This window comes from Pteronotus mesoamericanus, unplaced genomic scaffold, assembly GCF_021234165.1.
Source record: "Pteronotus mesoamericanus isolate MK-2021 breed Mesoamerican mustached bat unplaced genomic scaffold, CSHL_Meso_final scaffold_118, whole genome shotgun sequence".
Taxonomy (NCBI): domain Eukaryota; kingdom Metazoa; phylum Chordata; class Mammalia; order Chiroptera; family Mormoopidae; genus Pteronotus; species Pteronotus mesoamericanus.
In genome coordinates, this window is record NW_026555301.1 from 1385324 (window position 1) to 1529502 (window position 144179).

At 42.4% G+C, this 144179-nt stretch overlaps 1 protein-coding gene, 1 long non-coding RNA gene and 2 pseudogenes across 2 annotated transcripts; 2 read left to right on the forward strand and 2 right to left on the reverse strand.

The window, feature by feature from the left end:
• Positions 1 to 26600: 26600 nt before the first annotated feature.
• LOC129081778 (acetyl-coenzyme A synthetase 2-like, mitochondrial) lies at positions 26601 to 86413 on the reverse strand. The gene is made up of 14 exons (XM_054587443.1): positions 86041 to 86413; positions 76580 to 76676; positions 55819 to 56018; positions 47486 to 47661; positions 46938 to 47090; positions 39864 to 40011; positions 38414 to 38551; positions 35538 to 35630; positions 34284 to 34396; positions 33745 to 33871; positions 32869 to 32996; positions 32709 to 32772; positions 29300 to 29418; positions 26601 to 28264 (listed from the first exon to the last, which is right to left on the reverse strand). Exons 1-14 carry the CDS (start codon positions 86369 to 86371, stop codon positions 28085 to 28087), a joined length of 2067 nt encoding a protein of 688 aa, XP_054443418.1. The 5' UTR covers positions 86372 to 86413; the 3' UTR covers positions 26601 to 28084.
• LOC129081780 (FMR1-interacting protein NUFIP2-like) lies at positions 58965 to 61304 on the reverse strand (annotated as a pseudogene).
• On the forward strand, positions 85934 to 88926 carry LOC129081782 (uncharacterized). Its single transcript, XR_008530334.1, has 3 exons — positions 85934 to 85982; positions 86746 to 86875; positions 88766 to 88926. It is a non-coding gene; the product is annotated as an uncharacterized LOC129081782 (long non-coding RNA).
• Positions 88927 to 91244: 2318 nt separating this feature from the next.
• On the forward strand, positions 91245 to 101083 carry LOC129081709 (Y-box-binding protein 1-like; annotated as a pseudogene).
• The last annotated feature ends 43096 nt before the right edge of the window (positions 101084 to 144179 follow it).

Consider the following 144179-nt stretch of genomic DNA (forward strand, 5'->3'; position numbering starts at 1 on the left):
CCTAATCCCAAAACCAGATAAAGACACAACCAAGAAAGAAACTACTGACCAATATCACTGATGAACATAGACACTAAAATCCTCAACAAAATATTGGCAAGCCACATCCAGCAATACATTAAAAAGGTCATCCACCATGAACAAATGGGGTTCATCCGAGGGATGCAAGGATGGTACAATATTTGCAAATCAATAAATGTACTACATCACATAAAAAAAAGGAAAGATAAAAATCACAGGATCATATCAATAGATGTGGAAAAAGCATTTCATAAGATACAGCATCCATTTATGATAAAAACACTCAGAAAAGTTGGAGTAAAGGGGGCATACCTCAACATAATAAAGGCCATATATGAAAAACCTGCAGCCAACATCATACTCCAAGGGCAAAACCTAAAAGCTTTCCCACTAAGAATGGGAAAAAAGACAAGGATGTACGCCTTCACCAATTCTATTCAACATAGTATTAGAAGTCTAGCCACAGCAATCAGAGAAGAAAAAGAGATAAAAAGCATCCAACTTGGAGAGGAGGAAGTAAAACTGTCATTGTTTGCAGATAACATGATAGTATACGGAGAAAACCCTTACATAGCTGGTAGGGGAGTTATACAGTGTCTGTGTGAGCTGTGGGGGGGGAGGGGCCTCGATGCCCCACTGTGTATGTCTGCTTGTGCATGCCTGGGAAACTTTTGCCCTTACTAAAGATGACAGCCTAAAGAGAGTCAAAGACACTGGGGAGCTGAAAATAATCGTCGACACTGATGCACCATAGGAAAAGCTGAATGCTCTTATTGGTTTCCTGCATGGGTGGGATTTTGGGAGGGTTTCTTAAAAGCAAAGGCATGGAGAAACTCCCTCTTGCTCTTTTGCTATGGAGCTTTGGAGCTAGATTCAGGCTCTTGGCTCTTCCTTGGTTCATGGAGCTTTGGTTTGGCACTTTTGATCACAGATACCCTTGAACACTATGGGTCTCTGTTCCTTGCTCCCTGAGTGGACAGGGACACCTGGGGACCAGGGAGATACCAGGCCCACCAGGGGCTCTAGCCCCACGTGGTTGGAAGCCCACTCCTTGAGGCAGGGTCCCATGCTGGAACACATGCCTCACTGGGCTCCAGCCTTTGGAACACTATGATCCAAGGCAGCATGGTACATGGGTTTAGACTGCTACATGGAGACTGAGAACAGCACACCCTAGATCTTGAAAGAGAGAGCTGTTGCAAGAAGATGGTGACTCTGAAACCCACCAGTGCACATTCCAGAGACGATGAAGATCTGTTTGTGTAGCCAGCTCAAGAACAGATAAGGAAATGGGGAATTTCTGGGTGTGGTTTTGGCCTGTAGCCTTTTAGGGGGCAAGATAAGTTCTGGGTCTTGTGGAAGAGAAAGACTCAGAGCAGGAGTGTTCTCAGCCTCCACTGTGCCCCAAATTTGAACCCTGTTAATAAAAACCTGTTTCCTTCAACACAAGCCTTTTGGTCATGTGGATTAAGGGTGAGAAGTGACTAACTCCATGATGCATGGTTACATGTTGATATACAAAATGAGTAAATTGGGGGACAAGGTTCATTTCCTGGTCAGCTTTGCCTGTATCTTGTATTTGTTTGGTTCTAATTGTGATCTTTGTTATTTTTTCCCTGGCTTCATCTCCTTGGATTTGACTGGCACTGATGGCACTAATTTGGTCTCTATTATCTCTCCCTGATAAGGATGATTTAAGTGATTAACTCTCTGCTTAGGGAGGGCACGTGTAAACCATTTGCTCTCAAATGTCCTTGGTTATAGAAGATAAGATCGTAAAATTGACTAGCTCACTGTAAATTGCTTGGGTTATTTGGCCCCATTTATCTAATCATCTGTCTCAGATTCCCTTTCCCACTTGTCAAAAGTTCTTCAAACATATAACTATCCCGCCTCATTTGCATCATGGTATCAAAATGTATGCCTAACTACATGAATGTTGTGCTCCCCCAAATTTATATGTTGAAAATTCTAACTCTCAAGGTGATGACATGAGTAGATGGTGCCTTAGGTCATAAGGTAATGAAGATGGAGTCTTCAGAAATGGGATTAGCACCATTATAAACGATCCCAGAGAATTCCATTGCTCTTCCACCATGTGGGGACACAGCAACAAGATGGGCACCTATGAACCAGGAAGTGGGCCCTTATCAGATACTGACTCTGTGGGATCCTGAATTCGGACTTCCAGGCTTCAAAACTGTAAGTAATAAATTTATGTTTATAAGCCACCCAGTATATGGTATTTTGTTATAGTAGCCTGAATGGACTACAATAACTGCTAACCTACAAATGTGGCTTTTTTGTGGGTATAGTCCAGTAATACAGACTGTACATAGAATCTTATATAGTAGATGAGAAGTGTAGCACAAATAAAAAAACTATTATAATATAAATAAAACCTATACAAGATTATCTTAATCTTGAAGCTTAAAGAGCTAAGAAGTACTAATAGGATGTATTATAAATCAGTCATTAACTGTAGAGGTAGAAATTAGCCAGTGATCAAGTGTAATAGAATAATTTTCAAACCATGATTTTTTTAGTCATTTTTTTTTCTGGAACATTTCCCTAAAGGCTTGCAGTTAATACTGCAATCTATTTGGTTGGTAAGTGACATGGGCTGTGAAAGAATTCGCACAGAGAAGAAAGTATAGAGAGTAAAGTTCTCATTCACTCTTCAAGAAAGGAGAGCGACATGGTATGAAAAGATAACACCAGCATTGAGATGTGGCAGATTTGAGCTTTTTTGAATTATAATTGAATTAGAAAGGGTGGGGGATTGCTATTTTGAGGCCTTTTGGCAGTTGGGGTGTTGTAACATGAGGCTGCAGTTTGTTCCAATGTTACTTTCTGCTTGTTGTTGGGAGCAGTTAGTCATGTCCTGTGCTTGTTTTCCAGTAATATCAAGTCCTGGGGTATAAACTCAGAAGAGTAATATAGTAGTCAGGTTTAACAAGGTCATAGGCCTGCTCAGCAAATGGCAACGTAATAGCAAATGGCACTGGCTGTGTCCTTTCATTCCCCAATCTGGTTTTTAAATGGATTTATTCTTAATGACCTGGCCTGGTTTGGGTTCTGGGTAGTAGGTAGGAAGGTCTGTTCTGTAACTGCTTCAGGTAGGTTAGGGGTATAGAGTTGTCCCTGCCTGTGGTCCAGGTATGGGTCATTGAGGGGAAAAAGGTGGAATTGGACAGCCAAAAAAGTGAGAGCTATGGCCAGAGGCTGTGGCCAAAGCAAGAATGAATAAAAGGCTGCTATAGGTCCTAGGAAGGGAGTAATCCAGGGAAACCAGCACCAGATATTGATCTTAAGTTCCCAAAAAGGGAGAGGCAGAGGGGTAGATAAATTTGGTATGGCTGACACTGCATTAATAGTTCTCAATAATTCCAAGTCAAAGGATGAAAGAAATAATGAACCATTAGCTTGGGAGAAAACTAATAAAATTAAGATTCAGTTTGCCTGGCTGGTGTGGCTCAGTGGATGGAGTGCCAGCGTGTGAACCAAACAGTTGCCAGTTCGATTCCCAGTCGGGGCACATGCCCGGGTTTCAGGCCGGGTCCCCAGTAGGGGACATGCGAGAGGCAACCACACATTGATTTTTCTCTCCCTCTCTGTCTCCTTCCTTCCCCGCTCTAAATATAAATAAATAAATAAATAAATAAATAAATAAATAAATAAATAAATAAAATCTTTAATAAAAAAGATTCAGTTCAGTTTGTGGGTGACAGTTGGACATTGTGATTTCTACTGAAACACAATTTCTCTCTCTAAAATTACCCTCATTTTATTAGAGACTGCATTAAGACCAGTTTCAATATGGCCTGATTGCATGAACACAACAAGAATAGTAACTGATTATATAGGCTCTTTCAAATTTGCTTTGCTGGAATTTCACAAGGAACCTTCAGACTGAGCTTTAGTCAGCCTTCCAGGACACAGAAGCAAAGCCACACAATTGTCATCTGGCTTTGCCTGCAACAACTATAGGTTTGGGTGGATTCCTCAGGTTCTTAAGTTACCCAGAACGTCTTAAGGCTCCTTCCTTGCCGCCTTTCATAAAAGCAACCTTAATTCATTACCCAGAAAGACTGCCATGAACCATGTGACCTAGCAAGGTACCAGGACATTTCTCCAAGGGGCTCTTATTGGCTTTGAATGTCAATCTTAATTCATTAAGGCTTTCTGATGACATCCGGAGACCAGGCATGACTTTTTCAATTATGACATTCCAGACAAAGACTAGGTTAATAAAACCATATTTGGAAACTGGTGCCATTATAAATAGGACAAATTCTTATTGGGTTTATGCAAACAAAAATATTACAATGAAAATAATACTCACAAAGAGCTGCTAAATTCAGGAGGAATTAGGTAAGGAGAAAAATAGGAATGTTTTAGCTTTGCTTATGAGGGTATAACTTACACATTGTTCTAGGAAAAAAAAACAAGTTTTCTTATACTGGAAAACAAAAAGATTTAAAATTGGCAATATTTTGAACAAAGTCATAAGAATAATAATTATCTTTATTTCGTTCTATATGACCAATTTTGTTGGTCTTGATTATTTGTTAGTACTTCCATGAATCCAGTTATTCCTTGGGGTTTTATAAATCCTCATTCTACTTCAAAGATAAGACCCATTTAGATACCTGTAATTTAGAGTAAGTCAGAGTCTTTTTCATGAACCTATTGAAAGATATGTATTAGAGCAAAACTGTGACTATTTATAAACGATCAAATTTAAAATGACATGGTTATAGATTTGATCATAGTGTAATTGATAAAGAACTTTGTTTTTTGTAAGATATAATGTTTTAAAATAGCAGTTTCTTGATAAGTAATAATTACTATGAAATGACATAAAAGAATAATATAAACCTCACATTTTTAATTACATTTTATTGATTATGCTATTACAATTGTCCTGATTTTTCCCTCTTTGTCCCCTTCTACCCAGCACCCCCAATCCCTCAGGCAATCCCCCTCACCATTGTTCATGTGCACGGATAATGCTACACTCTTGCCTACACTCTTTCCTATACTGTACTTTACATCCGTATGGCTATTGCATAACTACTTAGTTTTACTTTTTTTTAAAAAAGATTTTATTTATTTATTTTTCGAGAGGGGAAGGGAGGGAGAAAGAAAGGGAGAGAAACATCAATGTGTGGTTGCATCTCACGCACTCCCTGCTGGGCACATGGCCTGCAACCCAGGCATGTGCCCTACACTGAGAATTGAACCATCAACACTTCGGTGTGCAGGCCAGCCCTTAATCCACTAGCCACACTAGCTAGGGCCCTATTTCTACTTCTTAATCACCTCGACTCTCACACATTCTCCAGCACCCACTCCTCCCATCTCTTTATATTTAATCTTTGGCATTTTAATTATGATGTGCCTTGGGGTGGGCCTCTTTGCATCCACCTTGTTTGGGACTCTCTGTGCTTCCTAGACTTGCATATTTATTTCCTTCACCAAATTAGGAAAGTTTTCCTTTACTATTTTTTCAAATAGATTTCCAATTTCTTGCTCTTTCTCTTTTCCTTCTAGCACCCATATGAAGAAATGTTGGATTGCTTAAAGTTATCCCACAGGCTGCTTAAACAATCCCCCCCTTTTTTTTGGATACTATTTTCTTCTTGTTGTTCTGATTGGTTTTATTTTGCTTCCTTATGTTCCAAATCATTGATTTCATTCTCAGCTTTATTCACTCTACTGTTGCTTCCCTGTAAATTGTTCTTTATTTCAATTAGTGTAGCCTTCATTTCTGACAGGATCTTTTCTATGTTGTTGAGGTCCTCACTAAGTTACTTAAGCATCCTTATAACCAGTGTTTTGAACTCTGCATCTGATAAATTGCTTATCTCTCTTTTGTTTAGTTCTTCTTCTGGAGTTTTGATCTGTTCTTTCATTTGGGCCGTTTCTTTTTCTCCTCATTTTGGCAGCCCCACAATGTTTGTTTATATGTATTAGGTAAAGCTTCTTTGACTCTGTGTTTTGGTAGTATGGCCTAATGTAGGAAGTGTCCTGTAGGGTCCAGTGGCACAGCCTCCCCTATCACTGAAGCTGAGTACTCGAGGTGCACCCTTCATGTAGGCTGAGTACACCATCCTCTTGTAGCTGAGCCTTGTTTGGTGATGGCAGGTCAATGGAAGGGATTTACCCAGGCCCGTCAGCTGCAAGGATGGGCTATGACCACTTACCCCAACCTCCACCATCTGTGGAGGATCAGCTCTGCAGGTGCAGGGTGGTGGTGCTCCATTGTGGTCTGTAGCTGTCCACTCGGTGTGTTGGCCCTGGGATTTCCCAGGTGTTGCAGGCCAAGGTCAGCCCCATCCTGTGTTTTGTTCAGGGCACCCTACCTGAGCTGTAAAGCAATCTGAGGTAGCTGCTACTTGTGCTGGACTTGGAGATTTCCAGGTGAAGCCAAGCTGTGAATCTAGGCTGCTAGTTCTTTCTGGGCCTGGGGCTCACAGACGCCAGTTGCTGCTTGTTTGAGAGAATTTAGGAAGTTGTGAGGCATGAGCTGAAACCAGCCATTCATATTGAAAAGTTGCTTGGATAGGCCCATTAGTTGGGTGGGGCAGAGTCTCCGGAGATCTCCAACATGGATCTAACAGGGTTAGCCAGGTTGATGGAATCTTAGATACAGCATCAGTCTGCCAGGCCTGGGGGGTGAGGACCCAGAAAAGGGACAGTGGCCTCTGCTCACCTCAGTGCCAGACACCTCAGCCTCCTCTTGCACACCACTGGTGCCCCTCAGGATACCACCTTGGTGCTGGAGCCCAGAGGGAGTGAGTCTGATTAGGTGAGTCTGTGTTTAGGTTCTTTAAAAGGAACTTCTTGTGGCCCCAGAAGTTTTGTCCACTGATTGAATACCCACTGGTTTTTGCAGCCAAAATTTGTGGGAACTTATCCCCCTGGCACTGAAATCGTGAGGTGGGGGCCTGATGTGGAGCTGGGACTCCTCACACCCAAGATATCCCTCCAAAATTTTTATCCACCATACATGGATGTGGGAACAGCTTGTTCTTTGTCTGAGCCCCTTCTACCATTCTGAATGTATGTGGTTTCTTTAATTCTGTAGTTATCGGACTTTCATTCAAATCAGTTTCTGTTGGTTTTGAGTGATGGTTGTTCTATATTTTAGTTGTAATTTTGTTGTACTTATGCAAAGAGGCGAGCCATGTATGACTACACCACCATCCTGACCAGAAGTCCAAAACTCCATAATTTAGATTCAACACACAATCTCAATATATATAAAGACCAAACTGTATGCAATGTTTTAAACACTGTACAGGCATTTTTGGAAGTGTGCACTAAGCATTAGAAACAATTAATAAATTCCAATATGTGGGTTACAAACACCCGGAGTACCACTGCTCAATGTCCCCACAGAGAACTATCACTCTTGGATTATCCAGTGTCACTGACAGGACACCTGCTACTCCTGAGAGTTTCCTGTTTGAACTTGATTCTGAATCTTTGCAAGTTCCTCACCGGAGCAGGTTGAAATTTCTAGAAAATTGATTTTGATAGAACTGTATGTATACAAATAAAATAGTTATTATTCAGACATGGTTGGCATGGCTCAGTGGATGGAGTGCCAGCTGATGAACCAAAAGGTTGCTTGTTCAATTCTCAGTCAAAGCACATGCCTGGGTTGCTGGCCAGCTCTCCACTTGCTGGCATGCGAGAAGCAACTTATGGATGTTTCTCTCAAGCATTGATGTTTCTCTCCCTGTTTTCCTCCCTTCTCTCTCTGAAAGTAAATAAATAAAATCTCAAAAGTTATTATTCTGTTTGGCAAATATTCTCATGTAATTTTGAACATATTAAATAGGACTAATTAATTCAAGAACTTCTATTTTGTAAGGACAGAACAAATCTTTGAGGTAATCCAGGGGCCCAATGGAACAACTCTAAGTCATTTCTCAGTTTTTAAAGTTTAAACTTTGGGAAGGTTGTAATATTTAACCAAAAGATGATAACATAAACTTTTTGTAAAACAACACATTTTTGGAGGTAATAACCCTAAAAAAGATTAATTAAACTTAAAACTGGGTTTAATATCAAATATTTTGTCGGAACATAGGATCCTGCTTAATTTATATAAGTACTTAATATCTTTAGTCCAAATAAAATAATACACCCTACTTATGTCATCTGAGGCAGAAAATGCACCACATGTGATAAAGACATGTCACATAAAGACCACACACATGAAGACTAAACACATAAAGACCATACACATAATTTGAATTATTAATATAGTAGAGAAAGTATAAGATTTTTCTTATTTGCTTTTGACAACTTGAGAAAGAAAAGGCATCCAAATTTGAAAAGAAGAAGTAAAACTGTCATTGCTTGCAGATCATGATAGTGTACATAGAAAAAATGTAGAGACTCCACCAAAAAACTACTCAACCTAATAATGTGTGTGGTCTTTATGTGACATGTCTTTATCACATGTGGTGCATTTTCTGCCTCAGATGACATAAGTAGGGTGTATTATTTTATTTGGACTAAAGATATTAAGTACTTATATAAATTAAGCAGGATCCTATGTTCCGACAAAATATTTGATATTAAACCCAGTTTTAAGTTTAATTAATCTTTTTTAGGGTTATTACCTCCAAAAATGTGTTGTTTTACAAAAAGTTTATGTTATCATCTTTTGGTTAAATATTACAACCTTCCCAAAGTTTAAACTTTAAAAACTGAGAAATGACTTAGAGTTGTTCCATTGGGCCCCTGGATTACCTCAAAGATTTGTTCTGTCCTTACAAAATAGAAGTTCTTGAATTAATTAGTCCTATTTAATATGTTCAAAATTACATGAGAATATTTGCCAAACAGAATAATAACTTTTGAGATTTTATTTATTTACTTTCAGAGAGAGAAGGGAGGAAAACAGGGAGAGAAACATCAATGCTTGAGAGAAACATCCATAAGTTGCTTCTCGCATGCCAGCAAGTGGAGAGCTGGCCAGCAACCCAGGCATGTGCTTTGACTGAGAATTGAACAAGCAACCTTTTGGTTCATCAGCTGGCACTCCATCCACTGAGCCATGCCAACCATGTCTGAATAATAACTATTTTATTTGTATACATACAGTTCTATCAAAATCAATTTTCTAGAAATTTCAACCTGCTCCGGTGAGGAACTTGCAAAGATTCAGAATCAAGTTCAAACAGGAAACTCTCAGGAGTAGCAGGTGTCCTGTCAGTGACACTGGATAATCCAAGAGTGATAGTTCTCTGTGGGGACATTGAGCAGTGGTACTCCGGGTGTTTGTAACCCACATATTGGAATTTATTAATTGTTTCTAATGCTTAGTGCACACTTCCAAAAATGCCTGTACAGTGTTTAAAACATTGCATACAGTTTGGTCTTTATATATATTGAGATTGTGTGTTGAATCTAAATTATGGAGTTTTGGACTTCTGGTCAGGATGGTGGTGTAGTCATACATGGCTCGCCTCTTTGCATAAGTACAACAAAATTACAACTAAAATATAGAACAACCATCACTCAAAACCAACAGAAACTGATTTGAATGAAAGTCCGATAACTACAGAATTAAAGAAACCACATACATTCAGAATGGTAGAAGGGGCTCAGACAAAGAACAAGCTGTTCCCACATCCATGTATGGTGGATAAAAATTTTGGAGGGATATCTTGGGTGTGAGGAGTCCCAGCTCCACATCAGGCCCCCACCTCACGATTTCAGTGCCAGGGGGATAAGTTCCCACAAATTTTGGCTGCAAAAACCAGTGGGTATTCAATCAGTGGACAAAACTTCTGGGGCCACAAGAAGTTCCTTTTAAAGAACCTAAACACAGACTCACCTAATCAGACTCACTCCCTCTGGGCTCCAGCACCAAGGTGGTATCCTGAGGGGCACCAGTGGTGTGCAAGAGGAGGCTGAGGTGTCTGGCACTGAGGTGAGCAGAGGCCACTGTCCCTTTTCTGGGTCCTCACCCCCCAGGCCTGGCAGACTGATGCTGTATCTAAGATTCCATCAACCTGGCTAACCCTGTTAGATCCATGTTGGAGATCTCCGGAGACTCTGCCCCACCCAACTAATGGGCCTATCCAAGCAACTTTTCAATATGAATGGCTGGTTTCAGCTCATGCCTCACAACTTCCTAAATTCTCTCAAACAAGCAGCAACTGGCGTCTGTGAGCCCCAGGCCCAGAAAGAACTAGCAGCCTAGATTCACAGCTTGGCTTCACCTGGAAATCTCCAAGTCCAGCACAAGTAGCAGCTACCTCAGATTGCTTTACAGCTCAGGTAGGGTGCCCTGAACAAAACACAGGATGGGGCTGACCTTGGCCTGCAACACCTGGGAAATCCCAGGGCCAACACACCGAGTGGACAGCTACAGACCACAATGGAGCACCACCACCCTGCACCTGCAGAGCTGATCCTCCACAGATGGTGGAGGTTGGGGTAAGTGGTCATAGCCCATCCTTGCAGCTGACGGGCCTGGGTAAATCCCTTCCATTGACCTGCCATCACCAAACAAGGCTCAGCTACAAGAGGATGGTGTACTCAGCCTACATGAAGGGTGCACCTCGAGTACTCAGCTTCAGTGATAGGGGAGGCTGTGCCACTGGACCCTACAGGACACTTCCTACATTAGGCCATACTACCAAAACACAGAGTCAAAGAAGCTTTACCTAATACATATAAACAAACATTGTGGGGCTGCCAAAATGAGGAGAAAAAGAAACGGCCCAAATGAAAGAACAGATCAAAACTCCAGAAGAAGAACTAAACAAAAGAGAGATAAGCAATTTATCAGATGCAGAGTTCAAAACACTGGTTATAAGGATGCTTAAGTAACTTAGTGAGGACCTCAACAACATAGAAAAGATCCTGTCAGAAATGAAGGCTACACTAATTGAAATAAAGAACAATTTACAGGGAAGCAACAGTAGAGTGAATAAAGCTGAGAATGAAATCAATGATTTGGAACATAAGGAAGCAAAATAAAACCAATCAGAACAACAAGAAGAAAATAGTATCCAAAAAAAAGGGGGGGATTGTTTAAGCAGCCTGTGGGATAACTTTAAGCAATCCAACATTTCTTCATATGGGTGCTAGAAGGAAAAGAGAAAGAGCAAGAAATTGGAAATCTATTTGAAAAAATAGTAAAGGAAAACTTTCCTAATTTGGTGAAGGAAATAAATATGCAAGTCTAGGAAGCACAGAGAGTCCCAAACAAGGTGGATGCAAAGAGGCCCACCCCAAGGCACATCATAATTAAAATGCCAAAGATTAAATATAAAGAGATGGGAGGAGTGGGTGCTGGAGAATGTGTGAGAGTCGAGGTGATTAAGAAGTAGAAATAGGGCCCTAGCTAGTGTGGCTAGTGGATTAAGGGCTGGCCTGCACACCGAAGTGTTGATGGTTCAATTCTCAGTGTAGGGCACATGCCTGGGTTGCAGGCCATGTGCCCAGCAGGGAGTGCGTGAGATGCAACCACACATTGATGTTTCTCTCCCTTTCTTTCTCCCTCCCTTCCCCTCTCGAAAAATAAATAAATAAAATCTTTTTTTAAAAAAAAAGTAAAACTAAGTAGTTATGCAATAGCCATACGGATGTAAAGTACAGTATAGGAAAGAGTGTAGGCAAGAGTGTAGCATTATCCGTGCACATGAACAATGGTGAGGGGGATTGCCTGAGGGATTGGGGGTGCTGGGTAGAAGGGGACAAAGAGGGAAAAATCAGGACAATTGTAATAGCATAATCAATAAAATGTAATTAAAAATGTGAGGTTTATATTATTCTTTTATGTCATTTCATAGTAATTATTACTTATCAAGAAACTGCTATTTTAAAACATTATATCTTACAAAAAACAAAGTTCTTTATCAATTACACTATGATCAAATCTATAACCATGTCATTTTAAATTTGATCGTTTATAAATAGTCACAGTTTTGCTCTAATACATATCTTTCAATAGGTTCATGAAAAAGACTCTGACTTACTCTAAATTACAGGTATCTAAATGGGTCTTATCTTTGAAGTAGAATGAGGATTTATAAAACCCCAAGGAATAACTGGATTCATGGAAGTACTAACAAATAATCAAGACCAACAAAATTGGTCATATAGAACGAAATAAAGATAATTATTATTCTTATGACTTTGTTCAAAATATTGCCAATTTTAAATCTTTTTGTTTTCCAGTATAAGAAAACTTGTTTTTTTTTTCCTAGAACAATGTGTAAGTTATACCCTCATAAGCAAAGCTAAAACATTCCTATTTTTCTCCTTACCTAATTCCTCCTGAATTTAGCAGCTCTTTGTGAGTATTATTTTCATTGTAATATTTTTGTTTGCATAAACCCAATAAGAATTTGTCCTATTTATAATGGCACCAGTTTCCAAATATGGTTTTATTAACCTAGTCTTTGTCTGGAATGTCATAATTGAAAAAGTCATGCCTGGTCTCCGGATGTCATCAGAAAGCCTTAATGAATTAAGATTGACATTCAAAGCCAATAAGAGCCCCTTGGAGAAATGTCCTGGTACCTTGCTAGGTCACATGGTTCATGGCAGTCTTTCTGGGTAATGAATTAAGGTTGCTTTTATGAAAGGCGGCAAGGAAGGAGCCTTAAGACGTTCTGGGTAACTTAAGAACCTGAGGAATCCACCCAAACCTATAGTTGTTGCAGGCAAAGCCAGATGACAATTGTGTGGCTTTGCTTCTGTGTCCTGGAAGGCTGACTAAAGCTCAGTCTGAAGGTTCCTTGTGAAATTCCAGCAAAGCAAATTTGAAAGAGCCTATATAATCAGTTACTATTCTTGTTGTGTTCATGCAATCAGGCCATATTGAAACTGGTCTTAATGCAGTCTCTAATAAAATGAGGGTAATTTTAGAGAGAGAAATTGTGTTTCAGTAGAAATCACAATGTCCAACTGTCACCCACAAACTGAACTGAATCTTTTTTATTAAAGATTTTATTTATTTATTTATTTATTTATTTATTTATTTATTTATTTATTTATTTATATTTAGAGCGGGGAAGGAAGGAGACAGAGAGGGAGAGAAAAATCAATGTGTGGTTGCCTCTCGCATGTCCCCTACTGGGGACCCGGCCTGAAACCCGGGCATGTGCCCCGACTGGGAATCGAACTGGCAACTGTTTGGTTCACACGCTGGCACTCCATCCACTGAGCCACACCAGCCAGGCAAACTGAATCTTAATTTTATTAGTTTTCTCCCAAGCTAATGGTTCATTATTTCTTTCATCCTTTGACTTGGAATTATTGAGAACTATTAATGCAGTGTCAGCCATACCAAATTTATCTACCCCTCTGCCTCTCCCTTTTTGGGAACTTAAGATCAATATCTGGTGCTGGTTTCCCTGGATTACTCCCTTCCTAGGACCTATAGCAGCCTTTTATTCATTCTTGCTTTGGCCACAGCCTCTGGCCATAGCTCTCACTTTTTTGGCTGTCCAATTCCACCTTTTTCCCCTCAATGACCCATACCTGGACCACAGGCAGGGACAACTCTATACCCCTAACCTACCTGAAGCAGTTACAGAACAGACCTTCCTACCTACTACCCAGAACCCAAACCAGGCCAGGTCATTAAGAATAAATCCATTTAAAAACCAGATTGGGGAATGAAAGGACACAGCCAGTGCCATTTGCTATTACGTTGCCATTTGCTGAGCAGGCCTATGACCTTGTTAAACCTGACTACTATATTACTCTTCTGAGTTTATACCCCAGGACTTGATATTACTGGAAAACAAGCACAGGACATGACTAACTGCTCCCAACAACAAGCAGAAAGTAACATTGGAACAAACTGCAGCCTCATGTTACAACACCCCAACTGCCAAAAGGCCTCAAAATAGCAATCCCCCACCCTTTCTAATTCAATTATAATTCAAAAAAGCTCAAATCTGCCACATCTCAATGCTGGTGTTATCTTTTCATACCATGTCGCTCTCCTTTCTTGAAGAGTGAATGAGAACTTTACTCTCTATACTTTCTTCTCTGTGCGAATTCTTTCACAGCCCATGTCACTTACCAACCAAATAGATTGCAGTATTAACTGCAAGCCTTTAGGGAAATGTTCCAGAAAAAAAAATGACTAAAAAAAATCATGGTTTGAAAATTATTCTATTACACTTGATCACTGGCTAATTTCTACCTCTACAGTTAATGACTGATTTATAATACATCCTATTAGTACTTCTTAGCTCTTTAAGCTTCAAGATTAAGATAATCTTGTATAGGTTTTATTTATATTATAATAGTTTTTTTATTTGTGCTACACTTCTCATCTACTATATAAGATTCTATGTACAGTCTGTATTACTGGACTATACCCACAAAAAAGCCACATTTGTAGGTTAGCAGTTATTGTAGTCCATTCAGGCTACTATAACAAAATACCATATACTGGGTGGCTTATAAACATAAATTTATTACTTACAGTTTTGAAGCCTGGAAGTCCGAATTCAGGATCCCACAGAGTCAGTATCTGATAAGGGCCCACTTCCTGGTTCATAGGTGCCCATCTTGTTGCTGTGTCCCCACATGGTGGAAGAGCAATGGAATTCTCTGGGATCGTTTATAATGGTGCTAATCCCATTTCTGAAGACTCCATCTTCATTACCTTATGACCTAAGGCACCATCTACTCATGTCATCACCTTGAGAGTTAGAATTTTCAACATATAAATTTGGGGGAGCACAACATTCATGTAGTTAGGCATACATTTTGATACCATGATGCAAATGAGGCGGGATAGTTATATGTTTGAAGAACTTTTGACAAGTGGGAAAGGGAATCTGAGACAGATGATTAGATAAATGGGGCCAAATAACCCAAGCAATTTACAGTGAGCTAGTCAATTTTACGATCTTATCTTCTATAACCAAGGACATTTGAGAGCAAATGGTTTACACGTGCCCTCCCTAAGCAGAGAGTTAATCACTTAAATCATCCTTATCAGGGAGAGATAATAGAGACCAAATTAGTGCCATCAGTGCCAGTCAAATCCAAGGAGATGAAGCCAGGGAAAAAATAACAAAGATCACAATTAGAACCAAACAAATACAAGATACAGGCAAAGCTGACCAGGAAATGAACCTTGTCCCCCAATTTACTCATTTTGTATATCAACATGTAACCATGCATCATGGAGTTAGTCACTTCTCACCCTTAATCCACATGACCAAAAGGCTTGTGTTGAAGGAAACAGGTTTTTATTAACAGGGTTCAAATTTGGGGCACAGTGGAGGCTGAGAACACTCCTGCTCTGAGTCTTTCTCTTCCACAAGACCCAGAACTTATCTTGCCCCCTAAAAGGCTACAGGCCAAAACCACACCCAGAAATTCCCCATTTCCTTATCTGTTCTTGAGCTGGCTACACAAACAGATCTTCATCGTCTCTGGAATGTGCACTGGTGGGTTTCAGAGTCACCATCTTCTTGCAACAGCTCTCTCTTTCAAGATCTAGGGTGTGCTGTTCTCAGTCTCCATGTAGCAGTCTAAACCCATGTACCATGCTGCCTTGGATCATAGTGTTCCAAAGGCTGGAGCCCAGTGAGGCATGTGTTCCAGCATGGGACCCTGCCTCAAGGAGTGGGCTTCCAACCACGTGGGGCTAGAGCCCCTGGTGGGCCTGGTATCTCCCTGGTCCCCAGGTGTCCCTGTCCACTCAGGGAGCAAGGAACAGAGACCCATAGTGTTCAAGGGTATCTGTGATCAAAAGTGCCAAACCAAAGCTCCATGAACCAAGGAAGAGCCAAGAGCCTGAATCTAGCTCCAAAGCTCCATAGCAAAAGAGCAAGAGGGAGTTTCTCCATGCCTTTGCTTTTAAGAAACCCTCCCAAAATCCCACCCATGCAGGAAACCAATAAGAGCATTCAGCTTTTCCTATGGTGCATCAGTGTCGACGATTATTTTCAGCTCCCCAGTGTCTTTGACTCTCTTTAGGCTGTCATCTTTAGTAAGGGCAAAAGTTTCCCAGGCATGCACAAGCAGACATACACAGTGGGGCATCGAGGCCCCCTCCCCCCCCACAGCTCACACAGACACTGTATAACTCCCCTACCAGCTATGTAAGGGTTTTCTCCGTATACTATCATGTTATCTGCAAACAATGACAGTTTTACTTCCTCCTCTCCAAGTTGGATGCTTTTTATCTCTTTTTCTTCTCTGATTGCTGTGGCTAGACTTCTAATACTATGTTGAATAGAATTGGTGAAGGCGTACATCCTTGTCTTTTTTCCCATTCTTAGTGGGAAAGCTTTTAGGTTTTGCCCTTGGAGTATGATGTTGGCTGCAGGTTTTTCATATATGGCCTTTATTATGTTGAGGTATGCCCCCTTTACTCCAACTTTTCTGAGTGTTTTTATCATAAATGGATGCTGTATCTTATGAAATGCTTTTTCCACATCTATTGATATGATCCTGTGATTTTTATCTTTCCTTTTTTTTATGTGATGTAGTACATTTATTGATTTGCAAATATTGTACCATCCTTGCATCCCTCGGATGAACCCCATTTGTTCATGGTGGATGACCTTTTTAATGTATTGCTGGATGTGGCTTGCCAATATTTTGTTGAGGATTTTAGTGTCTATGTTCATCAGTGATATTGGTCAGTAGTTTCTTTCTTGGTTGTGTCTTTATCTGGTTTTGGGATTAGGATGATGCTGGCCTTGTAAAAAGAGTTTGGCAGTCTTCCCTCTTCTTGGGTTTTTTGGAATAGTCTGAGAAGGACAGGGGTTAGCTCTTCCTTAAATGTTTTGTAAAATTCACCTGTGAAACCATCCAGTCCAGGGCTTTTGCGTGCTGGGAGTTTTTTGATTACAGCTTCAATTTCATCAGCTGTTAATAGCCTGTTCAGACTTTCTTTTTATTCATTCAGTTTTGGAAGCTTATGTTTTTCTTGAAATTTGTCCATTTCATTGAGGTTTTCAAATTTCTTGGCATATAGTTGTTCCCAGTAATATCTTACAATCCTTTTTATATCTGTGGTATCAGTGGTAATTTCTCTTCTTTTGTTTCTGCTATTATTTATTTCAGTCCTCTTCCTTTTTTTTTTCTTGATGAGTCTGCTAAAAGGCTTGTCAATTTTGCTTATGTTTTCAAAGAACCAGCTCCTGGATTTATTGATCCTTGGTATTGTTCTGTTAGTCTCTATTTCCTTCAGTTCTGCTCTGATTTTGATTATTTCCTTCCTTCTACTCGCTCTGGGCTTTGTTTGTTGCTGTTTCCCCAGTCCTTGAAGCTGTAGTACTAGGTCTTTTATTTGAAATGTTTCTATGTTTTTTAGGTAGGCCTGTATTGCTATGAACTTTACTCTCCGGACTTCCTTGTTGTGTCCTATAGATTTTGGACTGTTGTGTGTTCATTTTCATTTGTTTTCAGAAACTTTTTGATTTCTTCTTTGATCTCATTATTGACCCATTCATTGTTTAGTCGCGTGCAATTCAGTCTCCATGAGTTTGAATGTTTTTGAGTTTTCTACTTGAGGTTGGTTTCTAGTTTCTAGCCCTTGTGGTTCGAGAAAATGCTTGTTATGATTTCATTTTTCTTGAATTAGTTGAGGCTTTTTTTCCCCCCTATCATGGGGTCTGTTTTTGAAAATGTTCTATGTGCATTTGAAAAGAATGCATATTTTCCTATTTTGGGATGAAATGTTCTATATATATATCAGCGAAGTCCATTTGATCTAATGGTGTGTTCAGTTCCGCAATATCCTTTTGATATTTTGTTAGGAATATCTACCCATTGTTCACAGTGTGGTGTTAAAATCCCCTATTATAAACATATATTTGCTAATGATACATCAGACAGACATTTCATCTCCAAAATATATAAAGAACTCACTCGACTCCACTCCAAGAAGGCAAATGATCCAATCAAAAAATGGGCAAAGGACCTGGGCAGACGCTGTTCCAAGGAAGAGATACGGAGGGCCCAGAGACATTTGAAAAGATGCTCAGCAGCACTAGCCATCAGAGAAATGTAGATCAAAAGCACAATGAGATACCACATCACACCAGTCAGAATGGCCATCATAAACAGATCAACAAACAACAGGTGCTGGTGGGGCTGTGGAGAAAAGGGAACTGTTGGTGGGAATGCAGACTGGTGCAGCCATTGTGGAAAGCAGTGTGGAATTTCCTCAAAAAGCTGAAAATGGAACTGCCTTTTGATCCAGTGATTTCCCTGCTGGGACTATACCCTAAGAATCCCAAAACACGAATTCGAAAGAACCTATGCACCCCAATGTTCATAGCAGCACAATTTACAATAGCCAAGTGCTGGAAGCAACCTAAATGCCCATCAGCAGATGATTGGATTCAAAAATTATGGTACATTTACACAATGGAATACTACGCAGCAGAAATAAAAAAAGAACTACTACACTTTGCGAGAGCATGGATGGAACCAGAGAGCATTATGCTAAGTGAAATAAGGCAGGGGACGAAAGACAAATACCATATGATCTCACCCATAAGTGGAACCTGACCAACAAAACAAAGAGGCAAGGAAAATAAGACCAGCAAGACTGATAGAAAAAAGAAACCAACAGAGATAAGAGGGAAGGAGGTAGGGGTGGGCAGGGGAAAGGGAAAGGAAGGGGCAAGTCAAGGAACGTATAGCAAGGACGCATGGACATAGCCAAAGTGGGGAAGGATTGAGGGAGGGAGAGGGGGGAGCGGGCAGGGGGAAGTGGTGGGCGGAAGGCGAAGACAAATGTATTTGAAAAAATAAATTAATTTAAAAATATTTAAAAAAATAAATAAAATTCCCTATTATAAGTGCGTTGCTGTTTATATCTTTCTTCAAGTCCTCCAAGATATTCCTTATATATTTGGGTGCTCCTAGATTGGGTGCATATATGTTTACAAGGGTTATTTATATCTTCTTGATGGATTACTCCTTAAGTATTAAGTAGTGTCTTTCTTTGTCTCTTTTTAATAGCCTTTGTTTTGAAGTCTATTTTGTCTGATACGAGTATTGCTACCCTGGCTTTCTTTTTCTTTTCCATTTGCTTGGAATATTTTTCTCCAGTCCTTCACTTTCAGTCTGTGTAGGTCTTTTGTTCTGAGGTGGGTCCCTTGTAGGCAGCATATGTATGGGTCATGTTTTCTTATCCATTCAGCTACCCTTTGCCTTTTGATTGGAGCATTTAATCCATTTATGTTTAAAGTTATTATCGATAAGTACTTATTCATTTTTTCCCCTTGGTATCTGTATTCCTCAATGTCTCAATCTTTTTCATCTTCTGAATGGAGTTCCTTTGGCATATCTTGCAATGCTGGTTTGGTGGAGGTGTATTCTTTTAGCCTTCTTTTGTCTGGAAAACTCCTTATTTTACTTTCTATTTTTAAAAGATTTTATTTATTTATTTTTAGAGAGAGGTGAAGGGAAGAAGAAAGAGAGGGAAAGAAACATCAATGTGTGGTTGCCTCTTGTGCACCCCCCTCCTGGGGACCTGGCCAGGAACCTAGGCATGTGCCTTGATTGGGAATTGAACCAGCAACCATTTGGTTCATAGACAGCATTCAATCCACTGAGCCACACCAGCCAGTGGCTCGCCTTCTATTTCAATTGAGCGCCTTACTGGGTAGACTCGTTTTGGTTGCAGGCCGTTGGTTTCCATTCCTTGGAATATTTCTTGCCATTCCCTTCTGGCTTGTAGGGTTTCTGTTGAGAAGTCAGCTGCTAGCTTTATCGGGGCTCCCTTGTATGTTACTTCCTGTTTCACCCTTGCTGCCTTTAAGATTCTCTCTTTGTCTTTGATATATGCCATGTTAATTATGATGTGTCTTCGAGTGGGCCTCTTTAGATTCTCTTGATTGGGACCTGCTGTGATTCCTGGACTTGTGTGACTTTTTCTCTCCTCAAATTAGAGAAGTTTTCTGTCTTAACTTTTTCAAACAGGTTTTCCATTCCTTGATCCTCTTCTTCTCCCTCTTGTATTCCTATTATATGGGTATTATTATGTATCACGTTGTCTTGCATTTCCCTTATCCCTTCTTTTTCCTGAGTCTTTTTTCATTTTCTTGCTTTTTGGGGGAGCTTTTTCCTACTCTTTCTTCTAGCTCACTGATTCGATCCTCTTCTTCATCTAGCCTTCTTTCGATTTTTTTTTTTTTTACTGTGTTCTTCAAGTCAGAAATTATCTTCTTCCTTTCCTTTTGCTCTTGTTCATATTTTCTGTGTTGTTTTTCATGCTGATATAGTTTGCAGTTAGTACCTCATAGTTTCCCTGTAGTTTTTTGTAATTCTCTCTGAGCTCAATAAGCTCATTGAGCTTCCTCATATCCATTGTTTGGAACTTTATATCCGAGAGTTTAATTGCCTCTTTTTCATTTCATATCCTTTTTGAGGATTCCTTCTTTCTTTTGATTGGGGGTTGTTTCTTTGTCTTCCCATTATTTCTGAGACTCTTGTTTTTCGCTCTGCTTCTTAAATTGATCTGTTTTGACTTCCTGACTTTGTAGTGCAAATCTCTATGGTAGACCTGTAGAATTCAGTGGTGCAGTCTCCTTCATCTTCTGAACTTAATGCTCTTTGGATGTCTTTTATGCCATTTAGATTGGCCCTCTGGAAGTAACTGGGTTTTGATTGTTGTTTGGTCATTCTTTGGTGGGTCCTTTCCTCCAGCTGGTTGACTGAGGATGACTCGGCCTACAATGTTTTGAGTGTTTTTGTGCAGGTGTAGCCAGAATAAAATAACAAAGCCCAGAAAACAAACCCACATCTGCAAAAATAACTCCCCCCTGCAATCCCACTATCAACAGCAAATGAACCAGTATTAATAAAGCTGTGAAGGGATTAAGACTATTATACGAAAGGAGAGAAATAAACTATAGTATACAATCTAATGACTTACTATGCACAAACTTGATGGACAGGAAATGGATGTTAGAAACCTATGTAGTAATGAAAGTATCACAAAGCATGGAGAAGACCACAGTGGATTTTGTCTCAGTAGCTTCTAGTATTCACCGTTTTTTTCTTCCTGGATCCGCCTTTTGTGATTGTGCGTGTTGACCTAGTTTGGTCTTAGGCAGTCTGAGTCTTCCAGGGATTTACTGTCTATGGCTGTCTCCTTCAGTTTTTAATGTAGTCACTCTGCACTCAGGCTCAAGTACCATAGGGTGGGGCCGAATCCCTCCTAGGGTAGTGGCTGTTGTTTCTCCTCATGCTGCTGCTGCTTGAAGGGAGTGGTCTGCCTGGTCAGGATGGCTGCTGTAGCATGGGGGAGCCAGGACACCAGGAACCCTTGGCTATTCTCTCCCTTTTCTCCCCAAAGCCTCCATCCCTAGTCTCCCCTCAAGCATCTCTAGTCCACTCTGTCTCTCCCTTTGCCAGGGACCTACTGTCCATGGCTGCCACTCTGCACTCAGCAGGCAGGCTTAAGCACCACAGGGCCAGGGCAGAGTACCTCCTGGGGGGGGTATTGTCTTCCCTCAGGCTGGTGCTGTGCAGGGGAGTGGTCTGCCTGAGCAAGATGGCTGCTGCTGTATGGGGGATGAGTCAGCACCAGGATCCCACAGGCTACTCTCTCAGTTCTCTCCCTAAAGCCTCCATCCCCAGTCTCTACTCAGGTGTCTCTAGCACAATCTGCCCCCACCTTTTTCTGGAGCCCAGGGTAAGTGGATACAAACGACAATTTATGCATTGGCCCTTTAAATGGCTCTTTGCCTCTCCAGCTGCCAGTCTCTGGCAGAGAGCAACCCTGCTGCTTTTCACAGCTGGCTGTTATCTGTGTACTTTTTGGGTTTTGGTGCTGTAGGCTGGGGATCCCTACTTATCGTTTAGACCTCACCCTTCTGAGGGGGATCCAACTGGGTGCTTAAGTATCCCTGTGGTACTGTGGCCTGTGGGTCCCCAGTCAGCTTTTTTAAGTCTCCACCACACTGCTTACCAGTCAGGTTGTGCTGAAGCTGATTCTTCTGTCTCTTCTAGCTCATAAGGCTTCTCTCTCACTATTATTCAGTTGTTTGTTCTGGATGATTTCTCCACAATTTAGCTGTAATTTCAGACTGGTCCTGGGAGGAGGTCAGTGTGATTTCCACTCAGTCCTCCGCCACCTTGCCCCTTGCATTGTCCTAAATCTTGGAGTGAGAATGGAACATGGACCCTATTGTCCACACTTCCTCGTCAGGTACCTCTTGCAGGGAGACATCGAAAAGTTGGGTAAAGTTTCTGCTTGATCTTAAACCCATAGGTGAAGGCATAACAGGCAAGGTACAGGGGAGATGCAGGTGAGAACACATGGGGAGGTGGAACTGAGGCTCTAGCAGATAAAAACCTTTCTTTCCCTTGGGAGGAGAAGCTAACTTTAGATTGCTTCCTTGCCTCTGCTGGGACCCTTTGAAGAGACCGAGAAGGGGCTATTAAGAGTCTATCAAGTAGATCATCCAAATTTTCTGTAGCCTTAGTAGCTGCAACCTTAAAAGGCCTTTGATCAGGGTCTTTGAGATGGCATTCTTCTCTAAGCATATGGAGCCATAACGGCCTGATCATAGGGAATTTTATTATACCTTTTTTCCCCCCCCTAGAGTAAAACAAAATGAGCTGTAGGATGGTTTTATGAGAAAGGGGGCAATTTGGTGTCTATTTTTCTTGGTCTCCAAGATGATAAGTAGGCCAATCGTGAGTGTAATATTTTGTGAGATTTTTTTCTTTTTAAGACACTTAACTGGAAGAGAGCCCAATTGTTTAAAAGGCATCCCAGAGGAGTAGGTTTAGGGATTCTAGGTCCTGGCTTCATGGCTTCCTATCAAGAGTAAAAATTTTCTACAGCCTGGCAAACATTGGGTTGGCCAAAAAATCCATTTGTTTTTTTTCCCATAAGATGGCTCTAGTAATGTTTAGTTGTCTTTAACTTCATTCAAAACAATTTTGTTAAATTGTATTGTGACAGCTGTCATATCAGTGTGCACTTAAAATAAACATCAAAATTGGCGAGTTTTTGTATAGCCATTTTAACATTGAAGAGGGAAGAACATATGCAATATTTATGGCATATTATGCTTTATTATTTCAAGACGGGTAAAAATGCAACTGAAACACAGACTTCTGCAGTGCATGGAGAAAGTGCTGTGACTGATCAAACATGTCAAAAGTGGTTTGTGAAGTTTTGTGCTAAAGATTTCTTGCTGGACAATGCTCCACAGCCAGGTAGACAGTTGAAGTTGATAGTGATCAAACTGAGACATTAATTGAGAACAATCAACGTTATGCCACATGGGAGCTAGCCATCATACTCAAAATATCCAAATCAATAAAGTTATTGATGAAAAGGAAAAATGTGTCTTTTATTTATTGGAAAAAACTAAATGAACTTTTTAACCAACTCAGTATTTATTTTAAAGAGCAAAAGCAGCCAGATCTTGTATGGGGATAGGTCTCAGTTTCCCCGTCTAGTGCTGATTCCTAGACGTTATAAATTTTTGTAATTAATTCTTTCCTGAGAATTGGACAGATGTTCTGTACCTTCTAGTTCATATTGAGGATGATAAAAATGTCAAATGGAACAACAAAGATTTGAAAGAGAGAGCCCCAATCTACCTCAGGGTCTAAGAAACATAGATGGTTGCAAAAACAACAGTCACAGCACCCAAGTGGAACTAAGTCTAAGGAAAAGATCTAATTTCCTGTCAAGGATAAGACAGTAGAGAAAGGTGGAGAAGAGAATAAAGGAAGGAGGAAAAATGTAGACCAATTGTTATCTGCCAGGGCTACCCAATGCCTGAATGTGACCTCAGTACTTCAGACAGCAGAGCTGCCGTGTTGGCCACTGAAAAACAAGAAACAAATCAAAAACAAAACTGCCAAAATAAAGTCAGAGGAAGTCCCACAATGAAATTAAAAATATTCACTAATTCTTGCCTAGGACTGAGGCACAAGTGTCTACCCACCCCAGGAGAGGTTGGAGGAAACCTCCCTCCACAGCTGCTCAGACTAGTCCTGAGAAATATCCACTCCTGCCGCTAGAGGCTCCTCAAGTCCTATCTTGCCTGCAGCCAAATTGCAGTCCCATCTGGGTCACCAAAGGTGAACTGAGAGTTTTGGTTTTTGTCTCCTGATATAAAAGAATTTAGAACAGGGACATTGATAAAAGCAAAGGCAGATTTACTGAGGTTCTGCAGAGGGCAAGGACACTGAGATGGGGTCCCAGGTTCAGTACCCCGAATGTAAGGCTTAGGGGTTTTTATGGCTTATGAACATGGAAGTTGGTAGAGTTAACCAATCAGGGAATAGGTTAGCAGACTTTTCCTGTTTTGGAACACTGATCTCCAGGTATAAGAACACTGAAGTCCGGGTATACATCAGTGAAGTGAAGCATTCGGGGATTGTGCAGCACTTATTATGGGATGCAGGAAAAGACTTTTCCAACCAGGTATTATGTTTGTCTCTGTGATTGGTGACTTGGCTTTAGAGGTGAAAAACAAACTTAAAAAAGTCAGGGCAGTTCCTGGACCATTGTTTTATAACTGCCTATTGATAACTACTGTAGTACTGGCAGGGCTTAACTCACTTAATTCAATGGGGAAATTTGTTCTCGTAGGACTTGACTCAATGGAGTAATTTTGAGGAACATTTTATTCTACCCATTTCAAGTTCACTGTATTTTCTTCACTATAAATTCAGCTGCTGTCAGAGAACCAGGAACAAGTGTCTATTAGAATCACCTTATTAGTCATGATTTTTTTTTTCTATTTTTCTATTTAATAGGGACATACAGTGGAATCTGGGTTCTTAAACTTCCAGAATTTGTTCTGGAAGGCTCTCCGAGAAGCAATTTGTTCAAAAACTGAATCATACAGGTGACTGATCATACAGGTATCAGCATGAAAGTTTTGTCGGTTTGAGAACCAAAGTTTTGTTTGACAACCAAGACATTATTTTCCATAAAAAACTTGGACAAGAACTGAATTGTTCAAGATGAGAGATGTTTGAGAACCAAGGTTTGACCGTATTTCCTTTTGGGAATTAATCATGTTGAAGGCTGAATTTTTCCTTTGAGCATGACAACTTTTGTTTTGTTTTTAGACACTAAAAGTGAAGTATTCTGAAAAGGCACTGCCTACTGCTTCTCTGAGTATGAATTTCATTGGCCTTGGGGACTTATGGTTATTATGAATGTAATCTCATACCACCCTGGGTTATTCTTATTGTTCATATTAGCTGCCTGCTCTCTCTAATCTTCAGTGGCACTGTCTTGGGTCTTTGTCGGGGTGTTTCTGTTAAGACAGAAAAGCCAAAGTAGGAAGTGGAGTTCAGGGGTAGGGTGGGCCTGGTGCAGCTTGGCTAGGCTTCCGTGCATCTTCCCCAAGCTCCATGTCTTCTAACTGCTCTTTCCCCAAGGCAGGTCCTGCCCTGTAATGATTAAAAGGCTACTGTAGCCCATTTCTGTATCCTGTCTTTTCTGGCAGGTACATGGGCAACAGTCCTTTTCCCAACCACGTCTTTGTGTTTCCTTCCTAGGGGCCCTGATAGCACCAAATGGCCAAGCGTGAACTTGTCATTTATGCCAGGGACCATGACGCTGGAAATAACCATAACAAACCCCTTAGCAGGCAGGGTGGGTCCCCAAAAAAACAGAAGGCAGGATGGTCCCCAAAATAAATCAGGGCTTTACCAGACAGGGGCAATAAGGACAATCTCATCTGTTTTAAGTCTATCTATAAGCTTGTTATGATGCCCCACCTGGGATAGTGTGGATACAGACTATCCCGTAAAAAAGCAGTCTTGCCATGTCTTCCCACAGCACCCAGGTGTGCACAAGTGTATATTTCCCAGCGAGTTGGTACTCTGTACATTCACACTCCCTCAGGTGGGCACCTGGGAGTCTCCCCAGCCTCCCTTCCCCTATCCTTGAGGAAGAAGAACAAATATCATCCCTGGAAAGTGCCATTCCCAGCTCCTGCTTTGGAGGCAGCATTAGGTTCAGGCTTTGTGGGAGCCGAACTGGCCTTTTACATCTCACCTTTCATAGCACCAGCTCAATGTATTTCTATGTCCAGTGAAGGACATGGAAAATCTCATCCATCCATATAGAGTATAAGGATGACCTGGGTGATGGGATGTCTCACATGCAAACATGTGTTTCTCCTATATGTAGTCTGTGATGTTGATTTAACTACCTGGAGATATTTTTGTATCCTCATTCTCACTTACATTCTAGATCAGTGAGATGACTGGAATGGTCTTGTCCACGTGTCCAATCTGGTAGCTACTGACCGCATATAGCTACTGAGCACTTGAACTGTGGCTACTGCCAGGAAGTAACTGAATATCCTATTCTGTTCTGTTTGTTCTATTCTAATCTATTTTATTCTCATCTATTGTTTTTAGTTATATTTAAATAGCCACATGTGACTAGTGTTACCGGACAGCACAATAATCAGACGATGGATTTTTTTAAGTGGTCCCTTTTGAGTGAATAGGTCCCTTCTAGTTTTCTTCTTAGGATTATATTCAGCAACAAAGAAACAGTATTATTTGATCAAAAACATCAGCACAAACACAAGAGAATGAACAAAATAAAGCTTTATTTGGACTTCCCTACAGATCATTCTGAGGCCCGGGTCACTGTCTAAGATTGCATCTAAGTCAGTTCATAAATAACACCATAACTACAGCCTGCCAAGTCTACCACAAATGTGACAGGTCCAGGTGCATGATGCCCTGTGGCTAACACTGCAACAACAGACCATCATTCAGTATATCTGTGTGCAATAGCCAATGGCCACCCTTTTGGGTGTCACAGGTGTAATCGCCTACTCACCTGAGAAGCCAGTGCAGCTACAGTCCACAGTAAGTGTTTAGCACTCCAGACACCCCTTGAACTCCTACACAGGTGCAAGGCACCATAGACTGTGAGGTAAAGACAAGGATAATCTTTCCCTGTCCTCTAGGATCTAACTCAGCAAGGCTACCTTCCCCTGCACTCCACACCATCAATCCCGGCATGCTTGGATAATAAAGAAACACTTTGTGACTTGATGATTTCCATCATCTTGCAAACTCTTCAGAGGACTTAAGGCACATTGAAAGAGAGAAACTTGATTCAGAGCTCCAGCTCTCACCACTGGACCCACATGGTTCTTATGCCCCAACCACAAAAGGAAGAACAGGCAGAGTTTGCAAGGACCTGGTTATAGCCAAATTAGTGCTCTAAGTTACCTTAGTTTTCACTGGCTTCCCTGGACCACCCCACAAGAGGCATCCAAGGTAGAGAGGGAGCAATCTTTCCAGATAACAGCTTGGAGAAACAGAACGTGTGACTGGAGTAGCTTTAGAACGTAAAGGTGAGGACTTTTGTCACCACTTTACCGGTTGAGTTTCATTGTACACAAACCAAGGGAAGTAGAAATATACACCAGAAAAAGATGCGGCACACCCAAGCATTCTCAAGATAGCGGTGTTTAAATTGAGGTACCAACATTGCCAATTCAGATTTCCAAATGTGCCAAACAATAATTAAAAGTGCACCCTCTGATCCTCTCCATGTTTCCTCATAGCAAAGGCAGAAAAGGATATTTTCATAACTTTAACTGTTACAAACAGCATGTACAAGCAAATCCACACATATGACACATGGACTTGCATGTTATTCTTCAAAAATATAAAAGTATAAAAATAAAACTTCTGCCTTTTGTATCTAGAAACATCTGGAAAAAACATAAGTGCTCCTAGTACTCGGTCATCTGAGTAGGCACATTCTGCCAGATGTTTCACCTTCCTGTGATGTCTGGAAAGGACACAAGAACAGACGACAGGGACTCTTCATTCCATGAAACCAAATTCAAGACAAGTAGAACAAACGCCAACCACAAATTACAGTACCCCTGCATGGGTTCTTCAACAGAAAGAAGGAAGGGGTTTTAGCATGATCTTTACATTTGGGGCAGTGTGGGTTCTGTGCTAGGAGGGGGCTGCTCTGGGACATCTAAAAACAAGCTAAGTGAGAGCTATGTTCTAGAAGAACAAGTTAGGGGCTAGGGCACTGAGTCTTGGCCACAGCCCATCACTGACTAGCAGCCCTTTTGTCTATGTGTTTCTGGTAGGCACTCAGTATTTCTGCGATTATGCTGGGGTCCTCCAGAGTGGTGGTGTCCCCCAGATCCTGAGCTCTGCCCGTGATTATCTTCCTCAGGAGCCTCCGCATGACTTTTCCAGACCGAGTTTTTGGAAGACGTTTCACTATCTGGAAAGGAAGGGGTACAACATTAAAATCTGGAAAGGTGCCCAGATTCCCAGCCATCCGACTGTACTGAGATAAGAAGGGCTCTTTCCCAGGGGAAAGTGGGGCCCGTGTGTCTCTGGTTTCATCCTCCTACAATCTGGACCTGAAGTTGTAATCAACCAAAAGGGAAGATTCAACCGTGAATCATGCTGAAGCCTCCATCAGGCCGGGGTTCACCTTACTGCCAACACCCCTGTCTCCCATCAACTACATTAGTGAGGGCCTTCAGGTGGCAACAGAACCAAGCATGTGCCACAACATCTCATCTCCACCTCCTGGCCTGGTCTGGGTTGGTTCTGTCTTACGTATGAGATGAGAGCTACTTAACAGAAAAAACACTATCTTGCTTAGTGTTTGAAAATTTAGCATTTTACATTTTCAAAAAGCCACAGCCCGTTCAAAGTCAGTGGTAATACATTAGGAGCTGCATTTGGGCACTTTAATAACTCTGGTCCCAAGGCCAACAGTTTGACCTTGTGTCATACTAAATGAGGCTTCAGAGGACCACTTCCAGTCAAAAGAACACCATGGGGGAAATGTTAATAAAGGAAGGGATGAAAAGCTAACATGGCTGAGAGGTTGGCCCAATTTTTTCGTGAAACTACTCCAACACAGGCTCCAGATAGGATCTAGTGGCATCTCCTTTGCTGGCACAGGGAAAGGTGTTCAGAAACCACCCAGGGGCTGAAGAACTCTGGTACTTTCCACCTATTTCTCTATTTAAAATCCCTTTTTTTTTGGCTTCCATGTGCCAAAATAAGAGTATCTAATCTGGACCAGCACTACCCCCTGAACAGGCGAACTGTGAAACTTCTGTCACTGTGCCTCCCTGCCCCTTTCCCTCTCTCTCTGACAATACACCCATCTGCCACCCTCACCTACCACCCAGGAAATCAAACAGCTAGTGCCAGTTTTGCTATGATGTTAGTTATGGGAAGTGGAGAAGAAGGTGTAAGATGAGCAGTGCGTTTGAACCGGAGGCAGAAGCGCACTTACCAGGATCTGATCAGGCACAGCGTACTTGGCAATCTTGGTGGCCACTGCGGACTTGAGCTCACTCATCACCACCTCTGAGTCGCCTGCATCGTCTTTCAACACGATGAAGGCAAATGCAGCTGAAAGGAGAGCAAGATTTTGGGATGTTAGCCAGAGTATTATACACAAATCGCCATAAATTCAAATGATTTCAAATCATATGTTAGTGACCTTGTAGCAGCTGGTTTCTTTAGTTGCATCCTAAAGATGCATTATCATTTTCAAAGTGGAAGGAATTCTGTCAGCCCGCTGAACATGCCAGTGGGTGGGCATGTGTGGGTGAGAGCTTGGCACCATAGCTCTGGTGTTGACCGGCTGTGTGTGTGACCATGGACACAGGAATTATCCTCTGTAACTGTCCTAGCACCTGTGAAATAGCCTGTTACATGGACTCACTAGAGATTTACTATCATCTCTTGTGAGATGGTACAAGGGAACATGGCACATGGCACTAACTTTGTGTATATGTGTCCAACACAGTAAGCACTAGCTACAATGGCTATCTATATTTAAATTAAGTTAAAAGTGCAGTTCCTTGATTACACAAGCTGCATGATGAATAGCTCCATCATGGCAGAAAGTCTGTTGGGTGGCAATGGCCTTCCCATACCTTAGCAAAGATACTTTGCCAATACCCTACCATGCTCCAGAAAAAATTACAGTGGCTCCCACAGGTCTTTAAATGCGTTTCTTTTTAATCTACTTGGGATAATTTTGTATATTGTATGACATAAGGATCTAATTCAACTTTTTGTCCATAAGAGCAGTCACTTGTCCCAGAACCATCTTGGAGAGTGTGTCCTTTCCCCCACTGACCTGCGATTTCCCCATCTCTCATACACAAAGTTTTATATATGTGTAGCCCTCTTTATTGTTGTCTGTTCATTCCTGTACCCCTTCCACGCCATCTTAATGAATTCTCTCTCTGGCATCTATCACCTAATATACTATGCAGTTTCCTTATTGATCGTGTTTATTATTTCTGTCTGTCTCTCCCCTCTAATCCCAAACCACTATAGCATGTCAGCTCCAGGCAGCAGGGACTTCTGTCTCTTTCAGTTTCTATTGTGTCTCAGCATCTACAGCTGTGCCTGGAACATAGGAGGTACTCAACAAATGTTTGTCAGATGAATCAATGAATGACTTTCCTGAATAAATTACAATCTGTAGAGACCTATAACCTTTGCCTGAAAGATGCCCCCTCCCATTTCTACCTGGCAAACTCCTACTTATTCCTCAAGACCTAGTTTAGCTACCTTGCCCTCTGTGAAACCTTTCCTGACTCTGTCCATAAATTCAGCTGTGGCACTTGCTATGTGTGAACAGTTATTGGTCTCCCATGCCTGCCTCACTAGATTGTGAGATCTTTCAGGGGAATAAACGCACTTTTCTCTCCTCTTGGTATTTGAGGTTCCAGGCAGTCTAGTCCCACACCACAGGGGCTCAGAGGAAAGGGACAAAGCTAACACCTAAGCTGGCTGAGAATGCCCACTGAGAGATATCTATTGTGGGTTTACTTAAAATTTTAAAGCCACCAACGCAACATATACTGATTATCAAACATTAAAACACTGTAGAAGTATATAAAATAAAACTATACCTCGTTTCCCTGCCTCTTTCCCTTCATTTCCCCTCTTAAAGGCAGTGCAGGATGGTGGTTGGGAGAGACTACTCTGGCTCTATATCCTGGCTCTGCCACCTGCTAGCTGTGTGGAAGGCACTTAACCACTCTGTACCAGTTTTCTACTTGTAAAATGGGGAACTAACAGCACCCAGACCCAAATTTTAAAGTTGATTTCTGGGTTTATATTGCCATCCTTAAAACCCTAGTAGGATCACAGTGGACATGCTGCCCTGCGTGTTTCCCTCTTGTCTCTCATCGGTTTCCTTTTCTGCCAGTCGCTTGTATCTCTAATGAGATGGGAGTGAACTTAGCCTAGATTGTTGAATCCTGAGCAGAAGTGGATCAGGAAAGCCTCAAGGTCAAAGGAGGAGCCCGCCTGAGAGCCTAGAAGAGGTACTGAAGGCTGAGCTCAAGGACTGGTGGGATAGGAGGATGGCAGAGGAGCCACTCATCGGTCCAATCAAGTACAGAAAGTGTGGGGACAAATAAATGCACCGCAGTTTTAGCAGATGGCTTTAGAGTTTACCAAGAACAGTGAATGGATTATTCATGTATTGCAAATGGACAGATGCTCAAATTTGTAAGAAATCAGGAAAATACATATTATCATACTGACGATATACAAATTCTCTCCCACCAGTCTGGCAGACATTAAAAGGCTTTGTAATATCAAAGTCACTTAGGATCCAGAAAACAGTGCTGAGAGCTGCTTATGGGAGGATGAGGTGCCTGAGGCCTCTGAGAGTCACACATGAAGACCTGTTCCCATTTCCACCCCCTTCTGATACCTAACAGCTCCCCCATACATTCCCAGTCTTCTGTTAACAAAGGGACTTCACGGGCACACCCTTCTCATGGCAACTGAACACGTTTTTGGTTGTTTTTTTTTTTTAGAGCACTGAAATAAATACTAATTTTTACAATGGGTCATTTTAGAGAAAATGTTGAGCAAAGAATGGAACAGTGGCACACGGACATAGAAGGGAGGAAGGTGACCTTAAGGACACACTTGACACAGAATGTATCCAACAATAGGAGGAAGAGTACCCAATCCCACACACTTGGAAAGGTAGTAGAGATCAATCTTTCCAGCACTGCAGTACAGGATCAGTGAGTGTCCAGGTCACACCAGGCCAGACCAGTGTGGCCACTGTGCACCTGGCATTACAACACTCAGGTGACCCTGCCCCTTCGCAGACCCACCTGCTTAGAAACTGGCAGGCTTTGAAACAAAGTGTGTCCTCAGTAAAGAAGACAATACTGATTACTTGTTCTGCATTCCCCTCTGCATGTCGCTGTGCAGTGGGAACCACAGATCAAATTCCTCTAAGAAGAATCCCATAGCAGCAAAAGAGCCCACTTCAGGGCACATAGCTGCAGAGTTGGCAGTAGATGCTGTGTATGAGCACGTGCAAGGAGACACTGTGAGCAGGACAGAGCATTTCATCCTAAGTCCTCTGTAATGGGGCTGCCAGAGTCGTCATGGACACAGTCGTGAACTCTCCAAGCTCAGCTGAAGCCAAAGAGCTTAGGGCTGCAGAGCTAGATCATTTCAGAAATCTGACCTTAGTCTAACAAGCATGCTGCTCAGCCTCCTCACCCAAAATCTACACTTGAGAGAGAAGAAAACCAATAGTTTCACCCAAAAGCACCCTGCCACCCATCCTCCAGAGTCTGTTCTTTTTACAAAGACTCTGTGATGGGAGTGAGATCAGAGATGAGAGGAGTTCCTTCCCTAGCACTCACCTTCTCCTTTTATGTTGTGGGGGTAGCCAATGACAGCGGTCTCTGGCACTGCAGGGTGGCTAGCCTGCACAGAACAATAAAAAGGCAAAATATGTGGGAGGTAGAACACCTGATTGCAAATTACAGCTCCCAATCTGAGACCAGCATGGCCTGTGCTCACCATCGCATCCTCGATCTCTGCAGTCCCCAGTCTGTGGCCGCTGATGTTGATGACGTCGTCCATCCGCCCTGTGATCTGGTAATAGCCTCCCTCAGTTCGGTGAGCTCCGTCTCCAGTGAAGTAGTATCCTGTACCACAGTGAGGGAATTCAGAACCAGCACCTCTGAACCAGGACCCAGAGAGGCTCTTGTCCTTCCACAAAGGACACAACGGCACCCATGTCCCACCCTTGCTCTATAGAAGAAAGCTGTGAAGCCCTAAGTTCCACTGACATTCTGCCTGCTGGCCCTCCTTGGAACCCCACATGGAGATACTCTGTAGATGTGATATTTGGCTGTATGGTAGTGAAAGGGCAAAGGGCTCTGACAGAGCAATCAAGACTACACATGTCTTGGGAGCAGAGGACGTACAAGGAGCGCACTCAAGCTTCCCAAAAAGTGAGTCTCATTTACAGGCTTGAGACTGAAGATAATGGGTTCCAACAGGTACACGGTATATGTAATTTTCCAACCCAATGACATAAAAGCAAACTGGGAAAAAAGTAAGCCAGAAGAAAACTTACAGCCATCATGATAGTTTTCCAAGGTGGTTTCTTCACTTTTCTTTCCTAGTAGCCTAAGGAGTACTCACCGTGGGCCATGTGCTCAGGGATCTGTGTGCTCTCCCACATAACCCCATAAGGTTCCTGAGGTGAGTCTTTTTCCATTTTAGACATAAAGTCAGGGATGAAAGGGGGGCTGGGGGAGGACTCCAACCCATGCCTCCAAAGTGCCGGAACTATGCTCACAGTCACCATTATCTTAGAAATGTTTTCTGAGTATAATGTTCCAGCACCATGTGGAAAGGCATAACACAACCACATTATAGTCACCTCACCTGGATAAGCCTTGAAGTAGGCATCCACAAATCTCTGGTGGTCTCCGTAGATGGTCCTGGCCATGCCTGGCCAGGCCTGGGAGAGGCACAGAGCCCCAGAGACATTGCTGCCCTCCACCACAATCCCCTGCAGACCAGGGAGACATGCACATGAGAATATGGACAGATTCTGGTTGAGAAGCAAAGAACTGACAATGAGAATTTCCCCTCTAACTTCTTGGCTAGAGGGAGAAAAATGATAAGCATGCTCTGAAGGAACTGTCCAGAGCTTTCCCCTCTGCAAGAAACCCTCCTCGAGAGGGCTTCTGAGGATAACCTGGGCTCGTCCCACATGGTGATTTTATCCACTGTGTCTCTAAAAGGAGGCTCTGCAGTGCATACTGCATGAGGACACAGGCCCTTTCTGCCAACTACCAGACTCTGGGCATGTGTGACATGGACGTGTGGGCAAAGGAGGCCAAGAAGACAAAAGGAAACACCAGGGAGCTCGGTGGGGTGCCCATGGAAGAGGGAGTCACCTCTGTGAGGCCCTCACATACCTTCTCATCCATGAGAACTGGGACAATGCCAAAGAAGGGCCTCATTGCCATGCCGGGGAGGATTTCTGCCCCTTCTTCTGAGGGCCGAGGCGCGATGCAGATGCCACCTGTTTCTGTGGGGGTGACAGGGAAGAAACACCAATGGCCCAAGAGACCAGTGACACATTTATCCAGGCCATGCTGTCAAGAACCTTGGACAGGCACACTGGCAGGTGTTCTCCCAGAGTGGGAGGTGGGTGGAATTGCCCATCTGGGGCAAAGACATGGCCCCCACTGGCACAAGGACTTTTCCATGAGGCAAAAGTAGACTTGGGTTCGGGTCTCTTCCACTGTGGAATGGGAGTAGGGTGGGTGCTGCCTTTCCTCCTCTGAGGCCCTGCTTGCCCAGCCTTTGCTTCAGTGGGAAAAGTGGAGTCTACCTACTTGCACAGGAAGATGGGGAAGAATTGCTTCTGCACCACTGCCCCTGTCCACACAGACCAAACATCAAAAACAGATGTCCACAAATTTCTTTTTCATGTTATTTCTCTGGCACTTCCCTCTATCAGCCTGCATGGAAATACCTCACAAAACTCAGCTGTAATCTTACTCCTGTGTTCTCCTGAATGAATGAGAACTAAGCCATTCAGAACATCCAACTTTCTGGCTTCTGGAAAGACGAGATATCAGCTACATCTCTGGTGGTCTCCCCCGACAAATATCCTAAGTCAAATACCCAAGAGCAGAAGGAGCAAATCTAAACAAAACACCACAGAAAACTCCTTTTCCCACTAAAATTTAGGTTTAGACTTACAGCCCCTTAAACAACAGGGCTCATTCTCATCATATGTACTTGCATTCATAAAGTGGCCCTTATGAGGAAAGTAAACATTTAGCTGCGTGCTTACTACAAGTCAGGCCTTGGGCAACATGTGTTCATGGTATTTCATTCCCTCCTCATCCATGGCTTGGAAGGAGCACCCCCATTTTACAAATGAGGAAACCAAGGTTCAGAGAAGTCCCGTCTTACAGCTGCAAAGCTGTGCTCCAACTCTGAGCTTTAGACACCAGATTTTCAGCAACCACATATGTTGAGGGCTGAGGCATTAGTGGTGCTGGTATCATTTACATAGCCTCATACCTGTCCTTCCTACTCAGTGCTTAGCTGTGTGTTCTCAGTGTACTAATGCTGACAGCAGAGCTGTTGAAGAAGGGACGCACTAGTACTTGGTTCCCAAGTGTGCCTTGACCCCTCCTCCTGGGAGATGCTCTCACCTGTCTGCCACCACGTGTCCACCAGTGTACATCTACTGTCTCCCACCACATTGTGGAGCCACTCCCAGGCCTCGTGGTTGATTGGTTCTCCCACTGAAACCACATACAAAATAGAAAAAGATATTAATAGACCACAATAAACCTGAAACCAAAAGGAATATATTGTTAAGGTGAAAACAGCTCTATAATTTTTCTCAAGGACATAAAAGGAGGTTCTAAAAAGCAGTGAGAACTGTGATGTTATGGCCATCAAAGAAATACAAATTTCAATGAGATATTTTCACTATTGGAGGTTCAAAATTTTTTTAAAAAATTGACAAGAGTATAGGGGAAAGAATGTCACATGCATTTTAGGAGTGTAATTTGGTATAGCAATTTTGGGGAGCGATCTGGATATTTCTCTTAATATTTAAGAGTACATACACCCTATACAACTATGTTGGTCAACTGTTTGGAGTGGATTACACTAAAGTTAATGTAGGTTTATCCTATTACACAAAAATGTCACTCCTGGCACACACCCCGCAAAAACAAGAGCCTATGTCCATTAAAAGTGGACACATATAAGAATGTTCACAGTGGCCAAAAACTAAAATGCTATCCATTACAAGTGAAATGGAGAAATAAAGTGTGGAGTATTCATGCAGTGAACTACCATACAGCATGAAAACGAGTAAGCCACCACTACACTCAGTATGGATGAACCTCAGAGTCATGGCCCCAAGCAATTGCAGCAGGCACAATAGTAACACATGCATAATAAGTCAATGTACACAAAGTTCAAGAAAAAGCAAATCAGCCCACACTGAGAGTAGCCAAGTAGTGGTCATGTCTGAGGGCTCTTGATTGGGAGGGAGCATATAGGAGCCTTCTGGGGCCTTGAAATTTCTATGGCTTTATCTGGGTGTGGTAACATATATGTACATATGTAAATGTTCTCAAGCTGAATGCCTCACATTCATGCATTTCACTGGATTTTATACCTTAATAGAAAGGGAAAAGTGCTTATGCCCTATGACTCTGTTCTGATTCTCAGTATCTACCTTCTGTGGTCTGAATGTGTATGCTTCCCAAGTTTATGTTGAAGTCCTAACGCTAAGATACTACACTGATGAAACACCCACACCAGACTAGCATTCAGCCAGACACTGCAGGTTGAGACACACTGTTGCTAAAACACTAAATACTCTCATGATGATTGCTTCTTGTTCAGGACTACCCATAATGCAGCGGTTAACCAAGGTCTGTCCTGACTGGGGTCTCCCGTGCTGGTCACACAGGTGGCGGGGAGTCATGTACATTGCCCCTGCACTCATGCATGCCCACAAGGAGGCAGGAAGATGCCAATGCAACACTGGATGATACTGGGAAACTGCCAACATCCCCAATAGCCAATCACAGGGAAGTGACTACAAGAACCATGGCAATCCCCACAGGAAGGTGTGAGCAAGTTTTCAAACAAGATGGCAGAGCCATATGAAAAACTCTATGGTTGAGTTAAACTAAGTATCACATTATAATAGTACAGTGTGATCACGTTCATGATAAAGAAATCACCTCAGAGCCGAGCTGTGTCTTTGCATAGGGATATAGCTTGGAAGAATGCACTGAAAGGTATACAAAGGTCCCCTGGAATAGTACTCATGGAGGACAAGCGCTTTCATTGCAGAGTACAAAGTTTTGCATTTTACAATAAGATTATACCTATGTGTTACTTATAAAATTGAAAGTTAAAATAATTATTTTGAGAAATACATATCTTGGGGTAGAGGTATTGAGTGAGCTGGATTCTAATGACCACTAAGACTAAATGAAGACAACACACCCAAAGCCAGTAGTGCTGTGAGGGCTAATCCAGCTGCCTAGAATGGTCCTGAGCTATTACCACAGCAGAAGACTAGCACCAAGTTGGCCTTGCCTAGGTATGAAGCATATAGCTCATCTGAGAGCCGACGGCACAAGGTCCAGAGCAGCCCCAAGGAAATCCCCAGGGGAAGCGGCATAGAGAGAGGCTTTGAGGGAGGGTGGGATCCTGAGGTGGAAGGGGGCAATGGGGCATTGTAGGCAACATTGTAGGGGACAGAGTGAACCAGGGCCCTAAGTCCTGTATCAGCATTGCTTGCCTCATCACTGACAAGTAATGTGTGCACACCATCACTGAGCCCCCTTTTCCACAGACAAAACTGGTAGAATGATACATCCCATGAAAAACTATGAAGCAGATCTGTGTATTCACCCAGGGGCATCGAGGGCCTCTCATCTTTTTTTCCTCCTAACCACACCTGAGAACATGTGTAGGGGAAGAAATAAAATGCACCAGGAAAAAGCAGAGAGAACACGCAGGACCTCCCAGTACCCTCTGAATTAACCCAATTTTACCTTTGCCAAAAGCTTTCATGTGACTTGGCAACCTTTGTCAAACTAAAATTGAAGATAACCCACAGCTACCTGCCTGGAAATATCTAAAGTGAGAGCAGTGCACAGCACAGAAGGACATTTATTACAGTGTTTGGAAATAATCATCATCCAACATCACAGGAATACTCACTGTACAGCAACTGATTTCCACAAGGCGATCCCATGCAGCCACTGAAGAATGGGCTCGGGCCGTATACCTTATGGAGTTGGTGAGGACTCATGAGGATGAAATCCACAGTAAGGATGGGTACACAAAGTGTCTGGAATGCTGTGCTCCATACTGTTAATAGCTGTAGGCTCTGAGGAGGGGCTGACAAGTTTCTGCTTCCTACCTGATGCATTGTTTGAATGCACCACAGACATGGCCACATAGCTTTCATGATTAAAATCATGTAGAAGCCTGCAGTGGCTCTGACAGACAATACACACATCCTCTCCAGCTGCAGAGCAGTGCTCACCTGACCCCAGTGTCCGCAGGGATGAGCGGTCATACTTTCTCACCCAGGCATCGCCGTATTTCAGCAACAGCCGAATAGCTGTTGGGGCACCATAGAACTGATTGATCTTCAACCTCTGCACCATCTCCCAATACCGACCTACAAAATGACCCCAATTTAGTCAGTCTGAGAGCCCACCAGACAGTATCTATTTTAACCTAATTTAGAGATCAGTCAACACACTTGGTACTGAATACATGCACATACTTGCTTTGTTTACAAAAACAGGATTCAATACCCATCATGGGACTGGAAGGGAGACCTCTGGGAAGTGGGCCCTGTGGCAGTTGTCCCCCAGCGTACACCCATCGATAGGCTGGCCCATTTGTAAATAGCCTCTACCTGGCTCTGGACAGGTGCACCTACACAGTGTACCCTACATGATATAGTGAGGAATCGTTAAAAAGATGTTATTGTGAATTTTAAAATAAAACCCATGTAGCATTAATATAGAACTTGTGTTTAGTTGCATTTAAATGGTCTCTAAAGTGGTGACTGGTGATCCCCTGGAATACCACAGACAGGCCATGAAAGCATGTGTCCCAGGGAGCAGGGCAACTGCCCAGTATGCACTCACCTCATTTCCCATAAATCACCATTCCCACCACCCCAACTTACCACCATTGCACTAGACACGGGAATCTGCATTTCAAGAGGTTGAAGTGACCACGCCTAAGACATGGCTCTTAATCCCTAGCTATGCCCCCTTTATATCTTTCCTAAAGAGCATACAGCCTCATTGGGAAGCTAGAGAGGAACAAGGGGAGGTGACAAAGATGTTCCACACACAACTGTCAGTGCTGTGGGATGTTTGGGCGAGAGCCTTTGGGCAGGGCCAACACCATTGGATTACATTAAAAAATACTTGAGGACACTGTGCTGAGTGGGAGGAAGATGCCAAGGTGAGCAACACATGGCCAAGTCCTTCAAATGAAATCAATTCATGGAGGTAGCTCCAGGCCACGCATGACACACTCTGACAAAACAGCCCTGGAGGCACAGGTAGACAGCTGTGCATTAAGTCTTCTCCATCTGGGGGACCTGTGGAGGTTGGCAGTTGGCCTGGGCTTCAAGGAAATACTGGATCTGGTCTGGTGGCCACAGAGGTAAGAGGGACAGTGCTAAGGGAGAGGCCTGAGACAGGCAGTTTAAGTTAAAGAATGCTGGAATGGGTGGTCTTGAGATGGCTTCCACTACCAAATTAGACCTCCTTCTATTGCTCAACTGATCATATTGTGGACAAGGCCCCCAGCTCTGGCCCACCTGGCATGGCCCAAGGTTTGGCAGCTATGTGATGGGACCATGAACCACAGCCAGGCCAGAGAGCAGGCCTTTATACCACCCTCCTGTGCATCTCTCCTCCTTCCTCAAGCTCCATCCCAGGAACCCTATTTGGGTGTCCAGTCCTCACCAGCATCAGGGTAAACTGGGGTGCTCTCAAAAAGGACACTGGTTGCTCCATTGCAGAGGGGTCCATATACCACATAGCTGTGTCCAGTGATCCAGCCGATGTCGGCCACACAGCCAAAGACATCTCCTGGCTGGTAGTCAAACACAAGCTGCAGAAACAGGAGACGCTGTCAGAAGCTTATGACCCCACATTCCCACTTGTCACCTAGAATGTTCTATAACTACAAGATACAGCTGCTCCACTGGCCACCTAGAGCAGGGGAATAAGTTAAAAGACAAGAGTTACTGGTACAAGCACATAGTGACTCTCTCAGAGGACAGTAAAAGCAGCCAGACCTCAGAGTGTACACTGCATGATCCCCAGCTTGAGAAAGCCAATCTGCATCCAGAGGTCACACTAGAGCTGGTCTTGCTGGGGTACTGCTTTTGAGCGGCACGTCAGGGCCTTCCAGGGGCTGAAGATGCCCCATGCCCATGTGTACTCACAGGTAAAACTTTACCTAGTGGTATGTACAAGGGCATCTCTCTGAATTAAATTATGCCACACTTTTTGAAATCCTTTATAAACTGCAGAAAATTAAAATAAAAAAGACCAAGAAATCCCTCAAGCATCATTAGCTTCGAAGAGCCTGAGAGGAGAGATAGCTGTCTCCTGCATTCTTGCCAAAGGGTGCAACCTGAGCCTGATTACATCCTTGGATTTAAATGCCCTTTGCAGGAAACATGGAGGACAGAGGGTTGAACAGCCAGGTGCTGCAACGAAGTTGAAGGAAGGGGAAGGAATGGAGGGAAACCTTTAGGTTAAAAAAGGTTTAAAAGATATAACAAAAAAAGTCAGTGGCAAGAGTAAGCTATAGGATCTAGGGATGCACATGCAGGTGATAACTAGAGAAAGGAAAACACAAGACACTGATGCTATACAAGTCAGGATGCGGGGTGAGGGCTGAGGGTGGATGGGCTGTGAAAGGGCTTCTGTGGGAATGATGACATTCCATTTCCTGAATGAAGTGGGTTTGCCTTATAATAATTTATTAAGCCACACATTTGATTTGGATGGTTTTCTGTATATGTTCTATTATTATGCAATACAATTTTTTCAAATCGGGGAACAAGGGGCTCCAGTCTTCTGCTGCCAGAGAAAAATGGTGGGATCCTCCAGGAGTTCCCAGACAGCAGAGTGGTGGCCTGGACATGGCTAGGTCCCCATGGAGTCGTGTCTGAGCAGGAGGTGAAGTGGGGTGGATTCTTTCAAGGAAAACTGCACTTTCACTGCCACGGTGAATCAGGACACCCACATCCCCAAAACCCCACAGCATTTTGGAGAAGCATTTTTAATACAACTCAGACCCAAAATGCCAAGTCTTTCAAGGGGCTGGAGATTTTTTTCCTTGCAGTCCTGGGGCGAGCCATTCTTCAAAAGGCTTAGCGGGAAGCTTGTGCCCTTGACCCTACTGCACACTACCAAAATCATTTCACACCCCCATCATCCCTTCAGAGTCAACTGTCCTTTTCCCTGAAGAAACCAATTCCCCTAATATCCTCTGCATGTGCATACAAACATGCATGCACATAAAGACGCATGTACATGTACATACACAGACACATGTGCACAAACTTTTATCTATAGAAGGCTCAATGTTTCTACTCCTAATACTTAAAAAAAAAAAAAATCTCAGTGTATTAGAAAAAAATTCAAAAGATTGTCCTTGTCCATCTTTTAAAATGCAAAAAAATAATCTCTCATCTAATGTTAATTTTATTCTACATTGATGGAAACAATTTGATTCATCTTGTGTCCTTCTTGGTATTTAGTCCTAGTGTTTATATTTTCCAAAGTATTTTTACTTACGTGATGTGTTTATCTTTGCAGTATCCCCACTAAGAAGAAAAGGCAGGGTTTTTTCAGATGAGAACATTAGGTCTAGACAGATTCTGTGACATGCTTAAGGTCACCCAGCAGCTAGGAGGCAACTGTTTTAATAAGGATTTGTATTAAGTGAAACATACTATGCGCTTAGTCTGGCTCTGTACCACATCTGTCTTTCTGCCTCACTTTCAACATTCTGAAGGTTGGGTGTGAGTGGCAACCAGGCGGGGGCCGCTTTGAGTGGTATCGAGGACTGTAGTCCCTAGCAAGCTGGCACTGCGTTGGGACTTAGATTTAAAAGACTCTTTGGTCCCTCGCCCATCTCCAGGTAGCATTATAAGATCGCACCACCCTGGCCCTGCGAGGCTAAAGGAAGCTGCGAAGGAGGGAGATTGGGAAACTTTAGCTGCCTTCCCTCTTGTCAGGCAGAAAAGCAACCCTATGCATGAGCCTTTACCTTTAACAATCTTTAAAAATTTTAAGAAAATATTAAAGACAATGGGCTTCAGTCACCCTATACTTTCATACTTATCACAGCCATTAAAGGAGAAATAAACCACTTCTAGCCCTGCGTGGAAGGTGTTGGCTTTTCCAGGGATTTTTCCTCCTAACTATGCCTTTTCTTCACTCAAGTTTGCTTCATTTATAAGTTTCCCTCTCTTCATTTCGTAATATACTTCTTAGGTAAATGTTAAATGATAATAAAATGATAATATAATATAATATAATAAATAATAATAAATAAAATAATATGAAAATAAATGAGTATATAAATTCATAAATATATATGAATATATATTGATATATGTACATGTATGTTTATATACATATGTGTAGAATACATAAACATATAAATATAAAAATAAATAATGAATATATAGATAATATAAATAAAAATAAAATTTATAATAATAATACATTTTATAATAAAATAAATAATCTAATTATTTAGATTTTGTAAATCTAAATAAATAAATGAAGCAGCTGGAACTCTATTACTGTTAGCCTACGAGAATGTGAATAATGATTGTAAATAATGTTCTCAATCCTATTAAGCTAACCACCATTAATATCAGTCAATTCTTTAAGGCTTGCCAGAATGTAGGCACTGAATGCCACCACTCCTCCTTACTTGCTGCAGCTATTAAAGGAGGAATTAAGAGGGTGAAGGAGAAGGGTAAGAAGGAGTAAAGGAAAGAGATATATGCCATATCCATGCGTGGCATGGGAAGGAAGGACATTAGAAGTAGAAAATGAATGAAGGAAAAGTAAGTGTAAAAGTCTTTGAAACACTGTAAAATTCTAGACCTAGAAGCTACTAGGTCCTGAGAACAATAGGGTAATTAACTCGTGAATCCTAACAGCAGGGTGCCTGCCTCTCCTACACAGTAAAAAAAAAAAAAAAAAAAAAAAAAAAAGGGGCCACTTTTAAACTCAGGTGTTTTTCAGCTGCTCCTGAGGCCTGGGCCTATAACCTCAGCCTACTTCCAAGACTGATAATGGCCCTGGTTACATAGCAAGGTCGACTAAAGAGTTTTTATACAGATGGGAAATTCAGCACAAGACAGGAATTCCTTATAATCTTATCAGTCAAGCAATTGTAGAGTGAGCTCATCATACCTTTAAGTCTCTTCTTAAACAAAAAAGGGGTAGTCAGGATTCCTCCTCTAAAAATTTACTAATGATAGCCAATGTATACCTATAAGTCTCTCTCTTTTTTTAATTTATTTTTAAATTCATTTGTCTCTGCCTCCCCCCCACCACTTTCCCTTGCCCCCTCCCCCCTTCCCTCCCTCAGCTCTTCCCCTTTGGTTTTGTCCATGAGTCCTTGCTATATGTTCCTTGACTTTCCCCTTCCCTTCCCTTTCCCTGCCCCCTCCCCCCCTTCCCTCTTGTCTCTGTTGATTTCTTTTCCTTTCAGTGTTGCTGGTCTTATTTTCCTTGCATCTTTGTATTGTTGGTCAGGTTCCGCTTATAGGTGAGATCATATGGTATTTGTCTTTCGCCCCCTGGCTTATTTCGCTCAGCATAATGCTCTCCAGTTCCATCCATGCTGTCGCGAAGTTTAGTAGTTCTTTTCTTCTTTCTGCTGCATAGTACTCCACTGTGTATATGTACCATCATTTTTTGATCCAATCATCTACTGATGGGCATTTAGGTTGCTTCCAACACTTGGCTATTGTCAATTGTGCTGCTATGAACATTGGGGTGCATAGGTTCTTTTGTATTGGCATTTTGGTGTTCTTAGGGTACAGTCCCAGCAGGGGAATCCCTGGATCAAAAGGCAGTTCCATTTTCAGCTTTTTGAGGAAATTCCACACTGCTTTCCATAGTGGCTGCACCAGTCTGCATTCCCACCAACAGTGGACTAGGGTTCCCTTTTCTCCACAGCCTCGCCAGCACCTGTTGTTTGTGGATCTGTTTATGATGGCCATTCTGACCGGTGTGAGGTGGTACCTCATGGTGGTTTTGATCTGCATTTCTCTGATGGCTAGTGCTGCTGAGCATCCTTTCAAATGCCTCTGGGCCCTCTGTATCTCCTCCTTGGAAAAGCGTCTGCCCAGGTCCTTTGCCCATTTTTTGATTGGATCGTTTGTCTTCTTGGAGTGGAGTCGAGTGAGTTCTTTATATATCTTGGAGATCAAACCTCTTATTTGTGATGATTCACTACCTACTCCAAGAGAGAAACATTTCTGCTGGAGTAAGCCCAATGAAGGGCCCTGCCCCTTGGTATTTTATCGGGACCCCCTAGGAAATGGAAACTGTGGGGGACCAGTAGAATTGCTAACCTGGGGGAGAGGGTATGCATGTGTTTCAATCCCAACAGGACCATTGTGGCTACCTGCAAAGACTGAAGCCCTACCATAGACCTCCCATCTCAACCAGTCTGGATAAACCAGGCAGACACACCACACCTAATCAGCTGTGATATGACTGGGAGAACGCCAGGATGTCCTTGTCACCCGCAAGCAGCTCACCTGTGGTCCTGGCTTCTCCAAACTGTGCATCACCCCACTACAATGGAATTCCAGTCAACACTCTTGGGCAGAAGTGCAACACAGCCTTAGAGAGGCCTTCTCATCCAATCTGCAGGGCCAAATCGACCAGCTCCAGCTTGAGCTATGTCAACAACTCCAGGACATTAAGAGACTTACTAAGCAGGAAGTTTTCCAAACCTTCATGATATTTTGCAATGCCTCAATCCTAAATCTTGGTTTGAGGGCCTAAACCCCTGTGATGGGTCATGAGCGCTGCAGGATGCTTATGGTTATTATTGTCTCCCGTGCTTTGTGATGCATTTGCAAGCTGTTCCGCCAAGATAAAATGAGGGAAAAACAAGTAGCCAGTTTTGTCAGACTCACCTCCATGTCCATTCTAATAAACAAAAAAGGGGGCAATGTAGGGGGCTGCTTTGTGTGGTATTGGGGACTGTAGTCCCACGCAAGCTGGGGTCTAGGAGAGGAACCATAAGACTTGGCCAAAACAGTGGTAATGGGGTTGAAAGGCAGGACCCGATAATAATTCCAAGGGCCCCCGGGGGAAATCAGGCCTGGAAGTAAGTTACACTCCTTGAAGCACGCTTTGTTTCTCCCTCAAGCTCTGTTAATCTTATACCAGATAACCAGTTCAAGGCTGGGAAAGAAATTTACAAAATTCCTGGACCCTGATCCAAATCCCATCTGGCACCATGTTTGCTCATCTCGGACCCAAGCAATTCGGTGTGTTCCTGCCATTGTCTTCTCTAAACATCACCTATTCTCTGAGGTAAGTTTAAGTTACTGATGTAATTAGGTTACCTATACATTCCTGCTACCTGTCCCTGGCTTGTAACCCTCTCAATAAAAGCCACTGAGCATGGGGGCTTGGGGCATTCTCTTTGAGAAAGAATCACCTTCCCCTTTCCTTGACAGGCAAACGGTGTCTGGAAGGACTCTTTCTTCCAATCCGCAGCAAACTGGGGGACTTGGCAGGCCGGAGTCCCCTACATGGGACCTGGATATTGTCACTCAGAGTCTGTGCGTATGCACTGCGTGCTGCCCAGCACCTGATCCTCATCCACTGTCATTCCTTTAAATTTGCCTCCCATGTAACCCAGCCTGGCCAGTCAGCATGTTCCATTCCCACCCCCACCCTTGACCACAGTGACTAGAATTGTAGAGGCTCTTTCTGGCACCTGGGGCAGTCAAGTTGGTAGCCTGGTTGGGAACCTGGTGGGTATAGAAAAGGGCCAAGGCGAGGAAGATACCATTACCCAGGACAGTGTCTAAGTCTGGCTTGGATGGGCCTGGGCTTTCTAGTCACCTGCCAAGACAGTTCCCTTTGCTGGTGGCCTTCTGCAACACAAGAGAGTCTGGTCCACAGATGGTATACTGAAATGCAATCCCACCTAGAAAGTGTCAGCCACTTCCCAAGGCAACCAGGGATGCCATGTTAAACTGCAATCCCTGGCCTACATTTAAATGAGTGCCACTGAGTTGAATTATTGAAATAAAAAAGTGTCACAGCGTTTGCTTTATAATTCCCAAAGATGGCCCACTGTAATACAATTCCCATGTACTAAATTTAAGTTTTTTTATAAAAGTAAATTTTTTTACTTTTAAAATATGGTCCCAATGAGCAGGGTCGAAGTCACAGTACTTTTAGGGGACCATGACAATTTATTTTCTTTTAAAATCAGAAGAAAAAAATGATCTGTGAAGTAAAAGAAAATGTTTTAAAATATAATAGTAATATATTCATCCTTATACCAACACTATTATAAAGTATAATTTTTGGAAATTTTTTTATAGAGGAAGGGTAGTCTAGGAAGGCCAAAGTGTCTAGGGCCTGAGCATCAGAATGTGGCCCTGCCAGTAAGTGCGTCAGAGCCACTGAGGGCCCGATTCCTGTAGGTCTTTGAGCCAATGGACGACACATATATAGGTGCAAAGGGCTAAAGACTAGCAGTGAGACTCAGGTTTGGGAGGGACTCTTACAACAAGGACAGAAACATGGCCCCCCTGCCAAACCACTCCACTGGGCTAGTGCCATGACTCACAGCAGCCATGCTCACGAGTGTACTGTGGGAAAACATGAGCCCTCATACCCATGGGCGCTGCTTTGCAGCAGGAGGAGTTCTAGCCCTAAATCCAGCCTCACCTGGCTGCCTGCTCAATCCCACCAGGCAGACAAGCACCTCCCACCCTCCACTCGTCACCAAGGTCGTACCCTGTGCGTCAGAGCAGCATACAACAGGTAGCCTGCCTGGGTGTGCACGAGGCCCTTGGGCATCCCGGTGCTCCCGGAGGTGTAGAGCAGAAAGAGCATGTCCTCACTGCCCATGCTCTCTGGGGCACACACAGGGTCCTCCTTAGCCATTTCCTGTAAGGGGGAAGATAAAAACAGCCCCACCCAGGGCAGTTAGCCTCTCCCTTCCTTTTGCCCTCCCTAAGAATACCTCTGCCCAGCTACTGCGAGACTCAGCAGACTGGATTAGAGCTCACTTCTCTGGCCTGCCCTAGTTCAAGTCCAGTTGCAAAGAAAACACACCATAAAAGGATGAATCCAGCCATTTCTATTACATGAACTGTTTTACTGTGTTTGTGGTATTTGAGTTCCATCTTCCCAGCCAGGGCATAAGCCTATCAAATACCACAGGGGAACTCTGGACACCTCTGGGGGTCCCACATTCAGAGCTACAATCTGACAAGACTCAGGCCCAGTTAACCCAACAATAACCTCTCCTCTTAAAACCATACAAAGTGAGGTACACTCACCTGCTCAAGTGGGACATCCAGGTGCCCCATGTGGACCTTATTGTCTGTCCTGTGAGCTACCAGGACATGCTGGATGGTTGGGCAGTGCTTCACAGCTTCATCCACTATCTTCTTCAGCTCCACCACACGTCCTCCCCGCAGTCCTTGGTTGAAGGTGATAACCACCTTACACTTTGCTAATAGAGACAATAGATGTTTCTGATCAGTGTTTTTTCCCACTGTGACCCCACAGCCCAGACTGGCAGCCACACATTCCAAGCACAGGAGTGTGATAGAGAAAGTTCAATACCGAGTAAACTTCAATGAAAAAGTGAAGGCTAAGCCTACTTTCCAATCTTTGTGCATGATACAGAAGCACCAGACCTTTTCCTAGCTCTGAGGAGGAGCAGAAAGCAACGGGAAATAAATGAAAGCTGAACTCTTCCAGCCTTCCACCATTTCTTCCTGCCTACCCCAGAGGCTTTTTCAGGTGAGAAGCCATCACATTGTCCCCAGCCAGAGCCACCGTGAAACAGAGACCAACAAAGCTGGGTAGCCAGAGACCAAACTGCCAGAGAACAGAGACACCACTCCAGGTGTATGCCAGGAGCTGTTGGCCCCTACCCTCACCTTCAGGGGAAGGCCCTGAGGCTCCACACCTGCTCTTTAATGATGCAGGCAGCTCAGCCAGGCTCAGGGCAATGCTAGGCTGACAGCAGAGCAGGGAATTAGGTACAGCACAACTAGACCTCAGGACCACAAAGGAATGATCCTCCACACTGAGTCTTAACTTGGATGAACTAGAGGAATCAGGCTACAGTGGGTATTTTTTTTTTAATCCTCACCCAAAGATATGCTTATTGGTTTTAGAGAGAGAGGGAGAGAGAGAAAGAGAGAGAAACATTGATGAGAGAGAGAAACACCTATGTGAGAGAGAAACATTGATTGGTTGCCTCCTGCATATGTCCTGGCCAGGAATCAAACCCATAGCCTAAGTACATTCCCTGGATGATGCTCCAACCTAGTCACTCAACCAAGGCTACAGTGGGTTTTTTATATGGTTCTCTAAGGAAGACCCTGGAACAAATATCCAGTGTAGCACTGGCTAGTGGGGCGCCAGGCACGTCGCTCAAAACTTTTAATTGAGGTCTTCTTTTGGAGCCACAGGAAGAAGTGCTGGGGAATTACTCCAACTCCAGCAGCCCTCAACAATTGGTTCCCAAGAGCTGGAGTATTAATACCCCAACTCTCTCACCCCTGGGTAGAGGGGTTATTCTGACACATATACTGGGTTGGCCAAAAAGTTCGTTTTTGTTTTTTTTTCCTGTAAGATGGCTCTAGTAGTGCTTACTTGTCTTTAACTTCATTCAAAACAATTTTGTTAGATTGTATTGTGACAGCTGTTGTATCAGCATGCATTTAAAAAACTTATCAAAATTGGCGAATTCTTGTGTAGCCATTTTAATATTGAAGATGGAAGAAAATACACAATATTTTTGACATATTATATTTTATTATTTCAGGAAAGGTAAAAACTCAATTGAAACATAAAAAAAGATTTGTGCAGTGTACAGAGAAGGTGCTGTGACTGATAGAATGTGTCAAAAAGGGTTTGCAAGCCTTTGTGCTAGAGATTTCTCGCTGGACGATGCTCCAGAGTTGTAGAGACCAGCTGAAGTTGATAGTGATCAAATAGAGACATTAATTGAGAACAATCAACATCACACCATGCAGGAGATAGCCGACATACTCAAAAAATATCTAAATCAATAAAGTTATTGGTGAAAATGAAAACTGTGTTTATTATTTTACAGAAAAACCATACAGACTTTTTGGCCACCCCAAGAGTTCTATCATCTTCCACTGTTTCCCTGTGGGACTGAGCTCTGCTCACCCACTGTGAAAGCTGATCTTATTTGATTCTCTTTCCCAGCCTCACTCCCACTGCCTTATAGCACTTCCCAAATGAGCCTGAACTCTCATCTCAGGATCTGCTTTTAGGGAATCCCCATTTAAGGCACAAATCTCACTGAGCTTTTCAGTTTTAAAAGCAATTTCTAGCAACATACCCACATTCTTTCTTCCTCGCAAGAGCCCTAGAAAATGAAATAGTCTTGACAGGTACCTGAGAATTCTCCAGATAGGCCTTTGCAGCTGGATGACTCACCAAAGTCATACAGGGGTCAAAGGGATAATCTAGGCTGCCAGGGGTGTCATGGACAGTGCCATCTGGCCCCACATACCGAGGGACCCTGGCCACACAGACTCTTCTCCCCAGGCCTTGACAATCAGTCACCTCGTGAAAACAAATTCTGTACGGAAGAGCCTATCAGAGACTCTCCAGGACTATGTCCCTCAGAGCTGGGACTGGTCCGGGTGAGCTCCCTGTGGAGAAGGAAGGGAGATGATGCACCAGGTGCAAAGGGACCCTTCTTAAGGAAACCCCAGGAGAAAACACTGGCCTGCCCCATCCAACATACAAGAATTGTGTTATACGGGTTTTAGTTCCTCCCCAGGCTCCCTTGGCTCATGCTTCATCCCTGGCACTCCTTTGTCCAAAGCTTCCACTTGGGTGGTTCTCAAGGGCAGGTGCATAGGTTTTGTACCTAGGAGGTATGCAGGGAGCGCATATTGCCCTGTGGTTTCCTGTTGCTAGGCAAGAAGTAACGGGTGAGTGCATAGCATCGGGACACAGGCAGAATCAGCCTGATGCTTCGTCTCAGAGGATTTGCTTTACCTTTGCGGTTTTTGAGCAAGTATCAGCATCTGTATTCGTTTTCCATGGTTCCCATAGCCAATTACTATAAACTTAGTGGCTGAGAACACTCAGTTTTTTAGCTCACAGTTTTATAGTTCAGGTGAGCTCCACAGGGTTCTGTTTTAAGAGTCTCAATGCCAAAATCAAGGCGTGACGGGGGGTGGGCTCTGAAGGCTCTCTGGAAGAATCTACTTCCAGGCTTATTTAGGGTGTTGGCAGACTCAGTTCTATGTGACTTGCAGGACTGAGGTCCCCACGTCCTTGCTGTCAGCCTGTGGTCATTCTCAGCTTCTAGAGCTACCTGCGTTCCCTGGCTTGTAACCCCTGTACCTTCAAAGGCAGCAAAAGCAGTTCAACTCCTTCTTACGCTTTGAACCCCCCCTTCTGACACGTCTTCCGCTTGCTGCCAAAGGAAGCTCTCTGCTTTTAGGGGTTTGTATTGTTAGATTAGTCCCACTGGATAGTTTCTCCACTTTCAGGTACATTACATCTATACAGCCCTTCAGCCATGTTGGGTAAAATAATCACAGGTTCTGGAGGACTAGGGAGTCCATGCAGGCCATTATTTTGTCCCAACAGTGTCTCTCAGAGCCATTCTCCTTACCCCCACCCTCCCCACCACACCTCCCTCTTTCTCCATTCCTCATATGACCTAAAGCAAGAGAGTAGATAAAGAGAAGGGGAATGTTCAGGCCAGCCCAGGGGACTAGAACTCTAGAATAGTATATACTACCTGAGGTAGCCAAAGCAGCTCATGGTGAGATCCTGGTGGCCATGCTCATGCTCCCACTCCCCTGGGGGCAGATTAAAGATAGCTGCAAATTCTTAACCTGGTTTCATACTACTTCTCATGAAGAAGTGGGATCTAGGTCTCATTCTCTTGAATTTGGAATGGTCATTGACTGTTTTGACCATGGAGTATAGCTAAAATGATGCCTTGTGTATTCTGGGCCTGGCCTTTAGTATAACTGGCGATTTCCACTTCCTTCCTTCTGGAGCCATGCACTACCATGTAACAAGTATGGCTACCTGAGGTTGCTACGCTGTGAGGAAGTATAAGTTAGTCAAGTGGAAAGTGACACACAATGAGAAAGCAATGCCTGACCAGCCCCCACCATTCAAGCCAGTCCAGTTGATATCCTAAGTACCATGGAACAGGGAAAAGCCACTTTCAATGCGCCCATCTGACTCCTGCCTCACAGAATCATGAAATACAATAATAGTATTTAGTTTAAGCTAACGTTTTAAGCACTAAGTTGTGGAATAGTTTATTAGCTACCAATACACTACTCAGCAATAATTACACAGTGATACAAAGCACTCCCTAATTGACCAAAGAGGGTACAGATACCTGTCCCAACAGAGTCCAGTCCCCAGGACCCTGACATCTAAATAGCTGGACACAGAGATTGAAAGGTACTGGGGAAGAGCCCCTGTATTGGCAAAGTTCTAGAGAAAATTTACAGGAGTGTCCCCTACTGAGACCCTGGGAGCCTCAGCTCCTGCCCTCCCTTGTTCTGGTTGTTTAACATTCCTGAGGTTCTGGGTACTGCTACAGCAGCCAACAGCTAAATCCCCATATGCTAAGTTCCCAGAATCAACTGCTGTTATCTGCTTCAAAGAATTTTAACAGAAACTCCTGGTAACTATGGGCACATCTGTAAGAGAGGAAATGAGCAGCGTCGTGTTACGATAAAAGCATGGGCTTTTGTGGCAGAATGCCTGCATTCAAACCCTGGCTCTGTCACTAATGATTCGACCTTGAGCAAATTACTTAGCCTCTCTGTGCCTCAGTTTCCTTGTCTTTAAAAAGTGAATAATAACCTTCCACTAAAGAAAATTCCAGGACCAGATAGCATCACTGGTGAATTCTACCAAACATTTAAAGACAAATGAACATCAATCCTTGCCAAACTTCAAAAAAACTCATAGAGGAGGAAACACTTCCTAATTCATTCTATTTGATCAGCACAGCATGGTATCTATATGATCCCAAAGCCAGACAAACACCTCACAAGAAAACTACACACCAATATCCCGTATGAACTCTCATGCAAAAATGCTCCACACAAGCCCTGGACAAGTGGCTCAGTTTGTTAGAGTGTCATCCTGTGCACCAAAACGTTGTGGGTTCAATTCCTGGTCAAGGCACATACCTAGGTTATGGGTTTGATCCCCAGTCAGGGCATGTGTGGGAGGCAACCAATTGATGTTTCTCTCTCTTAACGTTTATGTTTCTCTCTCTCTCTTTCTCCCTCTTCCTCGCTTTCTAAAATCAATAAACACATCCTTGGGTGAGGATTTTTTAAGAAATGCTCAACACAAATCCTAAAAAACTGTCCTGCAGCATAGGATTATACGTCATAATGAAGTGGGATTTACTCCTAGAACGCAAAGATGGGTCAACATATGAAAATCAATCAATGTAACATACCACACTAATTGAATGAAGGACGAAAACCACATCACCACTGATGCAGAAAGAGCACTTAACAGAACCCAACACTCTTTCATAACAAAAACACTTAATAAATGAGGAATAGAAGGGAACTTCTTTAACCTGATATAGGGCATCTATGAAAACCCACAGATAGTACCATATTCAATGGTGAAAGACTGAAAGCTTTTCCCCCTAAGTTCAAGAACAAAATAAGGACACCCACTTTCACTACTGTCATTCAACACACTAATAGAAGTTCTAACCAGAGGAACCAGGAAAAAGGAAAAAAAGGAAGGAAGGAAGGAGGAAAACATCCAAATCATAAAAGAAGAAGTAAAACTACCTCTATTCACAGTTACGTGATCTTAAATGTAGAAAATCCTAAGGAATCCACAAAAAAACTACTAAAGCTAATAAACAAATTCTGCAAATTTGCAGGATACAAAATCAACACACAAAAATCAATTCTATTCCTATACACTAGCAATGAATAATCCAAAAAAGAAACTAAAACAATTTCGTTTGCAAAAGCTTCAATAGAATAGAATAAATCTAACCAAGGAGATATAAGACTTGTACACTGAAAACTATAAAACATTTCTAAAAGAAATTAAAGAGGACATAAGTAAATGGAAAGGCTTCCCCTGTTCATGGATTGGAAGATTTAATATTGTCAATACACGAATAATTTTCAAACCGTTAAACAGATTCAGTGCAATTGCCGTCAAAAGCCCAACAGTCCTCTTTGCAGAAATGGAAAAGTTGATTCTAAAATGCATATGAAAATGCAAGAGACCCATAACAGCCAAAGCAATCTTTAAAAAGGAGCACAAAGTTGGAAGACTCACACTTTCTAATTTCAAAACTTACTACAAAGTTACAGTATCAAAACAGTTGGGTAATGGCATAAGGACAGACATTTAGATCAACAGATTAGAATAAAGAATTTAGGAATAAGCCCTTACAAATATGGTCAAATGACTTTTGACTAGGCTGCCAAGGCCATTCAATTGGGCGGCGGGGGAGGAGGGGAGTTTTTTCAACATATGGTGCTTATATCATTGGATACCCACAGACCAAAGAATAAGTTGAACCATTGCTTTACACAAAATTAACTTCAAATGGGTCAAAGACCCAAATGTAAGAGAAGAAAAAACTATAAATCTCTCGGAACAAAACATAAAGGCAAATCTTCATGACATTGGGTTGGCAATGGATTCTTTAAAAAATAAAACAAAAGCACAAACAACAGAAGAAAAAATTGATGACTTGGATTTCATTACAATTTAAAACTTTTGTATATCAAAGGACCCTACCTAAAGAGTGAAAAGACAACTCACAGAATGGAAGAGGATAACTGCAAATTATATATCTATAAAAGCCTAGTATTCAGCATATATAGAGAGCTCTTACAACTCTACGACAAAACAACCACCCAATTAAAACATGCGCAAAAGACTTTGTTTCAAGGAAGACATAGAAATGGACAACAAGCACATGCTCAGTGATATTGGCCATTCAGAAAATGCAGATCAAAATCACAAGGAGATAGCATTTCATTTCTATTAGAATTGCTATAACTTTTTTTTAAAAAAAAGGGAAATAACAAATGTTGGTGAGAATATGGGGAAATTGCAACCCTCATATATTGCTGGTCAGCTCCTTTGGTAAACAATTTTGCAGTTCCTCAATAAGTTAAACATGGAATTACCATTTAAGCCAGCAATTCCACATCTAGGTATATACTTAAAAAATTAAAAGCAAGTGTTCTTGTATACAAACATTCATACCTCTATTCATTATAGCCAAAAAGTGTAAACAACTCAAATGTCCATCAACAGATGCATGGATAAACAAAATGTAGTATATCCATAGAGTGAAATATTATTCAGCTACAAAAAATGAAGTACTGATACACCCCCCAACATGGATGAACCTTGAAAAAATTATGCTTAGTGAAAGAAGCCAAACACAAAAGGCCACATACTGTGAGTTCATTTATATGAAATATCCAGAATAGGCAAATTATAGAAACAGAAAACAGATTAGTGGTTGCCAGAGGCTGGAGGGAGGGGGGAAATGGGGAATCTATGCTTAATGGATATGAGGAATGCATTTGGAGTGAGGAAAATGTTCTGGAATAGACAGGGATGATGGTTGCACAACACTGTGAATATACTTAATACCACAGAATTGTACATTTTAAAATGGTCATAATTATAATAAAAAAGGGAGAAATAATAAGAATATTGTTTCATACAATATTTATGAGGACTACATTAGTTAAATTGAAGTCAACGACCTTTGTAAACTGCTTAGAAACTTCCTGGCACATAGAAAGTGCTACAGAGTTTAGAGAAGAAGTGGCAGCACCAATCCTTGGAAGTGGAGGCAGAGAATCTTGAAAGGGAGTCAAAAGGCTTACCAGACTTTTCTAAAGAGGATGGTCAGCCAAAGTCTGAGAACTCCAAACTTTAGCTCTGTTTATTACTCATAAGCAAGTCTTCCATGAGGCACAAAGAACTCCAATGGTCCCCAGAATTTGGCACCCTCCTTGGGGAGCCAGCTAAAGGACTCTCTCTAGAATCTCATTGGAGAAGGGTTCTGACAACATGAACGTGGCACACTATTGTAACACTGGGCTCTCTGATGCCAAGAAAAGGAAGGGGATGATATTGTTCTGCACACTGTCCAGAAAATTCTGACCCACCGGTAGACAGAAAGCCTAAAGATGCATCACAAGCTCCCATACCTGACTCTAGGCCCCGAGAGATGGTCCCCCATCATTCTTCACAATGGAAGACTTCCGTCCAGCTATTGGTCTGTAGGACATTCCCTGTACAGCCCCAGCCTCATCTCACCCTACCTGTTTCTTCCCTTCTCTTCTGGAGCCACACCAGCCTACTCCACGCCCTCACACACTCAGCTCCTCTTGTCATTCAGCTGATATCTGTGCTGTTCCCTCCACCGGGTTAAATACAGCAAACGTGGATCTCAGCTCATAGAACGAATGCTCATTCGGTGACGTGCCTATCCCTGGTAGTGCCTGTCATTTGTCTGTGTGACCTTTATTAATGTCTATCTGTACTCAAAGTCCAAGGAACAAGGACTAGGGGACTCCGGTTCCTCCGTTCCTTCCCCTGTCCAGATGCTCACCATCATTGATCCTTCCAGCCAAGGACTCTGCACTGAAGCCAGCAAAGATGACTGTGTGGATAGCTCCAATCCTGGCACAGGCAAGCATTGCAGCCACAGCCATTGGGGACACAGACATGTAGATGGCCACACGGTCCCCTCGACAAACTCCATGCCTCTTCAATGTGTTGGCCAGGCGGCATGTGGTCTCCAACAGTTCCCTGTAGCACAGAGAAGAGAAGGCTATCAGACATGGAGGAGGCCCAAAACTCAGAAATATTTGGAGTGGAATGATTCTTCAAGTACTATATACCTAGCCAGTGGCTGGAGGATAGCAGATAATTAAATACTTATTGCATGGTAAGGTCTATTCCAGAAAAACAATGTTTTTAACTTCGTAGACTGGTATTGACAAAGACTCATTGCCACACTGCTGAGGTAAAATGACTGTCCTTGCATCCATTTAGAGGATGGCTTCTCAAAGGCTGCAAGTGTCCAAATCCTACATTGTCATATCCCTGAGACTTCTCACAATGTTCACCTCCGAAAAAAAAGATGTCATAAGACAGACAGTTAGTGGGCAAAAGCAAGGCCCAGATTTCTGAATCAACACAAGCCATGGCACCAAGCAAGGCTCTTGCCAGACAGGGACCCAAGCTCATGCAGCAGACCCCAACTCTGTGAACCCACAATGAGTCAGGAAAGAAGACAGGCTGCAGGACAGTAACACTCCATGCAGCTCCGAGGCAGAGTTGGTGGGTAGCGAGAGAATCCCTTTTCTCTTTATGCTAACTGCTCAAAGGGTGCATGGGATGGAGACAGACTGTGCCAAGGGCCCACTATCCCACAGCTCTTCCCTCCTGCACATGACTCCACCCTCTACTCTCCAGCTTATGTCAAGATTCAGCCTGTCAATAAGAACCCTGTGTCTCCCTGAATAACCTGATTGGCTTGGGGGTTATCATATGACCAAACTCGGCCCTTTAGGAGTCTATGGCAGTCAACTCCAGGAGCTGCCCTCGGGTTTGGAGTAGAGCAGGAAGTGGAAAAAAGCAGCTGGAAGAGGGGAAGTGAGCTGCAGGCTCCTTTCAACCCTGTTCCAGTACCTGGTCTAGCTGAATCTGGCTTTCTAAAATAACCATTTTCTCATTTTTGCTGTACATGGTTTGATTTTAACTTATTAGTTAATAAAAAGAACTAACACAGAAGGACAGAATAAGGAGAAACCAAGGCCCTCCTCTTGTTACCAGTTTGTGCCACTACATTAGTAAACCTGTAAACTTCTATTACTTTCTTTCTTTCATGCTTGTTAACAAGTCTGCATTCACACTTAAAAACAAAAACTAACAAAAGAAAAAGGAAAAAAAAATACTATTCAGTACAGGAGATTAAATAACCACATACAGTCTCTTGAAATAAATTTGGTTCCTTAAGAAGACTAATTACTCTTTTTGGCCAGGACTTCTGGCCAAGATGGAGGTGTGGGTAGATACACTTTGCCTCCTCGCACAACCAAAAGAAGAACAACAACAAATTTAAAAACAAAAAATAACCAGAACTGCCACAAAATCAAACTTTAGGGAGGTCTGACAACCTAGGAGCTAAGGAAGAACATTCATCCAGACCAGTGGGAGGGGCAGAGGCAGGCAGCTGGGGTGGAGAGGGTGTGTGGCAAGGTGGTGGCTGGAGGACTAGGCGTGAGGCTGTGGCTAGCAGACCAAGTGGTTCCACATTTGTTAGCAGATAAACCAGAGGAACAGCTGGGGAGAGAGACGAACTGCGCAATCCAGGGTCCAGTGCAGGAAAAGAAACCTCAAAACCTCTGGAGTGTCACAACTCAGTGACCTGGGTTGCCCTGCCCTGGCGAATACCTAAGGCTCTGCCCCTTCCAACGCAATGGGCGCGAGACAAAGAAATATGGCCCAAATGAAAGAACAGATCAAAGCTCCAGAAATAGAACTAAGCGATGACCAGATAGCCAACCTATCAGATGCACAATTCAAAACATCGGTAATCTGGATGCCCGCTGAATTGGTTGAGTATGGTCACAAAATGGAGGAAAAAGTGAAGGCTACGCAAAATGAAATAAAGAAAAATATACGGGGGAACAACAGTAAAGGGAAGGAAACTGGGACTCAAATCAACAATTTGGGGCAGAAAGAAGAGATAAACATTCAATCAGAACAGAATGAAGAAACAAGAATTCAGAAAAATGAGGAGAGGCTTAGGAGCCTCTGGGGCAACTTTAAATGATCCAACATCCAAATAATAGGGGCGCCAGAAGGAGAAGAGCAAGAGCAAGAAATTGAAAACTTATTTGAAAAAATAATGAAGGAGAACTTCCCCAATCTAGCCCAGGAAATACACTTCCAGGGGATCCAGGAAGCTCAGAGAGTCCCAAAAAGGTTGGACCCTAGGAAGCACACACCAAGGCACATCATAATTAAGTTACCCAAGATTAGAGATGAGGCGAGAATCTTAAAAGCAGCAAGAGAAAAGGAGACAGTTACCAACAAAGGAGTTCCCATAAAACTATCAGCTGATTTCTCAGAAGAAACCTTGAAGGCAAGAAGGGGCGGGAAAGAAGTATTCAAAGTCATGAAAAGCAAGAACCTACATGCAAGATTACTCTATCCAGCAAAGCTATCATTTAGAATGGAAGGGCAGATAATGTGCTTCCCAGATAAGGTCAAGTTAAAGGAGTTCGTCATCACCAAGGCCTTATTATATGAAATGTTAAAGGGACTTAACTAAGAAAAAGAAGAACAAAAACTATGAACAGTAAAATAGAGGGGAGGAGGAGCGATGAGACTGGGGGAAAAGGTACAGGGAACAAACAGTATAAATCGTAGGTACAGAATAGGCAGGGGGAGGTTAAGAAGAGTATAGGAAACGGAGAAGCCAAATAACTCATATGTACAACCCATGGGTAAGGACTAATGGGGGGGGGGTGCTGGGGGGTGGAGTGGTGGAAGGGAATAAAGAGAAGAAAAATAATGGGTCAACTGTAATAGCATAATCAATAAAACATATATATAAAAGAAGTCTACTTTCTGTTGTCTTTTAAAAAATAAATATATATATATACAACATAACTATAACTATATATATACGTATATTTCTATGTATTATTCTATGATTTTATTTATGGTTCCTCTACTGTGTTGAAGATTTAGGAGCATAAAAGCATTGTGTGCCCCACTGAACAGGGGCTCTAATACAACAGAAAGGTTACAAGTGGCAGTCTTGTCCTTCATTGATCTGAACTATCTGTGGCTTCATTGTAAGTGATTATGCTTTTGGAATCTTACTTCTGCAAATTCCAAACAGAATCCATTTCTTTAGTGTGATACAAAATAGCAGCCCACAGGTCAAAAGGACCAAAGCTATCATTCCTTTCTAGACCTCTCTGGTATCCCTGTTCTTTGGTGGAGCCTAACAAAGTGTTTGCAGGAGATGCCAGAGGATTTTGATTTTCTATCTAGTAGTTTTTTAAGAGAAACACTAAAGTACCTTGACTACTGGTGTCTGCTTTTTTGCAGATTACTTATATTACTGGGTTCCAAGGATAAGGCACCACGCTCACTAGTAGCTGCAGGTTTTAGAATGCTACCCAAAACCTGAGGACTAGTCCATTTTTCCAGCTCACAAGCACTGGGGACACGGGATGCTCAGATATTGAGGGGATTATTTCAGCACTCAGTGAAACCAAAGAGGCAAGACTTCCCCTTGAAATGTCACTTGCATCACTTTATGATCTGATGACTTCCCAATGCCAGTTTCAAGCCAGCACTGGACTCATTTTTAAATGATAAACCCCAGTAATTCTGGAGGGTATCCCCCAGGTTTTGCTGATGTGTCTTAAGAGTGTAGATTCACTTGGCCAGTGCTCAACAACATGGTTTGCATATTTGAAAGGTAGATAAAAAGGTTAAACTTAATTTGTTCAACAGCTGCTGAAGGGAAGACTCTTGTCCCAAAGAACAATCAGTCCCAGAAGAGATGAGTGTTAGGGTCTTAGCAGCAGTAGTTATTAGCCACAGTAGTTCGTAGCAGCTGAGCCCCTGGAGAATACACACTTGGATCAGTACCCACTATAAGAAGCCCAAAAGTTGGCTGAAGTAACACATTTCAGCTCGAACACAGGGACCCGGTGTTAAATAGGGTCTGAATATAGGATCTGAGTTTTCCCAGTAGATAATGAAGAGGATAAAGATGAAAATGGTGACACAGAATAGTTCTGAAGTTTTGTTTTGTTTTGTTTCTGAGGGGTTTTTTTTTTTTTTTGGTTGTTTTTGAGGTTTTTCTTAACTTTGTTTTTGTGGCTGCCTAACTTACTTTAGGAACTATTTTAGCACTGTCATTGTCCACTGGAAAAATGGGGAAGTTTAAATAGGGTCCAAGAGTCCTCTTTGGAGGCAATAACAGAGGCATACTTTCCTTTGAGCCAATCATCAAACCTCTGGTTTAATATATCAGCTTTAATATCAGAGCTTTTCTGCAGTATATCACCCACAGCAGGCTTTCCTCAGTTTGTTCTCCAGGCCCATTTTCATGCTTTTAAATGAGCTTTGAACCACTTACTTGGTTTCCCTTTTGTTCACTGTAGTCAGGCTTGACTTTTAAGTCCCTGATTCAAGGTTGAGACATTGGTCTCTTGTTGCATTATTTTGTGCTACACTAATAAATTAAGGTTTTCACAACCCTTGGCACCACTGTGCCTAGCTTTCCTTTTTTAAGGAGTGGCATATCCACTCCCAGATCCACCACCTATTTATCTTCTGCTTTGCCCATATAACCATTAGTAATATAGCCAGAATTATTCGTTACAACACCATCTGGAATTGCTACAGTATCACTCTTATCTACAGACTGGTTCCAGATTTATTTTCGTAAGACTTTCCATTCTTTCTGTCCATATTGTTTTTCTGAATTAAATTCTTGGTTTCAATTCCTGCTTTCCAAAGGTGCTGGCTTTTAAAGTCTGCTTCAGATTAGTGTCTACAACATGTAGATTGCCACTGAGGACCCTGGAAATAGGGTTGGTAGCTTCATCAGAACCCAGGTTCTTTAAAGATATTTCTCTTTCTTCAGCATTACCATTTAGTTCACCATAGCCTTTTTTCTTCTTCAATGTTTCCTGGTGCTGCTGGAGGGCATTTCTGCTCATGTTTCAGTGGCTTTGGCCGGGCCTTGGAGCTGCCCTTGGCTCCATGCTGCAGGTATTGGTGAGGTTGCTGGTAATGGTGGTGGTGATAGTGGTTGTGGCTGTGGTTGCAGAAATAATAATGGTGGTGGTGGCGCAGCTGCTGCTGTTGCCAGGCAGGTGGTAGTGGCTGTGATGGTGCTGAGGCCATGGCTGGCCAAGCTTCTCCTCCATTGAAAGCAGATGATAAGGAAGGGGAAGGGTCAAATCAATGAACATGTATGAAGGACACATGGACGAAGCCAAGGTGAAAAAGAAAAGGAAAAAAAAGCAGATGGGACCTCCTTGCTGAGGCTGCAGTTTGCAGCACCAACAGGATCCCAGCTTGACTTTCTTGTCTTCTCTTTATCCTCTAACACATCTCCTGACAAGAGCTGGCTGAACAAGTCAGGAAAGGGTGGAAATTCTAGGAGGAACTAAGCCTGCAGGCAAGAACCAGATTAAAACAAACAAACAAACAAACAAACAAACAACAAAAAACCCAAGAGCACAGCTAAAAAAATCAGTCTGTGCTGGAAGGATCCAAAATGGCACTGGCAACCCTTTCCAAGTGACCCTTTGACAAACTTTCCTTCATCAGCATGCTAAAAACCACACCCAGGGGTCAAGATTTAACAGTAATGAGATGCAATTTATGGTCAGGCATGTTCTCAGCACGTTTAGAAACTGTGATGCTCCTCTGCAACTCCTAGATCTCCATCTTTTCCTTGGAAATCCTTACCCCTAAACTCACCTACCTGCCACTAACCCTTTAAGACTCTTCTAATTTCTTCAAATTGGAGTAAAGGTGTCTTTAGAGCATAAGCTTGCCCATTTCCATGCCTTGATTGAAGAATAAAGTTTCTTCTCTTCGTTACTGAATAGTTTTATTCTATTGGTGCGAGCAACATTGGGCAGGAAGACCTTATTTTGGGGTCTCTGACACATAAGGTTTTGGTGACACTCTGTGGTTGGGAAAGGCCACGGGTGGGACAGCACCCCTGTCCTCTGCAATGCTCCAAGAGGCCCTAATGGGGCAGCGACAGCTCCTGCAGGCCAGCAGGTCAGGCCCTCCTTTAAGCTCTGCATAGTCCCTACACGCATTTGCATAGCTCCCCTCTGTTCAGAGGATCATCAAGGAGCGGGTTCCAAAGAAAAGCAAAGCTCAAAAAGCTGCTGCCCAGAAAATCACAGCAGAATGAAAATGAAAGTTCCTCATCTCAAGCAGGGACGTCAGGGGGGCCTTTGTTTCTTTCCAAAGTCATCACGCAAGGAGACCAGATGAGAACCAAATCATAAGGCCAGCCTGCATTTCGCCCCACCATCATCAGCAACTCCTGCCCAGGCTGGCTCCAGAATGCCTCTTCTGTAAGATTTCATCTTTTCTCCTTAAAGCTTTCAGGAAGACAAAGGCACCTTTCATTAGCACCCCATCCATCACTTGCCTAAGTTTATGATGAAAGAAAAAGCCCCCCAACACTCCCCAACATCAAAGTCCCCACAATCCAGGGGCCAGAAACACCTCTACTACTCCAGGGGCAGAGGCTGGGATGGTCTGTGACAGTGCTGAAGAGGCAACTATGGACAATGATGCAGAAGAGTAACTCAAGTCCAGTACAGGTGCCACGATCATAGCTCTAAGGATTTAAGCCTCCAGGCAGTGCCTGGGGAGATGGAGGTTTGAGTGTGTGTCACAGGTCAACAGTGATGAAATCCAGTCATTCTGCAGGCCATACACGGCAGTTCGAAGTCAAGGAACAAACGTGAACTGTCCCAGTGGAGATCTGTGTTAGCTACCTAATTAGGTATGGGAGCTTTCCTTTCTCAGCTGCCACACAGTCACTGAACAAACAGCAGGCGCCATCCACCTTGTATAACTGTCACAAGTATTAATGAGAAGTATCACCCACCTGGGACCCTGCCAAATATTCAACAGGTACTTTTTTCTCATTAGATATCTTTGTTTGAAATAATTTTCTAAAATGACTAAAATCAGCTAACCCACTTTAGTGAATTCTTAAGATGTTAAAAATTCCTTTCTAGGTACTAGGCGGGGTGAGTGGGGGAACTGGACAAAGGAAATGAGATGGGAAATGTTCTCCAGGAGTACACCTTTGACTGGGGAAGTGAAGGTACATGCACAAGAGTTTGAAGTGCATTTATCATCTCATCTTGGTGGTACATTGCTCAGGGCAGCAGGGAAAGTGTTCTGGAAAGATTAGCTGTGGGGAGGCGGAGCAAGGCAGCAAAGAGGAAATGAAATGAGTGAATTTTCCTACAAGGGCAGAAGTTGCTTGGCTGTCAGAGCTGGGTGATTGACCCATAGCCCTGGGGGAGGGTCTGCAGGCCTCAGTGTTGTGCCCCCTGGTAGGTCAATGGGATTTAACCTGTGTCCTGGAGCCAGAGCTGGGTCTGGTGGGTCCCACACTCCTGCTGCATCCAGAGGGGAAATTTCTGATAAATTTGATCTAGATAAAGCCCTAAACTCATTCCTCTTCCTATCTCCTCTGCAAAGGCCATAAACCTCAAGGTCGAAGGAATCCTTGAGGGTCAGAAGGTGCAGTCTCCCTGGGGTTCAGAAATCTCATTATAACATTCTTGACCAAAGCAGTCCAGCCTCCGCTTAAACATCACACTGCTGGGAGTCACCACTTCAGAGGGCTGCCTCTTTGTCACTTCACTAGAGAAAGTCTTCCTAAAATTGGACCACGATTTACAGCTGTTCAAATTCCACCCTTTGGTCCTAGCTCAGCCCTTTAACGCTGCCCTGAATAACTCTAATTTGTCACTGAATGACAGCCCTTTAAATTCCTGAATACCTACAACTTTCCCATGAAGCCTTTCATCCCACAGGTTCTCTTGTCCAGCCCTCCATGACCCCACTTTCATTCTCTAGATACCTCCAGGTTACCAAATGGACCCTGACATTCCCATGGCATCTGATCTGCTCAGAGCAGAATATAGGTATCCAGACCTTTGCCCTCAACTCTATTTAACCATGTAAACTAAGGGCATATCACTAGTTTAACACCTGACACAAGTGGCTCATATTCAATGAGTCCACCCCTAGCACCCAATACATGGAACAGCTGCTCTTTTACCAGTGCTTTCCTATATTAATCAGAGAATTATTTTTTTCAAGTAGACTTTCTGAATTTTCCATTTGTCCCTATTTAATTATATTTCAATTTCTATTCATTTTTTCAGCTAACCCATTATTTTTTAAACTTGGATTTTTTCATTTTAAACTTTTGCTTTTTATTAGCAATTGCCTCCAGACTTAAACCACTGCAAAATATGGCGAGCAAACCTAAGTTTTCAAGTCATTAAAAAACAAATGTTATTAAAATGATCCTGTTATTCCAAGTGCTCAAAGATGTTTAAAACATGTTTTTGGATATTCATGACTTCTCAAAGACTTCCACAAACCGAAATGCTACTGTTTCTGTATCAAAAAGATGATGCAGCCACTTAGTGACTGGTGGTGCCTTGGGCTATCGCTGCAGGAAACACTAGCTTCCTCCTCACCTATGGCATCTTTCCAAGGGATAGTCAGGTACAAATTTCTGAGAAATAATCTCACTACAATGATTTAAAATTATATTTTCAAGTGCAAGGAGAAATATAACACTCGTTCTTCAGGTACTGAACAAGATATCTAAGTCTGTCTACAACATAGACTCCTCAGGGTGAAGCCTTGAATGTTGACATATGCAAATAATATCCCCAAATATACAAATGTGGACTTGTGCCCATGATGCTTAATATGAGAAAAGTGTTGGATGGGCTTGGGGGAAGGAAGGAGATCTTCTACAGCCAACTCTTAAGAACCGGGAGTAATGTTTATCTAATGCTAAAGACATAATAACTACAAATATTTGTAACTGATATGATACCTGCCCAAACTCAGATGGTATAAAGATACCCCTGGCCCGGCTCACTCCAAAACACAACATAGCCAGAAACAGAGTTCAGAAGGAAGAGAGAAAGAAATGTATTGGTATTTATTTATCTGTCTTTAAATCAAAGGTATTTTTTCATGGTTACTATTTGAAAGTATCTTTCCTTCCTAGCTATTTCCTGATGACAGCCCAGGGAAGTAAGGTAAGCCATGTGTGTGTGTGTTCCTGTATTTAAGGAGAATGTAGGATTTGCTCACTTCCTAAAATTATTCTGGCTCTTTGTGGCTATTAAATAAATACCAGCTATCTGACCTACATCCTTTAATGTCCATCTGCCCCCCTGAATACAATCTCTACTTGGGCAGAGATTTGGACATGCATTGCCTTCTCACCAGTGTTTAGAACTGAGTCTAGCTCATTGAAGATGCTCTATAAATATTTGTTGAATAAATAGGAACAGCAGGTAAGCCTAAAATGGGAGCCCGTGCGCTATGCATGAGTGCCAGTCTACTCTGCAGATGCCTTCCACCTTCCTGAAGAGAACAGGCAAGGCTGGCTATCACTTCAGTGTCAGACTGGCAGGAAAATGTACTGCCCCTTTGAGAGAGCATATAGAAAGGACTACCCCCTCACTGGTAAACCAACTCACAGCTACTTTTCATTTTCTTCTGCCAATAAGAGAAGTAAACCCAGGTAACTGTGTTGATATGTGAATATAAGGCCTGTGACAGACTCAAGCATTTCATAGACAGTTACTTCTGTTCTCTAAGCCTGGTGCTTAGGGGCGGGGCGGGGGGGTGGTCAACTCTGTGGTCTAGATGCAAAGACGAAAAACTTGAAAGAACACTCATCTTTCCTTAGTATGCTTCTCTAGAATTTGCAAACCATTTCTTTTATTTATTTATTTATTTTTTAAATCCTAACCTGAGGATATTTTTTCATTGCTTTTTAGGGAGAGAGGAAGGGAAAGAGAGAAACATCAATTGGTTGCCTCCTGTAGGTGCCCCAACCAGAAATCGAACCCACAACCCTTGGGCTACAGGACGACATTCTAACCAACTGAGCCACACCTGCCAGGGCTACAAACCATTTCTGAAAGACAAAGGTGGTAAGAGAAGAAAGGATTGGCTTGGGGAAGCAGAACACAGCAAGAAGGACCTGACTCAGGGAGAACATGGAAGGCCGGGCAGGGCATGGAGATGCCACTAAATCTGACTTAATGGTGATGAAATTTGCCCTTTCTCCTGTTACTACACTGAGAGACTAGAAGCCCAGGAAATTCAGCTGAATGGGCTCTAAACCAAGTACAAAATTCCTCATACATCATTATTTAATTTCAAGACTATGACCTTTAGCAAACAAGTTGCAGTGAAATATAAAACTGGAGCCACACTTAAACACAAAATGCTCCCAAAGCTGCTATTTTCCAAGGAAGGCCCCAGACATACTTAGGATTCACAGAACGCAAGAGCTGAACTGCCACTTGTAACACCAGGTCAACTAGTGAATTTGGGATCACTAAAGCTGTGTGTTTTCTAAATTCCTTACAAAAAAATAAATGTATTTCCCTTGTGGCTTTGCTGTACTCAGAAGAAATACTCACCTGAGGATATTTTTTGGTCCTCAGGTGAGGACTCAGAGCTTCTCTCTTAGACCAAACAAACATCTGATCAGACAGGGTTCCCACTCCAGCTCCCCCTATACCTAGGGCCTTAGTTGTCTTATCTATAGAATGGCCTAATGATAGAGCCTACTTCTAGGGTGACGGTGAGGACTGCTATGATCTGAAAGATTGTGTTCCCCCCAAATTTACATGTGGAAATCTTAGTCCCCAAAGATGATGGTATTAGGAGACGAGGCCTCTGGGAGGTGATTAAGCATGAGGGTGAAATCCTCATGAATAGGATTGTGCCCTTATTTTAAAAAAATAAAAAAGGGGTCCCACAGAGCTCCCTTGCCCCTTCCACCATGTGCGTGCACAGTGAGAAGGTGCTTGATCCAGGAGAGACCTTACCAGAATGTCACCATGCTGATGCCTCGAACTTGGATTTCCAGACTCCACTACTGTGGGAAATACGAGGTCTGCCCAGAAGGTATCAATCAATGTAATATGAAAAATAGAGACATTTATTGACGAAGATGCAGATACAGACACAAGGAACACTGTCCATAGGACAATGATGTCTCAGTCCACTTCAAAGTAGGCACCTTGGGATCTCACACTGTTCTCCCAACTGCCATCCATGAACTGAAATCTCTTCCCTTTCAAAGGTGATTTTAGTTTTGGGAAAAGCCAGAGGTCACAGGGTGCCAAATCTGGGCTGTAGAGGGGCTGAGTCACCAGGGTGATTTGATGTTTCGCCAAAAAACCCTGCACAAGACGTGATGCATGAGCGGACATGTTGTCGTGATGAAGCTGCCAATCACCAGCTGCTCATAGATGAGGCATTCTGAATCATCCAAATAAGTTTCCACAGAGGAATGTTCAAGCTTAATGCAAAATCTGGTACAGGTTTCTTGCTCTACTTGCTCCGTCATTTTGAATACGATGGTCACACAGTACACATGCTCACTCAACAGCGTCCACTGCCCGCACTGACTAGTACTGTGAAGTTGTCATTGTTTACTCATGCGCATTCCAGTCCATTCTCCTTGGCTGCCAGGTTACATCATGCAAAACATTCTCATTATATTAACAATGGCTGGACTTTTTCTGGATGGACCTTGCAAGTTTCTGTTATTTATAAGACCCCAGTCTGTGGTGTTTTATTATAGCAGCTGGGAAAGACTTAAGGCAAGAATCAAATATGAGGTCCCAGGCGCAATTATTGCAGACAGTGGCAGAAAAAAGAATTAATAGAAGATGAGCACCTCAAGTGCCTCTTCTCAGGAGGGAGAAGGAAAATGGCAGTTTGCTTTCATGTAAGTTGCAAGTCTGTGTTATTCATTGACTCAGAGTGAATGAGCCTCACAAGCATTTGAATGCCACTCATGAAGCCCTCACCTACATGGCCCATCTGCTGTGTTCCTGTGGTGGGTGCTGTTGGGACGTCCTCACCTTAGCATGTAGCAGGGGGATGTGAGAAGGGTTCATTATCCAGTCAGGGCTGCTACTGGCCTGCAGGTTCCAGGCACTCAGCCCATGGCCCGTGCTTCTGAAAGGCTGGAGGGAAGGCAGACATCCCCACCCTGCCACTCTCTGGGCATCCCACCCATCCATTACCCGCTGTGTCACCCCACAGCCTGCATCAGCAACCTCACCTCTTCCAGCCACACCTGCCACCCACTAGAGCACAAGAAACCTCTTCTCTAAGCTGCCACAGAACCATCAGGTCCACAATCTCATACCTCCTCAGCATCAAGGGGGTTGGTACCTTCCCTAGCTCCACATGTTACTATCTAGAACACCCTCCTCCTGTCTACATACCCTCCACTCACATTTCCTGCTCATGGAATGACAACAGTAACTGCTATTAAGTGAATGTCCTGTGCCGAGCACTGCTGTTAATCTTTCGCACATCCATACAACCCTCACAACAACTTATGGGTTATGAGCTATCATCTCCTCCTCTCATTTTCCAGATGAAAAAATTGAGGCACACAGCATTTAAGTGACTTTTTCACAACTCTTCAATTGAAAGGGTTAGGCCTGGCTCCAATGGTCTTGTCTTAACCAGTTCCTCTATAACCCTCAGCATCAGAACTGCTTGCTTTCTATTGCAAAAGTGCCTGGACTTCATCATTTTTGTTATCTGCCACCTTTACTGTTATTTATGCAACATTTGGGTGGGGTGGTTTATTTTTATGTAAATTTATTTTAAAAATAAAGTAAAGGCTCTGAACCTGACGCTAACCGTATTCAAAATGGAATTTAGGAAGTGTAAGCCTGCTCAGTGCAGTTACATCCAGCCTTTCTTGTAATCAGGTTGAAGCACGGAGAAGAGAGTGTGACTTGGGACGAAGTAGCCTTTTCTTTCATAATTCAGTGTTTTGTTCTATGCTCAGGACTACCTCCCCCGAATATGTCTCCCTAGGCATGTCAGGTCAAATGCCACACCACAAGTGTTTCGCTCCTACTCTGACACAGCCTAGTATGGTGTTGGCCTCTAGATAAACCTTGCGGAATGGAAGTAATGGTTAGACTGCAGAAAGTCTGCCCTCCTCTGTAATTAATGCCTAATTCCCCACTTGGCCTATTTCCCCTTACACCCCAGCACTTGGTCTTCAGCCAGAGTCTTGTCTCCTAAAAAGAAGTTCTTTCCTTTCCAGAACCAAAGACCAGCTCATATCACCGAGGGCACCCATGCACAAAGAGCTCCAGAGGAGCCTACAGACTGGCAACCTGGACAAGGAGACACTAGTGGACTCCAGTCTGGAACCCAGCCCTGAAAACTCCCTAGTGTCCTGGCAGGACATTCATCTACTGCCTGGCAGGCTTGTTTACCTCCCAGAGAAGCCACAAAAGTAATGATCTTTCCCTGACAGAATATAGGAGAAGATGTAGGTTTTAACTTTATAAATACACGCACTTTTCCTTGTGGTTAAAGAAAAAAGTGCTACAGGATGTTGTTCAGTTCCCTCTTCAGGTTTACGTGCCCACAAGTGATTTGGTGAGTCTCTCTACACTGCTCCAACGCAAGTCCCCTGGGCCATAACAATGACAAAACACAGAACAAGTGCGTTCATACAGATACCTTCAGACCAAACACGGGTGGCAGTGGCTCTATTTCTCATGCTTCAAGGTGAATGAATCCACAGAGCCTTCCAAGTTAACACCTGGAGGAAAGTAAGCAGGGACAGTTTGCTCTGTAGACACAGCCTCACAGGTGAGAATCCAGACTGCGTTAAAAACTCAGTGTGACTGCCTCAGGCCCAAGTTGTTTTCCTGGCCTTTTGGTCACAACTTTGAGAAGCACAAAAATGCCTCTGAGCCTGTCACCAAGTTAGTGCTGTAGAGCAGCGGGGACCCACTCGTATCTTCACCTCTTCCCTCAGATGGGGATGGAAGACTCAGGTTCCTCAGCACAGCCAAAGAGCCAGGCAAAGCTGGTTCAAATCTTATTTCTGGCCTTTCCAGCTGGGTGAGCTTGAGAGCTCCTGAAGTTCATTGGGTGTCAGGTCCCGGGCTTTAAAACAAAGGGTCACCATGAATATGAACTAAGATCATCAGTGTGAGCTCATGCCCAGGCTTGTCCCCATGCTGAAGGTTCAGCCATAACTTCAGGAGGATGGAGGGCTGGGATGTGTTATTTCCAGCTTGACTGTGGCATTTTTACTGCAACCTTCCCCGGAGTCATTCTTGGCAGCCCTTGTCCCAGGCAAGTCCTAATGGGGACCAGACAGCAGGCAGGGCAGTGAGACCCCACAGTGAGGCACACAGCAAAGCTGAGTCAGGCTTATCCCACTGTCTTGAGCCTCTGGAAGCAGAAAAGCAAATGCAAACAGGAACAACAAAACACTGCCCTAGAAGCCTCAGCTCCAAGCGCCAGCTACAGTGAAGTCTATGCCCTTCTCCTCACACCTCAGAGCCCATGCAATCACACCGCCACCCCACTCCCAACGCCAGCACCAGTCCTCACTAGCCTGCATTCTCCCCTTACCAGGCTGTGGCCCTTCTCTTCCCACAATTCAACCAATCCCCGACACCTCCAGATGGCGGGAAACAGTTCAGGAAAGCAAGGATCCAGTACCAAGGGAGGTGTGCTCCCAAGTAAGCCTCTGTCGCTGTGCTCAGAGAGTCCCCATCAGGTTTCCCTGGACGTACATAGATTCTCTCAGTGTGAGTCATTTCTGCTGTAGTCCCACGGTTGGTCATTCTAAAACATGAAATTCCAGGAGCCTTAGCTTGCCCAAAAGGAAAAAGAAAAATAAGTGGTCATATTTAGAAAGTTCAAAACACTTTCCAGATTCAGCATTAGGAGCCAAAGCCTTAAGGAAAGTCTTTAAAACCAGCCTAATCCAAGTAACACAGGCTTCTACTGGATTCTGGGAGTCAGTATGCAGATTCCTCTTAGGCTGGAAGCTGGGAAACCACACAGAACTCCAGGAGCCACTGGCCTCTCTGCCCCACCCAGGGGAGCACCTTGAACAAATCAACTTTGCCCTGTGTGACAGGTGGCCAGTCACCACACTCATCAACCTCATTATGCCAGTTTATGATCCTTCTCTCAATTGCCCCAATATTTTAATAAAGGAGTCTGCTCACTAAAGTTATTACTTTGGGGGTGAGAAGAAGAGCAAGGTGCAAAGGTCATGCATACAAGTAAACGGAAGGGCAGTTTGTTAGCTGATGAGATTTTTTCTCCTGAGTTGAAGTCCTCACCCTGAAAATGCCACCCTATCCTCCCAGCACCAGCAGCCATAGGGATACCCTGTGCCCTTCCCATTGTCAAATCTGAAGTCCTCTACTGACCTCCCTTCAACTGGCCCTCATCCTCCCAGACACTGTCCTGGGCTTTAATACCCCATGTCCTACTATCTAGTAGAGGAGAAGTGTGTTTCCATTTTGTAGATGAGAAAACTGAGGGTCAGAAAGCTGGAGTGGCCCTGGCCAGCTTGCTCAGTTGGTTAGAGCATCACCCCGATACACCAAGGTTGTAGGTTCAGTCCCTGGTCAGGGCACATACAAGAAGCAACCAATGAATGCATAAATAAACAGAACAGCAAATTGATATCTCTCCCTCTCTTTTTCTCCTCACCTTTCCTCTCTCTAAAAGAAAAAAATAAAAATAGAAAAAGAAAGAAAGAAAGAAAGCTGGAGTGATTTCCTTAAGGCCACACACACAGAGCCAGGCAACAGAGTGGGTGTGGAGCATCAACCTCCCACCTCCACCCTTGCTGGCTACCTCACCCTCCAGTTTGCTCACATACCACTGCCTCCTTCTGCCTCCATCATCACGTCTCCTCTGCTGCCTCACAGAATCTAACCCTCCACAGGACTTCCGCCAGGGGTCCACAGTGAGACTTCCTTTTTCATACCACTGGTGTCCAAAAGGACCAGCCACTTTTGTGACCTCAGTAGGTGGCTAAGTTTGAAGACATCTAGGTCCAAGGACACAAACAAGCCTCTGGAGGAGGTGCCTCCAGGTTGCAGGCCCACCTGGCTCCTTCTGTCCATGTGTGCTGGTCTAGCTCCCCCCGGACAGAGGGCTATCCCAAAGGGCCAGGCCCCATCTTATATTCCCGGTGGGCCTTCCACATTAGGCACTAGGCTGCCTCAAGCCTCAATGACACCTGATGCCTGGCCCAGCACACCCAAGGGGGAAAGCCATCCTCTCAGTACCTGAGCACGAGGCAGACAGGGGGAGGAGGGCCTGACATCCCCCTTCTCCTCTGGATAGGGGCTCCTCACTATAGAGAGCCCCTCCCCAATAAAAAGGCCCAGATGGAACAACCACAGAAATATTCCTCCAGGGGCTTGACTCACAGTGAAAACTATACTCAGCTCTCATGGCTGGGAGGCACACACAAGACAATGTCTGCCCTTCCAGGTGCAGCACAATGACTAGCTCTGCTACTCTGTTTACATGATACTGTGGGCCTGAGTATGGGCATGTTACTATGCACTGCTCCATGACCACTAGCAATGGAACAGCACTGGTCTCCTCTAATCCCTGTTTTGACTGATGAGGATGCTGAAGTCCACAGTGCTGGCCAGGGTTAAAACCTGTTACAGCTTAATTAAAAGGAGGGTCACATCTGGACTCAGGTTAAAGTTCAGGCCCCTCTTTAAAGAACCTCAGGCAAAAGATGAGCTGGTTAAGAGCTTTGGTAAATACTCTAAGCACGGCACCCACAGTCTCTTCTCTCCTCTGTTTCTGGGCATCCACACACACGCCATAAGTTTTGATCTCATGAATCTACCTAAGACCCCACCACCACCTTCCTGAAGGGAAGGGATCAATGTTTCTTTTCATCCCCATCCCCAAGGGCCTCTGAAATCTGCCAACCTGAACTACATGTGACGAACAATCTTGTAAAATAGGCACCAAGCTGGAGAAGCTCACATGGACGGTTGAAAGGAGCAGAGCCCAAGGTGCCATCTGGCTGCAAAGCCCTGGGGCGCCACCCAGGTTATTTGGGCCCACCTGGCCTTTGTAGGCCCTATCTAGAAGGCCTCATGCAGTTCAAGAGGGGCCCAAGGTCTGCAATCCTGCTGGTTCACTAGGAGACAATAGCTTCCCCAGGCCATCCCTGAACACACATCTGAAATTGGGATGGGGTGACCCTCTGACCCTGGCTCTGGCCTCAGGCCACAGGCCGCCCTCTTTCTTGGAAGATGGGGAGGAGTGTGCAGGCCATCCCAGGCTGATCACTGCCAAGCAGAGCATTCCTGCTCTTTCACCTCTTACAGGGAAGTGAACACTACACTTCTGAAGGAGGAAACTCGAGAAAACCAGTCAATGAGGTTCTCCTACCGGAGCCAGGTAGCCAGCACCAGCACAAGGCCTACCTGCCCTGCTGATAGCAGGTAGCCACCTTCAGTCCATCTTGGAACTGGTGTCACAAAAGGAAAGTCCTGATGGGGTGGGGTGGCGGGGGGGGGGCGGTGGACAGGATTAGAACATGGGGCTTCCCCAATGTTCCCAAAGCCGACCTGCCAAGCCTCTTCCACCCAAGGGAAATAAGGTTACAAATACATGCCGGTATTCAGAATAGGGGACACTTGAAGGACACAGATAAGTAATTGCAGACTTGCAGACAAGATTAACAGAGCAGGAGAAGGGCTCTGCCTGAAACCTGGAAAACATTAGCAGGACAGGTCCTTTAACACTAACAGCAGCTTGTAGGAACACACCTGGAGAATGAGAATGTTTAAAATGTATGTATACAAGTATATGTACTGTACACACACACACACACACACACACACACACACACACACATACCCCTGTGGGCATGCACATGTGTGTCTGCCTAGACATATGGAAAATAGTGGCAATTCTTGCAAGTGGGATGAAGGTGTTACTAATGGTTACTGGGGCAGGAACTGCTGGTTCATGTTACAAACTCTACAATGGCTTCAGAAATGTGCCGCATCAAAAGAAGTCAGCAGACCCAGGAGTGTGAGGCTTTGGGCACCCGAGGAATGAGACATGTCACCCAAACTTGAGACAGACAAGGTGGACATGGTCCCCAGGAAACTGCACTGCCACCAGCACCCCAGCCTCTAAGAACCACAACCCCATAAAGAGCTCAAGCTATGAGTCTAGAACTTGGTCTTTGTGCTTGTGGTCATTCTGTGGCACCTTGAGTGCCACCACATGGGACACTGGGCAGGGAAAGCACTTTATTTTAGTGAAAGTATGCTGGCAGGACAGCTAGCACCAGTGTCTAGGTGGCTATACTGAGAGGCGAGGAAGAAAATCTTTTATCAGAACACTAAAATGAGCCCAGGCTGGTGTGGCTGAGTGGACTGAGCACCGGTCTGCGAATCGAAGGGTCGCTGGTTCTATTCCCAGTGAGGGCACATGCCTGGGTTGCAGGCCAGGTCCCCCACGGGGGGCACATGAGAGGCAACCACACATTGATGTTTCTTTCCCTCTCTCCCTCCTTCCTCATCTCTCAAATAAATACATACATACATAAATAAACTAAAATGACCAGGAAAATAATTAGCCCAAGTCTTTCAAAAACTAGCTGCAATTATAGACAAACTGTATGCACACTTCTCTTTTTACTCAAGCAGTAAACAGTAATAGTCATCGGGAGCTAAGATAGCTGAAGTTTGTAAAACTGTTCTGAGCCAAATCTGTACATTTTTGGAGAGAGAACAGTAAGTATTTTGCCTATACTCATAAGTTTGCCCCCCTGTGCAAGGTTGCTTTGGTGTATTGGAACTAAAGTTGTTCTCAGCTTTAACACACTGGCTGCAGTACTGGAAATTCCCCCGTGGTTCACAATTAATCACACATCTCAGCAGGCCAGCCCAAGCCCAGCTCTCACTGCTGAACATTCACTTGGTGTGTGCACAGGCGATGTCCAGCCAAGGGGATGCCACACATCGCACCCTCCCACTCCCTGCTCTCCCCTCAAGGACCCAGGCATGCCTGAGGCAGTGATGGAAGGAAATCAGTCTGTGGCCGGACCCACTTTGTCTCCAGCATCCAGTTGGTTAGCTCCTCCACCCCCCACGCACAGAGTCTTAATCTTTTACTAAAGTCGAGTTGGGCCAATAATAGTAAAGAATAATGGAGCCAGTTTATTTATTAGAGCAGTGCTCCTCAAACTCTAGTGCGCACAGAGGTCCTGGGGATCTGCCTCAGCCATCTGAGTGGGGCTGTATAGGCCATGAGCTTGGCTGGTGGGAGATGGGTCCATGCAGAAGCTGGAAAGGCCATGATGGACTATGAATAGAGAGGGTGTTGACAAAAACAGGAGAGACAAGTAGGGCACTACCCATTAAAAGTTGCAGCAGATCCGAAAGTCAACCTGAGTAGTTTTATCATCTTTGGTGATAAATCCCAAGTTTAAGAGACAAGCAAGAAACTAGGGGTGCCTAGTGGATCCACAGTCACCCAAATGGCAAAGGAAGAACTGCTGTTCTCAGGGCCCTGGGCCTGGGTCTGTTTCTGAACATTCCTACCACATTCTCTCACTCCCCTCACCCCAGCCACATGCACCTTCTGTCTGTTTCTGGGGTACCTATGCTTATTTCCCCTCAGGGTCCTGAATTGGCCTGGGAAGTTCTCCCCCCATCCTTCTCATGGCTGCTTCTCCTTAGCAATAGGACCTCGGCTTAAATGTCACCTCCTCAGAGACACCCAACTACACTGCTATGAATTTGGGGATTGTATGATACAGTGGCACATAATGAAACTTGTTAAATGACTGCACAAGAAAAGCTGTAAGCCACCCACCAGGAGCATAATCATGCTCATGACTCCATGATGGGGGCTGGGGGTGGTGATAAAGGACACACAACTGAGGTTCATAGTGGGTGTGAGATAGCACTGTAAAGGGAACTCTAGGCTTTAGCAAAGGGAGTTCTACCTCTGGGGAAAGAAGACTCAATGCTCTGCAGTGACTGGCCACAGAGACCCCAAGCAAGGCCATTCCCCACAGGAGAAAACATTTTCAGGCCAGTTACTATTCCTGGACACTGGGTTCGTTCAAATCCCCCAACACACACACAATATCCAGAAGGGTGCACGGCACTTAGAATATGTGAAGAATTTAAATAATCAAAGAATACAAATGTCAGGTGTACCCCTCTGTAAAAGACTTGATTTTACTTTTGGCCCCACTCTTATAAGTGCCACAAGAGTAAGAGGCTGAGTGGGTTAATTTTATGATAATTATGCCAGCATCTATTTTATTCAGCTTGCGTTCATGCTTACTTTTCCTGGGATGAGAGAACATTTCCAAAGCTGAAACATGCTCCTTGGTGTTCAGACCACCCCTGCCCAGGACTGAACACACACTGACAGGACTGTGCCAACAGCCACCCTATGCCTTGCACATTCATTGTAGTTGTTCCGAAAGACCCAGTTCCTTCTATGGGAATCTGAAGACACCAAGTATTGCCAAGTGAACAGGAAAGCCAGGCTTCTTCCAAGCTGGGCAATCCTACTCCTGGAACACAGTCCAGGAGAAGTGTCTGGTGCCAGCATCTACAGCAGAGACACAAAGGCCCAAGGAGACCCTGTGGAGCACAGGTACAGGGTGATGCCTGCCATCAGGGGACACACATTACCTGTAGGTGATCCTCACTTCAGTTCCAGGCTCATCTCGCTCCCAGATCAAAGCAATGCTCTCCGGGGACTTCTGAACATGCTGATCCAAGCAGTTGACTGCACAAAAACAGGTTAACAAACATTAAACTTGGAGCTCTTGGAGTCAGAATCAGGGGAGGGTCTGGTGTGCTGTGACTTGTACTATTCCCCACTGAGGTGGATATTTCCATTTTCCTCATCAAAGATGTCATTTCTACTTCCTTGCAAGGAGACGGGTAATTGTCAAAGCCTGTGAAAATAGGACAATAACTACACAAATATGATCTCACAGGTACAGGGTGATCCCCTGTGAAAATGGTATAAAGCCGACATTTCACACCAGCAGTCCCAATCCCAGCCACACATTGGTGTTGTCTGGGCCACCCCCAGGGACCCTGACCCAAATGACCCTATAATTTTCAAGGCTCCTGGGTGGTTCTAATGTTCAGTGTGGGCCGGGTACCACAGCCTGAGGTGTTGGAAAGACCTCATATATATACACCTCTCTCTCTCTATATATAGATTGATTTTAGAGAGGAGGGGAGGGAGAGAGAAATATTGATGTGAGAGAGAAACATTGATCAGTTGCCTTCAGTACACTCCCTGGCTTTTTGAGGATCAAATGCACAACCTAGCTAGGTATGTGCCCTGAAGGGATTGAACCTGAAGACTTTTGGTGTACCAGGTGATGCTCCAATCAACTGAGCCACCGGACAGGGCTAGAGAGAATACCTAATGTAAATAGGATGCTCCTGATCCAATACAACTTTCATGCAAAGGGCTCTCACATGTGGTAGAGCTGCACAGTGTCCAGGTCAAGGAACCACATCCCTTCTTAGGTGTCCAGTCAGCACCCTAAAACCAGCCTCTGTTCCAAGGAGTGTTGCAATGATGAGGAAATGCAATGATGGTTTTCCGGAAGACTCTGCTCCCCTCCTCCTCCATTACCCAAGCTCAGGTCACATGACTGCCCGCAAAAAACAGAAGGTCAGTTCTGCCAGTTTACTGTAAACCTGAAGATTAGTAGGATTATGTTCATTTGCTGACATCCTGTTCAAGGTGAGCTTAGCTGTGGCTGTCAATGCCAGCCTCCAAAGCCAGGCTTTCATTGCTCACCTCTCCATCAGGGGAGAAAATGATCACCACAAATATCTGTTGGAGGCAGCAGCCATCTGTCCCCCTGGTCGTCAGGGTCACCCCAATGTCCAGGTATATAAATGTTTGTTTTCTTTTTCCTTTTCAGAGCAGTTACTTATCTTCTTCAAATCAGTCTTCTCCTATGTAAATGGGAGCTGAATTATCTACCATGTCTAACTCACAAGGCTATGACCAGAAACCAATGAAATACTGAATGTTAAAGTGCTATTATATGAACACAAGGTACTATTACCAACTGATAAATACCATGCTATGAGTTGGAGACTTTTTAAAAATTTATTTATTTATTTATTTATTTTTAGAGAGGGGAAGGGAGGAAGAAAGAGCGGGAGAGAAACACCAATGTGTGGTTGCGTCTCACGTGCGCCCTACCAGGGACCTGTATCACAACCCAGGCATGTGCCCTAGACTGGGAATTGAACCGGCAATCCTTTGGTTCGCAGGCTGGCACTCAGTCTGCTGAGCCACACCAGCCAGGGCTGAGTTAGACTTTCAAATGCAATAACCATTCTGACAAAATTTATGGGAGATACCAAAATATCATGTGATTCCTCTGATTCTTGAGAGGGTGAACTCACAAGAAAATATTTACATACTTTAGTTAATATGGGTCTGTGCGTGTGTGTGTGAGAATTATGTTTTCCCCTCCTGGGTTATTTTCTCTATTAATTATTCTTATAATAAAAATTTATTTTCAATTTTCTGATTCCTAACCGGTATATAAATTTTACATCAAAAATTTTAATAAAGATATATGTCATGAAAAAAGTTATTATTGACTCAGAAAGGTTCTTTGAATTATTAAACAAATAGATGAGAATAAATGCCAATAACACAGAAGAGAGGAAAAGAAAGAAGAGAAACTGAGAAGGTGGCGCTTGGTGGCAGAACCTGGATTTATATAATAAACCCAAAATCAATGTGTATATGTTTGAGTGTCTCAATATGTTCCAGAGTTGAGAAATCACGTTTTCACACCACAACTGGGGATTTCTGACTTCTGTTGAACAACCAGCAGATGAGGGCACACCTTACCCTGAGAGCTGAGGTGGTAGCCATGCCTCAGCAGAGCAGGTCCTGTTCCCACTCCACTGCCTGGCCCTGGAGGACCTGACTGATGCAACAGGAAGCAGTGACCCTAAGCAGGTCGTGACAAGCCTTGGAGTACTCAGGTCCTTGACGCTGAAGACAGATAATAAGAAAGGCTTGGAGGAGGGAAACAGAGTGAGTTAAAGCTGTGCACGGAGCAGGAGAGTGTTGCTTCCATGTGTACATGAGTGTTCACTGGACCCTGGCTGCACCAGGCATTACTGGGGAACCGATGCAAACCCTTGGCGCCGCCCTAGAGCAGCCCTGAGAAAACTCCGGATGATAGGTGTGCACACTCATATCCAAGAAGCCTGCTCCAACACACCTTCCACCTTGACTTGTACCTTCTGAGCCACCGTGGAAAAAGTCCGGCTCAGATGTAGCTTCAGAAACAGTCTACAAGTGGTCCACTGACCTGCTCAAGGCCTAGCCAGGAAGCAATAGGAAGGGGCTCAAAGCAAAGTAATGCCTTACCTGGGGATCATCTACCACATTGCCTGCTCCCATGGCAGCCAGGGTGTCAGCACATGACTGCCCAACCTGAAACCTAGATCCTCAGTGCCCCGGAGCCCAGCAGAGCATCCTGTGCATGGCTTATGCCAAAGAGGAGGGCAGAGGTGCGAAAAGTGGAGGGGAAAGACCTTCCCTAGGATGGACAGCATCCAGGATGTGGCTGGGTGGACAGCAAGACAGCCCTATGTTCATGTCTTCCTGGGGCTGACAAGTGGCAGAATTCAGGCAGGTCAGTACTGAGCCTTAGGTGCATTCCTTGCACATGGGAGGTGCTGGGTAAGTGGCCACCAAGGCCCCAAGTGATCTACCTCTCTCCATTGGCAGTGCTGATTTTGTTGAGCACCTTCCTGCCTTAGGACCTTTGCATAGTTTCTCCCTGCCTAGGGCGGGCACACTGTACCACTCTCCCTACCGCTCTCCTCACCTGGTGCCCATCCTCCTGCAGGTCCCAACCTACACATTCTCACTCTCTCAGTGAGCATTTTGCATCCCTTGGACCTTTAACTCACCCACCTCAGATGTTTGCACTTGCAATCCCTCCGTGCGCAGTGACCAGTTATCCTGTTCATGTTTGTATACATGTGGCCTAACACAGAGCAGACAGCAGAGAGCAGAGAAGCACTACAGTTCTGGATGATGGACAGGCCATTCAAATGCTCAAGCTAAAGGGCAAAATTGAAATCTAAATGGCACCAGGTTGGCCCCATGCCCAGGGGAGGGAAAAGACCTCTTTCTGTCTTAATGGCTTTGTTCCTCAAGAAGTTCTCTTGTTGGTCTAAATCAGCACTTCTAAATCTCCCAAAACTCCTAGAGGGCTTCTTAGCACACAGACTGTGAGCCCCACCATCACCAGAGGTCTGAGTGACCAGGTCTGGGTGGGCCTGCACATTTCACCTCTGACAGATCCCAGTAATGCCATTGCTGCTGGTCCAGGACCATGCTCCCACAGACAGGCATGCATGTATACATCTATACACATTCTTCTTTACATATGTATTCCAGATTCCCAGGGGCTTTCTTTTCCCCATGGGGACAGGAGTGATCAAAAACACTTATCAGATCTGTAAGGCATCTGGCCACACCCTCAGTGGATGGCAGCCTAAGTCTCGGGTCAAATCCAACCTCCAGAGTCCAGCCCTGTCCAAATACTCAGATAAGCAGACAACATTCTTGTTATCTAATCTAAATTTCATTTTTCTAATCTGAAGTTGAGATAACAGTTCCGAGCTGTGGGAGTGACAGTAGGAATTAGATGTCATTGAAGAATTTCCTGTCACAGGGTCAGATTGTGTGGCAGTGTTCCCAAAGGAAGCACAGTTCACAGATGCTTTGGCTGACATTTAGATGACATGGGCACTTAGAGAAAGTGTGGGGTCTGGGTTACAACGGCCCTAAAACATCATGTATATGTTGGCTTTTAACACATATGTATTAGTACTGCTATTGCCTCAACTGCAGGGAAAAAAAGAAGGGAGAGAACGAGGATTAAAGGAAGACATTCATATTTCTCCACATTTTAAAAGAAAGTCTCCACCCAGAGAGCTGGGCAGTGGGACAAAAAAATTCCATTCACAAGCAGTTCCAAGAAGAGTTGGGCAGGGCCCTAGAGCAACTTAAGGCTCAGTTCAAACCCCATCTCTTAATTCAAGCCCTTTCCAAATTTCCCAGAACACAGTAATCTCTCCTTCTCCATCAATCAGTGACCCAGTTAATCAGCCTGGTAGTGTTATTATGGGACACAATGCTGGCTCTGCTAAAATCTCTGCAGTCTGGGTCACAAGATCACTGCGAGCAGGGACCATGTCCCTAAGATTCACTTATCATAGGGGTGGGTTGGGGAGTAACATAATTCTTGCCTTAGCAAATATAAATATCTTGAGCAAGTTACCCTAGCGTGGATTTGCTCATTTACTAATTTGTGATTCATCTCTTCATTAGAATGCAGACTCTGGCATTAGGGCATTTTCTGCACTGTTCATCACTGTACATGAGCTGCAGCCTTTATTTCCATACCTGTACAATGGGACCACTGAACACTTCACACTGGTGTCATGATAATGAGAAGAGGCTCCATCATGTTCACCTGAAAGCAGTTTAACATATAGAGTCTAACACAGCTCTGCAAATAGCTAAGCTAATGCCTGCTGATTGTTCATATGTTTGGTGGTTTGTTGTTTTTTTAAAGACTATAAGGCCCTCGCTAGGTAACTCAGTTGGTTAGAGGGTTGTCCAATATACCAAGGTTGTGGGTTTGATCCCTGGTCAGGGTACACACAAGGATCAATCAATGAATGCATAAATAAGATGAACAACAAATCAATGTTTCTCTCTAAATAAATAAATAAATAAATAAACAAACAAACAAAATTTTATAAAGACTATGAGAGGTTATCATTTCCATCATAAAGATGGCATACTTATGTAGGAATTTTCAAGAAATCCTGTCAGCTGTTTAAATGTACAAATCCCCCTCTCCAACTTTAAGTAAACCCACATACAGAAATTCTATTTTAATCAAAAGAAACAAGGGAGTTTATATTCACAATAGAATTCACAATGGGTTTTCTTTAAATAAAAAAAAATCTCCCTGGCACAATTTAAGATATTTCATCAGTCACAAAAATTGTGTTTGCCAAATTTCTAGAAGTACCTGCTTTTAATTTTTTAATTAATTAATTTTTTATTTTATTTCATTTTTCCTCCATTACCTTTGCATCTGCTTTTTAAAGTGAGTCAGGCCTCTAACAACTATGGAAAATTCAGTCTCTTCTGGACGATTTTCTCCTACAACTTGTGGTTACATTTTCATTTACAGTTCCTTGAAAAATCTTAGATAAGTTACTTCAATTACTGAGAAAGATATGAAGCACAGGAATATAGTGTCTGCTGATTGAGTGTCAGTGTATATGCTTTCTAATGACTGGAGGCATGTCATAAACAACAGGAAGGTACAGCAAAATGGTCCCCATTGCTGCAACTAATGTTTCAAAAAGCATCCAGAAATCTGTGTTCAATGCTTCATTAAAACTATTACTCTACACCATTGCTTAAAAGTAAGAAAACACACACTTTAAAAAAAAATCAGACTCAGACTCTGGTGTTTAGAAAATATAGCATGGTTGTGGGTTTGAAATCAACACATTGTTACCTTCTGGTTCTGCATTTGCCACTTCCTGACATTTTTAGTTTATATACCACAGAGCAAAACATCTGCTGAGCTATACAGAGGACAAAGCCAAATTTCAAAAATTGAAAAGAATCTTTTTTTAGATCTTGGCTTTCCAAAGAACCTTCTGTAAAGCATTTTTATGTAAAGGTAATTAGAAGCAAGACACTGAATGGGGTGGTGACTCTATCTTTATGTCCAGGAGGTCCTCTGGCACCATGACTCACCTGGCTACTAACCCAGAGCTCCAGGGTGGGCTTCGAGCCCTGTTGGCCACCTCCATACCCTCCTGACCTGTTTCCTGCCTATCCCAGATCGATCAGATGCAAGCTCACGTGGTCCTGTTCAGAGGAAATACAGCATTCTCAGCAGCACTACTGAAGACCAGGCTCAATGTCATGGTCCCCCCTCCCCCCCACACACCCAACTCCCCACCCCTACAGCATTCATTAATAAATAATGAAGACCAGTGATTGGGTATGAGTAACACACTAAAGACTGTGCAAAGAACCATGTCCAGGTAGCTCAGTTAGTTAGAGCACTGTCCTGTCCCCAGTAGGTCAAGGATGTGTGTTCAATCCCCAGCCCTGCCAGGGCACATACAAGAATCAACCAATGAATACATAAACAAGTGGAACCACAAGATCGATGTTTCTGTGTCTCTCTTTCTCCCTTCCTCTCTCTCTCTAAAATCAATAACTAAAAAATTTATATAAAAAAAGCACTATGCAGTGAACTTTATAAGTGTTTTCTCATTTAGTGCTAACAGCCCTAGGATTTCTCAGGCCAACCAGGGCTGGTCAGAAGAAACCTAACAACTTCTGCTGTAGAGTCTGTGACCTCTGGTTCCCTGGGCCATTGCCAAGCTGGGCCTGTAGAGTGGTTCCCTGGGCCATTGCCAAGCTGTGAGAAACCCTGTGTAGGTGCTTTGGGTCATAGTTCCAGCTGAACCCAGCCTGAATCATCCTGGTCAAGGTCTCAGACTTGTGACAACAGCCCCAGACATAGTCCAGTGGAGAACAGAAACAAGTCATGCCCATGGGGCCCTGTCCAAAGTCCTGACCCACAGAACTGTGAGAGTAAAACAATTCTTGGGGGCGGTTTGACATGCAACAATAGCAACTAGAACAGAATTTAGATGGCCCTACTTGTACAGACAAGGAAACACATGCAAAGAACAGTAAAGGAAAAGCAAAGATTCAGACCCAGGTGAAATTCACAACACATGAAGAACCACTAAGCTGTACTACACCACCCATCTGCCATTTCTGTTTGTTTACTAGAGTCATTCCCAAGACACTAATCCCAATTCTTCCCATTTAGAAGTGTCTTTGTCTGGCCTAGGTTGGGGCATATAGGTCAGTGGTTCTCAACCTTGTATATGCCTCAGGAGCACCTGGAGAGCTTGTAAACACAGGTTGCAGAGCCCTACCCTCAAGGTTTCTGGTTCTGGTGGGTCTAGGATGGGGTCTGAGAACTTGTATTTCTAATAAAGTTCCCAGGTGATGGTGATGCTACTGGTCTGGGGACCAGAGTTTAAGAACTACTGGTACAGATTTTCCTGAAGGGATAATGGGAGTTTCAAAAGTAATGCTCCTTTGAAATAAGCCATCATCATACTATCACGCCCACCATTCCACAACATTCTAGGGGGTTCCAAGGGCAGCTATGGCCAGGCTTGGCCCTTTGTCATATCATCTTCTCTGTGGTTTACAGACACTGGCAAAGGGCAGAAATATTCCTGAGATAAGAGGGTGGACATACACATTTAGGGCGAGAATGCTGCTGGAAAACTTTTTCCACAAGGCAGTTTCTGAAGCTCAGTTTCTGGAGAAATAAATTTTTTTAAAAGAGGCACTTCTGCTAGCCAGCCCATGCTGATCCTGACCAAGTGAGTGAGGCTCAAGAAGCATTTCTTGCCTTCCCCATGAGGTCCACCCCCAGTGACTTATCTGGGAGTGAGGGGCTGCAAGTGTGCATGAGACACCAACCCTGACCATTCACAGCAGTCTCAGGCCTCTCCAGTCCCAGTCAGCTTACACAGCATCTGTACTTTTTCTTCTCTCTCCTTCAACCAGTTGCTTTCCTCCCTTCAAGGGCACGTGCCACCAACTCTACAAACCTAAGGGTTTGTTTTGTTTTGTTTTCCCACCAATTCAAGGATACTTGCTGCTGACTCAGTTTCAGAGAAAACACTTATCTAGTAGTGATTCATTTTGAGTAAACCATCAAAGTAATATGCAATATGAAAAAAGTCTGGTCCAAAGTCCTTTCCTAAGTTTCTTTGAAAAATATTTGCAAGGCACTACCTTGTCTTCCTACTTCTAAATTGTATTGCTACTTCTAAATATAAATGAAAACTGTTGCAACTTACTGATCATCAATAAATGCTGGGTCCGTTCCACATCTCCAGCACTCTGTCCTTACAATCAACCTAGCAGGTGGGTTTACTGTTCCCAGTTTACAAATGAGGAGAGTTACAGGCCAAGTAAATGGTGGAGTTGTGCAACATGCCAGATCCTCCCTTCATGTTTAGGACTTGGCCAGAGCCTGACCCTGCTATTAAGATCTGCAAGTTCTTCCCTTAAACATCCCCTAAACCCCTCCTACCTGAGTACCCCTGCCTCCCTGACCATTGCAGCCCTCTGCACAACCCACCTGGCTGTGAGTCCCCTCCTCCCCAGGCTGCCCACACTCCACCAACTCTGCTAGGCTGGTTACTGCCTCCAGTTCCTGGGCCTCCTTGCCTTGCTGCCTCGGGGCTCAGTGAACTCATTTCATCACACAAATCCCAAATCCTAACAAAAAAGCAGTAGATTCAATCTCAGCAGATACCAAAGAGCTGGTTTCTGGGACCCCGATTAGAACCACGTCTAAAACAAGTCTTGGGTCATTTTGGGGTGTGTGTATGGGGGAGTCCCTCCATTCCTTTCTTCCCTCCTTCAGGCGCTGCCTGGGAGCAAGGAGATAAGTGATTCCAGCTGCTGGCCTTGAGTTTTCTCCTCTCTGGCCACACTCCACAGCTTGGTTTGTTTACATTTCTCCCCAGGCCAGTCGCCTGGCAGGCAGCTGGTAGCAACAGCCTGATGCTCTTCAGTTTTGCCTCCAGCCCCTGGGACAGGAGTGGGTAAGTCCCAACTCCTGGGCGCCCGGCACCCTTCACCCCTGCCTGGCCTAAGTGTATCCCGCTTGTCCCTGGTGGCTTACGCTCCGCCGGGCGGTGGAACCCCGTGGTTAAACTTGAGTGTCCGCCATTGGAGGAAGCAGCCGGGGCAAGGCCAGCAGCTGGGCGACCCGAGCTGACACCGGACCGGGTCTCCGCGGGCGCCGGCTGGAACGGGGAAAGTGCGATCGGGACGCGGGGCTGCAGCGGACAGGGAAGCTGGAGCCTCTGGGGTCCAGAGGTGAAGGCCCACGGACCAGCGATCTGCCCGGGACAGCTGCGCCGGCTGGGTCCTGTGAGTCGCCTCTGGAAGCTTGACTTGGGGAAGCCCAGGGTCCCCACAGCCCACTCACCAGACACATTTAGTTGGCCTCCCAGGAACCAGCCGATCTTGCCGCTGCTGAAGTCACAGTCCCAGACGGTGTGGTAGGGGGTGTCCCACATTAGCGAGTCCTGCGCCAGCGGCCCCCAGAAGGCGGCGGGCTGTCGGGCCGCCAGCTCTCTCAGCGTGAGGAAGGAGGCAGGGAGGGCCGAATGTGAGGCGCCGGGTGTGCTGCCTAAGGACCCGGAGGTGGCCCTGCGCGGCGCGCTCACTACACGCGTTGGCCACCCCCGCGAGCCCGCAGGCCCGTGAAGTGCGCCCAGGAGCCGCCTGACGCCGCAGCCCAGACTGCGCGCCGCCATCTCCCCCACACCCCAACGTCTCTGTGACCTCAGCCGGATCGCAAGGCGGGTAGGAAAGGGCAGGGATAGGGGCAGCCTGCGCTCCAGGAGGGCCCCGCCCTGTCTCCGCCCTCCCGCCACCATCCATCCCTCACGCCCTTTCCTGGCCTGAAGCTGTCTTCCGGACCCCGCCTGTCCTCACATCCTCTCACCGCCCTAGAAAAGAGGACCTCGAAGAAGGGGGAGAAGCCGCCTGGGGAGGGGCGCTTGGGGGCCGTGTGGAGCGGGGTCCCGGCCCTGGCGGGGCTTTGGGTCGTTCCCCTCATCTGCGCTATAGCCCTGAGGGGCGTTGGGGCCGTTTTGGTTTCAGTTTTTGTTTCTTCAAATTCCTTCAGCGGCGTCTTGCAGCCAACAGTTAGAGACACGTGCATCCGGGACGCAGACTGGCTCAGCGCCCTCGGTATTCCGGATCCGAGGGAAGGAGCCCTCACAGAACAGAAGCGATTGGTGAAGGGAAGTGCACAGGTGGGTGCGAGGACCAAAGTTAGGTCGGTATGCATTTGAAGCTGAAGTTAAAGTATTAATCCCATTGTGTGCCCTTGAGGAGAATACCTCATCCACCAGGCCTGTCTTTCCCCCTAAAGCACATATACAGGTAGCCGCCCACCCCGCCCCCACCGTGGGCTAATTGGGCCCACTGGCGAGGAGGCTGTGGCAACTTAGGATCCAATGCGTTTATTGCCCAACTGTAACCTCAGCCCAGAGGGAGTCTCCTCCTGAGGGGAGGAAAGGGGGAAAAGTGTAGCAGAGAAGCAAATGCTCCACTAAAGTACGCTTGTTTGAGACTGAGTAACTTTGGGAGTTTTCTCCAATTGCTCTAGCTTCTGCGGACTGGGATCAAACCCTGGATATTCTAGCTTCATGACCTTGGGCCAGTGCCTACATTTCTCTTTACCTCATTTTACTTTAAGAGAAAAATGGGAGTAATATCTCCCTCCCCTGCTGTAGTAAAGAATAAATGAGATTGTGTCTGAAGCATCAGGTCAATAGGAATCCCCAATTTGAGGTTCATTGGAGGAGACTATATAATGCAAACAGCTGAATTGTGATACAGCACAGCTATGGAACAGCAGCACCTCTCCAGCTAGACAGCTTTGCTCACTCTCCAGAGAGACACACATTTGGTGAGTTTCAGCTCCACAAAAGGGAAGTCTTGAGGTGGAAAGCAAAAGTGCACTCCCAGAGCAGAGGAGAGTTGACTTACATAGACAGAAGTCCCACCTCAGGGCCCTGATTGGTCTATCCTCATACAAATGAGGATGCCAAATCCCCCCAGTTTGGTTGGCCCAAAAGGCACTGTCCTAATTGATCAGAATGGTGCTTCTCTGATTGGTCAGTGAAATGCTGCGGGGGATATAGCCTGCAGCTTCCAATTGGATAGGGAGCTCCAGTTGGAAAGGGAAAGTCTCAGTCCTATTGGTTGAAATAGGATTCCAGGGCTGCCTCAGAAGGCAGGAACACAGTGCAGGCAGGCAGCTCATTGCAGGCTTCTCCCTGAGGTGCCATTTGCATGAAAGGCCCCTGTGCAGAAATAACTCTGTGTTTGTCTGAGCCCAGTTAGCCACCCGGAGCCTTTCTTAGTAGCCATCTTCTTTCTCAGGGTCCACATCTGGAGTCAGCACAGAAGGATCTTAACAGTGGAGTCAGTGTTTTGTTGTCAAGCAGAAAAGGATAGAAAGGAACTCATAGAAACTTGCCTCAACTAGGTTCTTAAATATTTCAACACCCAAGAATAAATACATAATCAAGAAGATAAGCACATGGGAAAGGAGGTTTTTGAAAATCGGTTTGTTGAGTTCTTTGGGTTTGGGAAAGATTCAGACTTCTTAGCTGTGAGGCCTGCATAGGGAAAGTCCCAGCCACTTCAAGGAGCTTCTGCTGTTAGTTAGCCCTAGGCCATTGTGAATATTTGCTTCCTGCCAGAGAAGAAAGGACTTTAAGGCTGGAGAACCAGTGATAATAGCTAGCTCTAGACCGGTGCCCAGCACTTGACCTGCACTTTTAACTGAATTTAAAAACTATTTAGTGCTATCAGCTCTTGCCCATTATCAACTGCCAGTGGGACAAATGAAGAGACTGATACCAAATCAATCAGTAGACTTACTAAAGAGCACATGCCTGATGGAGTAGCAGCACAAACAGCCAGCACTTCCTACTCCTCCCATTCAATATCAAATCTCCACTTGATAGTTCTCATTTTAAATGAAATATACAAAATTGTAAATATTTTACAATCCTGCCACAGTTATGGCCACCAATATTGCATCCCATTTTATAAGGGTTTGAGAGGTGCACTCCATCAAGAGGAAGAGCCTGTTCCTCCCTTGAACCTGGCCTGTTGGATTTTTCGGACAGAATGTGGTGACAGTGCTCCTCTGACAGCCCCAGGTTTGGACCTTGCAAGGCCACAGCTGCAGCCCCTGCTGTCTTGGAACTCAGCTGTGAAGCTGTAAGGGAGTGGGGTCTGGCTTTCCAGAGGAAGAGACCCTATGAAGAGAACAATAAAAAATATCTATAGAATGAGTGTTCTTTAAAATAAAGAAGTACATAGTTCCCATTTCCTTCTGGTTGAATGAAGAAGTGATTGTATATGCACAAAACATTTCAAAATCCATCACGTGGTACAGAATTGCACTTCCTACAGTCCAAGTTACCAGACTTTCCTCCTGAATGTCACAGCCTTCTGAGACCGAGGTCATCCCTGCTATGTCCTGGAAGCATATCTCCCTGAACTAGAACAAGGTAGAGCCAACCAGCCCCTGCCCTAGCCAGCTGTGTCCTGTGGGGCCTGGGTAATTCTGAGAGAGCAGCAGGTTATCCATGCCACACTGATTATATTTTCTCTCCCAGAATGCCCCCTTGACCTTAACATGAGAAGAGCCCTCCAGTACTGAAAGCTGTAGTTGGCAGGTGCAGAAGTTAGGAAGGACTGGAGATGTTTCCTTCGGGACACTTATATCTCAGACCTGCTGTTTAAGTTCAGGATGGTACAACCATAATTGCTGACAGCCATTATTGCTGACACTCATAATCCTTAGAGACAGATGCTTTGATCATCACTTTATATATGAGAACACAAACACAGAGAGGATAGATGTTCACTCAAGACCACACCACTACCAAGTGTTAGAGCTTTAGCTTTCTGCCTCCAGAGATTATAGTCTTAATAGCTTTAGGGGTACAGCCTACCAATACCCTTTTTGCTGTTTGTCTTCAAGGTTCTACAACTGACATTACTCAGGGAGCTCTGGTATTTCAATGCCCCTAAGAAAGAGTTTTTGTTGACAATAGATCCCCTGGGAGAACCACCTGCCCCTGTTAAGCAAGACCTAGTGTGGAAAGGTAGTAAAAAGCTAGGAAAATTCCTGGGCAAGTGGAATAGCAAAACTGAGGCAAGAAAATTAAATAAGGCCAAACAATTTGAACAACTTACAGCCAGCTAGTGAATCACAACACCTTATCTTTCCTAACCAAGGACACTTGGAAGCAAATGGTTTATTCCTTTCCTCTGTCACTGGAGAACACATAGCTTAAATCACCCTAGTCTGAGTAATAAAAAACAGACCCAATTAATGGCATTTGTGCCAGCTAAACCCAAAGATGGATAAGGTCAGGGAAAAAATAACAAAAACTCAATTAGGGCCAGAACAGACTCAAGATAAAAATAAAACAATAAAGCAGACCAAACAATAATCCCAAACTCCCCTATACATTCATTTTGATGGATCAGAATACTAAAAAACATACCTTGAAAGCTAATGAATATTCTGCTGAAACCCTCCTCTAAGATTCTCACCTGGAGGAGAGATAAAAACCCTCATGACAAAGACCCGTCATGGGCATGCTCCAGACATGAGCTTTTTACTTCCTCATAAACTCAAAAGGTCACCACGAGACCCCTGGCAACCAAGGGAGCAGTGGGCAGTGGCAGCTTGTCCTGCATTTATCCCTAATCCTGTCTCCAAGGCCCCCTTTTTATCTGACTTCCCAGTGAGCTAACAGCAGCCCCACCTTGGCTCACTTCTTTCCTATAATGTGTCTAGGAAGCCAAAGCAGAGCACTGCCTAGGCTGTCTCCTTTGCTTCTTCTACCCTAAGCTTTTCCTTTGTTTCACTCTCCACAGCTTTAATAAATGTACTCTCAAAATCACCAAGACTCATGTTGTGAAATCTTCCCCACATTAAGTCAACAACCCACACACTACAGTCCCACCTGAGGCAGACCTGCTCTGGGTAGGGCCCCATCCAGTAATACCAGCATGGAGTCACCAAATCCATTCACTGTAGTGAGGTGCCTTCAAAGAACCTATAAAGCTTTGTGCTTCCTCTTCCCTACATTATTCCTTTACTTTTCATTTCCCCGTTTCTTCTTTTCAATGACACAAAAGGATATCCGTGGAGCACCTTCTGTGAGCACAGCCCACAGGGAGGGGGGCTGTCAGCTCAACAAGGATGAACCCAACACAGTCCCTGAAATCGAGGTTATAATTGGGGGAGGAGTATGGGTAGGAATAGACAGACAGACACCAGCTCAAATAGCTGAAATGCAAAGCAAAATAAAAACAAAAAAACCCATAATCAGAACCTTGAAGAGGTTTGGGGGAGGGGAACCAGTTGTTTGGGGGCCTGGGAGTAGCTTCATGAGAGTGAAGGGTCCACCTCTTCCAGTTCCCTTTTCCTGCTGTTTCCATGAAGTCAGTGGTAGCAATGATATGTAGGGGAGGCTATGTAATCTGCCTCAGCAGTGGGGGCTCCATGACTCCCATACAGCTTCAGCAAAACCTTCGTGTCTTGTAAAACCACACCGGATTCCAACAACACACAGCAATCCCAGGATGAGCAAGTTCACCAAAGAGCAGAAGACAGGAGGTGAAAGCCAGGACCGACTCAAGGTGGCACTAGGCTGGCAGCTGGGTGCCCTCCTGGAGCTGGGGGACCCCCATCTGAGGCAATGCTGCATGTGGAGCAGCCAGACCTCATGGTGGGGTTTCTTCTCTGTCAGCTTTAGCAACATGCTAACTAAATTTTCTCATACCGAATCCTATAAACACTTAACTTGCTTTAGCCCTCCATGAGTGTGAAAGGTTAGGTACGGTGTCATTCATCCAGAAACTCACAGAAAAGACTTATGCTTTTGGATTTGTCTGTGGCCTCTATGAGACACCCTCAGCCCACAGTGGTTGAGAGAATCATTAGAGAAGACAACAGCATCTCCTGTGACGGCTAATCATTGACATCTGGAAGAACCAGTCCCCTAACTGCCAGGTACACGGGGCAAAGGGGAGCCAGGACTCCAATACCATGCCCCTCTCCTTAGTCTCCTGAGTGGACACCCTTACTGGGATAACAGCACCTCCAGCTCCTGTTTTCACTCAAGGCCAGGCCGCCATTGTTAATGGTGATCACACAGACATATACAAGTCACTCCAAGGCCAAGCTGTAAGTGGCTGCCCTTACACATGGGTAAAACCCTGTCTTTATAACCTGAGGAAGATGAGTGGACAGAGTGCTGCCCAGGGTGCCAGGAGACCTGGACTAGATTCTGGGTTCTGACCCAGCCTGCCACAGGGCCAGTCCCAAAATATTTTCAATCCTCAGTTTTCTCATTTGCATAATGAAAAAAATGTTATCCAAATTTTGAACCCTTTAGCTCTAAAATTCCAGGTGGTGCATTCATCCCAATAAGGATATGTTAGACTTGATATCCAAGTTTCTTCTGTTTCCCTATGTTTCAGCTAATGCCAGTGTGGGGGCTCCATGAATGTGTATAAGGGGTGTCTTGCTTCAGCTTTGGAGAGCTCAAGCCCAAACCTCTTCCCCATGCCTTGCCTTTCTTTGTTTCCAGTTCAGTAGACTGCCCTACCCCATCTCAATGGGTACAATCCCTGGACCAGCCATTGTTTCTCTCATGACTCTAGTGAGGCTGTCAGGAATACCCTCTGTGGTTTTCTTTTAAACCTGACCAAGTAGAACTGACTTCATCCTTGCATTCAATTCACTTAATGGTTTGGTGGATTTTTTGTCCAGTAGCTCCCAAGAATGGCATCCAAGTCTGGTTTAGAAGGTTTGTATTTTGGCTTGCATAAAATTAAAAAAAAAAAAAGGTGGTGGACAGCTAGAAAAGGGCCTCTCAGCTATCTTCTGGAGTTGTCTTTAATTTGAGTTTGAATGAGGAGTCATAATGGAGAGGTGAGAGGAGGAGGATGCTTATAAACAGAGGGCAAATGGGATGGGATGGCCAAGTTCAACACTCCTCAGGGAAGCAAACTTGTGAGCCAAGATATTCAAGTCATCTTAAACAGCATGTGGATTTGCCACACATGCCAGAAAGGCTCAATGGCCACTTGTCCTCATAGTCCATCCTATGGGTTCATCATCTGGCAGAAGACTGTACAGCCCACTCTTTCTGAACCCAAGGTCCCAGTGCCTGCTCTGACCCCTTCAATGTCTCAGTGCAGCAGACATCCTTGCTCAGATACTTGCTTTGCAGTGATCACCCTGGTTGCTTGGTTCCTTCCTAAGAGCCTATGAGGGGAGGGAGGGGAACTAGGGAGCAGTCTTTGGGCAGATCTGAGCTGTGGGGCCCCTTTTTCCTGCCCTCACCATTACTATCACTGTCTATGGCCTCGGGAACTGTGGGCTTCCTCAGTCTCTCAGCTTGTCAGCCAGAAAGAGAGAGTTTATGATATGGGCATGACTTTGAGACAAATACCATAGCAGGGAAGGGTTTTGCATAGAGGGACATTGCTTTCTTTGAAGCCAGACCCTGTGGGTCCAAAGGAGAGATTAAACAGACACCCGAGATACACCATGTAGGGATCCAAGAGGATGTATGTGGATTGAGAGCTTAATCAATATTTATTGACTGACCAAATGTAAAGATGTGATAGAAAACAAAATACTGTGCAGCCCCCATTGTCCACTCTGAATTAAGAATCCTGAAATACCAGGTCAGAAGAACCTATGCATCCCAATGTTCATAGAAGCACAATTTACAAAAGCCAAGTGCTGGAAGCAACTGAAGTGCCCACCAGTAAATGAGTGTATCAAAAACCAGTGTGCATTTACACAATGGAATACTACAAATCACAAAGAAAGAAAGGACTCCTACCCTTTGCAACAGCATGGATAGAACTGGAAAGCATTATGCTAAATGAAATAAGCCAAGCGGTGAAAGACAAATACTATATGATCTCACCTATTAGTGGAACCTAGTCAACAAAACAAACAAGCAAGCAATTTATAACCAGAGACATGGAAATAAAGAACAAACTGACAGTAACTGGAGGAGACAGGTAGGGGAATAATGGGGGAAATATGGGGAAAGGTTGTTAGGGAACATGTGTAAAGGACCAATGGACAAAACCAAAGTGCGGTAGGCTTGGGAGAGCGTTGGGGGGAATGTGGAAACAACTGTACTTTAAAAACAGTAAAAAATGTTTTAAAAAATGAAAAAAGAAAACAAAATAAATGTAATATTATTAATCAAATTTCTTACATCACCCAATTTGAAAAATTTTAAAGCCAGCCAATACTGCCATCTGGTGATAGATTCTACTTTCTTGTCATCTCAGGACCTTAAAGTGAACACAGCACATTCCTTGCAATCATGTCACCATCAAAGGAAGTCCAGGACCATTTCCTGAATAATGAGGACCCTTAGAATAGTCTTTCTCTCTTCTTTGTCTCTTTAATGAACTAATCAACACTGATTGATTAGCAGTCCTGTACTCATGGGAGATGAGAGCTCTATTATAAGTAATAGATTTAATGAAGGTGGTAGACTAGGAATATGAAATAACTGAAAAGTTTTATTTTAAAACCTGATACATTGAGAAAATAAGATACTTATGTCTTAGTTCAGCGTTAAATTTTAAAAGGTACCATAAACTGGACGACTGACACAGAAATGTATTTTTCACAGCTGGGAAGCCCAAGATCAAGGCATTGACAGCTTCAGTGTCTGGAAAGGGCCTACTTCCCAGTTTGTAGACAGCAGTCTTTTCATTGTGTGCTGATTTGGCAGAAAGAATGAGAGGACTTTCTGGGGTCTTTTATAAGGGTACTAACCCCTTTCAGGGGGCTTCACTCTCAGGATCTAATCACCTCCCACAGGCCCCCACACTAATGCCACCTAATGCCATTTCACTTGGGGTTAGGATCTCAACATATTATGTTGGCGGGGGGCGGGACATAAACATTCAGTCTATAACACATTGGTTGAAAAGAAATCCTAAGGAGGATTTCTGGCAAATGGGAGGCAAGCAAGGTAGAATTAAAGGGAGAAACTACAGCCCAAAACACATGTAAAGGTTAGAAATGATTTGGAGAAGCCATATGTGAGCAGCTGAAAGATGCTCTGGGGAAACCATCAGGTGTTTTGTTGGGAGTCAGGAAAAAGTGGGAGTCGAGGAAAGTAAAACCATGCAAAAGTTTGCATCTGGATGGGGTTCTGATATAAGTACAGTGTACCAAAAGATATTTATAGAAATGTATGTTGATATGTTTAAAATTTATGGATAATTCTTAGAAAGCTGAAAATAGAGTATGTAACTTCAAAACCATTAGTGAGGGAAATGGAACAAATGGTGGTCAATTAGAAAAAAAAGCCATGATGGGTGGGATGAGGGAGGGAAAAAGCAAGACTGGTAAGTTGAAAAATATAAAATAAGATGAAGAAATATTAAAGTACACATCAGTAATATCTATGAATTAATCAAATTTCCCCATTAAATGGCAATTATAGCACAGAATTAAAAGGATAGAACATTTGGAAAAGAGGATACAAGACATAGTATGCAGGAGAGACTGTTCCATTATGGGACTGCTGCCATGCCCTCAAGCTAGACCCAGGTCAGAACAGGAATTGCTTCCTGTAAACTCAGAGAATGTCTAATGGTAATTGATACTTTCCTTCTTACATAAACCACTACCTCTCCCCTGTTTTCTCTGATGTGCTGGTTCCTCGTGGGGGCAAACATGTAAGGCATTTTCACATACCTAGGACAGATAACACTTCAATACTCCTATCTATCTTTCTGTGTTCTATAGAACTCTTTAGTGCCTTTCAAGTAGCTTGGAGGATATCCACTCTGTCTTGCAGCTGCTCAAGATGTACCTTGTATAAGTTTTCTTAATAAACTCTGTTAATTGACAGGCTGGAGTGGCGGCCTCTTTCTTCACTCTTTCTCTGCTCTGCACTTACAGAGGTACATTATCATTCTTTGGGCTTTTCCCTGGGTATGCATGTACAGATACACAAATTATGGAATAACACACACACACACACACACACACACACACACACACACACACATTTGGAGGTCCAGAAGGAGAGAATGAGAAGAGGCAATATTTGGTGAATTAAAGATGCAAATTTTCCAGCCCTGGCTGAGTTACTCAGTTGATTAGAATTGTCATCTCAGAGACTTCTGGCCAAGATGGAGGCACAGGTAGATACACTTTGCTTCCTCACACAATCAAAAGAAGGACAACCACAAATTTAAAAACAAAAAACAACTAGAACTGCCAGAAACTTGAACTGTATGGAAGTCCAACAACCAAGAAGTTGAAGAAGAACATTCATCCAGACTGGTAGGAGAAGAAGAGATGGGCAGCCAGAATAGAGAGGACACACAGCAAGGCGACAGACCAGGCAGGTGAGGTGGCACCTGGTGGACGAGGTGGTTCCACATCTGCATGCAGATAAGATGGGAAGAATAACTGGGGAGTGAAACAGACTGCACTGCCCAGGATTCCAGCATGGGAAACTGAAGCTATAAGTCCTCTGGCTGTAAAAATGGGTGGGGGTTGTGGTGCCGGAGGAAACTACCAGCCTCACAGGAGAGTTCACTGGAGAGACCCACGGGGTGCTAAAAATACACAAACCCATCCATCCGGGAATCAGCACCAGAAGGGCCCAATTTGCTGGTGGGTAGCAGGTGAAGTGACTGGAAGTGGGATGAGAGCAAAGCAAATTGTGTTGTTCCCTCTCTGATCCTTCCCTCACATATAGTGCCACAATGCAAGGAAGTGGGTTGCCTCACCCTGGTGAATACTCAGTGCTCTGCCCCTCACAATGTAACAGGTATGCTAAGACAAGGAAATATGGTCCAAATAAAAGAACAGATCAAACCTAAAAAAACAAATAACTAAGCTACAAGGAGATAGCCAACCTATCAGATGTACAGTTCAAAACACTAGTAATCAGGATGCTCACAGAAATGATTGAGTACAGACACAAAATAGAGGAAATAGTGAAGCCTATGCTAAGTGAAATAAAGAAAAACATACAGGGAATCAACAGTGAAGGGAAGGAAACCAGGACTCAAATTAACAACTTGGAACAACAGGAAGAAATAAACGTTCAACTGAAACAGAATGAAGAAACAAAGAATTCAAAAGAAATGAGGCAAGGCTGAGGAACCTCCAGGACAACTTTACATATTCCAATATCTGAATCACAGAGGTGTCAGAAGGAGAAGAGGAAGAGTAAGAAATTGAAAACTTATTTGAAAAAATAATTAAGGAATACTTCCCCAATCTGGTAAAGTAAATAGACTTCCAGGAGGTCCAGGAAGCTCAGAGAGTCCCAAAGAAATTGGATCCAAGGAGGAACACACCAAGGTACATCATAATTAAATTACCCAAGATTAAAGATAAGGAGAGGATCTTAAAAGCAGCAAGAGAAAAGGAGATGATTACCTACAAGGGAGTTCTCAAAAGACTACTAGCTGACTTCTCAAAAGAAACTTTACAGGCAAGAAGGAGCTGGAAAGAAATATTCAAAGTCATGAAAAGCAAGGACCTACATCCGAGATTACTCTATCCATAAAAGTTATCATTTAGAATGGAAGGGCAGATAAAGTGTTTCCCAGATAAGGTCAAGTTAAAGGAGATCATTATTACCAAGTCCTTATTATATGAAATGTTAAAAAGACTTATTTAAGAAAAAGAAGAAAGATCAAAACTATGAACAGTAAAATGACAACAAACTCACAAATATCAACAACTTAACCTAAAAAGTAAAGACACAAACAAACTAAGCAAACAACCAGAACAGGAACAGAATTACAGAAATGAAGGTCACATGGAGAGTTATCAGCAGGGAGGGAGAGAGGGAGAATGGGGAAAAGATACAGGGAATAAGAAGCATAATTGTTAGGTAGAAAATTAACAGAGGGAGAATAAGAATAGTATAAGAAACAGAGAAGCCAAAGAACTTACATGTATGACCCATAGACATGAACTAAGTGGGAGAATGCTGGTGGGAGGGGTGATACAGAGTGGAGGTGAATAAAGTGGAGGAAAAAAATGGGACAACTGTAATAGCACAATCCATAAAATGTACTTTAAAAAAAGGATCTACGTGTAGACCAATGGGATAAAATTGAGAATTCAGGGGGAAAAAAGCCCCTTAAAAAAATAGAATATCATCTCTGTTCACTGAGATTGTGGATTCAGTCCCCAGTCAGGGCACATACAAGAATCAACCAAGGAATGCATAAATAAGTGGAGCAAAAAATGGATATTTGTCTCTTTCTCTCTCTCCCTTCCTCTCTCTCTCTGTAAAAAAATTAAAAAGATGCAAATTTTCTTAATTAATTAATTATAAAATTAATACCTATACATATCATGAAACTATCAAAAATCAAAAGACTGAAGCAGGTCTTAAAATCAGAAAGTAAATGCAGATCACTGACACAAGAATTGTGATTACGTTGATGGGTAGCAGTGAAAGAATATCTTTTAAAGTAATACAGAATAATAATTGTCAACCATGAATAATGTAGTCAGTGAAATCATCTTTCAAGAATAAGTACAAAACACACGTCAGACAAACCAACAATAGCATTATCCACTCTACACCCTCACTAAAAATTCCTTCAAGGGGAAGAGAGATTATCCTCAAATGCAGACCTGAAATGCAAGAAGTACAATGAATGATGAAATGGTTATACTTGTGGATAAATGTAAACAAACATTAGTAATATGAAAGTATAACAATATTGTCTACATCACTGAATTGAAAGAAGTGAGACAGGGGCACAATCCTGAACAACAAGAGCACTGAAGTTGATGTAAGAAATCAAAAGTAGAATCTTACGATCTTTCCAGTTCTTGAGTGAGTTTTAAGTTTAATTAAATAGGCATATTAAAATTCTAGATTAACCAAAAACAGAATCAGAATATTTAACTTCTAATCTAGCAGTGTAAATGGAATAAGAAAAGTCTGAGCGATGTACTATCAGTAGCAGAGTGGAGAGTGGACCCCGGAGAGTTCTGACAGCCCCCCACCCATGACCACTGCTGGCCTAGTTACAATCACACCCTGGGAGGAGTCACAGATGCTTTAGCCAGCCCCAGTCACCATCACCAGTACCAGGAACAGCCGCCTGCCGCCCTCTCTCTCAGTACTACTGGTGTCAAGCCTGGCACCATGGGCAGCAACTCAGGGAGCCTCACCTCAGTGGTGCCTGCCCGCAGAGACAATGGTCACCACAATGAAGGTTTTGGGAATAGTAAATGCTTCAATGTAAGAGATAATTATGGTTTCATCAGCAGGAATGACACCAAAGAAGATATATTTGTACACCAGACTGCCATACAGAAGAATAACCCAAGGAAATACGTTCACAAGTATAGGTGCCTGTGGAGTTTGATGTTAAAAGAGAAAAAAGTGCAGAGGCAGCAAATGTTACAGGCCTTTGTGGAGTTTTAGTGCAAGGCAGTAAATATGGAGCAGGCCATACCAAATACAGACTCCATCCATGTCAGCGGGTCCTCCACGCAATTACCAGAAGAATTACCAGAATAATTACCATGATAGTGAGAATGGGGAGAAAAAGTGAGGGATTGGAAAGTGTTCCTGAAGGCCAGACCCAATAGTGCTGGCACTTCCGCAGTTGACAGTACCCGCCTCACTACATGTGAGACACTATGGGCATCAACCACAGTATTCCGACCCTCCTACAAGGCACGAAGAAGTGATGGAGAGTGCTGACAACCAGGGTGCAGGAGAACAAGGTAGGCCAGTGGGACAGAATATGTATTAGGGCTACAAATCACAATTCCACAGAGGCCCTCCCCATCGAAGACAACCTAGATAGAATGGCAATGAGAAGATAACAAAAATCAAAGAGATGAGACCCAATGAGGGTCAGTGTTGGGAAACATCCCATCTGGTTTCAGGAACTGTAGCCCTGCCAACAGGCAAGAGGGCCCCAAGGCTGGAGCTATGCAAGGGGGCCTTAGGAAAATAGGCCACTGAGAAGACAAAACCTGTCCCTCTACCAGGGGCACAGACCCTGCCTCCCTTACATCACCCTGTTGGCCTTGGAGGATGGTTGGTTAGTAAATGATGGGTAGGACCCCTCGATGGCAGGGACAACCTAGACAGGCATAGTCACATGGGACATCATGGGAAGGACTTGGGGGGTCACGGAAAAAGGGCAAAAGACCCTCACCCCTCAGCTTTGATATGGCCAGAGTCCTCATTCTATCTTAAATAAGTCTCCTTATCTCTTGGCAGCTCTGCTCCCCACTCCTGGCTCAGGCTTGAAACAGTACTGGAGACAGCCCTAAACTGGATCGAGCGGTTTCTGGGGGAAATCAATCCTAGAAGTAAATTCCTTGAAGCATTTTTTTGTTTGTTTGTTTGTTTTCCCCTCAAAAGTGATAACTGCCGCGACCTGCATGGAGTGGTGGTCCCGAAGTGGGAGCAACAAGAGACTGAGAAAGAGACAATACAGTTTAAGGAAATGCAGGGGCCAGGTGGGACATTGTCCTCTGATGGAGAGACAATGACCCTAAACATGGTCTCTTCATTTATTTTATAGGGATTGGTTATATAAAGCTCAAAGAAGTTTTGCAGACTTAAGGGAATGCTTCAGGCACAGATTGTTCCGTTCCCAGGCTATCTACATGATAAAGCTTTCTTCTGCAAAGATTGCAGTCATCTTCAGCTAAAGCTTGCAGTTATCTACTCTCTTCACAACCCCCTCGGTTCGGGGTGTTGCCAGCTGCCAGTTTGCTCAGCCCTGCAGATGCAAACGGTTAAGCATGACCTTGCAAAGCACTTAACCTGGCTTTTGACATCAGCCTTCACCGTCCTCCACAGATAACCAACTCGTGCTGGGAAGGAAATTTACATTATTCACAGACCCTGACCCTAAACCATTTGTTGTTTTTATGTTTGCTCTTATGTTTACTCGTCTCGTCTTGGACCCATGTAAATCAGTGTGTTCCTGCTATTTATTTTCTTCAAAACATCATCTATTCTTTGTAAACATTGACATAATGTAATGAGATCACCTATACATTCTTACCTAGCCCCCATTGATAACACTTTCAATAAAAGGCATTGGACACAGGGGCTCAGGGCATTCCCCCCCTAGAGGGAATCACTACCCCCTCTTCTCATGGGAGACAGAGAAATGTCTGGGATGGCATTTTATTTCCCTATCTGTGACAACCCAGAGAATACTCTGTGGGACAGAGTCTGCTTCTGCCTCAGGGAAGCAGCCACTTCAATGTTGGTACCACCACAACTTAAATTACCAACGCAGATGCTCAGAAAAACCTTAACCCACAAGATGGCAAAGAGACAAAAACAGCCAATCCACCAGCTGAGAGTTTTTCTTTTCACAAGGATGAGCAGGGCAGGGCTGAGTAAATGCTGGCTTACCATCTCTACCATCACCAGGTTTAGTCATCCAACAAGATCAAACGAAAATGAAATTCCAACATTAAGAAATGAACAAAAGATTGGAGCTGAAGACCTTAAGGGCTTGCTTTTTGCCTGATCACCAGATAACTAAAATTGTCTGCATTAGCTGTGCAATATGTGTTTGTATTATTTTTATCTAAGGACATCTTTTTTTGGTAATGACAAACTTTTTGGGTTTTTTGGCCTGGTTTTCTTAATACACCTTTAAAGGTCTTTTTTTTTTTTTTTTAATGTTCAGTTACAGCTGTCCTGCCTTTTTGCCCATGGTTCACACCTACCCCATCTGCTGTCACTCCCACAGTCGATACCTGCCCCCATTGTCCATGCCCTTAAGTCCTCTATGCCTGTTCCTTTGCTTGCCCCTTCCCCTTTTTTCCCCTTTGATCTCCCCCAATGCTCCCTCTGATAACTTTGAGTTTGTTCTTTATTTCCAAGTCTCTGGTTTTATTTTGCTCATTTGTTTCTTTTGTTGGTTAGCTTCCACTTATAGGTGAGATCATATGGAATTTGTCTTTCACGGCCTGGCTTACTTCATTTACCGCAATGCTCTCCAGTTCCACCCATGCTGTCGCAGAAGGCACAAGTTCTTTCTTTCTGCTGCATAGTATTCCATTGTGTAAATGTACAACATTTTTTTTAATCCACTCCTTTAATGATGGGAACTTAAGTTGTTTTCACCATGTGTCCATTGTAAATAATGCTGCTATGAACATTGAGGTGCATAGGTTCTTTTGAATTGGTGATTCAGGATTCTTAGGGTATAGTACCAGCAGTAGAACTGCTGTATCGAAAGGCAGTTCCATCATTAGTTTTTTGAGGAAATTCCATACTGTTTTCCACAGTGGCTGCACCATTCCCTCTTCCCAACAACACTGTAGTAGAGCTCCCTTTTCTTCACAACCTCCACAACACTTGCTGTTTGTTGATGCTTAATGATACCCAGTCCGAACAGTGTGAAGTGGTATCTGTTTATGGTTTTAATTTGCATCTCTCTCTTGGCTAGTGATATTGAACATTTTTTCATGTGTCTATTGGCCTTCTATATGTCCTCATTGAAGAACTGTCTGTTCAGGACCCTTGCCCATTTTTAAATTGGATCGTTTGTCTTCCTAGTGTGAAGTCCTGTGAGTTATTTATATGTTTTGGAGATCAAAACCTTGTCCAAGGTATCATTGGCAAATATGTTTTCCCATATAGTTGGTACCCTTTTATTTTATTGATATTTCCTTTAGCCATGCAGAAGCTTTTTAGTTTGATGTAGTCCCACTTGTTTATTCTTTCCTTTATATCCCTTGCTCTAGGGGATGTATCGGTGAAAATATTGCTGCGTGGGATATCTGAAAATTTCCTGCCTATGTTTTCCTGTAGGACTTTTATGATGTCAAGGCTTATATTTAAGTCTTTTATCCATTTTTTTAATCCATCTTTTATCTAGTTTATTTTCGTGTATGGTGTAAGTTGGTGGTCAAGTTTTTTTTGCCTGTACTTGTTCAGACTTTCCAAAACCATTTATTGAAGAGGCTATTTCTACTCCATTTTTTGGACATGCCCCCTTTATCAAATAATAACTCACAGTATTGACATTGTTTTATTTCTGGGCTCTCTCTTCTGTTCAGTTGGTCTACGTGTATATTCTTATGCCAGTACCAGACTGTTTTGATTACAGTGGCCTTTTAATGAAGTTTGATGTCAGGTATTGTGATTCCACCTACTTTTTTCTCTTTCTCAAAACTTCTGAGGCTATTCAGGGTCATTTACTGTTCCATATACATTTTTGAAATACTTTTTCTATATCTATGAAAGATGTCATTGGTATTTTGATAGGAATTGCATTGAATCTATAGATTGCTTTAGGTAGTTTGGATATTGTAATGATGTTAATTCTTCCAAACATGAACACAATATAAGCTTCCATTTATTTGTGTCTTCCTTAATTTCTTCCTTCAGTGTTGTATAGTTTTCTGAGTGTAGGCCTTACCTCCTTGGTTAACTTTATTCCTAAGTATTTCATTTTCTTCTTTCTATAGTAAACAGATTTTTTCCCTAATTTCTGTCTCTGTTTTTTCATTGTTGATGTACAAAAATGCCTTTGATTTCTGAATGTTGACTTTGTATCCCACTATTTTGACAAATTCATTTATTAGATCTAGTAGTTTTTTGGTGGACCCTGTATGGTTTTCTATGTACACTATCATGTCATCTGCACACAGTGACAGCTTTATTTCTTCCTTTCCAAATTGGATGCCTTTTATATATTTTTCTGGTATGATACCTGTAGCCAGAACTTCCAATACTATGTTGAATAGAAGTGGTGAAAGCAGACACCCTTGTCTTGTGCCTGATCTTAGGGGGAAAACTTTTAGGTTTTGTCCATTGAGTATGATGCCCATTGAGTATGAGTATGATGTCCATTGAGTATGATGTCCATTGAGTATGATGCTGTAGTTTCCTCATATATGGCCTTTATTATGTTGAGGTATGTTCCTTCTACTTCCACTTTTCTGAATGTTTTTATCATAAATGTGTGCTGTACTTTATCAAATGCTTTCTCAGCATCTATTGATGTGATCATGTGACTTTTGTCTTTCATATTGTTTATGTGATTTATTACTTTTATTAATTTGTGTATTTTGTACCACCGTTTTATCCCTGTGATGAATCCCACTTGGTCATGGGAATGATCTTTTTAATGTATTGTTGGGTGTGGTCTGCCAATATTTTGGTGAGAATTTTAGTGTCTATGTTCATCAGCGATATTGGCCTGTAGTTTTATTTCTTTGTTGTGCCTTATCTGGCTTTATGATTAGGATGATGCTGGACTAATAAAAAGAGCTTGAGAGTCTTCCCTATTCTTGGATTTTTTGGTTTGTTTGAGAAAGACAGAGGTTAGCTCTTCCTTAAATGTTTTGTAATTTTTCCTGTGAAACTGTCTAGTCCAGAGCTTTTTTGTTCCAGGAGTTTTTTGATCATTGCTTTAATTTCAGTAGCTGATATCAGTTTATCCATGATTTTGCTTCTTTTTGACTGAGTTTAGGAGGATTATATGTTTCTAGAAATTTGTCCATTTCATCTAGATTTTCAAATTATGATCATTTATATTTCTGTGATATCAGTTGTAATTTTGATTCTTTCATAATAAATTTCTGATTTATTTACTTGGGTCCTCTTTTTTTCTTGATGAGTCTGGTGAAAGGCTTCTCAATTTTGTTTATCTTTCCAAAGAACAAGCTTCTGGATTCACTGATCCTTTGAATTGTCTTTTAGTCTCTGCATCATTCAATTCTGCTCTGATTTGATTATTTCCTTCCCTCTACTCACGCTGGGCTTTGTTTGTTGTTGTTCCTCTAGTTTTTGTATATGTAGGGTTAGATCATTTATTTGAAATTTTTCTACCTTTTTCTGGTAGGCCTGTATTGCTATGAACTTCCCTCTTAGAATTGCCTTCATTGTGTCTCATAGGGTTTGGGCTGTTGTGTGCTCATTTTCATTTGTTTCCAGAAATTTTTTGATTTCTTCCTTGATCTCATTGTTTACCCATTCACTGTTTAATAGCATGCTATTCCGTCTCTGTGCAGTTGACACTCTTTGAGTTTTTTCCTTGAGGTTGGTTTCTAGTTTATCTGTACTTTATGAAATGCTTTCTCAGCATCTATTGATGTGATCACGTGACTTTTGTCTTTCATATTGTTTATGTGATTTATTACTTTTATTAATTTGTGTATTTTGTACCACCGTGATTTGTACCATTGCGATCCAAGAAAATGCTTGATATGATTTAAATTTTCTTGAATTTGTTGAGGCTTGTTTTGTGTCCTATAATGTGGTCTATCTTTGAAATGTTCCATGTGCATTTGAAAAGAATATATATTTTGCTTCTTTGGGGTGAAAAGTTCTGTATATATCAGTTAAGTTCATTTGCTCTAGTATGTCATTCAGTGCCACAATATTCTTGTTGATTCTTTGTTTGAAATATTTGTCCATTATTGACAGTGGGGTGTTAAAATCTCCTACAATAAGTGTGTTGCTGTCTATATCTTTCTTGAAGTCCTCCAAGATATTCCTCATATATTTGGGTGCTCTTAATGTTGGGTGCATATATTTTACAATGATTTTAGTTTCCTGATTGATTCTTCCCTTTAGAATTATGAAATGACCTTCTTTGTCTCTTTTTATGCCTTTTGTTTTGAAATCTATTTTGTTTGATATAAGTATTACTACCATGGCTTTATTTTCTCCTGTGCATTTGCTTTGAATATTTTTTTTCCAACCCTTCACTTTCAGTTTGTTTAGGTCTCTTTTTCTGAGGTGGGTATCTTATAGACAACATGTATGGGTCATGTTTTCTTATCAATTCAGCTATGTTATGTCTTTTGATTGGAGCATTTAACCCATTTACATTTAATGTTACTACTGAAAGGTACTTATTCATTGCCATTTTTTCTTTTTGTACCTGTGTTCCTTTCTCTCTCACTCTACACCTTCATCTTAAAGCAGTCTTTTAGCATGTCTTGAAATGCTGATTTGGTGGAGGTGTATTCTTTTAACTTTCTTTTCTCTGGAGAACTCCTTACTTCACTTCCATTTTAAATTGCAGTCTTGCTAGGTAGAGTAGTCTTGGTTGCAGGCCTTTGCTTTTCATTACTTAGAATACTTCTTGCCATTCCCTTCCGGCTTGTAGTGTTTCTGTTGAGAAATAAGCTGATAGTTTTATCAGAGTTCCTTGTATGTTACTATTTGTTTCTCCTTTCCTGCCTTTAAGATTCTCTCTTTGTCTTTAAAGTTTGGCATTTTAGTTATGCCAAATTAATATGTGTCTTGGAGTAGGCCTGTTTGTGCTCATCTTGACTGGGAACCTCTGTACTTCCTGAACTTGCATGGCTGTTCCCCTCTCCAAGTAAAGAAAGTTTTCTGTCATTATTATTTCAAACAGGTTTTCTACCCCTTGCTCCTTTTCTTTTCCTTCTGGTATTCCTATGAGACAAATGTTGTTATGTTTCATGTTGTCCTGAAGTTTCCTTAAGCTATCTTATACTTTTTGAATCTTTTTTCGTGCTGTTCTACTTGGATATTATTTCTACCTTGTTTTCCAGCTCAATAATTTGGTGCTATGCTTCATTCAGCCTGCTTATAATTTCTTCTAGTGTATTTTTATTTCAGATTCTTCATTCTTCTAGTGTATTTTTATTTCAGATTCTTCATTTCTTCCTGGTTCTTTTTTATAGTTCCTATTTCTTTTTTCATACTGTTGTAGTTCCCACTCAGTGCCTTGTAATCTTCACTGAGTTCCTTGAGCACCCTTGTAACCATTTTTAAAAATTCTGTGTGTGGTAGTTTGCTTGCCTGAATTTCATTTAACTCTTTTACTGAGGATTCTTACATCCCTTTCAATTGGGTGTTCTTTCTTTGTCTCCCCATTTTAGGTGAATTTTTGTTTGTTTCTTCATCTCAGGGTGCCCTGCTTCGCCTGCATGTCTTTGTGCAGTGGACTTCTGTGGTAGGAGTTCTGTGGAGTTTAGTGGTTCAGCCTCTTGGATCTCTTTGTCTGGATACTCTAGGATTACCCTTTCTTCCATTTGTTTGGGCTCTCTTGTTGTATTAGGGCTTTACTTGTTAATGGCTTCCTGTTGGTGGGTTCTCCCTTCCAGCAGACTTACTAGTAGTCACAGCTTCTTCATTGTGTTTTATGCTGTTGTACAGGTGTTGGTTTAAAAAGTACTGTTACCAGACAACCAAACCTACACCTGCAAAAAAAACCCCTCCATACCACATCAGCAATCTCAACCACAATTGAGCAATGATTAATAAAGGTGAAGAGAGATTACAGATATTATAAGATATGACAAAGGGAATATGAGATAACTAAAGGAGGGGAAACTGTTATTGAGTTGGAAGAGGGAGGAGAATTGATAAGAGCAGGAATAGAATGAGGGGAAGGAAGGGACAGAACAAAATTTAAAATGTAAATAAAACACAAAGGGCAATGGGAACAAATGGTTAAGAAAAGGGAAGAGTATACTATGAGGTTTGAAGTAAAATTGACAAGGTATTGGACTAATGGGAGCAAAATTGTAGAAAAACCACAGCAGGCTCAATAGCAATGACAGCTGAATGAAGTTTAATAAAGGTGGAACAGGAAAAAGAATATTGTACAAACACAAAAAGTGAATATGAGATGCCTGCCATAAAGAAAAAATGATTTTGAGAGGATAGGGGAAACAAACTAATAAGAGCAAAGAGTAAAGCCCAGGTTGAGTGATGATGAAAAAAAATTAAATTCCTCACTCAACTTCTCAGGGGTAGGGGAAAGGCGAAATGGAGTAAGACAGAGGGAGAGTATTTTATGGGATTTCAAGTACAAACAAATAGTGAATGAATAGGAATTCTGTTGGAGAAATATAGCAGTAACCATGGTATTTCACCCAAGTAACCACTGTTTATAAAAGGTAGAAAAGAAATAAGACTCTTATTAGAAGGGAAAAAAAATGTGAGTTGACTTAAGAAAGAAGAGCGCTTATGTGAAGTTAGATGGAAGAGAAATAGTGAGACTAAGGGATAGGAACATAGCATAGTGCAGGAGATAATAAAGTTTGCAACAGTAATAAAACTCAGGGAGATGGTGAAATGGATTAAGACCAGGGAAGGGTGCTGTGTGGGATTTGGCATAACATTAATATGAAAAAATATATAATCTGAATAAAAAGAATAAAAAGTAAAGGACCAAGAGTAGTGAGTTATTTGGAATATGTGTGGAATGAAAGAAGAAAAATTAAAATGCAACATGAAAGGAAGAAAAGAAAAGAAAACAAAAAAACCCCTAACAAATGAAAAGAAGAAAGAGAATTTTTTTAAAAAACATGCAAGGTCTGATGAAGAGAAAGGTGTAATTTGTCTGTTGTTGGTTTTCACCTTCTGAGTTCTTTCTGGATCTGTCTCTGGTTTTCTCTCAGTTCCAGGTCTTACTGTCTTACTCTTGAAAAAAAAGAAAGCCTCCTGATGGTTGTTAAACCTGCCCAGCTGGATTTACAGATCTTCTAGGCTCCTGCAGGTGGTGGGGGATAGCTCTGTTTTCCCTTTCTAGTGGTTCAGCAAGAGAGGGGACTCAGTCCGGGCTACAATAATCACAGGTTCCCAGTTTCTAGCCCACACCCTCAGAGCACTGTATGGCCGCACTTTCCATTTTGTGCAGTTGTGTCGGGCTGGCACCAATAAACCATCTCACTTTGCAACCCCTTTGATCAATCTGTGATGTACCACTGAATGGGAACAAATCATCCCCACAACCCTCTGTCCTTTTTGGCAGGACAGCTGCACGTGTGATATCTCTGCCCAGTGCACCTTGGTTCCACTTTGAAAAAAGTCTCTGTGGGCACCACTGCTGCTCTGAGCCACTGCCTGGCTTTCCACAAACTCCAACTCTCTGGGAAGCCCAGAGTCTACTTCAGTCATTTCCAGCCATGGCCCACCTCTTCTCCTAGCTCCAGGTGCCACCAGGAACTCCCCACTCCCCATTCTCTGACACTATCCTGACCGGTGACTGCAACCCCAGCTTGGGTAATCCACCAGTTGGGTATGGGCTTGCTGCCCTTTTTCCTGTGGTGTTCAAGTCTCCCCTGGTGTGAGTCTGTGATTACCCAACCCTGGGATTTGAGAGAACCAGTAGGCTGCTCTCACTGACCCAGCTCTGCCCCAATGTTGTCCCTGTGGCAGCTGAGGTTTCTGGCACCATGTTTGGTGTCTTTCCCCATCCACGTATAAAACCTGCTTACCACACATTTTGATGCATCCAAAACTTCACTTCAGCATCCAAACTTCATATTGGCTGAGAATCTGTTGATTGTTCACTTTGTTTTTTGGAAGATCAACTAAGTGTCCCAGTTGGGTGTAAGAGCAAGAGGGCTCAGCTCCCACCTATTTAGCTGCCATCTTCTCTGGAAATCTAAAGGTCTTTAAATTGCTTCATATCTGGTCCAGATGAAATTTTTAACAACCTCATTGTTTTTCTTTTTAGTACCTTTATTTTTTTATTAAATTAATTGGGGTGAAATTGGTTGATAAGTTTATACAGGTTTTCAAGTGTACATTTCTCTTTCTTTAAACAAACTTTATTTTATTTTTTAAAATCATGTTTATTCTTTTATAGTTGTCTCAATTTTTCCACATAAGCCCTCCTCCACCCATCCCCTTCTTGCTCCCACAGTCTATTCCCACACAGTTGTCCATGTCCATGAGTCATGCATACATGTTCTTTATCTAGTCCCTCACCCTTCTTTCTACCATTGTCTTCCTTCCCCATTCCCTCTGGTCACTTTCATTCTGCTCCATGTTTCCATGCCTGTGATTTATTTCATTCCTTAGTTTATTTTGTTGAATAGATTCCACTTAGAGGTGTGAGATCATATGGTATTTGTCTTTCACCCCTGGCTTATTTCACTTAGCTTAATATTCTCCAGTTCTATCCATGTTGTTGCAAAAGGTAGGAGATCCTTTCTTTTTCTTTCTTTCTTTCTTTCTTTCTTTCTTTCTTTCTTTCTTTCTTTCTTCTTTCTTTTAAATGCAGATTGATTTTATTTTTTTAATTTCAAGACCTATTATAAAATATTAAAAAAATTAAGTCCATTATAAAGTCTCAGCAATTAAAATATGATACTAGCACAAAAATAATCAAGTAGATCAATGAAATGAAATGAGTATTTAGAAACAAATGTATATATCTAACAAGGTAACATATGGTTAAATTGGTATTTCAAACCAATGGGGAAAATAAGGTCTATTCAACAAATAAGGTGCATGGACCACTATTACTTGAAGTAAAACAAAGAGAGCCTTATTTCACATATTGTACAAAAAATATTCAGGGGAGTTAAAAATCAATATGTAAAATCTAAGAAGTTTAGGAGAAAACACAAAATAATATTTTACTTAACCTGAAGTAACATATTCAAACCTAGAAGCTAAAAAGTAAAATATTGACAATATCACTATATTAAACATTTAAGACTCTACAGTAATATACATATAAAAAAGTTAAAGGACAAGTAATAGAATAGGAAAGTATTTGAAATACATCTCAAAAAGGGTTAACAGGTTTTGTTCCTAGGGAAAAAATTCTACAAACATTCTATCAAAAAATACATAAGAAATACCAAAAAGTAATTTAAATTTTTTTAAAAAATAGAAATAGGCAAGAAATATATAAAACAGGTTTAGTTTCAACAAATAAAAAAGGAACAATTAAAATAATACATCATTGTCACAATCAGATTAATAAGTATTAAAAATGTTTGTAATATCAAGTATTGACAACTGTGAAAGGAACTGGGTATTCATAGACTCTTTTTCTTCACCTTCTTAAAGCAGTCCCTTTAGCATATTTGCAGTGCTGGTTTGGTGGAGGTGTATTCTTTTAATCTTCTTTGGTCTGGGAAACTCCTTATTTTGCCTTCCATTTTAATTGAAAGCCTTGCTGGGTAGAGCAGTCTTGGTTGCAGGCCTTTGCTTTTTATTATTTGGAATATTTCTTGCCATTGCCTTCTGACTTGCAGGGTTTCTATCGAGAAGTCAGCTTCTAGCTGTACCGGGGCTCCCTTGTATGCTACTATTTCTTTCTCCCTTGCTTGCTTTAGGATTCTCTGTTTGTCTTTGATATTTGCCATTTTAATGATGATGTGTCTTGGAGTGGGCCTCATTGGGTTCCTCTTGAATGGGACTCTCTGTGCTTCCTGGACTTGTGTGACTTTTTCTCTCCTCCAATTAGGGAACTTTTCCATCATTACTATTCAAACAGGTTCTCTATTTCTTCCTCATCCTCTTCTCCTTCTCATATTCCTACTATAAGGATACTAATATATTTCAGGTTGCCCTGCATTTCCCTAAATGCCTCTTCATTCTTTTTGAGTCTTTCTTCATTTTCTTGCTCTTTCTGGGAGCTTTTTTCTACCTTGTCCTCCAGCTCGCTCATTCAGTCCTCAGCTTCATCTGGCCTGATTTTGATACCTTCCACTGTGTTCTTCAATTCAGAAATTGTATTCTTCATTTCCCCTTGCTTCTTATTGATAGTTTCTATGTCCTTTTTGATGTTGATATAGTTTGCAGTAAGCTCCTCATAGTTTCCCTGTAGTTTTTTTGTAATTCTCTCTGAGCTCACTGAGCTCATTGAGGTTCCTTAGAGCCATTGTTTTGAACTGAATATCTGATAGTTTCCTTGCCTCTATTTCATTTAGTACTCTTTCTGGGGACTCCTCATTTTTCTTCAGTTGGAGGGTGTTTGTCTTCCCATTATTTGTGAGACTTTTCTTTTTTGCTTCTGCTTCTTAAATTGATCTGTCTTGATTTTCTGACTTTGTGCTATGAACTTCTATGGTAGGAGACCACTGTTTTGTCTTGCTGGATCTGCCTCTGATGATGTCAGATGTTGACCCTGTCTGACCCTAGGCAGTTTGTTTGAGACTTCCAGGAATCTACTCTCTGTGGTTTTCTCCTTCAGTTGTTAATCTAGACACTCTGCACTCAGCAGGCCACCTTAGACAGCTCAGGGTGGAGCGGAATCCCTCTAGGGGGTGGGGTTATTGGGTCCTCTCTAGCTGCAGCCGTATGGGGGAGGAGTCTGCACTGGGAACCCACCATCTACTCTCTCCGTTCTCTCCCCAAAGCCTCCATCCCCAGAGTCTCCTCAAGTGTCGCCAGACTTCCCTGTGCCCCCTTTAGCCAGGGATCTACTGTCTGAGACTCCTACTCTGCACTCAGCAGGAAGCTTAGAAAGCACAGGACAGGGTGGAACCCCACCTGGGGAGGCGGGGCTATTGGGTCCTTTGACACTGGTGCCACTCAGAGAGAGTGGTCTCTGCCTGAACAGAAGGCTGCTGCCGCATGGGGGATGAGTCAGCACTGAGATCCCGCCGGCTACTCTCTCAGTTCTCTCCCCAAAGCCTCCTTCCCTAGTCTCTCCTCAGGTGTCTCTAGCTCACTCTGTCCCTGCCTTGGTTGGTGACCATGGGAAGTGGCTGCAAATAAAAATTTATGAGTTGGCCTTTTAAACAGTTCTTTGCAACTCCAGCCGCCTGTCTCTAGCAGAGAGCAACCATGCCACTTTTCACAGCTGGCTGTTTTCTGTGTACTTTTTGGGCTCTGGTGCTGCGGGCTGGAGATTCTTGCTTTTGGTTTAGATTCTGCTCTTGTCAGGGGAATCCAACTGGCCTTTTCAATATCCTTTTGGTGCTGCCGCCCATGGGCGCCCCACTGGCCTTCTCGAATCTCTACCACAGGCTGCCCATGGGCGCCCGACTCACCTTCTCGAGTCTCTATCGCACTCTTCTTATCTGTTAGGTTGTACTAAAGCTGATTTCTGTTAGTCCAAGGTTATAAGGCTCCTCTCTTGTTATTGTTCAGTTGTTTGTCCCAGTTGATTTCTCCACAATTTAGATGTAATTCCAGATCATTCCTAGGAGGAGGTCAGTGTGACTTCCATTCACTTCTCTGTCACCTTGATTTTTTTCCTCGTTTTTAAGTTATAATAAAAGTTTACAAGTTGATTTTTTCAAAAATGTTAAGAAATGCAAACCCCTGTTAATAAAGTTCTTAAATAATAATTTAAGAAGTATGAGCAATCTGACAGTTGAAAAGAAAGAGAAACAATTTTTTTTGTTTCTTCATCCCCTTCCCTTTGCTCACCTCCCTTTGCTCACCTCCATCTAGCTCCCATTCCCCTTTTCCTTTGCCTATAACCACACTTTTGTCTGTGTCTGTGGGGTACACATATATGTTATTTGGCTAATCTTTCACCTTCTTTTATCCAGTGCCTCTTCTCCCCTTTTTGAAAGCTGTCCATCTGTTCCATGTACCTATGATTCTGTTTCTATATTGTTCATCAGATTCCCTTTATAAGTGAGATCATATAATATTTGTACTTGTCTGACTTAATATTTTACTTAGAATAATAATCTCCATGCCCATGCTATCACAAAAGGTAAGATTTCTTTCCTTTTCACAGCCACATAGTGTTCCATTGTGTAAATGTACCACTGTTTTGTTTTGTTTTCCCACTCAGGCACTAATGGGCACTTGTGCTGTTTCCAGATCTTGGCTATTAAAAATAACACTTCTGGGAGAATCAAGATGGCAGAGGAGTGAGTGGAAGTCACACTGACCTCCTCCTAGTACCAACCTGGAATTACAACTAAATTGTGGAGAGATCACCTGGAACAAACAACTGAACAATAGTGAGAGAGGAGCCTTGTAACTGTGGAGACAGAAGAATCGGCTTTAGTGCAATCTAACTGGTAAGGAGTATAGGAGAGATTGAGAAGGCAGGCGGGGCACCCATGGATGGCAGCACCAGAAGGATATTGAAAAGGCCAGTTGGATTCCCCTGACAAGAGCAGAATCTAAACCAAAAGCAAGAATCTCCAGCCCGCAGCACCAGAGCCCAAAAAGTACACAGAAAACAGCCAGCTGTGAAAAGTGGCATGGTTGCTCTCTGCTAGAGACAGGCGGCTGGAGTTGCAAAGAACTGTTTAAAAGGCCAACTCATAAATTTTTATTTGCAGCCACTTCCCATGGTCACCAACCAAGGCAGGGACAGAGTGAGCTAGAGACACCTGAGGAGAGACTAGGGAAGGAGGCTTTGGGGAGAGAACTGAGAGAGTAGCCGGCGGGATCTCAGTGCTGACTCATCCCCCATGCGGCAGCAGCCTTCTGTTCAGGCAGAGACCACTCTCTCTGAGTGGCACCAGTGTCAAAGGACCCAATAGCCCCGCCTCCCCAGGTGGGGTTCCACCCTGTCCTGTGCTTTCTAAGCTTCCTGCTGAGTGCAGAGTAGGAGTCTCAGACAGTAGATCCCTGGCTAAAGGGGGCACAGGGAAGTCTGGCGACACTTGAGGAGACTCTGGGGATGGAGGCTTTGGGGAGAGAACGGAGAGAGTAGATGGTGGGTTCCCAGTGCAGACTCCTCCCCCATACGGCTGCAGCTAGAGAGGACCCAATAACCCCACCCCCTAGAGGGATTCCGCTCCACCCTGAGCTGTCTAAGGTGGCCTGCTGAGTGCAGAGTGTCTAGATTAACAACTGAAGGAGAAAACCACAGAGAGTAGATTCCTGGAAGTCTCAAACAAACTGCCTAGGGTCAGACAGGGTCAACATCTGACATCATCAGAGGCAGATCCAGCAAGACAAAACAGTGGTCTCCTACCATAGAAGTTCATAGCACAAAGTCAGAAAATCAAGACAGATCAATTTAAGAAGCAGAAGCAAAAAAGAAAAGTCTCACAAATAATGGGAAGACAAACACCCTCCAACTGAAGAAAAATGAGGAGTCCCCAGAAAGAGTACTAAATGAAATAGAGGCAAGGAAACTATCAGATATTCAGTTCAAAACAATGGCTCTAAGGAACCTCAATGAGCTCAGTGAGCTCAGAGAGAATTACAAAAAAACTACAGGGAAACTATGAGGAGCTTACTGCAAACTATATCAACATCAAAAAGGACATAGAAACTATCAATAAGAAGCAAGGGGAAATGAAGAATACAATTTCTGAATTGAAGAACACGGTGGAAGGTATCAAAATCAGGCCAGATGAAGCTGAGGACTGAATGAGCGAGCTGGAGGACAAGGTAGAAAAAAGCTCCCAGAAAGAGCAAGAAAATGAAGAAAGACTCAAAAAGAATGAAGAGGCATTTAGGGAAATGCAGGGCAACCTGAAATATATTAGTATCCTTATAGTAGGAATATGAGAAGGAGAAGAGGATGAGGAAGAAATAGAGAACCTGTTTGAATAGTAATGATGGAAAAGTTCCCTAATTGGAGGAGAGAAAAAGTCACACAAGTCCAGGAAGCACAGAGAGTCCCATTCAAGAGGAACCCAATGAGGCCCACTCCAAGACACATCATCATTAAAATGGCAAATATCAAAGACAAACAGAGAATCCTAAAGCAAGCAAGGGAGAAAGAAATAGTAGCATACAAGGGAGCCCCGGTACAGCTAGAAGCTGACTTCTCGATAGAAACCCTGCAAGTCAGAAGGCAATGGCAAGAAATATTCCAAATAATAAAAAGCAAAGGCCTGCAACCAAGACTGCTCTACCCAGCAAGGCTTTCAATTAAAATGGAAGGCAAAATAAGGAGTTTCCCAGACCAAAGAAGATTAAAAGAATACACCTCCACCAAACCAGCACTGCAAATATGCTAAAGGGACTGCTTTAAGAAGGTGAAGAAAAAGAGTCTATGAATACCCAGTTCCTTTCACAGTTGTCAATACTTGATATTACAAACATTTTTAATACTTATTAATCTGATTGTGACAATGATGTATTATTTTAATTGTTCCTTTTTTATTTGTTGAAACTAAACCTGTTTTATATATTTCTTGCCTATTGTTATTATTTAAAAACAAGGCTTAAATGATATTTTGGTATTCTTTATCCACTTATTGATTTAAGGTTTGTAGAACTTTTTTCCCTAAAAAAGAAATAAGCAAAAAAGAAAAAAGAAAGAAACAACCTATTAACCATGTTTTAGATGTGTTGCAAATACTTTTCTATTCTATTCCTTGTCTTTTAACTTCTTTTTATATGTATATTACTATATACTGTTAAATGTTTAATATAGTCCTATTGTCAATATTTATTTTATAGCTTCTGGATTTGAATATTTTACTTCAGGTCATGAAAAATATTAGTTCTATTTTCTTCTAAAACTCCTTAGATTCTACATATGGAGTTTTAACTCCCCTGAATATTTCTTGTATAATATTGAAATAGGGTCCTATATTTGTTTTATTTCAAGTAATAGTGGTCTATGCACCTTATTTGTTGAATAAACCTTATTTTAGCCAATTAATTGACATATCAACTTAATCATATATTACATTGTCAGACAGATATATACGTTTGTCTCTAGAATGCTCATTATATTTCATTGATCTACGTGATTATTTCTGTGCAACTGTCATGTTGGTTTAATTGCTGAGATTAATGGTTTTAATTAATGGCTTAATAATGGTTTTAAATTTTTTAATATTTTATAATTAACTTTGACATTGAAAAAATAAATAAAAATCCATCTGCATTTAAGAAAGAAAGCACGAGAGAGATGGAACTCCTACCTTTTGCGACAACATGGATGGAACCGGAGAATATTGAGCTAAGTGAAATAAGCCAATTGATTAAAGACAAATACCATATGATCTCACCTATAAGTGGACTCTATTCAACAAAATAAACTAATGAACAAAATAAACTACAAGCATGGAGACATGGAGCAAAGTGGAAGTGACCAGAGGGGATGGATAAAGAGGACAATGGTGGAAAGAAGGAGAAGGGGCTAGACAGAGAACATGTATGAATGACCCATGGACATGGACAACAGAGTGGGAATTGACTGTGGGAGTGGGGGGTGGGAATGGGATGGGTGGAGGGTAGTAAAGGGGTAAAAATTGAGACAACTCTAATATAATAAACCTGATTTATAAATTAAAAAAACCAGAATGAGACAAACCCCCTCCCCCCCCCCAAGAAAAACCACTTCTATGAACATAGGGGTGCATATACTTTTTTAAATTGGTGTTTTTGGATTCTTAGCATGTATTTCCAGAAATGGTCAAAAGACAGTTCTATTATTAATTTTTTGAGTAAACACCATACTGTTTTCCACAGTGGCTGTTCCAGTTTACATACCTACATAGTGCACTTGAGTTACCTTTTCTCCACATCCTAGCCAGCACTTGTTTTTTGTTGATTTATTTATAATAGCCATTCTGACAGATGTGAGGTGATATCTCACTATGGTTTTAATTTGCATCTCTCTTACTAACCGTGATGTGTAGCATTTTTTGTATATGTCTATTGGCCATCTATATGTCCTCTTTGCAAAAGTGTCTATTTAGGTCTTTTGCTCATTTTTTAATTGGGTTGTTTGTCTTACTGGTGTTTAGTTGAATGAGTTATTTTTATAGTTTAAAAACTAACCCATTATCAGATGTGTCATTTGCAAATATGTTATCCCATATAGAGGGGTCCTTTAATATTTTGTTAATGATTTCTTTGGCTATGCAGAAACTTTTAAATTTGATGATGTTCAATTTGTTTATTTTTTATTTGTTTCTGCTTCCCTGGAGATATATAGGCAAATATATTGTTGCGAAAATTGTCAGAGGTTGTACTGTCTCTGTTTTCTTCTAGGATTTTTATGATTTTGTGACTTACATTTAAGTGTTTTATCTGTTTTGCGTTTATCCCTCTGTATGGTGTAAGCTGGTGGTCAAGTTTCATATTTGCATGTATCTGTCAATTTTTATCAACACTGTTTATTGAAAAGACTCTTTATTCCATTGTATCCTTTTTACTTTTTTTTGTCAAATATTAATTGACCACAAAGCTATGGGTTTATTTCTGGGTTCTCTGTTTTCTTTCATTGATCTATATGCCTGTTTATATGCCACTATTAGGCTGTGTTGATTACAATGATCTTGTAATATGGCCTGATATCAGGTAGTGTGATATCCCCAACTTTGTTCTTCTTTCTCAACACTGCTAAAGCTATTCAAGGTCCTTTTTGTTCCATATAAATTTTTGGAATATTTGTTCTAGATCTATGAAATATGCCCTTTGTATTTCAATAGAAATTGCATTGAATCTATAAATTACTTTGGGTAGTATGGACATTTTAATAGTGTTACTTATTCCAAACCATGAACTTGGTATATGCTCCTACTTATTTATATCTTTCTCAATTTCTTTCTTTAATCTCCTATAGTTTCTGAGTACAGGCCTTTTACCTCCTAGGTTAAACTTATTCCTAGGTACCTTCATTTTTTTTTTGCAATAATAAGTATGATTGGTTTATTAGCTTCCTTTCTGACAGTTCATTATTGAGGAATAAGAATGCCAAAGATTTCTGAATATTCATTTTGTATCTTGCTACATTGCCAAATTTATTTATAAGATCCATTAATTTTTATTGAAGATTTTAGAGTTTTCTATGTACAATATTATGTCTTCTGCAAATGACAGTGTTACTTCCTACTTTCCAATTTGGATGCCCTTTATTACTTTTTCTCTGATGGCTATGGCTAGAACTTCCAGTACTATGTTGAATAAAAATGGTGAAAGCAGACATCCCTGTTTGTTGCAGAACTTAACAAAAACATTTTTTGTCATTGCCCATTGAGTATGATGTTGGCTGTATGTTTTTCATATATGGCCTTGATTATAATTAAGCCATGATCACTCTATTCCTACTTTCTTGAGAGTTTTAGTCATTACTGGGTGATGGATTTTATAAATTTTTTTGCATCTATTGATATGATAATGTGATTTTTAACATTTATTTTGTTTATGTGGTGAATCACATTTACTGACTTGTGAATGTTGTACCAAACTTGCATCCCCAGGATAAATACTATTATATCATGGTGTATGATCTATGTTCATCAGAGATATTGGCCTGCAATTTTATTTTATTTTTTTGTAGTGTCTTTATCTAGTTTTGGAACTAGGATAATATTGGCCTCATAAAAACAATATTAGAAGTCTTCCCCCCTCTTGAAATTTTTAGAATAGTTTAAGAAAGATATGTGTTAGTTCTTTGAAAGTTAGATAAAACTGACCTGTGAAACCATTCAGTCCAGAAGTTTTGTTTGCTGGGAATTTGTTGATTATTGTTTTATTTCCATTAGTTATAATCAGCCTATTCAGGTTTTTTTATTCTTCATGATTCAGTTTTGGATGACTATATATTTCTAGGAATTTTTCCATTTACCCAGGTTGTCCAATTTGTTGGCATATAACTGTTCACAGTATTTTCTTCTAATCCTTTATATTTCTATTATGTGAATGTTGGTTCTCATTTTTAATTTCTGATTTCATTTATTCGGGTCTTCTCTTTTTTTTTCCTGAAGAGTCTGGTTAAAGGTTTGTCAATCTTGTTTATTTTGTCAAATAACTAAATATTGGTTTCATTGATTTTTTGTATGGTACTTTTACTCTCTTTGTTATTTATTTCCATTCTGATTTTCTTCCTTTTTTAAGTATATTTTATTTATCATGCTACTACAGTTGACCCAATTTTTTCCTCTCACTTCTCTCCTCTCTACCCTGCATCTCCCTACCATCCAGCATTTGCCCCACCCATCCATGGGGTGTACGTATAAGTTCGTTGGCTTCTGTTTTCTACATGATTCTTAATCTCTCCCTTTCTATTTTGTGCTTACCAATTATGCTCTTTACTCCCTGTACATTTTCCCCCCATTCTTAACCTCCTCCTGTCTGATCTCCATTTTTGTGATTCTGTTCCTGTTCTAGTTGTTTGCTTAGTTTTTGTTTTTAAGGTTCAGTTGATGGTAGTTGGGAGTTTGTTGCCATTTTACTGTTCATAGTTTTTGATCTTCTTCTATTTCTTAGCTAAGTCCCTTTAACATTTCATATGATACGGGCTTGGTAATGATGAGGTCCTTTAAATGGACTTTATCTGGAAAGCACTTTATCTTCCCTTTAGAATGCTAAATGATAGCTTTTCTGGATAGAGTAATCTTGGGTGTAGGTCCTTGACTTTCATGATATCTTTTTTTACATGTTAATAATTTATTGTCTTTTTGTCTTTTTTTTTTAACATGTTCATGTACATGCTGCAATGTTGTTCAGTGTGGTTTCTCAATCATTTCTTTAAATTTTTTTTTGTTCAAATACATTTGTCTCCATTTTCCCACCAACACTTTCCCCAGCTCACCCACCCCTACCTCCCACCCTCAATCCTTCCCAGCTTTGGCTTTGTCCCTGGGTCTTTCATACATGTTCCTTGATTTGACCCTTCCCTTTCCTTTCCCCATTACCCTCCTCCCTCAGACCCTCTTGTTACTTTTGGTTTGTTTTTTCCTTCAGTGTTGCTGGTTATATTTTTCTTGATTGCTTGTTTTGTTGATTAGGCCACTTATCGGTATGATCATATGGTATTTGTCTTTCACCCTCTGGCTTATTTCACTTAGCATAATGCTCTCCAGTTCCATCCATGCTGTTCCAGCCATTATTTCTTCAAACAGATTCTCTATATCTTGCTCACTCTCTTCTTTTCTGGGGACTCTTACGATACAGATATTGTGCTTGATACAGATATAGTTTATGTCTGGTATTGTGATCTCTCCTGCTTTGTATTTCTTCCTTAAAATTGCTGCAGCTATTCAGGTTTGTGTATGGTCCCATATAAATTTTTGTTAAATGTCTGTTATATGTCTGTGAAATAGGTCATTGGTATTTTAATAGTGATTGCATTGAATCTATAAATTGCTTTGGGTGATATGGACATTTTGATTATATTAATTCTTCCAGTCCATGAACATGGTATATGCTTCCATTTATTTGTGTCTTCCTTAATTTCTTTCTTCAGTGTTGTATAGTTTTCTGCATACAGGTCTTTTATCTCCTTGGTTAAATTTATTTCTAGGTACATTATTTTTCTTGTTGCGATAACAAATGGGATTTTTTCCCCTGGTTTCTGCTTCTGATATTTCATTGTTGGTATACAAAAATGCCTTTGATTTCTGAATATTGACTTTGTATCCTGCTGTTTTGCTAAATTCACTTATTAGGTTGAGTAGTTTTATGGTGGAGTCTATAGATTTTTCTATGTACATTATCATGTCATCTGCAAACAATGATAGTTTTACTTCTTCCTTTCCATTTTGGATGCCTTTCATTTCTTTCTCTTGTCTGACCACTGTGACTAGACTTCCAATACCATGTTGAATAGAGGTGGTGAAAATGGACATCCTTGTCTTGTTCTTGATCTTAGTGGGAAAGCCTTTATTTTTTGCCCACTGAGTATGATGTTGGCCGTAGGTTTTTCATATATGGCCTTTATTATGTTGAGGTATGTCCTCTTTATTCCAAGTTTGGTAAGTGTTTTATCATAAATGGGTGCTGTACCTTTTCAAGTGCTTTTCCCACATCTATTGAGATGATCTTGTGATTTTGTTCTTCCTATTCTTTATGTGATATATTACATTTACTGATTTGTGAATATTGAACCATCCTTGCCTCTCTGGGATGAAGTCCACTTGACCATAGTGGATGATCCTTTTAATGCATTCCTGGAAGTGGTTTGCCAATATTTTATTGAGGATTTTAGCATCTATGTTCATCAGAGATATTGGCCTGTAGTTTTCTTTGTTGTGTCTTTATCTGGTTTGGGGATTAGTATGAGGCTGGCCTCATAAAAAGTTTGAATCTTCCCTCTTCTTGGATTTTTTGGAATAGTCTGAGAAGGACAGGAGTTAACTTGTCCTTAAGTGTTTTGAAAAATTCTCCTGTGAAACCATCCAGTCCAGAGCTTTTGTGTGCTGGGTGTTTTTTTTGACTGCTTCAATTTCATCAGCTGTTATCAGTCTTTTCAGGCTTTCTGCTTCTTCATTTCTAGAAATTTGTCCATTTTATTGAGGTTTTCAAATTTCTTGGCATATAATTGTTCATAGTAATTTCTTACAATCCTTTATATTTCTGTGGTATCAGTTTTAATTTCCCCTTTTTCATTTTTGATATTATTTATTTCAATCTTGTCCCTTTTATTCTTGATGAGTGTGTTTAAAAACTTGTCTATTTTATCTTTTCATGTTGTGTAGCAGCAAGACAGCTCACGCCACCACAGGGAGCGCTGCTCGGGTGGCCGTTCGTCCCAAGCCTGGGAAGCCACTGCCCTGTCAGGGAGACGGAGCGTGGCACTCCTGCATCTGAGGGATACCATCTGGAGCCAGCTGAAATGGGAGCAGGGCTGTGAATTCCACAGAGCCTGTCCTGGGTTGTAACGGATGCGGGGAATAAACACAAGTCGTCACAAACACTTCTCTGTTTGCCAGGAGAGGGGACGTGGCTCTAGTGGGGAAGCTTCGAGTCTCTTTGTTCAAAGGCTTTTATTGAAATGGTTATCAGCGGGGCTAGGTGACAGGAATGCACAGGTTATCTCATTACATCAGTATGTTAATTTTCACAGATAATTGGTGATGTTTTGAAGAAAACAAATGGCAGGAACACACCGATTTACATGGGTCTGAGAAGAGACTAGTAAACAGGAGAGATGACTAAACATGAGAGCGTAGTAAACATAAGAGTGCCTGAGGGTATAGGGTTAGGGTCTGTGAATAATGTAAATTTCCTTCCCAGCATGAGCTGGCTAGAGCTTCTGAGAGAAGAACAAAGCACACTTTAAAGAATTTACTTTTAGGCCTGATTTCCCTGGGAATCACCAGATCTGGTTTAGGACTGACTCCGGTATTGTTTCGAGCCTGATCCAGGAATGGGGATGGAGCCTCCAAGAGACAAGGAGACTTCTTTCAGATAGAATGAGGACTCCGGCCAGGCACAAGCTGAGCTGAGGGGTGCAGGCCTTTTTTTCCCTTTCTCTGTGTCCCCCAATTTCTTGTCTGCTGCCCATATTCGGTCAGCATCTGTCTTAGGTTGTATACCTCACCCCGAGATAACTTACCCATCATGGATCACCAGTCGTCCATGGCAAAGCAAAGAGGCAGGAGCTATGCCCCTGCCAGGGAGGACAGGTTAAGTCTCCTCAGGAGCCTGTTTCTCCAAGGCCTCCCTGATTATTTCCAGCCTTTGGGCCCTTCAGCCTGTTGGCGGGGTTACAGTTCCTGAAACAAGACAGGGCATTTCCCAACATCGCGTTACACTTGGCGACCCGAATACGGACATTCCCCCATACTTCACGCCCTGTTGGAGCCCAGCACCACAGATGTTGCCCCAAACAAGGATGAAAAGTGACCATCAGAAGTCACTGGCCAGCAGTTTCAAGGCAATCATCATGGACCTCACACTGACTGGATTGGAATTTTGGCACATCAATCTTCCCCTGTAAGGGACTCAGCAGCACCATCTGATAAAGCTGCTGAGTGTGTGGAACTCAAGGGGAGGGGCTTTTTTTTTCAGGCTCTCTCTCACCCCTGCAGTAGGGCTATCTTTTGGGCCCATTTTTTTTCCCTCCCCTAGATAACACCTGAAAGTTCAATTTGAATCCAAAAAAACTCGTTGTAGTCTTGCTTTCTCTCCCTTGAGTCAGCCGCTTTTTGGGCACTGGCCGAGCACCTAAATGTCAATACGGTGCTTGCCAATGTAAAAGACTCCTGTGAAAGGATAAGCTGGACATGGACCACTTAGTGTCACAGGACACTAAGTCTCCTGTGAGCTGGAAGTCAAAGTCCATGCAGCAGGAGGGACACTGTAAAAGCATTCACAGTCCCAACCCTGAGGCATATTCCCACCTAGGTTTTAGTTCTTAAGACAAGAAAGCAAGAATCTAGCTTGGAGCCAAAAGCACAGGTTTTCCAGACCCTTTCTCCCCTCCCGCTTCACTTTTCAAATAGGAAGTCTCCAGCGATTAATAGTTGAATAGTCAGGAAAGTTAATGAGAGCTTCAGTCTCAGCCAAGCTCCAAAGAACAAGAGGCACTTCCAGAAGCACTTCCTTCTCCCTGCGTGGGTGCTCCGAGCTCAGGTGTCTCCATGTAAGTGGGGACCTTCATGGGAGTGTCTGGGATTATTTCCTAAGATGTGCAGGGGCCTCACAGGGAATTCCACTCACAATAAATTGAAGTTGGTGGTAACCAGGGAGTGACACCCTTGGAAGCCTTTTTGCACAAGCAGCACATTTTCTCAATCCCTAGCATTTAGTCAGAAGAGGCTTTTTACAAAACTGGAGTGGAGTTGAGAGAAAGCAGAGCCAGTAAATGGGAACAAAACACTTCCCAGCTGTGAAAATGGGCTGTGTCTCTCTAAGGAACAGCAGGTCTTTCTTAGACTGCTCCAACAACTTCTTAAGGCTGCAAGTTGTCAGCAGACAGTAAAGGAATGCAGTCCGTGGTTCCCTGAAAAGGAATCAATAAATATTGAGGAATGGAAAAAGGTAAAAGAGAGATTAATTGGCTTCAGGAATTTTGACCATCAGAATCTTATTGCTTGTAGCTTGATAACAACTACGTTGGCACCTTGGCATATTGAAGCAACCACAGCAGGGGATTTGCCAGAAATCACCTGCTTTTAGCCCTAAGTGAAAACTATTGGTTTTTCAAGATTTTTTCTAACTGTGCCATTTCTTTACTCAGATTCCTAAGTTTCATTTTTAAGTTTCCCACTCTGCATTTCATAATATATATCTTAGGTAAAGGTTAAATAATAATAACAAAATGATAATGATAATAAATAATTAATAAGTATATGTGAATATATATTTAAATGTGCATATTTCCTACACATGATATATGTGTGAAGTATGTGACTATATAAATATAAAAATAAATAATTAATATACATGTAACAATATAATGATACAATTTATTTATTTATTTAATTGCACATTATGTGAGGGAGACTTTCCCCCACCTTTTATTTATTTTTTATTTTAATTAATTAATTTATTTTTTCAAATACATTTGTCTCTGCCTACCCCCCACCACTCTCCCCTGCCCCCTCCCTCCTTCACTCCCTCAGCTCTTCCCCTTTGGTTTTGTCCATGAGTCTTTGCTATATGTTCTTTGACTTTCTCCTTCCCTTCCTTTTCCCCGCCCCCTCCCTCCTTCCCTCTTGTCTCTGTTGAATTCTTTTCCTTTCAGTGTTGCTGGTCTTATTTTCCTTGCATCTTTGTATTGTTGGTTAGGTTCCACTTATAGGTGAGATCATATGGAATTTGAGCATTATGCTAAGCGAAATAAGCCAGGGAGCGAAAGACAAATACCTCATGGTGGTTTTGATCTGCATTTCTCTGATGGCTAGTGATGCTGAGCATCCTTTCAAATGTCTCTGGGCCCTTTGTATCTCCTCCTTGGAAAAGTGTCTGCCCAGGTCCTTTGCCCATTTTTCGATTGGATCGTTTGCCTTCTTGGAGTGCAGTTGAGTGAGTTCTTTAATACCTTGGATATCAAACCTCTATCTGATGTATCATTAGCAAATATATTTTCCCATACAGTTGGCTCCCTTTTCATTTCGCTGATGTTTTCTTTAGCCATGCGGAAGCTTCTTATTTTGATGATGTCCCACTTGTTTATACTTTACTTTGTGTCCCTTCCTGTAGGAGACATATCAGTGAAAAAATTGCTGCGTGGGATATCTGAGAGTTTCCTTTCAATGTTCTCCTCTAGGACTTTTATGGGGTTGCAACTTCTTTTTTTTCTTTTTTTTTGGGGGGGTTCACTTTTATTTTATTTTTTCTTTTAAATTTTATTTTAATTTATTTTTTTCAAATACATTTGTCTCTGCCTACCCCCCACCACTTTCCTTTGCCCCCTCCCTCATTCCCTCCCTCAGCTCTTCCCCTTTGGTTTTGTCCATGAGTCCTTGCTATATGTTCCTTGACTTTCCCCTTCCCTTCCTTTTCCCCACCCCCCCTCCCTTCTTCCCTCTTGTCTCTGTTGAATTCTTTTCCTTTCAGTGTTGTTGGTCTTATTTTCCTTGCATCTTTGTATTGTTGGTTAGTTTCCGATTATAGGTGAGATCATATGGTATTTGTCTTTCGTCCCCTGGCTTATTTCGCTTAGCATAATGCTCTCCAGTTTCATCCATGCTGTCGCGAAGTTTAGTAGTTCTTTTTTTCTTTCTGCTGTGTAGTATTTCATTGTGTATATGTACCATGCTTTTTGATCCAATCATCTACTGATGGGCATTTAGGTTGCTTCCAACACTTGGCTATTGTCAATTGTGCTGCTATGAACATTGGGGTGCATAGGTTCTTTTGTATTGGTGTTTTGGTGTTCTTAGGGTATAGTCCCAGCAGGGGAATCACTGGATCAAAAGGCAGTTCCATTTTCAGCTTTTTGAGGAAATTCCACACTGCTTTCCACAGTGGCTACACCAGTCTGCATTCCCACCAACAGTGGACTAGGGTTCCCTTTTCTCCACAGCCTTTCCAGCACCTGTTGTTTGTTGATCTGTTTATGATGGCCATTCTGACCGGTGTGAGGTGGTACCTCATGGTGCTTTTGATCTGCATTTCTCTATGGCTAGTGATGCTGAGCATCCTTTCAAATGCCTCTGGGCCTTCTGTATCTCCTCCTTGGAAAAGCGTCTGCCCAGGTCCTTGCCCATTTTTTGATTGGAACGTTTGTCTTCTTGGAGTGGAGTCGAGTGAGTTCTTTATATATCTTGGAGCTCAAACCTCTATCTGATGTATATCTGACCTAATAGGGAACCCTGTAGACTACCAAAAAACTCCTCAACCTAATAAGTGAATTTGGCAAAACAGCAGGATACAAAGTCAACATTCAGAAATCAAAGGCATTTTTGTACACCAGCGATGCAATAGAAGAAGAAGAAATCAGAAAAAAAAAATACCATTCGATATAGCAAGAAGAAAATAAAGTACCTAGGCATAAATTTAACCAAAGACGTAAAAGACCTGGATGCAGAACACTATACAACATTGAAAAAAGAAATTAAGGAAGACACAAATAAATGGAAGTATATATCGTGCTCAGGATAGGAAGAATTAATATCATCAAAATTTCCATACTACCCAAAGCAACTTCTATTTAAGTCTTTTATCCATCTTGAGTTTATTTTTGTGTATGGTGTCAGCTGATGATCCAATTTCAACTTTTTGCATGTAGCCGTCCAGCTCTCCCAACACCATTTGTTGAAGAGGCTATTAGTGCTCCATTTTATGCTTCTGTCCACTTTGTCAAATATCAGATGCCTATTTAAACGTGGGCTTATTTCTGGGCTTTCTATTCTGTTCCACTGGTCTATGGATCTGTTCTTGTGCTAGTACCAGACTGTTTTGAGTATAGGGGCTTTGTAGTACAGTTTGATGTCTGGTATTGTGATCCCTCCTACTTTGTTTTTCTTTCTCAAAATTGCTGCAGCTACGCGGGGTCGTTTATGGTTCCATATAAATTTTTGAAATGTCTGTTCCATTTCTGTGAAATATGTCATTGGTATCTTAATAGGGATTGCATTGAATCTATAAATTTCTTTAGGTAGTATGGACATTTTGAGGATATTAATTCTTCCAATCCATGAGCACGTTATATACTTTATTTATTTGTGTCTTCCTTAATTTCTTTCTTCAAAGTTGTATAGTTTTCTGTGTACAGGTCTTTTACCTCTTTAGTTAAATTTATTCCTAGGTACTTTATTTTTCTTCTTGCTGTATCGAATGGTATTTTGTTTTGTTTTGTTTTCTTCTTCTATTTCATTGCTGGTGTACAAAAATGCCTTTGATTTCTGAATATTCACTTTGTATCCCACACTTTTGCCAAATTCATGTAATAGGTTGAGGAGTTTTTTGGTAGAGTCTACAGGGTTTTCTATGTACACTATCATATCATCTGCAAACAATGATAGCTTTACTACCTCCTTTCCTGTTTGGATGCCTTTTATTTCTTTTTCTTGTCTGACCGCTGTGGCTAGGACTTCCAATACAATGTTGAAAAGAAGCGGTGAGAGCGGACATCCTTGTCGTGTTCCCAATCTTAGTGGGAAAGCTTTCAGTTTTTTCCCATTAATTATGATGTTGGCTGTAGGTTTTTCATTTACGACGTTCATTATGTTGAGGAATGCCCCATTGATTCCCATTTTGCTGAGTGTTTTGGTCATAAATGGGTGCTGTACATTATCGAATGCTTTTTTTGCATCTATAGAGATGATCATGTGGTTTTTGTCTTTTCTTTTATTTATGTGATGTATCACATTTATCGACTTGCGTATATTGAATCATCCTTGCATGCCTGGGATGAATCCCACTTGATCGTGGTGGATAATCTTTTTAATGTATTGCTGGATGCGGTTTGCCAATATTTTGTTGAGGATTTTAGCATCTAGGTTCATTAGCGAAATTGGCCTGTAGTTTTCTTTCTTTGTAGGGTCTTTATCTGGTTTTGGGATTAGGGTGATGCTGGCCTCATAAAAAGAGTCTCGGAGTCTTCCCTCCTCTTGGATTTTTTGGAATAGTCTGAGAAGGACAGGGGTTAGCTCTTCCTTCAGTGTTTTGTAAAATTCTCCCGTGAAACCGTCCGGCCCTGGGCTTTTGTGTGTCGGGAGGTTCTTGATTACTGCTTCCATTTCCCCAGCTGTTATCGGTCTGTTCAAGCTTTGTGTTTCTTCCTCCTTCAGTGTTGGAAGATTATATTTTTCTAAAAATTTGTCCATTTCCTCAAGGTTTTCAAATTTCTTGCCATATAATTGTTCATAGTAGTTTCTGAAAATCCTTTGTATTTCTGTGGTATCAGTTGTTATTTCTCCTCTTTCATTCCTGATATTATTAATTTGGGTCCTCTCTCTTCTATCTTGATGCGTCTGCTTAAAGGCTTGTCGATTTTATTTATCTTTTCAAAGAACCAGCTCCTGTATTGGTTTATCCTCTGAATTGTTCTTTTCATATCTATGTCATTCAGTTCTGCTCTAATCTTGACTATTTCCTTCCTTCTACTTGCTCTGGGATTTATTTGTTGTTGTTTCTCCAGTTCTTGAAGTTGTAGTGGTAGGTCTTTATTTGAAATGTTTCTATCTTTTTTAGGTAAGCCTGTAGTGCTATGAACTTCCCTCTCAGGACCGCCTTTTCTGTGTCCCATAGGTTTTGGACTGTTGTCTGTTCATTTTCATTGGTTTCCAGAAATTTTTTGATTTCTTCTCTTATCTCATTATTGACCCATTCATTGTTTAATAGTCTACTGTTCAGTCTCCATGAGTTGAAAGTTTTTGAAGTTTCTTTGAGGTTGATTTCCAGTTTCAAGCCTTTGTGTTCTGAGAAAAAGTTTGGTATTATTTCAATTTTCCTGAAATGGATGAGGTTTGCTTTGTGTCCTATCATGTGGTCTATCTTTGAAAAACTGCCATGAGCATTTGAAAAGAATGTGTATTTTTCTTCTCTGGGATGTAAGGTTCTATACATGTCAGTTAAGTCTATTTGATTCAGTGTGTCATTCAGCTGCACAATATCTTTATTAATGTTTTGTTTGGAAGATCTGTTCATTTTTGACAGTGGGGTGTTTAAATCTCCTACTATCAGTGTGTTGCTGTCTATATCTTTTTTGAAGTCATCCAAGATTTTCCTTATAAACTTGGGAGCCCCTCTGTTGGGTGCATATAAGTTTACAATGTTTATGTCTTCTTGATAGATTCTTCCTTTAGGTATTATAAAGTTCCCCTCTGGGTCTCTTTTTATGGCCTTTGTTTTGAAATCTACTTTGTCTGATATAAGTATGGCAACTCCTGCTTTCTTCTCTTGCCCATTTGCTTGGAATATTTTTTTCCATCCCTTTCCTTTCAATCTGTGTAGGTCTTTTGCTCTGAGGTGGATCTCTTGTAGGCAGCATATGTGTGGGTCATGTTTTCTTATCCATTCAGCTATCCTGTGTCTTTTGATTGGGGCATTTATTCCATTTACATTGAGAATTATTACTGATATAACCCTATTCATTTTTTCTCTTTGTACCTGTGTTTTTCTCTTTCTCACTCTTTTCCTTCATCTTCTTAAACCAGTCTTTTTAGCATATCTTGGAGTGCTGGTTTGGTAGAGACGTATTCTTTTAGCCTTCTTTTGTCTGGGAAACTTCTTATTTCCCCTTCTATTTTAACTGAGAGCCTTGCTGGGTAGAGCAGCCTAGGTTGTAGGCCCCTGCTTTTCATGACTTGGAATATTTGTTGCCATTCCCTTGTGGCTTGTAGTGTTTCCTTTGAGAAGTCAGCTCCTAGCCATATCAGAGCCCCCTTGTATGTTACTTTCCCCTTCTCCCTTGCTGCTTTGAGGATTCTCTCTTTGTCTTTGATAGTCGCCATTTTAATGATGATGTGTCTTGGAGTGGACCTCCTTGAGGCCCTCTTGAGTGGGGTCCTCTGTGCCTCCTGGATCCATGAGACCCTTTCTCTTCTCAAGTTGGGGAAATTTTCCTTCATTACTTTTTCGAGGACGTGCTCTATCCCTTGCTCCTCTTCTTCTCTCTATGGTATTCCTATTATATGGATATTATTGCGTTTCAGGTTGTCCTGCATTTCCCTAAATGCCTCTTCATTCTCCTTCAGTCTCTTTTCCATTTCTTGTTATTTCTGGGAGCTTTTTTCTACCTTATCCTCCATCTCGCTGATTCGATCCTTGACTTCATCCAGCATGCTTTGGATTCCTTCTACTGTGTTCTTCAATTTTGAAATGGTATTCTTCATATCCTCTTGTGTCTTCTTCATAGTTTCTATGTCCTTTTCCAGGCTGATATAGTTTGCTGTAAGATCCTGATAGTTTCTCTGCAGTTTCTCATAGTTCTCTTTGAGCTGGCTGAGCTCATTGAGTGTCCTTAGAACCATTGTTTTGAATTCAATATCTGATAGTTCCCTTGCCTCTATTTCATTTAGCTCTCTCTGTGGGGAGTCCCCTTTTCCACTCATTTGCAGGGGGGACTTCTTTTTCTTCCCATTTTTGTGAGAGTCTGTTAAGTAATTTACTTATTTATTAATAATTTATTTTTGTTTCTGCTTCAATTGGGCTTTCTAGATTACTTGACTTTGTGGATTAAACTTCTATGGTAATAGACAGGTCTGTCTGTTTGTTTGTTTGTTTATTTATTTTTTCCTCTTCTTTCTGGGCATGCCTCTGATGATGTCAGTTGTTGACCCTATATGGCCTTGGGTCGTTTGTTTGAGCCTTTCAGGAGTCTACCGTCTGTGTCTGACTCCTGCTTTGGGCAGCTGTGTGACCCCTTCGGCCAGGGATCCACTATTTCTGTGGATCACTCTACACTCTCCTGCCAGCTCCTTGATCGCGCTCCCAGGCCTGGAAGGATTCCCCCGCCAGGCTGGGCTCGTGCTTTCTTGCCCCAGCCCAGGGGGCTACTTTGTGACCTTGCATACTCGTCTGGCCCCCTGGCCAGTGGGCACCCCAGCATTGGTCTGTTTAGGGTCTTCTATTGTGCGCTTTCCCCACTTTTGGCTCTTTGGATGTGTTGCTTGTCTCTCCTCCAGGGACTCTGTGCAGCTCTATGACCCCTTCAGCCTGGGATCCACTATTTCTGTGGCGTGCTCTGCACTCGCGCCTGCACGGGTCGATTTACACCTGCCCTCGCAGATCTGTGCACTCCCTCACAGGCCCCATCAGTTCCAACATGTGGGAGGCCTTGCCAGCCCGCACAAGCCCTCCTCAGCCCGTGCGGGTCCACACACACACTTGCCTACCATCGCCAGCCACTCGGCACAAGTGTGTGCACCTGGACTGGGTCGTTTTGGGCTCTCTATTGTGTGCTTTTCGCCTTTTGGCTCTTTGAGGGTGTGTCCTTTTCCCGCACAATGGAGACTAGGGAAAGGAGAAGGAGTCGGAACTCCCCGGTTCCTCCTTCTGTTCTTTCCCCAAGGCCTCCATCTCCAGTCTCTCCTCAAGGCTCTTCCAGCCAGTCTGCACTCAGTCCCCCAGCTCACACTTGCACAAGCTGTGTGCGGAGTTCACAAAAGGCAGGTTAATTGATTCCTTTATGAGTGAGCGAGATGGTAGCTGCAGAGTGGGAGGTGCGTTATCACCGGGGCTCCACCAGCCGACATCTCAGTTCTCTTCACAAAGTTTTCCTCACCAGTCTTTTCCCAGGCACCAGCCCACCCTGCTGCCGCCTCTACCCAGAGATCAAGGAGGGTGGCTGCCACTGCAACTTTTATGTTGGCCCTTTAAATGTCTCCTTGCATCCCCAGCCGCCTGTCTCTGGCAGAGAGCACCCCTAAGCTTTTCGGGGTTGCATTTTGTCTGTATTTTCTTGGTTTTAGATGCTGTAGTTTAGAGGTCCCTGTTTATGATTTAGACCCTGTTCTCCTCAGGGGGAGCTAACTGGCCGTTTCAATGTCCCTCTGGTGCTAGTGCCCGTGGGCACCCAGCCCACCATCTCGTGCCTCCACCACACTTCTCACCTGTTGGGATGTGTGAGAGTTGAATCCACTGTCTGTCCGCAGCTCCAAGGCTCCTCTCCCACAATAGTTCCATTGTTTTCCAGGTGATTACTCCACTATTTAGTTGCAATTCCAGCTTGGTCTTGGGGGGAGGAGGTCAACGTGACTCCCATTCACTCCTCCCCCATCTTAATCCCCTCTATGTCTTTTTTAATTCTTACTCTTTGTTTAAGTTCTCACTGGGATTATCCATTCTTTTTCTGAGGTCCTTCAGCATCCTCATGATCATTCTTTTAAACTTTGCATCTGATATTTTTGTTGCTTCCATTTTATACATTTCATTTATTTTTTTTTTCTGGGAAATTTCTCTTGTTCTTTTATTTGGGACATTTTCTTTACCTTTCCATTTTGTTTCTTCATATTAGGTAGGTCGTCTATGACTCCTGAGGTTGTTATGATGATTTTAGTATTGACGTATTTTATTGATCTCAGTGGCACAGTCTTCCAAATCACCTGAGCTCTGTGTTTCAGGAATGTTCTTGTGGGTTATGTGCACCACCTGCTGTAGTTGAGCTTTGAATGCTGTTGTCCCTTTCAAGGATGAAGTTAACCCTTCAGGATGCGTGACTGTAATGGTAAACTTCAATCACCATGTATGAGACACTATCTTAGGCTGCCCCGGAGGTGGAGTTGTTCCCAGAAGAAATAGCTTCTGCCAGAACCTCCCTTTGTGTGTGCTGCTTCTGCAGCTAGTTAGTTTGGGCTCTGGTGTTGTCAAAGCCCAGCACTAGTTGTGTTCATTCTTGGACCACTTGAATGTGATTCAGGTATGATTACTGTTAGATGTTGTGTGTAATTGGCCTTGGGTTACCTCTCTGGAGCTATCATGCTGTTTGCCATTTTTGTTTGCATTTACTGGGCTTGAGTGCACATAGGAGGAGCCATTCTGTGTAAAAGGATTAGCTTTATCCAAGTTAGAAATATCTATAAAAGGAACAAGGGTCCCTGAAGTCCATGTCCACCTGTCTATTACTTTCCCTGAGGTTTCCTAGTCTTCTTTCAGAGCCTTTTGAAGAAAGACTGTAGAATGATCCCAGGGTAGAAGCAGTAACCAGTTCCTACCCCAGGTTGAGAGATTCATTTTGCAGAAAAATTGAAATTGGAAGACAGAGCTAGTGGGTGCCCTACTTGGGGAATCACACTGTCTGGAACTCAATGAGGGGAAAGTCGCCCCTTCTTCAAAGTCTAACCACTTAGTCTCTGTCAGGCTCTCCAATTCTAGTTCTTCCTAGGGGGGCCCACCACAGGTTCAGTTTGAGTGGAGCCAGCCCTTCCCTCTACAGGAGAACACTCAGCCACCCCAGGTTCAGAAGGATAGATCAAACAATCTCCCATTAGTGGTTATTCTGGCCCAGCTCACAGGAGAAGGCTAAACACTATGTCTCAGTCCCAGAAAGTAGCCTCACACTTCGAGTGTGAGGCTCACACTTTGTGAGAGAGTGGTCTCAGACTTTGAATGTTCCTGCTCTGAGCTACTTTCCCTTCACCCCACACACTGCACGCTGTGGAGGTATCAGGGACTTGGCAGGGCTGACCTAGTCTCTCATTGGGGTGGTGTCCACAAGCCTGTAGGAAGGTGTCTAGCACTTCTTCTTTTTTCCAGGTAAGCAAGGGCTATACTCGCAGAGGATATTGAATTTGCTTTCCCACAGTGTAATCACAAAGCCCACATCCAGCCATCTGGCACCTAAACAGAAGCCTTTCTGGGAAACAGTTTGAAAACTCAAGCTATGTATGGCTTTCTGCTTCCCCTGTTTCAATGAACTAAGCGAAGCAGGGCCAAAGTTTCCAGCTCCATGCAGCTATCAGATTTCTCTGCTTGCCTGGACTCAGCAGGATGGGGAAGCTGGTTACTCACTTGAGGTAAAGAATTCCAGCCCTCATTCCCCAGTCATACAGTTTAGTCACTGTCAGAATCTCAACAAAAAGCCTCCCCAGGGGAAAAAAAATGCGCTTCTTAGAGTCACTGTAGGATGTAGCCATCAGACCACTTTGCAGGACCCAAGTATGGCAGCACAGCCTTGTCAGGAGTTGGAGTCCAAACCTTGAACTCTCCAGGCTGGCAATGTACAATAAGGAATGTTCATCCCTGGAAGATTTCAGTCTGAATCTCCCAGGCATACAGAATCCCCACAAATTTTTACCACCAGATGCTACACAGGCTCCAATTTCCATTTCTGTTGATCTGGGTTGGGGATCCCTGTGTAGGTTTGGGACTCAATGTTCTTAGGGGGAGGGAGTTCTGAAGCCATGATGTCCTTCTGGCTTTTAAGAACCATGACACCTGTATCAGGATGCTATCATTTTCTGCATCTCTTTCATTCTTACCAGTCTCTCTGTGACTTCTGAAAATCTTTGGTTATAGCATTTCAGTTGATTTTTCTTCAGTTGGTTAGTCAGGTTGATTGCTCTGTAATTTAGAGGTAAATATTGTTTGGGGCTAGGAGAAAATGGTGCATTTTCCACCTACTTCACAACCCTCTTGAAATAAATGAAAATCTGGTACATTTAGATGATGGATTATTATGCAGCAGAAAGAATAAAGGAACTCCTACCCTTCACAACAGCATGGATGGAACTGGAGAGCATTATGCTAAGTGAAATAAGCCAGGTGGTGAAAGACAAATACTATACGATCTCACCTAAAGGGAAACCTAATGAATAAAACAAACAAATGAGCAAAAAGAACCAGAGACATGGAAATAAAGAACAAACTGACAGTGACCAGAGGGGACCAGGGAGGAGGATAGTGGGAGAAAGAAGGGAAAGGGGCAAGCAAAAGAATGCGAATAGAGGATGCATGTGCAGACAATGGATGGGATTTATTATGGGAGTGGCAGGGGACAGGGTAGCAGTGAGCAATGGTGGAAAATGGTGGGACAACTGTAAATGAACAACAATTAAAAAATCCAATAAGAAAAGAAACAAAGAGCCCTGGCTGGTGTGGCTCCATGGTTTGAACACCAGCCTACAAACCAAAGTGTTGCCGGTTCAATTCCCAGTCAGGGCACATGCCTGGGTTGTGTGCCAGGTCCCTAGTTGGGGGCTCATGAGAGGCAACCACACATTGGTGTTTCTATCCCTCTCTCTCCCTTCCTTCCCCTCTTTCTAAAAAATAAATAAAATGAAATATTTAAAAAAGAAAAGAAACAAAGAAAATATGGAAAAATTTTAAATATACACAAAAATAAATTAATGAAATGAAATTGCAAATGTTAGTAATTAAATTCCATGTAAATGGAGTAATTTCTCTAAAGACAAATATTGTTGGAATGAATTAAGTCTCTAGTACATACTCCTTAAAAAGACACACCTGAACCTAAAATATAAATATCCAGAAATATTGAGTGAAAGAATAAATAAAATAAATAAATAAAACCAAATAAATATGAATACAATATTAGAAAAAATGGGAAGTAACTCAAAATGTAAACAGAGAGATAAAGAGGAAAACTAAAAATGGAAAATGGCCACTAGGGAGATGTAAGAATTTGTAACTTGCATACATTGAATAATATAGCTTCAAAAAATATAAATCATAAATGGAGGGAAATACAAAAAGAAATTTACAAATTGACCCTCATAATATTTTCAGGTCATGTATATACAAACCCAAAACTGTCTCATAAAAATTAGAACAGATTGTGGAGACTTCTGGCCAAGAGGAAGGCATAGATACATACACTTTGCTTTCTCACATAACCATGCAAGACCACCAATTTAAAAACAAAAAACAACCAGAACTGCCAGAAAATTGAACTGTAAAGAAGCCTAACAACAAAGGAGTTAAAGTGGAAACATTCATCCAGACTGGTAGGAGAGTTGTAAATGGGCAGCCAGGGCAGAGAGGATGCACAGTGGCTGGTGGAAAGGGTGGTCCCACATTCACGTGTAGATAAACCAGGAGGAACAACTAGGGAGCAAAAGAGACTACACAATGCAGAGTGTCAGTGCAGGGAAACAAAGCCTCAAAACCTCTGGCTCTAAAAACCTGTGGGGGTACTAGTTGCAGAAGAAACCCCAGCCTCACAGGGGAGGTTGTTGGAGGGGCCAACAGGATCTTAGAATATACACAAACCCACCCACCCAGGAATCAGCACCTGAATGGCCCAATCTGCTGTCAGAGGTGGGGAAAGTGACTGCAGCAGGGTGACAACCCCCCCAAAAATGGCATTGTTCCCGATCTGATCCCTCCCCCACATACAGCACCCACAACACAGCCAAGTGGGTGGGTTCCCCCGTCCTGGAAGTGACCTAAAGTTCTGCCTCTTATGATCTAACAGGTGTGTCTAGACAAAGAAATATGGCCCAAATGAGAGAACAGATCAAAACTCCAGAAAAATAGCTAAGCGATGAGGAGATAACCAACCTATCTGATGCAGAATTCAAAACACTAGTAATCAGGATGCTCACAGAAATGATAGAGTATGGTCACAAAATAAAGGAAGAAGCGAAGGCTATGCAAAGAGAAATAAAGGGAAATATATAGGGAACCAACAGTGCAGGGAAGAAAACCAGAATTCATATCAATTTGGAAGAGAAGGAAGAAATGAACAGTCAGAACAGAATGAAGAAACAATAATTCAAAAAAATAAGGAGAGGCTTAGGAAACTCTGGGAAACTTTAAACCTTCCAACATTCAGATTATAGGGGTGGAAGAAGGAAAAGAGGAGGAGCAAGAAATTGAAAACTTATGTGAACAAATAATGAAAGAAAACTTCCCCAATCTGGCAAAGGAAATAGACATACAAGTCCAAGAAACTCAGAGATTCCCAAAGAAGTTAGACCCAAGGAAACACACACCAAATCACATCATAATTAAATTTTTGAAGATGAAAGATAAGGAGAGAAACTAAAAGCTGCAAGAGAAACAGGGAGAGTTACCTACAAAGGAGTTCCCATGAAACTATCAGTTGATATATCAGCAGAAACCTTGCAGGAAAGAAGGGGCTGGAAAGAAGTTTTCAAAGTCATTAAAGGCAAGGACCTACATCCAAGATTACTCTGTCTAGCAAAGCTATCATTTATAATGGAAGGACAGATAAAGTGCTTCCCAGATAAGGTCAAGTTAAAGGAGTTCATCATCACCAAGGCCTTATTATATGAAATGTTAAAGGGACTTATTTAAGAAAAAGAAGAAGCTCAAAACTATGAACAGTAAAATGACAACAAACTCACAACTATCAACAACTGAACCTAAAAAGTAAAAACAAAAACAAACTAAGCCAAGAACTAGAACAGGAACAGAATCACAGAAATGGAGATCATATGGAGGGTTATCAGCAGGCAGAGGTCAGGGAGAGAATCGGGGAAAAGGTACTGGTAATAAGAAGCAAAATTGTAGGTACAATATAGACAGGAGGAGGTTAAGAATAGTATAGGAAATGGAGAAGCCAAAGAACTTATATGGATGACCCAGGGACATGAATAAGGGGTGGGCGATGCTGGAAGGAAAGGTGTGCAGGATAGAGCAGGGAAAAGGGAAGAAAAAATGGAACAACTGTAATAGCATAATCAATAAAATACACTTAAGAAATTGGAGCAGTAACTGGACATCATTTATATGATAAACGTGGTAGTTTTGGAATAATAAACTGAAATCTAGCTGAAGAAAAGTCTTATGACTAAGGATTTACAGAAGCAGTTGCATCAAGACTGTTCCAAAGAGGTTGTGAAATTCAGCCAAAGGCAGTGTCTTACAGTGGCAGGCTCCAGAGTTCCTCCCAAGAGACAAAGAACCAAGACATCTAGTGGCCAGGCCTTCAGAAAAAAAAATAGACCAGGACCCAATAACCCCCACAAGAAGCATATCCAAAGGGAGATCCCAGGAAGCACTAAACCCTGATGAGGCAAATTTTGCATTGTGTGGTCTGCAGCTGCACACCATCTTCCATGCTATGGTTAAGCTGAGCCTCACAGACAGACAACATGAGAGAAAATCCAATGCACCAATGGCCTAATAGCAATAAAGACTCAGTTACTACAGAAGAGTCCACACTACCCACAAAAGGAACATTTCTGATGCACCCAGCTCAGGTGACCAAGGAAACTGCACCACTGAAATCCACAGGGCACCTAAAACATAAGGCTACCCCACCAAGATTAGGAATCATTGCAGAGCTATTTGATGTATGGAAACAAACACAAATAGGTAGCCAAAATGTGGATACAAAGAAACAGACCCCAAATTAAAGAACAAGAGATTTCCAGAAAAAGGGCTGAATGAAATTAAGTCAAATAACTTATCAGATATCGAGTTCAAAAAAATGGTTATAAAAGTGTTCAACATCATGAAAAAAGACATAAAAACCATAAAAAAGATAATACAGAAATGAAGAAAACAATTTCTAAGGTGGAGAATACATGAGAAAAAATTACAGTAGGTTGGATGAAGGAGAAAATCAAGTAAGTGATTTTGAAGGCAAGGTAGAGAAAACACTCTATCAGAGCAGAAAGAAATAATTTTTATTAGCTTATTTTTAAAGATTATTTATTTATTTATTTATTTTAGAGAGAGGGGAAGGGAGGGAGAAAGAGAGGGAGAGAAACATAGATGTGTGTTTTCTTCTCACACGCCCCGCTTGAGGATCCAGCCTGCAACCCAGGCATGGGCTCTGACTGGAAATTGAACTGGGGACCCTTTGCTTTGTAGTCCAGCCCTCAATCTACTGAGCCACACCAAGCAGGGCAGGAAAAAAGAATTTTTAAAAATGAAAATAGTTTAAGGGACATTTGGAACAACATGAAGTATAACAATATCTGCATCATAAGGTACAATGAGGAGGAGACAGAGAGCAAAGAATCGAGAATGTATTTGAAGAAATGGTGACTGAAATCTTCCCTAACCAGATGGAGAAACAAATATACAAGCCCAGGAAGTGCAAAAAGGCCTGAATAAGATGAACCAAAGAGGACCACACAAAGACACATCATAATTAAATTGGCAAAGGTCAAAGACAAAGAGAGAATCTTAAAAGCCACAAGAGAAAGACAGTTAGTTACCAACAAAAGAGTTCTAATAAGATTGTCAGCTTATTTCTCCACATAGATGATTCAGGGCAGAAGGAATTGGCATGATATATTCAAAGTGATGCAAAGAAAAGACTTACAACCAAGACTACATTAAGAAGCAAGGCTATCATTTAAAATTGAAGAAGAAATTAACTTCATAGATAAGAAAAAGCTAAAGGACTTTGTTACAACCAAACCAGTATTACAAGAAATGTTAAAGAGTTGGCCAGAAGATGATATAGTAGAATAAGAAAAAGAAGGAGGAGGAAGAAGAGGAGGAGGAGAAGGAGAAGGAAGAAAGATGACACTGTTTAAAAAATGACAATAGAAGAGATCTCCCAAGATGGTGGAAGATTGAATGGAAGTCACACTGACCTCCTCCCAGGACCAATATGGAATTAACAACCAAATTGTGGAGAAATCATCCAGAACAAACAACTGAATAATAGCAAGAGAGAAGCCTCGTAACTTCAGACAGTCAGAAGACTCAGCTTTAGCACAACCTGACTCATAGAAAAAGCAGTGGAAATGTGAGAGGGCTGGCTGGATGCCCACAGACAGCAGCGCTGGAGAGATACTTAAGTAGCTGTTTGGATCGCCCTGAGCAGTGTGGGGTCTAAACCCTAAGCTGGGATTCCCAGCCTAGAGCACCAGAGCCCAAAGAGTACACAGATAATATTCAGCAGCAAAAAGCAGCAGGGTTGCTCTGCCAGAGAGAGACAACTAGAGATACAAAGAGCCACTTAAAGGGCCAACACATAATTTTTCTTTTTTCTTTTTTATTGTTCTAATACATTTGTCTCCATTTTCCCACCACCACTTCCCCTGCCCCACCCACCCCCACTGCCCATTGTCAATCCTTCCCCAATTTGGCTTTATCCATGGGTCCTTTCTACATAGTTCTTGATTTGACCCTTCCTCTTCTTTTCCCCGTTACCTTTCTCCCTCCTTCCCTCTCATTACTGTCAGTTTATTTTTTCCTTCATTGTTGATGATTATATTTTTCTTGCCTGTTTGTTTTGTTGATTTGGTTCCACTTATAGGTGGAATCATATGGTATTTGTCTTTAACTGTCTGACTTATTGCACTTAGCATAATGCTCTTCTGTTCCATCCATGCTGTTGCGAATGGTAGAGGTTCTTTCTTTCTTTCTGCTGCATAGTATTCCATCGCATAAATGTACCATAGTTTTTTTGATCCACTCATTTATTGCTGTGCACTTCTATTGCTTCCAGCACTTGGCTATTGTAAATTGTGCTGCTATGAACATTGGGATGCATAGGTTTTTTGAATTGGTGTTTTCATATACTTAGGGCATAATCCCTGCAGTGGAATTGCTGGGTCAAAAGGCAGTTCCATTTTTAGCTTTTGGAGGAAATTCCAAACTGTTTCCACAGTGGCTGCACCAGTCTGCATTCCAACCAAGAGTATACTAGGGTTCCCTTCTCACCATACCCTCTCCAGTACTTATTGTTCGCTGATTTGTTTATGATGGCCATTCTGACTGGTGTGAAGTAATATCTCATTGCGGTTTTAATTTGCATTTCTCTAATGACTAGTGATGCTGAGCATCCTTTCGTATGTTTCTGGGCCCTGTGTATGTCCTCCTTGGAGAAGTGTCTGTTCAGGTCCTTTGCCTTTTTTCTAATTGGATTGTTTGTCTTCCTGGAGTGGAGTCGTGTGAGTTCTTTATATATTTTGGAGATCAAATCCTTGTCTGAGGTATCATTGACAAATATGTTTTCCCATACAGCTGGTTCCCTTTTCATTTGCTGATGTTTTCTTTAGCTGTGCAGAAGTTTCTTATTGGAATGAAGTCCCATTTGGAAAGGAAGAAGTAGATCTGTCATTGTTTGTAGATGAGATGATAGTGTACATAGGAAACCCTATATCCTCCTCCAAAAACTACTCAATCTAGGAAGTGAATTTAGCAAAGCAGTGGGATACAAAGTCAATATTTAGAAATCAAAGGCATTTTTGTATAACAGCAATGAAATATCAGAAACAGAAATCAGGAAAAAATTTCATTTGCTATAACAACAAGAAAAATAATGTACCTAGAAATAAACCTAATCAAGCTTAAGACCTGTGTAACAATAAAAGACCTATACTCAGAAAACTATCCAATCCTGAAGAAAGAAATTATGGAAGACACAAGTAAATGGAAGCATATACTGTGTTAATGGATTGGAAGAATTAACATCTTCAAAATGTCCACTCTACCCAAAGCAATTTATAGATTCAATGCAATCCCTATTAAAATACCAGCAATGTATTTCACAGATGCAGAGTATTCCAAAAATTTATATGGAACCATAAATGACCCTGAATAGCCTTAACATTTTTGAGAAAGAAAAACAAGGAAGGAGGGATCACAATACCTGATATTAAACTATATTACAAGCCCACTGTACAGTTTAGTACTGACATAAGAACGGGCACATAGATCAATGAAACAGAACAGAGAGCCTAAAAGTAAATGCATGTCTCTATGGTCAATTAATAGTCAACAAAGGTGGTAGAAGCATAAAATGGAGTAAAAATAGCCTCTTTAACAAATGGGGTTGGGAGATCTGGATTGCTACATGCAAGAAAATGAAACTCTAACACCAATCTACACCATACACAAAAAAATCTACTCAAGATGGATAAAAGACTTAAATATTAAGTTGTGGCACCATAAGAGTCCTAGAGGAGAACATAGGCAGGAAACTCTCAGATATTCCAGCCAGCAATATTTTCACTGATACATCCCCAAGAGCAAGGGACATAAAAGAAGGATAAACAAATGGACCTTTATAAAAATAAAAAGCTTTTTCATGACTGAAGAAAACATCAGCAAAATAAAAAGAGAACCAACATTATGGGAAAATATATTTACCAATGATACCTTGGACAAGGGTTTCATTTGCAAAATAGAATAAGGACTCACATGACTCCACTCCAGAAACACAAACTGTCCAATTAAAAAAAAGGGCAAAGGACCTGAACAGACACTTCTCCAAGGAGGACATACACAAGCCCAGAGACATATGAAAGGATAGTTAGCATCACTAGGCATCAGAGAAATGCAAATTAAAACCACAATGAGATACCACTTCATACCAGTCAGAATGACCATCATAAGCAGATCAACAACAAGTGCTGGCAAGGCTGTGGAGAAAAGAGAACCCTAATACATTTTTGGTGAGAATGCAGACTGGTACAGCTACTCTGGAAAACAGTTGGAATTTCCTCACAAAACTAAGGATAGAAATGACTTTTGATCTAATGATTCCATGGCTGGAATTATACCCTGAGAATCCTGAAACACCAATTCTAAAGAACCTTTGCACCCCAATATTCATAGCAGCAGTTTACAATAGCCAAGTGCTGGATGCAACCAAAGTGCCCATCAATAAGTGAGTGGATCCAAAAACTATGGTACATTTACACAATAGAATACTATACAGCAGAAAGAATGAAGGAGTCCCTACCTGTTGTGACTGCATGGATGGAACTGGAGAGCATTATGCTAAGTGCAATAAGCCAGGTGGTTAAAGACAAATACCATATGATCTCACTTATAAGTGGAACCTAATAAAAAACAAACAAACAAGCAAAATATAGCCAGAGACATTGAAATAAAAAACAAACTGATAGTAACCTGAGGGAAGTGGGGAGGGCAATAATGGGGGATACAAGGGGAAGGGTTATCTAGGAACATGTATAAAAGACCTAGGGACAAAGCTGAAGGGAGGAAGGATTGAGGGTAGGCAGTGGGGGTGGGTGGTGTGGGGGAAAGTGGTGGCAAGAAAATAGAGACAACTATACTTACACAACAATAAAAAAATAAATAAATAAAATAAAAGTAAAAATATAGATTATAATAGTTCTTTCAGATTCTATATTTCTCTCAGAGCTAGGAATGGTACCCCTACCCTCACAACTGAGACAAGGGTTCTTGAGCAGGTAGCCTGGCTGGGAGTTGGTCCACATGAAGGAGTAGAGGACTAAGGAGCATGAGACAGAAAAGAGGAAAACAGCGAAGTAAAGGATATTCTCCAGTGTGTCTCCCTGTGGACACCAGGATCTTTGAAATGATGTACAGAATCCACTTTAGAAGTAAGAGCACAGAAATTTTACTTTCCATTGGTCATGGTTTACTTAAGTTCTGTGAACTTTCTTGCACTTTCAAGTCTCACAGGTAAAAGTACCAGGTATGTTTCCAGAAGTATCTATATCTCAGTGTCTGAGAAACTCCAGGAAGAAAGCAAAAGATACCCAAAGCAGTGACTTGTAAAGCTAGTTGCTGCAGCTGAAATAAAAGATATTGAAGATGTGACATGGAGCAGAGATATGTTCCAATCAGAAATTTCTTTTTTTTTCTTTATAGGACATTTTTTTTATTGTTGCTCAAGTACAGTTTTCTCCATTTTCTCCCCACCACTACCCCTGCCCCACCCATCCCTGCCTCTCACCCTCAAATATACCTTCTTTGGCTTTGTCCATGTGTGTTTTGTACATGTTCCTTGATGAACCTTCCCGTTCTCTCCCCCGTTATCGCCCTTCCTGCTTCCCTCAGGTTACTGTCAGTTTGTTCTTTATTTCTACATCCCTGGTTATCCAATAAGAAATTTCTTGAAGAACACTTTGTTGTATTATTTGGTAAAAATAAATTGATTTCTATCCCCCCTATACACACAAACACACTCCCTTGCAATATTGGGCTTACATTAGTCATTATTATGAAATACCTGGTCCTCCAGGGGCTTATTACACAGGACATTACAAAAGATCCCAGAATCTCTCCACCTCCCATGCCAAGATGTGTATCTAGCTCCTTTGCTCAAAATTGGATGAAAATTTTGTATGAAACTGACAGTATGTTGAGAAGGGAAAGAGAAAAGAGGTAATGTAAGTGCAAGAGAATGAAAGAAAAGTATTGAAATGGAAATATGAGACTGGCCAGAAGAGTAGCTAATAGGACAATTACATGAATAAAGACATTTCAAAGATAAATAGTCAAAGAGAAGACCCCAACTCATAATTTAGAAGGTTGGTCGAAGGGGCGAGTGCAGAAAAATGTAAAAATCACTTTACATAAAAATGTCCAAGCTGTGAATTTAGGTGGCTACTAAAGTCAAGTGAAGGCAAATAAA

What these genes read in the sequence shown, in the direction of transcription:
- LOC129081778 (XM_054587443.1), bottom strand. Translation starts at nt 86,371, where the DNA reads ATGGCGGCGCGCAGTCTGGGCTGCGGCGTCAGGCGGCTCCTGGGCGCA. An exon ending in AGGCCAACTAAATGTGTCTG is followed by an intron (nt 76,677 to 86,040) that starts GTGAGTGGGCTG and finishes GTTTTTGTGCAG; the next exon opens with TCAACTGCTTGGATCAGCAT. An exon ending in CTACTTCAAGGCTTATCCAG is followed by an intron (nt 32,997 to 33,744) that starts GTGAGGTGACTA and finishes ACTGTGGTACAG; the next exon opens with GATACTACTTCACTGGAGAC.